The 144,179-nt window shown below is 46.7% G+C and overlaps 2 protein-coding genes across 7 annotated transcripts; one reads left to right on the top strand and one right to left on the bottom strand.

Annotated features, from left to right (window-relative positions):
- Window positions 1-21,826: 21,826 nt before the first annotated feature.
- LOC137424413 (protein BTG2) lies at window positions 21,827-27,460 on the bottom strand. The gene is made up of 2 exons (XM_068111842.2): window positions 27,062-27,460; window positions 21,827-23,073 (listed from the first exon to the last, which is right to left on the bottom strand). Exons 1-2 carry the CDS (start codon window positions 27,204-27,206, stop codon window positions 22,511-22,513), a joined length of 708 nt encoding a protein of 235 aa, XP_067967943.2. The 5' UTR covers window positions 27,207-27,460; the 3' UTR covers window positions 21,827-22,510.
- Window positions 27,461-47,245: 19,785 nt separating this feature from the next.
- Window positions 47,246-131,806, top strand: LOC137424412 (extracellular matrix protein 2). Of its 6 annotated transcripts, none has more exons than XM_068111841.2 (11): window positions 47,246-47,312; window positions 47,680-47,954; window positions 60,146-60,216; window positions 62,780-62,968; window positions 68,957-69,775; window positions 76,061-76,176; window positions 81,556-81,691; window positions 84,256-84,413; window positions 107,011-107,150; window positions 110,568-110,894; window positions 131,034-131,806. In XM_068111841.2, the coding sequence occupies exons 2-11, from the start codon at window positions 47,770-47,772 to the stop codon at window positions 131,227-131,229; spliced, it is 2,337 nt and encodes a 778-aa protein (XP_067967942.2). In that variant the 5' UTR covers window positions 47,246-47,312; window positions 47,680-47,769; the 3' UTR covers window positions 131,230-131,806. The 6 variants fall into 6 exon arrangements, with proteins under 6 accessions (XP_067967942.2, XP_078631552.1, XP_078631553.1 ...); XM_078775426.1 differs by having other exon boundaries at window positions 47,255-47,285; XM_078775427.1 differs by having other exon boundaries at window positions 47,255-47,312; window positions 47,715-47,954.
- Window positions 131,807-144,179: the final 12,373 nt, after the last annotated feature.

The raw sequence follows: 144,179 nt of genomic DNA, 5'->3' as shown, positions 1-144,179 counted from the left end.
ATAAATGTTCACACAGCGTTTGTTCAAGGAGGAAACACCCCTTGGGGGAGGCGGAATATTGTAATAATTTTGTTTTGTAATCTATCTATAATTCCAGTAATCTCTGTGTGTGGTCTGTGACCGCTGTTTCTCGACAACCACGGGTCCGATATACTTGAAACTTGCCAGGTATATTGCTGGGGACCTGAGGATGTGCCTTTTCAAGGTTTCATATTAATCGGAGAAGTAGTTACCGAGCTATGTCCAAAAAACGATTCAACCAATCAGAGAGCAGCGAGCTATCACGTGTGCCGAACGTGGCGAACAGACTCTGCCTCGGACGGCACATTTGAGAGCGTATTCATTTATTTCCCGTTGGCAAACTATGTTGGCGCTATGTTGGCGTTAAACTATGTTTTAAAACTAATTAAAACTAATTTGCGATTCTTTCGCTTTCCTGCGCGTTTGTGCACGCTATGGCGATTTCTTTACCAAACTCCGCAAGCCGTTCGCTTTGGACCAAACCATTTCATGTAAATAGAGGGGGGGGGGGGGGGATTGTCACCGTACTCGCAAGCTGTTCGCTTTGGACCAAACCATTTCATGTAAATAGAGGGGGGGGGGGGGGGGGATTGTCACCGTACTCGCAAGCCGTTCGCTTTGGACCAAACCATTTCATGTAAATAGAGGGGGGGGATGGTCACCGTACTCGCAAGCCGTTCGCTTTGGCTTTGCGAATGGACCAAACCATTTCATGTAAATAGAGGGGGGGGGATATAATTTTAGATATATATATAGTACGGGCATGCCCTAGTCTATCTATAATTCCAGTAATCTCTGTGTGTGTGTCTGTGTGTTTGTCTGTGACCGCTGTTTCTCGACAACTACCGGTCCGATATACTTGAAACTTGCCAGGTATATTGCTGGGGACCCGAGGATGTGCCTTTTCAAGTTTGAAATTAATCGGACAAGTGGTTCCCAAGGTATGGTCACCGTACTCGCAAGCCGTTCGCTTTGGCTTTGCGAATGGACCAAACCATTTCATGTAAATAGAGGGGGGGGATTGTCACCGTACTCGCAAGCCGTTCGCTTTGGCTTTGCGAATGGACCAAACCATTTCATGTAAATAGAGGGGGGGGTTCTGTGGTCGTTACTGCCACGTGGTTTCAAAGTTTTTTTTTGTTGTTGTTGTTTGCACGCATGTTTTTTTGCACCCACGTACGGGCACGCCCTAGTAACATTAATACGAGTAACCGACTGCAAAGCCGCAATGAGCCGGCGAAGCCAAAGCCTCTTGCCACTATTTTACCCATCACGATGGCATCAGTGGGTTAGGTAGTTGGTAGTAGGTAGGTGTAGTAGGTACCGTACCTGGTAAGACTTGGTAAAAGAGAAGAGCAGACAGTCCTCCCCAATACCTACATACAATAAATGTCACAAGAAGCTTAAGGAAGTAACTATACGATGTGCTAGCTTAGGGCCTATTTTAAGAAATTTTAACTGGGCTTAATATACGTTTTCACAGTATGTGTGTAGTCTTCTAACTTCAGTCGCTGTCAGGACTGGTTCTCTCCGGGCACTGCGGCTTCCTCCACCAGAAGAAGTTAGCTTGCAGTAAGATCAATGCCGACAGATCAGACGATAGCGCCATTTCAACGGCAATGTGTGACTGTCGTTAATCAAACCGTGTCGATGGCGCTGATTGGCTGACCTAAGCTGATCACTGATTGGTCAGCTCACAAAATTTCGCAAATTCAGACCTAAAATGACACCATTTGCATTCTGGATGAGATTAAAATTGATAAAATTTACTTCTTGATTAATTCGGTGAATTCCGTCTCAACTTCGGATATTTCCGGCCGTGAAAAACTATCCCCTACGGCCGCGAGCTTTCTAAAAAATAATTATTCGTCAATTTTAGAATATTTGACGCCGTGTTCAGCCTCCGAAACGCGTAATAAGCTGTGTTGAAATATTTTTTCAAATGCTCGAATCTCATTGGTTCCGGTGTTTGGTGACGATTTTCGTTGAAGATAACGAGGTTGGTCTTAAAGTATTTTAATTACAAATTAGAGGTGCATTAGATTGTGAATCAAACAAAGACGGGTGAAACAAACTCCTATTGAACGTTTTCGCAATTTTGTTATGCATACTTCCGCATCCGGAAGATGGCGGCCTCCATTGAGTGATTTGGTTTTTGAAATATTTTTTCAAATGCTCGAATCTCATTGGTTCCGGTGTTTGGTGACGATTTTCGTTTAAGATAACCAGGCCCGTGCGGGCCGAGGTTGGTCTTAAAGTATTTTAATTACAAAATAGAGGTGCATAAGATTGTGAATCAAACAAAGACGGGTGAAACAAACTCCTATGGAACTTTTTCAAATTTGTTATGCATACTTCCGCATCCGCAAGATGGCGGCCTCCATTGAGTGATTTGGTGCGTCAAAGCTTCGAAATTCTCAAGCCAAGGGATCCAGCATAATCTGTTTTTTCAACATAATACGTACGTGTTCATTGACAGCACCGGCTTCGCCGGCTATTATGCTTTTGTTATGAGAAGCATCCTTGGAAAAACGCCACGGTAAAGCTTGCTTAACACGGATATACACCTCCACACTCATCCCCATTGGTGGGGAAAAGCCCCTTCGGGGAGAAAATACCCCTGGCGAAAGGGGCAAATGAATGCGCTACAACCTTCATCGTGTAACCCTTCGTCCTCCTGTCAAGTTTGGTTGAGATTGGATAAGTAACGATCAAATGTACCGCAGTCAAATATCGTCAGACAGACAGACATCAAATTGCGTATTTTAGGATGATGATGTGCATAGGTCACAACAACAATACAATACTGTGTTCAAAAAGTATCCGACCTTTATTTTTCGTGCGTAAAAAAAAAGAAGCTAGGGAGGCGTTGATTGGTGCACGTATGTAGGCGATCCTAATGCGCACGCGTTAATTTTTTCCCACCTGCAGAAGCTGTCATTCGACGGCAGACCGCCGATGAGTGAGGACATGTAAGTGAGCGCCGTCGGATTTTCGTTTTTGACAAAATGACGGAAAAACCTGAACAACGCTACTGCATCAAATTTTGTGTAAAGCTTGGCGATTCCCAAGTGGAAACGATCCGCAATATTCAACACCGTTTATTCCATTATGAAGGAGGATTTGGGCTTCAGGAGAATCTCAGCGAAGTTCGTACCAAAGCTGCTAACGATTGAGCAGAAGCAACTCTGTTTGGAGATCGCACAGGACATGCTGGAGACTGTGAACAGCGATCCCAGCTTCCTCAACACAGTGATCACTGGCGATGAGTCCTGGGTTTATGGGTACGACCCAGAAACCAAGTTGCAGTCATCACAATGGAAGCATCCAACATCCCCGAGGCCAAAAAAAGCAAGGCAGGTCCGCAGCAATGTCAAAGTCATGCTGACTGTCTTCTTCGACTCCAGAGAAGACATCATGCGGAATGCGACGGACCAGCTGCGCGCCATCCCAAAAGAGGCGTTCCAGCGCTGCTTCCGACAGTGGCAGAACCGTTGGGAGAAGTGTGTGGCAGCCCAAGGGGACTACTTTGAACGAGATTATTATAAAAATTTTTTTATCTGGATGCGAGTATCTTTTATGAACAAAGGTCAGATACTTTTTGAACACACTACGTATAGTGCATGTGCTATGTCTATGGGGAAATTGTGTACAGTGCATCACTGAATTGTATACAGTGCATCTCCAAATTGTGTACAGTGCGTCACCGTATTGCATGCAGTGCATCGCCAAATTGTATGCAGTGCATTGCGAAATTGTGCACAGTGCAACACCAAAATGTTACAGTGCATTGTGAAATTGTGTACAGTGCATCATCAATTTGTGTACAGTGCGTTGCAAAATAGTGTGCAGTGCATCGCCAAATTGTGTACAGCGCATCACCAAAATGTGTACAGTGCATCACAAAATTGTGTACAGCGCATCACCAAAATGTGTACAGTGCATTGTGAAATTGTGTGCAGTGCAACACCAAAATGTTAGTGCATTGTGAAATTGTGTACAGCGCGTCACCAAATTCTATACAGTGCATCTCCAAATTGTGTACAGCTTATCACAAAATTGTGTACAGTGCATCATCAATTTGTGTACAGTGCATTGTGAAATAGTGTGCAGTGCATCACCAAATTGTGTACAGCGCATCGCCAAAATGTGTACAGTGCATCACCAAATTGTGTACAACACATCACCAAAATGTGTACAGTGCATTGTGAAATTGTGAAAATTATTGTGAAATAGTATACAGTGCATTGTGAAATTGTGAAAATTATTGTGAAATAGTGTGCAGTGCATCGCCAAATTGTGTAAAGCGCATCGCCAAAATGTGTACAGTGCATCACCAAATTGTGTACAACACATCACCAAAATGTGTACAGTGCATTGTGAAATTGTGTGCAGTGCATTGCGAAATTGTATACACAGTGCATCGCCAAATTGTGCAGTTTATCACAAAATTGTGTGCCGTGCATCATCAAATTGTGTGCAGTGCATCGCCAAATTGTGTACAGTGCATCACCAAATTGTATACACAGTGCATTGTGAAATTGTATACACATTGCATCAACAAATTGCGTACAGACAAAATCATGATTAACATGTTTCTTTTGGAAGCTGTTGGATACTGCAAAACCCTTTGGTATTACACATGACGTATTATGTAAACCTGTTTCCGTTTCCGGGTCGGCGGAGTCAGTTGCTCCATGATGCCCTGCAGCCGAAGGCTTGCGTGTTCGGTCACTGTGTTGTTTGAATAAACTGAGATGTTCATCTCTGCCTCCTTGAACTTTTAACATGGCGTAGTCGGCAAAAGGAACATTCTGTGCAGCTCTGGGTGTGATCATCAGTTACAATCCAAGCTGATAACGGTGGATGGCAGCGGATTGACTTTCGATTTCCTTCCGTCGTCATCGTTCGCGGGAAGGGGATTTCTCACGTTGTTGTCTGTTTCACTTCTCAGTGAGTACGTTTAACACACAGACATGCCTCCCAAAGAGAAACCTACGGAGCACTCTCAGGATGTGACCTCGTTGGTGGTTATTATGAAGAACATGATGGCTATGCAGCAACATGCTATATTGAACCAACAACAGGCCGCGGCCGATCAACAGCAGGCACACATGCAGGAAATGAAACTGCTACATGAGGCCATAGCAGACCGCCCGCCCACTGGTTCTGGTGACGTCGGTGCTCCAGATCGTAAAAACACCCCTGGGACATCATCTTTATCTGTTCCGAAATTCTCGGTTAAACAACCACCAGTGTTATCTTTGTTATCAACCAGAAGTGCGGCACCATGGGCCACTTTCCACGTGTATGTCGAAAATCGAAGGGGGACAAGCCTGTATGGAGAGCTAGACAGCACAATGACAACAAGCAACCCCCAGCTTTTCGGCGGATTGTCCTGGTCGCTGATGTGTTTCACACATTGCAGAGGAAGCAACATTCACCGCGGATTCGTGTCGATGTCGACGACTTCGAGGGTGATTATATTGGTACCCTGGAGGCGCTCCCGGACACAGGAGCTGTGGCAACTATCATCGGTCCTGGACACCTGCAGCAACTTGGCATGCATCCAGATAACTTGGATGATGGTGACGACCTCCGAGTGGTGAACGCTGATGGTGCTTCAATGAGTGCATGGGCACTCTTCACGTTGGTATCCGTCATGGAGGTAAAACTGTTTGTGAGACTGTATACGCGTGTGATGGGGTCCGAACACCTTGTCTGGCATTTTATTTGTTGAACGACTTGGCGTAGTGCAATTGAGGCAGACCATTTGAACATTCAAACAGTAAAACAGCCTGTACAACATAACACGGTCAGTCGATCCGATGATGACTCACATTCTGTGTCACCAACGAACTCCAGCACATGGGATTTTGGCGATGGATGAACCTAATCAACAATGATCACAGGTTCGTGATCATCTGATAGCCGAATTTGCAGACGTTTTCACCACAGACGATAGCATTCGACCTATGGAGGGCGGGGCGATGCGTACTAACCGAAAGGATGACGCTGTACCTTTCCAGCTGAGGAAGGCACGTCCACTACCAGTGGCTTGGCGGGATCAGGTCAAGTCAGAACTTGATGACATGGTGAACAAGGGTGTCATTTCTCCGATGGGAAGCGAGCCTTCGGATTGGTGTCATCCACTTGTGGTTACTCCGAAACCTAATGGTCGCATTCGCATGTGCGTGGATTTCCATATGTTGAACCGCCATGTCAAACGCCCTGTATATCCTCTTATCACACTTGCTGAGACAGTCTCGCGTGTGAAGAACGCTTGCTTCTATACTGTATATGATGCGACCAAGGGATACTGGCAAATTCCTCTGGACGAGGCCAGCCAATCCCTTACCGTATTCATGACACCGTGGGGTCGGTTCAAATACTTGCGAGCTCCAATCGGCCTCAACGCGAGTGGAGATGAATATTGTTACAGAGGTGACATCGCTCTTGAGGGAATCCAAAATATGGTCAGGGTCGTCGATGATATGCTAACCTATGGACTGACATTCAATGAGCATGTTCAACAGGTGTGGAATGTACTTCTCCAATGTCGGGAACATGGCATCACATTGAACCCACAGAAATTTCACTTCGCTCAGGACAGTGTCAAATTTTGCGGCTACATCATTAATCGCGATGGCGTCGCATCGGATCCGGGCAAACTAAATGCTATTGCAGACTTTCCTACACCTACCAACATCACCGACTTACGGTCGTTCCTTGGTTTGGTTCATCAGTTGGATAGCTTTTCCACTGAGATTTCGACAGCTTCGGATCCTCTCCGGAGTTTACTGAAGAAGGGATCAGTCTTTGATTGGACTGCCGATCATGACAGCGCATTTCTTGCTACCAAGCGTGTTCTTACATCACCACCTGTCCTTGCACACTTCGACCCTGCATTACCTACGATGATACAGACCGATGCGTCTCGTCTCAATGGACTAGGGTTTGCATTGCTCCAGCAACACTGCGATCTGTGGAAACTTGTTCAGTGTGGGTCTCGTTATCTCGGTGATGTCGAGTCTCGTTATGCGATGATCGAGCTCGAAGCTCTGGCTGTAGTTTGAGGGCATTAAGAAATGCTGTCATTACCTACTTGGCCTACCCATATTTCAGCTTGTCATCAACCATAAACTGCTTGAACCCATATTGAACACCTACACTTTGGACACTATCGAAAACCCACGTCTGCAACGACTCGTGGAGAAATTGTCTCTCTACACGTTTACGGCAACGTGGAGGAAGGGATGCGAGCATGCCATCCCAGATGCTCTATCAAACCACACAGTGGATAGCCAATTGCCAGATGATGATGAGGTGGAGATACATGTTCAACATCACGTACACCAAGTCATCTTGGCAGCAGTAGCGAACGTCGATGATGGAAGTCAAGATCATCTCCGTGATCCTATACTCGATAAACTCCATGCGGAAGAACGACGTGATGAGGAATACTGCTTACTAGCTCAGGCAGTAAATACCGGCTTTTCAGCAAACCGTAGCGAGTGGGACCATCGCCTCAAGGCTTACTTTGGGATACGTGATCAGCTATCAATTGACGATGACATCGTACTCTACGGTCAACGCATTGTCATAGCTCGTGCAGCACGTACGGAGGTATTGAATCGACTACACGGCTCACATCAGGGCATGGAACGTACAAAACGCCGAGCTCGACAGACTGTGTACTGGCCAAATATCAACAATGATATTGCCAACGTGACTCGCTCGTGTCCTGTGTGTCAGGAGCGAATGGCCAGCCTTCAGAAGGAACCATTAATGAGCGATACACTACCACGGCGTGTGTTCGAGGAGGTATCTGCCGATTTGTTTTCCCACGCGGGAAAATCGTATCTGGTCTACTTCGACCGACTCTCTGGGTGGCCATGCATCTATTTTTTTCACGCGTGACCCCACGTCACGTGACCTCATCCGATCTCTACGGTTATTCTTTGTGGATCTGGGTGTTCCAGTTCGTCTTCAAACCGATGGCGGCCCACAATTTGCATCCTATGAATTCCGAAAATTCATGGACCGTTGGAGAGTTAACCATGGCTTCTCCACACCACACCTTCCACGCTCGAATGGACTTGCAGAAGCAGCGGTTAAAGCCATCAAGACACCGGTCGCTAAGACGACACACAACAGCACTCTCGACGATGATACATTTTGCTCGAATGGCGAAACACGCCACGCACATCTGGAAGTTCACCAGCTCAAATTCTCTTCGAGCATCCAACACGTACTGCTGTTCCTGGACATCAGCGCATTTTCGCACCCGAGTGGCAGATGGCTGCTGCCGAGTGTGATGCTAAAGCCGCCGAGAGACGGGCGAAAATCAGCACGCATTACGACCAATCGTCCAAACCTCTCATGCCATTTTGTGTCAGCACCGAGGTGTTGGTACAAGATCCACAGATGAGGCGTTGGGATAAGACCGGTGTGGTCATCGGTGTTGGACATCGCCGGGACCATCATGTGAAACTTCCATCAGGCAGAGTTTATTGGAGGAACCGGTGTTTCCTTCGTCAGTATGTCCCTCAATGCTCCGCTATGGATGGTGAGGGTCAAAAGCCATCTACTGTTGGAAGCAAGGACAGACCAGCTTCCTACGCACCGAAGCGAGTGAGATTTGACTTACCCCTCCGTCGCAGCCCAGGCGATCGCCGGGCACCGACGTGACTCGATTTGTAAATTGTTTTGCATGAACTGTTGCTCTATCCACAGACTTTGTGTTCTTGTTACCACACATATGGTTATGGGCAGGGATGGTAGTATGTACTCATGCCGATTGATTTTATTGATGGTCGTATGTACTCATGCATGTTGATCAATTTGGGGGACTGTCACTTCTTGGAAAACTCCTCCATATGTCGTCGGTTTGAAGGGAAGGGGAGATGTTGGATACTGCAAAACCCTTTGGTATTACACATGACGTATTATGTGAACCTGTTTCCGTTTCCGGGTAGGCGGAGTCAGTTGCTCGATGATGCCCTGCAGCCGAAGGCTTGCTGTTCGGTCACTGTGTTGTTTGAATAAACTCAGATGCTCATCTCTGCCTCCTTGAACTTTTAACAGAAGCATATATGATTCCACACTTTTAAATCGTTAGCGAAACTTTAAACGTGTTAACTCAGAATCTTTATTCTTATGGAATTTTTCATCATAAATTTTGAAGCAGAAGACCAGTGTTCCTCAAATTTGGCACAGTTCATTTTTTCAGTGTATCTCAAATGTCCTGACGTATTAAGAATGAGATCCAGCACCTCACTTCTTTTTTTTTCTGACAAGGTACGGTGAAGATAATTTTACAAAATGTTGAATGTATTTTTATGCCTCCGCAGACGAAGTCGCATGAGGCATTATGTTCTCACGTTGTCCGTCCGGCTGTCCCTCTGTCCGTCTGGCCGTCCGTGCATGCGTCCGTGATAGGTTTTTGTTACCGCGATAACTTGAAACCCGCTGAAGGGATCTTAGTCAAATTTGGTGCAGGTATGTATAATGAGGTAAAGATGAACTGATTAGATTTTGGAGTGACGAGGTCAAATGCCAAAGGTCAGGTTAGGTAAACATGTTAGGTTACCGCGATAACTAGTGAACCAGTGATGGGATTCTGACCAAATTTGGTACAGTTATGTAGAATGATGTAAAGATGAACTGATTATATTTTGGGGTCAGGAGGTCAAAGGTCAATGTCTGTTATAGGTCTATAACTTGAGAACGGCTGATGGATCTAACTCGAACTCGGTACAGGTATGTATAATGATGTAAAGATTAACTGATTCGATTTTGGGGGCAAAGGTCGAACCAGGCTAGACAGCTCAGAGGCGAGACTTGAACCCAGGCTAGATGGCTTAGAGGAGAGACTTTAACCCAGGCTAGACAGCTCAGAGGTGAGACTTTATCCGAGGCTAGACGGCTCAGAGGAGAGACTTTAACCCATGCTAGACGGCTCAGAGGCGAAATTCGAACCCAGGCTAGACAGTTCAGAGGCGAGACTTGAACCCAGGCTAGACAGCTCAGAGGCGAGATTTGAACCCAGGCTAGACAGCTCAGAGGCGAAATTCGAACCCAGGCTAGACTGCTCAGAGGCAGGACTTGAACCCAGGCTAGACGGCTCAGAGGCGAGATTTGAACAGAAACTAGTTTTGCGGGTCCCAGAGGGTGTCGTAAGGTAGGTTGGAGGTTTCAGAAATTCCTCAATCCAATTATGATTTGGAAATGCGATCGACATGGACCTTGTTCCAGAATCCAGAAGTGAACAGATGATGAGGGTTCGCTGGTTTGATAATGTCTCAATGCAATCGTGATTTAACATTATATTTTGATATATTAATACTATGGTATTAATTACCTCCGACACCGAAGGTGGATGGATGTTGTGTTTTCACCCCTGTCTGTCTGTTTAACTGGCTGCAAACAAGATATCTCAAAAAGTTGACCGATTCAGACTAAATTTGGTGAAGAGGTTGCTTATGTGACAAGGACGAATTGATTAGAATTTGGTGAAGAATCGGATCCGGATCAGAGAATTTTTTTCAGTGATTCTTCACCATTGAGTAATGGGGCTAAAACCGATATATAGCAGTAGTCTGGCAGCTAAGCTAAATATAGCATAACAATTGTGCATTTTGTGAGGAAAGCACCAAATCTGGCACACTAGTAGACAATCATATTATGAAAAGATCTGGATATTGGGCCATCTCAGATTCAGAGATTTGATTTTTGCAAGATTTACAGATTTTGCAAGCTGAGATTGCAACGCCAGGGACGGCCGACTCCTTCCTGCGAGCTGCCCACGTAACCCGCACAAGAAGAGCTCATCAAATCACTGCAGCGGCACTGCACATCCTGCAACACCGTGCGTATGAACGCCACTGTATGACATGCTGATGATGCAGAAGACCTGCCTGAGTTCGAAGACTGGTGTCACCAGAGAGGAGAAAACTTTCAGTACTGGGCAACTGTGCTGGAACTAGAGATGTTGGTACTGGTCTACGTGCGTTCTCTGCGGCAGGCTTCATTCACGATGTACCTTGATGCCCTGACGGAACTGGTCCCATGGTTCCATGCCTTAGACCACACACACTATGCCAGGTGGGTCCCTGTTCACCTGAGGGACATGGTTGCACTCCCAATGAAGCACCCAGATGTAGCCAGAGAATTCAGGGCTGGCAACTTCACTGTACAGAAGACGAAGAAGGTGTTCTCTTCGATCCCAATCGACCAGGCGCATGAACAGAATAACGCCTGTATCAAAGGAGATGGTAGAGCAGTCGGCCTCACTGACAACCCAAGTGCCCTGCGGCGTTGGATGATTGCCGGGCCAGAAGTTGCCAGGGCCATGTAAGATTTCCAAGATGGCCAACAACACTGGGGGAGGCGAGAGGACACACGTCATCACGACCAGACACCATGTGTGCAGACCTCTTTCGCCAAGGATGTCCGCGCCCTTGTCAGCGTCATAGAAAAGCTTAGCAACCCCTTTGAGGAAGAGCATGGATCTGGTTGTCCTTGACACAAAGGAAATTGCAGGTCCTGCTGCAGTTGAGACTGTGAGGAATGTGAAGAAGATTGGCCAAGAGCAGTTCCAGGCTTTCACCAGAGAATGCCTGGTGGAAAGGACCAAGCCAATTGATGATGCAATTCGTCGGAACAAGCTGAAGGTGTCATTTTGGAAAATGGCTGCCACAGCCATCAGGGGCTGAATTTGAGATGGCCCAATATCCAAATCTGTTCATAATAGGATAGTCTACTAGTGTGCCAAATTTGGTGCTTTCCTCACAAAATGCACAATTGTTATGCTAAGTTGCCCCACTACAGGATATCCTAAAGTTATGGATGGATTTGGACGAAACTTGGTGGACAGGTTGTGTGTGTGACAAGGACTAATCGATTAGATTTTGGTGAAGATATGAATATGGATTCGGATACGAGAATGATAAAAAAAAAAAAAATGTATACAGAATCGAGGCTCGTGTAAGAGCTAACACATTGAACATGAAAACATACACAGACACATAAAACATACAATGAAGGGAGCGTAAGACAAGAGGTGGAGAGAGAGAGGGAAGCACAAAAGCAGAGACCAGGGACGTCGGTAGATCTGTGGAAGGGGGAGGGCTGGGGGAGGAGGGAAGGGTACATGGAATAAAGCAAATGAACACTTCTTGGAATTTCATGAAAGAAGTAGGGGCTTTAAAGAGGCGGATTTGGGGTGTTTTAACGGGGGTAGAAAAGATCAAGGTTTTGGATGGGGGGAGATAAGAGATGGTGGTGAACAGCTGTTTTAAAGACCTGGAGGGAGGAGGGGTTGAAGAGAGTGTGGGAGTTTGTTCCAGAGGTGGGAGAAAAGAGGAATGAAGGAGTGAAGGTGAGCAGAGTTGATTTTGGCAGTTTCACCACAAGAGGATTGCTGGCAGATATTGTGCGTCCTGCAGGAATATTTGGGGGACAGAGCACAGACAGAGCAAGGGGAGCAAGGCCAGAGAGGATTCGGTAGAAGACAAAAAGACCACCTACCTACCTGCGATTAAGAGAGTGAAAGGTCCCCAGAATCAGCTTCATCACAGGAGATTCCAATGATTCTGAATGCTTTGGTTTCAAGCACGTGAAGCCGAGCTAGGTGTGAGGCAGGAGCACCAGCCCAGAGGGGAGAGCAGTATTCAATTGAGCTGCGGATTAAAACTTTGTTTGTGGTGAGGAGCTCAGAAGTGCCCAGAAAGGACTTCGCATAACGGAGGATGCCCATTCGGCGACTGGCTTTGGAGGCCAGCTTAGAAATGTGGTTTTCCCAGGAAAGATCATGGCAGATAGTGAGACCCAAAAGCTTGAGTGAAAGAACTTCAAGAGGATTGTTCAGAAAGTAGATGGGAGGGTTGTCCAGTCAGTCTTTTCGGATAGACATAGTAAGAGTGTGAGATTTGTCAGGATTGAAAACATGTTCCACTTGTTTGACCAGTTTGTGCTATTGTCCAGATGTGCAGAGTGAAGAGGCTGCAGACTGCCAATCCGAGGATTGATATATGGAGCGGCAGAGTGGAGTCATCAGCAAAGAGATAGAGAGGATTTTCCAGAGAGTCGGAGAGATCATTGATGAAGACCAGAAAAAGCACAGGGCCTAGAACACTGCCTAGAGGAACTCCAGCCTGAACAGAAAGGGGAGATGAGAGAATTCCATTTAGGGCCACACGTTGACTGCGACCAGAAAGGAAATCTGCAAGCCATGCGTGGAGGTTTCCATGGATACCATAGGAGGAGAGTTTGGTGAGCAGGGTGGGGTGCCAGACCGTATCGAAGGTACAAGATATGTCAAGGGAGACAGCCCTGATTTCCTGTTTGGCATTGAGGACCTCCATCCATTGTTGAGAGCAGAAGCAGCATGTCCAGAGTAGAATGACCTGGTCTGAATCCAAATTGATGATCACATATCAAGCCATTGGAGAAGAGGAAGGATTTGATCTCAGAACCGATGATGGATTCCATGACCTTGCTGATTATTGGAAGCAGGCTGATTGGTCTGTTGTTGCAAGGATCTGTTTTTGCATCTTGTTTGTGTAAAGCGGGAATGTTGGCTGATTTCCAAGCAGATGGCAGATGACCTTGAGCAAAAGAGAGGGAGAATAGAACAGAGAGAGGGTATGAAAGAGCGGCAGAGCAGGATTTTATGACCCTGGGGCTGATGCCGTCTGGTCCAGTTGCAGAATCAGAGTCGAGGTTTGACAGAAACTTCTCCACCTTGTCAGGAGAGAAGGACACAAAGTCCAGGAACAGCTGTGTTCACCTGGGTAAGGTGGGTACAGAGAGAGATGGGTTTGGGACAAGATTTTGAGGCAAACACAGAGTTGAGGCATTCGGCTTTGCACATGCGGTGTCAGCTGTGTAGCCATTTGAGGTAAGGGAGGGGATGGAAGGGGAACAAACACCAGAAACAGATTTGACCAGACGCCACCAGGTTTTGGAGGAGGGAGGCAGGTTTGAGAGTTCAGTCTTGAGGGTGGAGAGATATTGTTTCCTGGCTCTCCTAAGGGTAGACACACACTTGTTCCGAGCTTTGTGAAAGGAACTGAGATTGCCTTCCGTTGGATTAGCCTTCCAAGAGGCAAAGGCAAGTTGTTTCAGGGCAACTGCCTCTCCACAAGATTCAGTGTACCATGGACGGGAGGAAGGGTAAGACAACTGAAGATGAGATGGCATAAATCTGTGCATGAGAGAGAGCAGTTTGCTTTGGAAGAATTGATGTCAGAGGCAGTAGAGAGGGCAGACCAGTCCAGATGATTGATGGCTGCTTGAAGACCGTGCCAGTCGGCCTGAGTGAAATGCCAGACTCGTCGACACTGAGGAGGCTCTCTGAGAATGGCCAGAGATGTCCACTTTAACAAGCATATGGTCAGATGAACCGATTGGAGCAGATCTTATGGTTAAACTGCCAAAATCAAGACTCTCTGCTCACCTTCACTCCTTCATTCCTCTTTTCTCCCGCCTCTGGAACAAACTCCCTCACTCTCTTCAATCCCACTCCACCCTCCAGGTCTTTAAAACAGCTGTTCACCACCATCTCTTATCTTCCCCCATCCAAAACCTTGATCTTTTCTACCCCCGCTAATTCACCCCAGATCCACTTTTTTTGAAATTCTAACTTCTTTTCTAGAAGTCCTTGCAGAGGCCATATGTTTTATACCTCTCTCACCTCCCCCCCAAGCCCTCTCCCTCCCACAGATATCTCTCTGTCCCCGCTCTCAAATGTTGTGTTTGTGTCCTTCCCCCTCTCTCCCCATCTTGTCTACCACTCCCCTTATTACGTTTTATGTGTCGGTTTGACTTTTGTGTGCTTAATGTTAGCTCTTTCACGAGCCTCGACGTTGTTTACAAAAAAAAATAAAAAAATAAAGAACAGCAGCAGACATTTGCAGGGAGGTTAGTCATAACCAAGTCTAGAAGAGAAGATGCTCCGTTGACTGAGATCTGGGTCAGGAAATTGACAGATTGTGTCAGTCCCAGTGAGTCACAGAAGTCCTTTGCTGAGGTGCCATGGCTGGCGAGAGAGGTACCCACACCCAGCCAGCTGGCATGATGACAGTTGAAGTCACTACATATGAGGAAGAGAGAGTTGGGGTGAGAGAGTTGGGATGAGTGGCTAGAAGTTGGTCCATGTTGTCAGACAGCGAAATGTAAATGGAGTCATCACTGTTTGGAGGACAGTACAACACACATATGAACAAAAGGTGGGAGCGGAGAGGAAGTCGTAGCCAGAGGTACTCCTGGGGGTGAGGTGGAGAGAGGGCAGTGCAAGTAGAGTGAGGAAGAGAGTTTTTGATAAAGATAGCGACCCCACCACCAGGACGAGGCTCAGGTCTATCATACCGGAGGAGGGAGTAACCAGGAAGAGATATTAAGGAATCAGAGACATCTTGAAGGAGGGTCAGCAGATTACGTCTGGTTTGTCAGAAGCAACCTGTATGGAGAGATCAATCAGGTTTGAGCGAAGGCCCCAGATGTTTGAGATCCATACCGTTAAGGAAGAGGGAAGGTGAGCATCGGGTACAGGACAGGACAGGGGTAGGGTAAGATGAGGGGTGAGAGGGGGAGGTAGGGAGAGTTGTTGATAGTGTGTCAGAGATTGCAGAAGAGCTAGTAGAAAGGGAAGGATGAGGAGGAAAAAAGGTTTGATTGTGATGAGGCACAGTGAGGCGTTGTTTGAGGGGGGGGGGGGGCAGAGCAAAGTAGGTTGGAGGAGGTGGTCTGAGATGGAAAGGAGAGGAAGTGGGGAGGAGGCAGCTTTGAGGAGGAGGGGGAGGGGGAGAATTGGAGAAAGATGGTAGGGGGGGTTGATTTCAAGGGGAGGGGTGAGGGGGAGTTTTGAAGGGGAGATTTGAAGGGGAGATTTGAAGGGGGGGGTGGAGTGGGAAGATTAGAAGGGTAAGGGCAAGGGGGGATATTTGGAGGGGAGGGGCAAGGGGGAGAATTGAAAGGGAGGGGTGAGGGGGGGGGGAGAATTGAAAGGGAGGGGTGAGGAGGAAGTTTTGGAGGGGAGGGGTTAGGAGGGAGTTTGGGAGGGGAGGGGTGAGGGGGGAGTTTATATACAGTGGACGATTAATGACAAACGAACATTTATTACAAACTGGTTTTATTGTGATTTTCAAATCAGAGATCCGTTTGAAAACGATAGAGGTGGGGTGGAAAGAAGGTGAGTTTGAAAAGTTAAAAGTAAAAGGTGAGTTTTGAAGTGATTCTTCACCATTGAGAGATCGGGTGAAAAGCAATATATAAAATGATATTTTAAAAAAGGTTATGGACGGGTTATGACTAAACTTGGTGGACGAGTTGGTTTGGTGACAAGAACAAGCCGATTACACTTTGGTTCAGGTCCGAATCCAGATCCGACCTATCATTGGGATACAAAACATTAACTGTTCAGCCGGGCGGAGGTATGCGCTCTACCGAGTACCGTTCTAGTTTGTGATTGGAATGATGAATAATGCTGTTTGGAATAAAAATGGAAAACGTGCCGTCAATGCCTGACGTTCGAATGAAGGTGGCACAGGAAAGTGGAATTTTTTGGTTCATCGTTTGTCATTTGCCGTTTTTTTACCCAAGTCATTCACGAACCGGTTGTCCATGTCAAGTCTCATGGACCTGACATCTCACACCTGTCCTGCCTTTTCACACCCGCACGTGCCGCGTGTTCTCCGGCTGGATAACGGAATCTGCTTTTGATGGTACGGAATACGGAATTCGAAAGGCCCGCTCCCGTTGATTGTGGCCGTGGCCTTGTTTGCCGGTGGCCTTGTGGCCTTGTTTGCCGCTGTGGTCTTGATTAGCGGCTGCAGTCGTTTGCCGCTGCGTTTGCCGCTGCGTTTGCCGCTTTGCCTCCTCGACCTTGGCCTCGTACTCGTCCCTTCGCTCCTGCCTGGCATGGCTCTGAAGTACTCCGCCGCAAGGCTTCTTCTGCTCAATACCCGCTCCACCCCATCATGCATCTCTGCCATCAAATCAAATGGACTCCTCCGACGACCCAGGTACATTCACCGTGGCTCCGGTCGCAAGTTTGTTTATTTGCAATCAGGTCACTCCATCCCCGTCCTCTGGTCGGCTCAGCGCACTCTCACTCTTCGTCCCAGCGCACCTGGTCACAGCAACCCACACGATCGCACCTCTTGCCTACGAACCCTGGCTAAATCACCTGAATTCATCCCTGCTGTTCAAAACAACATCAAGCTCACCCTGTTCAACACCCGGTCCCTCAACAATAAATGCCTCATCCTGAACGAATACATCCTGGATAACAAACTGGACTTTCTCTGTCTCACCGAAACCTGGCAACAACCTCTGGACTACTACACACTCAACCTCACCACACCCAATGGATATTCCTACGTCAATAAACCACGCTCGGAGGGCCGAGGTGGTGGAATTGCCGTTATCCACCGTCAAGACATCAAGACCAACCTCATCTCCATCTCATCTGCTCCATCATTTGAACACCTGGCTTTAAAACTCTCTGGTCACACGCAGTCAGTCATGGCTGTCGTCTACCGCCCTCCCAAACCACACCCATCATTCCTGTCTGACTTCTCCTACTTTCTGACCCAGCTATGTTCCCTCTCCCCCTCAATCCTCCTCCTTGGTGATTTCAATATCCACATGGACTCCACTGACTCCACAATAACCACTGACTTCACTGATTTACTCACCTGCTTTAACCTCACTCAACATGTCGACTTTCCTACCCATATCCGTGGTCACATTTTGGACCTTGTCTGCTCCACTGGATTAAATTTGCACCATCTCTATGGCTCCGACCTCACCCTCTCTGACCACTTAGCCATCACTCTGACCATCAACATCCCCGCCCCAACACCAAGGCATTATCGCACAATCAACTTCCGTAAGCTAAACGCTCTTTCACCTACCTCATTCTCATCCACCCTCTCTGAAAAAATGTCCACTTCTCCCTTCATTGACCTCCACACCCCTTCCGACCTCACTGACTACTACAACCACACTCTCTCCTCCTGCCTTGACCAGCTTGCGCCTGTAAAAACCAAAACAGTTTCTTTCACCCATTCTGCTCCCTGGTTTACCCCTGAACTCCACCTGATGAAAACTCGTGCTCGCCAACTTGAAAGACTCCGCAATAAAACGGGTCTCACAGTTCACTCCCAAGCCTACAAGGACCACATACAACACTACAAAGATGCCCTCTCCCGCACCCGCTCTGCCTACTACTCTCAAATTATCCACTCTGGCTCCGGAAACCCAAAAGCACTCTTCTCGACAATAAACAAACTCCTCCGCCCCCTGAACACCACCACCCAGTCATTCACAGTAGACAACTGCATCTCCTTCCTCTCTTTCTTCCAACGCAAAATTGACAACATCTACAACAGCTTGACCACCGCCGCACCCGCTCCCCCTCCAACCACCTGCCCCCCCTTGTCCTGCCATCCCCTGTCTCGGTTCTCCCCAATCTCTCCTACTGACCTCTCTGAACTCCTCATAGGAATGAAAACTGCCACCTGCACTCTTGACCCCATCCCCTCCAGCTTTGTCAAAGCCTCCCTCCCTGCTCTCTCTCCACTTATCATTGCAACAATAAACTCCTCCCTGTCTACAGGCATCGTCCCACCTTCCCTCAAAATTGCTGCTGTTACCCCCATTCTAAAAAAACCTGGTCTAAACCCTGACACCCTAAACAACTTCAGACCCATCTCCAACCTACCCTTTCTGTCAAAAGTTTTGGAACGCGCTGTAGCCACTCAACTCAAACATCATCTCTCTGCCAATAACTTGTATGAAACATTCCAATCCGGATTCCGCTCCAACCACAGTACTGAAACTGCTCTCCTCAAAATCACCAACGACCTTCTCCTCTCCTCTGACGCTGGCAACCTCAACATTCTCGTCCTCCTCGACCTCAGCGCTGCCTTTGACACCATCGATCACACTATCCTCCTCACCCGACTTGAATCCACCTTTAACGTCACCGGCACTGCCCTCTCTTGGATTAAATCATACCTCTCTGACAGATGCCAGTTCATCTCCATCAATAACTGCAAATCCCCCACTGCTCCCCTCCCCCAAGGTGTCCCCCAAGGTTCAGTTCTTGGCCCCCTCCTCTTCATCCTTTACCTGTCCCCGCTCGGTCACTTAATCCGCCGTCATGGTCTCCAATTCCACTGCTTCGCCGATGACATCCAGCTTTTCATCTCCACCAAGTCCGTCTCCACCGACACCCACTCTATCCTGACAAACTGCATCACTGAAATAAAATCCTGGCTTCAAATCAACTTCCTCAAGCTTAACTGTGATAAATCTGAAATAATCATCATTGGCCCAAAAACGCTCACAAAATCCACCCATAACTTTGCCCTCAACATCGACGGTATCCCAGTATCCACCTCCCCTCACATCCGGAATCTTGGCGTCATCTTTGACCAAACCCTTTCCTTCGACAAATACACTAAACAGATCACAAAGTCAGCCTTCTTTCACCTGAAAAACATTGCCCGTCTCCGCTCATCCCTCTCCTCCACGGCTGCAGAAACCCTCATCCACGCCTTCATCACCTCCCGTCTGGACTACTGCAATAGCCTCCTCTATGGTTCACCCTCAAAAATCACCAATAAACTCCAATACATTCAGAACTCCGCTGCCCGTCTACTCACTCATTCCCGGACCCGTGACCACATCACCCCCGTCCTTTACAAGCTTCACTGGCTCCCCATCCCCCAGAGAATCCAGTACAAAATCCTCCTCTTGACATACAAAGCCCTCCATAACCTGGCCCCATCCTACCTGGCTGACCTCCTCTCCAGACACACTCCCACCCGCAACCTCCGCTCTGCTGGTACCAACCTCCTGACCCCCTCCATCCGGACCAAATTCAGATCCTGGGGGGACAGGGCCTTCTCCATCGCTGCTCCCACCCTCTGGAACTCACTACCTCACACCATCAGAGACTCCTCCTCACTCACCACATTCAAAACATCACTAAAGACCCACCTGTTCAACGCTGCATTCAACATTCAACCCACAGCATTTAACCCCTGACTATCTCTTCTCCTTCTCCCTCCTTTTGCTTTAAATATTTCCCTATTGATTCTTGTCTTGTCTTTTTGATTCTTGTCTTATATATATGCCGTATATCGCTGCTGTTTGTTTTCTTGATTCTTGTCTTTTTGCAATTGTTGTTTTCATGTATTGTTATGCATTATGTTTTCCACTCTGTCAAAGCGCCTTTGGGCTTCTGGAAAAGCGCTATACAAAATAAATGAATTATTATTATTATTATTAAGTCAAAAAAGTTAATACTTATATTATTTGCTAACTGGTATCCCCACCCAGGTCATACTATCCTCTTCAACTAAAGTATCAAACAAGCGTGGATACGATATTGTTAGACTATCAGTGTTGTTTTTTAGAAATGTTTACAAATAAATTAAAAATGAAAAGCTGAAATTTGAGTCAATAAGTATTCAACCCCTTTGCCCCGATTTCAAATTGAGCTCAGGTGCATCCACTTTACTTTGAATAACCTGGAGATGTGTCTACAACTTGAACGGAGTCCACCTGTGGCCAATTCAATTGATTGGACATAATTGAGAAAGAAACACCTTTCAATATAAGGTCCCAAATTTGACAGTGCATGTCAGAGCAGAAACTCTACCATGAAGTCCAAGGATAGAATTGTGAGGAGGCATAGATCTGGGGAAGGGTATGAAGTAATTTCTAGTGTTGAAAGTTCCCAAGAGCACAGTGAGCTCCATCATTAGGAAATGGAAAGAATATGGAATTCCCCAGACTTCCTAGAGTTGGCCGTCCGACCAAACTGAGCAACCGAGCAATAAGGACCTTGGTCAGAGGTGACCAAGAACCCAGTGACCACCCTGACAGAACTACAGAGTTCCTTGGCTGAGATGGGAGAAACTGCCGGAAGGACGACACTAAACGACAACATATGCAGCATTTCACAAATCATCCTTATGGGAGAGTGGCCAGACAGACGCCACTCCTGAGAAAAAGGCACATGACAGCATGCCTGGAGTTTGCAAAAAGGTGTGTGAAAGACTCAGCATGAGGGAAAATGCCAGTTGGCCTGAGTGAAATGCCACATCTGGTGGAAACCAAGCACAGATCATCACCCAACCAACACCGTCCCTATGATGGCAGCATCATGCTATGGGGGAACAATGAATGGAACCAAATACATGCAAATCCTTGAAGAGAATGTGCTTCAGAGTGCAAAAGACCTTATACTGCAGCGACGATTTACATTCCAACAGGACAATGACCCCAAACATACAGCCAAACAACACTGGGATGGCTTCAGAACAAGAACATGGAAGTCCTTGAGTGGCCCAGCCAAAGCCCAGACTTGAATCGCATAAAGAATCTGTGGAAAGAGTTAAAGATTGCTGTTCACCGACACTCCCAATCCAACTCGACAGAGCTTGCGCAAATCTACAAGGAAGAATGGGAGAAACTCACCAAATCCAGACGTGCAAAGCTGATAGACATACCCAAGAAGACTCGAAGCTGTAATCACCGCCAAAGGGGCTTTTGACTCAGGGGGTGAATACTTGTGTAAATCAGATATTTTGGTACTTAATTTGCAAAAATCTCTATAAACAAAATTCCACGTTGACATTATGGGGTGTTATGTGTAAAAAAATTTTTATTGTGTAATTAAAATTCCATCCCCCCCCCCCCCCCCCTACCCTCACTCCCTCCCCCTGCACACTCCCCTCACCCTCTGCAGAAATAAGTCACAACAATAAAACACTTTCTCAAAGGGTGTCAGTCCATCATATTTATTACAAAGGACGTGGGTCAGAAAATGTGCTTTTTAAAATATAGAATCTTGGTTTTCACAGAAAGTTGCAATGTACAGGCATGCCCACAAACCAAAGGTAGCATACACCTTCCCTCCTCAAACTTCCTTTTTAATTCCATTTTAGCAACAGTAACATGTTGTAATTAATAATTTGTGGAGAACAAACAGGCTCCAAAATAAGAATCATCCTTGATGTAAATGATGAGAATAACAAAGCTATACAATTTGTTCTTAAAACAACATTGTTGCCCATACTGATCGATGGCTAAACAGTTAACAAAAAGAAGTGCAGTTTTTGTTGTACAACTGAAAAGTATCACCAAATACTCGGCACTCATCAGATCGAGTGAAAAATGATACGTGAGATGTAATTTCTAAACACACCAACCTGCAGTGAGTGCAGCCCATGGAGTTTTGCGTTTTAATTATTGTATAAAATCTATCCGCATTTTACACGAATATTAATAGACTTTCAAACCGTGCATGTCTAGTAATATTTCTTGTATGTGGAAAACGTCAAAGAAAACAAACATAGACATTACTTCCGAAATGTTCTTTGGAACACAATCTTCACCCTCTCTAGATCACATCTCTGGTCATCTTTATGATGTACACAATACCTCATCATACCCATGACTATCCAGGTTAGCTATTTACTGCCAGTGAATTTCCTCGGAAGAGGACACATTTTTCTCCGCACCACTCCTTCACGGCCAACGCCTCATCTTTGCAGCTCTCCGGTCTAGTTACAAAATCCGCAACTCCAGATGTCGTGTATTCTACTATGCCCGATGGTCTAGTTACAAAATCCGCAACTCCAGATGTCGTGTATTCTACTATGCCCGATGGTCTAGTTACAAAATCCGCAACTCCAGATGCCGTGTATTCTACTATGTCCGATGGTCTAGTTACAAATTCCGCAACTCCAGATGTCGTGTATTCTACTACGCCCGATGGTCTTGACAAGCCTTGGTTTTGGTAAATCTCACCCACCGACCCGTCCTCACCGATGCGGTAGGACACCTCAAAAGGGTCCACCCAAAGCGTGAGTTCACTGGGAAGCAAGCGAAGGAGGGAGTCGGGTCCGAGACCGACGCTGCATGCAGCACGGCATACCAGAGGGTCGGGCTGCTTTCTGTTGATACGGATGCAGCGATAGCCAGAACCCTTGTGGGGTTGCTCAGGAAACCAGTGATGTTTGTAGTGTTCTGAGGGTTGCAAGTTTTAAAGCATCAAATCAGCATTTGATCACCAACAGGAAGTTTGGTTAAAAACAATGCTTTAACGGTCACAAGATCAGAAATCAACAAAAGGTCTTCTACATTATTCCGTTAAAAATTTGTGAAAATAATAAGATCTTAGGATAGTTACATGTCCATTACTTTTCATCTGTGGTTAACTTCCCTTTCAGTTAGTGGAACAGAGGCATGAGTGTTTGATGAGGGATGAAGTCTTGCAACCAATTTCAAATTTCTCCCACATCTTGGAAACAGTTTACCCAATGTGGATGAAATTTCTGCAAACGTTTACCAAACCCCCCTTCTGCCCCCCATTCCTTCCATATTTGCAGTCCAGCTATACATTTTCTGCGTTGACAACTTCCTGAAATGTAACTGGAATGGAAGATCATGATACATAATATGCATTCAATTTTAAAAGCCAGGATGTAAATAAAGGCATGATGAAATAAGAGATTCCCCAAAACATGTAAATGGATGACTGTGTCCATGAAGGGTTGGGGTTGGCAGGATCACCTCTTGAGCCGACTAGCCTGGGCTCAGATCTCACACCATCTATAAACTGCCATCCTGGTGTTTCGCAGATGGGCGATTCATCAATGTGTGCGCTGTTCCTCAAATGGATGTTAAGTCGGGTGTATGCTGGAGTTATTTGGTGGATGGATGTTAAAGATCCCATGATGCCCTTCGTCAAGAGTAGACAAGTCACTGTGGGCACCCTGAATAAATTCCAAATTCCTACCCTGACCAACTAACCCTAAAGCTAAACCAGGACCGACACCATGTACAAAGTATGGTACATTGAATGAAAATAATGATGTCCATGAATGAAATATTCTTCTTCTTCTTTAATGGATTAAGTTATTTCCACCGTGTCGGGTCAGCTCGAGGAACAATTCTGGACAATTTTTTTTCTGGAACCAGCTGGCAAGGCCTGATGGTCGACTGGAGGTGTGAGGAATTTATTAGTTGATGTTGCTAGCCTACACTTCGCGAAAGACACCGAGACTTTTAACGTCCAGCAACGTCCCCAGTATTGGCAGACGGGTACTCTGTGATAACATACATCAGAACAATGGCACACATACGTGTCTCAACCTGCCCTGCAAAACATCAGGATGACAGTTTATAGCTGGGTCGAGATTCAAACCCAGGTTAGACAGTTTAGAGATGAACTCGCACCCAGGCCAAGGAGCATATGGTATTACGCAAAAAAAAAAAAGTCTGCTCCCAGTGCTCCTCACAAGTGTCACTGAATACATCCACCAGAATGAAAACAAAATATTCATAATATGAGTGACATACAAGTTTAAATACACGTTTTTGTTTTTTCCATTAATCTCTTACAAGTCCTGAGATCATTGGAACTGACCGTCAAAAGGCCCTCATCCCTGAGGCGCAACGTCTTATTTGGGAGACCCAACTCACGAGAGTGTAAAATATATTAAAAGTCGATGATACAATACATCTGTTATAATGCTAAAAATCCAATCATGACCTTGTAGAGAACGTACAAACACAACTCACTGAAAATGCATGCAAATAAACACTGCAAACTCGCACCCAGGCCTGGACATCGATGGAGTCTTCTTCTTCAAACCCTACAATTTCGCACCCATGGTGTGGGCCCTGGATATCCATGGCATCTTCTTCTTCTTCTTCTACAAACTGCAAACTCGCACCCAGACCTGGACATCGACGGAGTCTTCTTCTTCAAACGACAAATTCGCACCCATGGCGTGGGCCCTGGATACCCATGGAATCTTCCTCTTCTTCAAACACTGCAAACTCGCACCCAGGCCTGGACATCGATGGAGTCTTCTTCTTCAAACACTACAAAGTCGCACCCATGGCGTGGGCCCTGGATATCCATGGAATCTTCCTCTTCTTCAAACACTGCAAACTCGCACCCAGGCCTGAACATTGATTGAGTCTTCTTCTTCAAACACTACAAAGTCGCACCCATGGCGTGGGCCCTGGATATCCATGGAAACCCACATGGCGTGGGTTTGAAAACCACATTTCCAAGCTGGCCTCCAAAGCCAGTCGCCGACTGGGCATCCTCTGTCGTGCGAAGTCCTTCCTTGGCACACCTGAGCTCCTCACCACATACAAGGCTTTCATCCGCAGCTCAATGGAATACTGTTCCCCCGTCTGGGCTGGTGCTCCTGCCTCACACCTTGCTCGGCTTCATGCTGTTGAGGCCAATGCTTTCAGAATCATTGGAATCTCCTGCGATGTAGTCAACGCCAAGGGCCTTTCAGTCACTCACCGCAGGCAGGTTGGTGGTCTTTCTGTCTTCTACCGACTCCTCTCCGGCCTTGCTCCCCCAGCTCTCTCTGTGCTCTGTCCCCCCAATATTCCTTCAGGTCACACAAGATCTGCCTGCAACCCTCTTATGGTTAAACTGCCAAAGTCTAGGCTCTCTGCTCACCTTCACTCTTTCATTCCCCTTTTCTCCCGCCTCTGGAACAAACTCCCCCACTCCCTTCAATCCCACTCCTCCCTCCAGGTCTTTAAAACAGCTGTTCACCACCATCTCTTATCTTCCCCCATCGAAAACCTTGATCTTTTCTACCCCCGGTAATTCACCCCAGAGTCCTTGCAGTGTTCATATGTTTTAATCCTCTCCCACCTCCCCCCAAGTCCTCCCGATGTCCCTGCTCTCAAATGTTGTTTGTGTCCTTCCCCTTCTTCCCCCTCTCTTTTGTGTCCTTCCCCCTCTCTCCCCATCTTGTCTGCCGCTCCCCTTGTTTTTTGTGTTTTGTGTGTCGGTTTGTCTTTTTGTGTGATTAATGTTAGCTCTTTCACGAGCCTCGATCTTGTATACAAAAAAAACAACAAAAACAAACAAAAAAAAAACTGCAAACTCGCACCCAGGCCTGAACATTGATGGTCTTCTTCTTCAAACACTACAAAGTCGCACCCATGGCATGGGCCCTGGATATCCATGGAATCTTCCTCTTCTTCAAACACTGCAAACTCGCACCCAGGCCTGAACATTGATGGTCTTCTTCTTCAAACACTACAAAGTCGCACCCATGGCATGGGCCCTGGATATCCATGGAATCTTCCTCTTCTTCAAACACTGCAAACTCGCACCCAGGCCTGAACATTGATGAAGTCTTCTTCTTCAAACACTACAAATTGGTACCCATGGCGTGGGCCCTGGATATTCATGCAGGAGTCTTCATCAAACAACAAACTCGCACCCAGCCCTGGACCCTGGATATTCATGCAGGAGTCTTCTTCATCAATCACTGCAAACTCGCACCCAGGCCGACATTGATGGTCTTCTTCTTCAAACACTACAAAGTCGCACCCATGGCATGGGCCCTGGATATCCATGGAATCTTCCTCTTCTTCAAACACTGCAAACTCGCACCCAGGCCTGAACATTGATGAAGTCTTCTTCTTCAAACACTACAAATTGGTACCCATGGCGTGGGCCCTGGATATTCATGCAGGAGTCTTCTTCATCAATCACTGCAAACTCGCACCCAGGCCGACATTGATGGAGTCTTCTTCTTCAAACAACAAAGTCGCACCCATGGCATGGGTACTGGATATCCTTGGGTTCTTCTTCTTTATTTCAATCACATTAAAACAAATTTCTGCCAAATACTTCGCAGCACTGATACGATAGCCGTTGCATTGCCAGTCCATGGCAACTTATAAAAATCAACACAAATGTCTCGGAAACGGACACAGCCGAAGATCGACGTTGTCATACATATACTAATCATATAGTCATATATTAGTATGATGATTAATAATTAGACATCGTTACACTTTACCTTTAATTGGCAGGCTTGGCGCTATTTATTGTACCACGTTCTGAGAACTTTCTGAACACCTCACGCAACACGCCAAAACTTCATATAAACGGACTAAATGAAACACAAACACCGAATCACCACCCCATGCTGTCCGCATCCACTTGCGAGTTGCTACGCACCCGTGAGGAGCTTCTCCATGGTCTTGCTGAACGAGGCGAGCTCCGGCGGACAGAACCCTGAAGTGGTGAGGAAGCGGCCGAGGAAGGCCACGGCGCTGCGAATTTCCGCCTTCATGCCGGAACACTGAGGTAAAACCGTGCACATCGGCCGCCGTGTGGACAAACGGTCTGCAGGACGACAGGGAGACGGTTCGTGGTAACCAGGCGATGAAAACACGACACTTCCGATGAAACAAGTGGCGCCGTTCCGACGCTCGAGATGCTTGTTAAGTGAAACGGCCGCCGAAATGGACAAGAGTCAAGAAGGCCGTCGATTGTACAACGACACGAGGAAGTGGATGAAGATTGAAGAGAAAGGAGACGGCGGAGCGAGGTCGACATGCACAGCTGACTAAAAGTGGGCGGAGACGAAAACAAAGCCGTGGACTGCCATGCTGACGTCACAACGCACAACGCCGTGGGCGTGACAACACAAAGCGTGTATAAACACGCACGTTTTAATGGAGTGTCGGATTTAAGAGGACCAATATATTTTTACGGATGCAAATATTGGACCATATATTTATTAAGTATGCAAATACAGCGAAATTCCCTTTCCTCAAAAATGTAAAACGATGTCGGGATGGCATATACCAAAAAGTATGGACACAACACAAGGGAGTGATGGTCACAATAAATGATCATTTGAAACCATTCCTACATTCTATACATCTTTCTTTGAATAATAAATGGTTGTTCTCTGTCCATTCCTGCATCCATCTGCAATGATCGTGTGTGTTGAATGTTCCCATGCATCCACCTTCGAGACCGAGGAGAGCTACGTCCCAACTTCTGAAATGCACACATGGAGATAACAACCAACGACACACACACACACACACACACACACACACACACACACACACACACACACACACACACACACACACACACACACACACACACACACACACACACACACACACACACACACACTGTACACACACACACTGTACACATAAAAACACACTGTACACACACACACACACACACACACACACACATACACACACACATACACACACACACACTACTGATTTTACACGAAACAAGGAAATAATTAATGAACATCACAAATATCGGCGTACACAAGTCAAAACATAACTTCCATCCACTTTTGGTGGCGGAGGTAATTACTCAGATGGTTGACATAGCAACTGAATTCACCAATCATAGCCGTGCTTTAATCAGGTTGACATAATGTAATGAGGTGAAGCGCGGTGTTACGCGCGCTGCTTGTAAGCAAGGAGGAAGCGGACAACGCGGTAAGTTGTAAGAGTCTTTATTCAAGAGCTCCACTGTAACACTGGAGCGTTCCGGGCTACACGCCCAGTGTATATCCCGCGGCCACGCCTACCCCTCGGGCGTGGCCGCCGCCCACTTGGTGCGCGGAATGATGCCCTCGCGCCAGTGAGCTTTCGTGTCCGCCACACGCGCCCCCCCAGAATTCCCGCGCACCTGGAGGGCCAGTTTGCGGGGCAAACGGATGACCCGGCCGAAGCGCCCTCTGGCGACTGGCGGCGTCCGGGGTGCAGGGATGCCAGCTGGGATGCCTCCGGCTGCACCCGGGATGGGTGCAGGCTCGGGGGGCGGCGTGCCGGCGGGGCCGGGCGTGCGCCCGCCGGGGGGCGGCCCCGACGCGGGGGCCGAGCCACCGGCGGTGGGTGGTCCACGTCAAGGTGGGCCGGCTTGAGGCGGTCTATGGAGACATGGTCAGGAGTGCCGCCGATGTCCAAGGTGAAATGTTTCACCCCAGTCTCCAGCACGTGGAAAGGCCCGTCGTACAGGGGCCGCAGTGGTGTCCGGTGGGCGTCGTGCCGGACGAAGATGTACTCCGCGGTGTGAAGCTCCGGGGCGACGTGCGTAGGCAGGTGCCCGTGGTGCGCCGTGGGCACCGGGGCGAACCTCTGGGCGGTCTCCTGCAGTGCGGAGCGCTCCTGCGCCGCGTACCATGGTGCCGTGGAGTCGGGGAGGAACTCGCCCGGCACCCGCAGCGGTTGCCCGAAGACCAACTCCACCGCGGATGCGCGCAGGTCGTCCTTGGGCGCCGTTCGGAGGCCCAGCAGCACCCAGGGGAGCCTGTCGACCCAGCCGCCGTCGCGGAGGGTTGCCCGGAGCGCGGCCTTCAACGAGCGGTGGAACCGCTTGCACGGGCCGTTAGCCTGGGGGTGGTAGGCCGTGGTGCGGTGCAGCTGGACCCCGAGCCCCCGCGTGAACGCCCCCCAGAGCTCCGAGGTGAACTGGGGGCCGCGGTCGGACGAGATGTCCGAGGGGGCGCCGAACCGGGTGACCCAGGTGGCGATGAAAGCCTGCGCGACGTCCGCCGCCGTCGTTGACGCCAAAGGCACGGCCTCCGGCCACCGGGTGGTGCGGTCCGTCATGGTCAGGACGTGGGTAAAACCCCGTGAGGGGGGCAGAGGTCCCACCAGGTCCACGTGAACGTGGTCAAACCGACGTTCCGGCACCGCAAACGGGGCCAATGGGGCCTGGGTGTGTCGGTGCACCTTCGCGTGCTGGCACGCGAGGCACGTCCTGGCCCAGCCGCGGACGGCCTTCAGGAGGCCATGCCAGACAAACTTGTCGGCGATCAACCTCTGGGAGGCCCTCGTGCCCGGGTGGGACAGGCCGTGGATGGCGTCGAAAATCTGGCGCTGCCAGCCCGCGGGCACGATGGGGCGAGGCTGCCCGAGGGAGACGTCGCACCAGAGGGCCGTCCCCGCGCCGTTGAACGGCACCTCGGTGACGCGGAGGCCCGTAACGGCGGTCCGCAAGGCCTGGACGTCGGGGTCGGCGGCCTGGTCCGCCGCCATCCGGGCATAGTCGATGCCGAGGTGGACCGCGTGGGCAACGGACCGGGAAAGGCAATCCGCCACCGGGTTGTCCTTCCCCGCGGCGTGCCGGATGTCCGTCGTGTATTCGGACACGGCCGAGAGGTGACGCTGCTGCCGGGCCGACCACAGCGCGGCGACCTTGCCCATCGCGAACACCAGTGGCTTGTGGTCGACGAAGGCCGTGAACACACGGCCCTCGAGCAGATGGCGGAAGTTCCTGACCGCCAGGTGGAGCCCGAGCAACTCGCGGTCGAAGGTACTGTACCGGCGTTCGGGCGGGCGAAGCTGCTGGCTGAAGAACGCCAGCGGTTGCCAAGCTCCACGCACCCATTGCTCGTGCACTGCGCCCACCGCGTAGTCCGAGGCGTCGGTGGTGAGGGCGATCGGTGCATCGGGCGCCGGGTGCGCAAGCATGGTGGCGTTAGCCAAGGCGAGCTTCGCGCCCACGAACGCCGCGTCCATCTGCTCGGTCCAGGTGACGTCACCTTTGCCCGGCTTCCCTCGGAGGGCCTCGTGCAGGGGGCGCAGGAGCTGGGCGATGCGGGGCAGGAACCGATGGTAAAAGTTTACCATGCCCAGGAACTCCTGGAGCCCCCTGATCGTGCGGGGGGTGACCAATGAAGCGCGGTGTTACGCGCGCTGCTTTTAAGCAAGGAGGAAGCGGACAACGCGGTAAGTTGTAAGAGTCTTTATTCAAGAGCTCCACTGTAACACTGGAGCGTTCCGGGCTGCGTGCCCGGTGTATATCCCGCGGCCATGCCTACCCCTCGGGCGTGGCCGCCGCCCACTTGGTGCGCGGAATGATGCCCTCGCGCCAGTGAGCTTTCGTGTCCGCCACAGAGGAATAGATATCTGTAATATGAAAGGTAAATCTTGAACGGTTTTTTAAATATCACGCACACAAGCCAAGTTACAGAGATGGTTGCCATGGTAACATAATTCAGCGAATCAGAGCCGTGCTTTAATCAGGTTGAGATAATGATCAGGTCATGAGGAATTGATATGTGTAATATGAAAGGTACGTCTCTCGGCTAATGTGATTCCACAGGTGGGGAAAAATAGGAACGAATGAATGGAGATGAGCACACCGATTCTGTATTTTGGGAGTTTCACTAGGAGGGGGCTAATGGTGGACCTCGTGTGCCCTGCAGAAACCTGGAAGAGACAACAAACGGAAAGAGCAGAGGGTGGAAGACCAGAAAGGAGGTGGAAAAATACAGAGAGACCACCGACCGGTCTGCGACTGGAAGATTGGAAACAGGGTTGGTTGTGTGTTGGTAGCAGTGCCCAGAAATCCTGAGACATCTTCTAATTTAACTGAAAACCTTGGAAGAGAACCATGGAGCTCTTTATGTGTCCTATGTTCAGAGCATCCATCAAGTCCCTTCCATGGGTCCAGTGAGGTTCCATGGTTCAGTTCCATATAGCAGGACGGGTGTCGGGGATTTACCCCCCAAGGAATGATCATTTGACCAGACTCGGACAATCACAGGAGAATTTATTAAATATAAAACATGTACATGGAAGATAAGCTGACGCATGAGCAAGTAACACTCAAACTAAAGGATATTTTTGATTTATTGATTAATCAATTTATCGATTAATTATTTAATTATTCGATTAATGGCTTAATTTAAATAAAAATAAGTTACAGATTCGGATGAAATGGTGGTGGTTTATGTATTATATTAGCCAATTGATTAACTATTTAGTTTTTTATGATTATTATTTATTTATTTTCATTATTAATCATTTATTTATTTCCTTTTCTTATCTGGGCAATATCTCAGGCACCTTTTGAGCTAGGAAGCTGATATTTGGACATGACAGTGACCAAGTGATTTGGCTGTAAAGGGTATTTTTGATTTATTGATTAATCAATTAATCGATTAATTATTTATTGATTAATACATTAATTATTTAATATTTATTAATGACTTATTTAATTAAATTTCAAAAAGTTACATCTTCGGATGAAGCACAAGTGGTTTAGTTATGCCATTAGCCAATTGATTAAGAAAATGTTTTATGACAATCTTTTATTGATTTTAATTGGGCAATTAATCAATCAATTACTGTGCACCTCTCGCTCCCAATACAGTCTCGACGAGTTGCACTGCGGTATTGCCGGGCGCCGGAGGCGCCCCGGCAATGCCGCGCTGGAGGATATTTAATTATTTGGCAAGGGGGCGGTGTACTTTGAATGTATCTGTACTTGTTTCTGGTTCACGAGTTATCAAGTGACCACTATATTCGTCATGTGTGTGCATCTGTCTGTGTGTCGGTGTGTCTGTGTGTGTGTCTGTCTGTCTGCAGCATAACGACCCGATTATATCATCCTATCTTGATGAAACTTGGGTGGGAGGTTGATATCATGATCTAGTTGTGTCCTGCCTGCAGTGGGCGTATTGCGCCCATTGTGGGTGGAGCCACGCCCGAAAAAGATGTCTTTTTAGGGGGTAATCGAGTTCAAGCAACATCTTCTCCGAGGGGTTTGGTGGAATCTGACAGGGGTTTCGGTATTTGGTTAGGCGAATGTCATGTGTCTAGCCCCACGGACCTCGATTTTTCATTGTTTTTTTTTCCCCCATTTTATTTATTTTTTCATTTCATTTTTCACCGAATTTTCGGGATTGTGCAGCTAACTAACCTCATAACTGATTGTACATTATTTTCTATCTCATTTCAAGGTCAGTAACCTTCGTTTTTACATTTCCGGGCCTGGCCTGTCTGGGCCTGTTTCGGTTATAGTCTGTCCTTTGTCCTTGAATACCGCTCGCTCGTGAACCATCGTCGTCTCCTGAGATTTTTTTTTTTTTTCGTGTTTGTTTGTTTTCTTGGTTTCTTGTTTGTTTGTTTGTCGGGGCGATATCTCAGCCATCCTTTGAGCTAGGAAGCTGAAATTTTAGCACAATAGTGAGCAAGTGCTTTTACAAAAACTGTATTTTTTTGTTTTTTGATTAATCAATTAATTAATTAGTTATTTAATTATTATCGATTAATTATGTACTTATTTATTTTCTTTCTCATCTGGGAATTATCTCAAGCACCTTTTGAGCTAGGAAGCTGATATTTGGACGACATGACAGTGACCAAGTGATGTGGCTATAAAGGGTATTTTTGATTTATTGATATATCAATTAATCGATTAATTATTTAATTCGTCGATTAATGACGTAATAAATTTTTATTTAAGTTGCAGATTCGGATGAAATGGTGCTGGTTCATGTATTCTATTAGCCAATTGATTAACTATTTAATTTTTTATGATTATGATTTATTTATTTTCATTATTAAGCATTTATTTCTTTTCCTTCTCATCTGGGCAATATCTCAGGCTGCTTTTGAGCTAGGAAGCTAATGTTTGGACACGACAGTGACCAGGTGATGTGGCTATAAAGGATATTTTTGATTTATTGATTAATCAATTCATCGAGTAATTATTTATTGATTAATCAATTTATTATTTAAAAATTTTATTAATGTCTTATTTAATTAAATTTTCTAAAAGATACATCTTTGGATGAAGCACTAGTGGTTTAGTTATGCTATTAGCCAATTGATTAAGAAAATATTTTATGATAAACTTTTATTGATTTTAATTATGCAATTAATCAATCAATTATTGTACACCTCTCCCTTCCAATACAGTCTTTGTGAGCTGCACGGCGGTATTGCCAGGCGCCAGAGGCGCCCCGGCAATGCCGCGCTGGAGGATATTTTATTATTTGGCATGGGGGCAGTGTACTTTGAATGTATCTGTACTTGTTTTCTTGTTTTCTTGGTTGTCTGGGCGAAATCTCAGCCATCATTTGAGCTAGGAAACTAAGATTTGGGCACAATAGTGAGTAAGTACTTTGTCAAAAACGCTATTTTTTGTTTTTTGATTACTCAATTAATTGATTAAATACTTGTTTATTTATCGACTTATTAATCACTTATTTGTTTTCTTTCTCATCTGGGCAATATCTCAGGCACCTTTTGAGCTATGAAGCTGATATTTGGACACGACAGTGACCAAGTGATTTGGCTATAAAGGCTGTTTTTGATTTATGGATTAATTACTTAATTAATCGATTACTTATTTCTATTTTTCAATTAATTACTTAATTTTTTTATTTTTAAAAAAGTTACAGATTCGGAGTAAGCAGTGGTGGTTTAGGTATGATATTGTTACAGATCTCGAAGCACGGCACTCCCGTTAGCAAGGGGGGGTTAATCCCCTTGTCTTGTTAAGCTGGCCGGCTCCGGTCCTGGAACTATCCCGCTTCTTTGCGGGATGAGATTGGCCAGGGTGATTGGTCAAAGATTTCCCAAATACCTTCACCAATCTCTCTGCAAAGCAGGGAGATGAGTCCCTGCTCGAACCGCGGATGTGATGGTAATTGCCGAGCGGTTTAGCAATCCACGATCCGAGCCGTTAGCAAAAAGACTAACCCGATTCTGAGCGGTTCTAATCGTGCCACCGATATTCAATGGGGAAGAGACTAAAGCGACCAGATGAGAGGTAGCAAAGAATAAGAAGGGTAAAGGAAGAACAAATATGATTTATTACTATCTAAAAGAGGAAACGAAAGAAGGGAATATACAGAAGAGGAAACAAAAGGACATAGGGCAACCTTAGACACTCTTATATAACACGCCCATGACAATACAAACAGACTCACATGGAATGGTAGCTGGTAGGGGAGGAAGGTCCAGGCAGATGGTTCCAGGCGAGGGGATGGTCCAGGCTCCGTGTCCGCGGGTGAAGGACGGCTGGCAGCTTGACGTCGTTGGCGCGCGACCGGACCTTACAAACGCGAGGGGCTGGAATGCGCGTACGTATAGCGTGCCGAACGCTCTCAAAACCACGGCAGTTCGTATTGACAACGATCGTCCAAAACGATCCTCTGCGCAATGTTCTTGTATTTGCCGCCTCTGCGCTGTTCTCTCGCATCTGCCGATCTCTCCCGCATCTGCTCTCTGCCCTCTCTGCTCTCTGCTCATCTCATCTCTCTAAAAAGGCTTCGTGCTTGCGCTTTTATTGCAAGCTTTGCGTATTAAGCCGCGTCCACTTTGCTCCGCCTACCGGTGAACACGCCTCGGCCCGGATTGGTCACGAGGGTTCATTCGTACCTCCCCTCGTGACGCGTTGATGGGGCCACGCCGAGGTTCCTGGCCGCTCCTCCCTTTTTCTCCCACTCTGACCACGTGCGTAATGGCGGCTGGGGCCAGCAAACAAACCAAAAAGGCAGCAAACGCTGCAATACGGCGGGCACTTTGGAGAGAGAGAGAGATTGGGGACAATTGAAGGGGCCTAGGTTATTTGATTAATACAACGCAGAGTCAACCTATTGGAAACAGATCCTTAACTGACACATAGACTAATGAAATAACTAAAGAAGATCCTATGGTGTCCTACGTGTTGTACATGGCCTAACTAGGGTGCAACCTTTACAAAGGGGGATATTTGCAAGAATTATTATCTTACAAAATGAAGGTTCTAAAAACCATAACACAGCATCCGTCTCTCCTCCAGGCACGTCCCGTGCTGACAAAAACTTTAACTTAATGTGACACTCAGGTGTAGTAACCCTCTACTATTAATCTTACCCTGAGTGCGACAGTTTTAAAACAATTAAGTATGTCCCGCCTGCTGCGTTGCATTCTATCGAACAGATTCACGCCCACTGGATAACCAAATCACGGAATTAATTCTCAAAACTACACATTGACGGTGGGGAGCATTATTTACAAAGACACACTATTTGATATTTACAAAACTAAACCCAGGACCTGTTCTTTTGGGAAACAAAAGCAGAGTTTTTGGAAAGGGGAAAGGTCATGCAGTGCACTGCACTGGTACACCATACCCACGGGTGTTCTGAGACACACAATTGATATTGCAGTGCAATCTCAGAGCACCAAAAGCACCACCATAAAGCACCCAATAAAAAAAACACAAAGCACCATCCAGTGCACAGTTATACAGTTCAAAAAGTCACACTGGCGTCCTCGCTGCACAGCCGATGTTCTGCTGGGGTCGATGTTCTGGGTGTCTTCTTGACTTGCTGCCTCTTTGAGAGATAACAAAAACACAAAAAGGGCACAAAAGCGTCCACTTTTTTTGTTTAATTACGGCCAGCAGGGGCCAACTAGGGTGGTCCACCTGCTTGGCATAGGTGCCACCTTTACCGTGGTCCGCAAGCAAGATTCCCCAGCAGTGGCCATGCCACAGCCGTGTGATCCATGATGTGGTGCTCGGCCACAAACGTGTGGTCCATAAGTGGTCTTGGCCACAAACGTGTGGTCCATAAGTGGTGTACCTGTCCAGGCAGGCAGCGGAGGTGTGGGCACACAACTGCGGCGCCTGCACGCTTTCCCCTCAGTGCCCAGAGAGCACGGTCCATAGGTGGGGAAGGAAGACAAAGCAGAGTTAGCGGGGTGCAAGGGCGCAAGGGTACACATCAACACAAGGTAATGCAGAGGTGAGGTGCGCAGGAGAGCGAGCGGAGAAAGCTCGTCCCTACCATACGTCCCTCCCCCGTGTCACCTAATATACCCTTGCCCCTTACCCCGTATTTACACAATTTTACAAATTCGTCGCTCCGTCTTGTCTTCCCCATATCTCCCCTAATTCCAAATTCGTCAACAATCCCAATTTCTCATTAATCCCTCTATTACGAATTTACCATTAATCCCTCATAAGGAGGAAGAGATGGAATAACAAGCACAATGTCACACCCACGTCATGATGCGTCTTACATGCCAGACATTTGCACAAACCGGTGGTGTGGGGTCCTGTCACCCTGGTGAGTGGATGCGGATGGTGCGAAGAGACTTCCAGTCCTAACTACCTTCCAAATGACTTTAACTCTTTTACTCTACCCGGGGTCTTTCCCTGCCAAACCATTGGCCATCTTACACTATGTGGTTCTAAAAACCGAACTCCCATTGACCAAACTGTGGTGCTCACCAATTTGGGGTCTCACTCCCCCGATTCTACTCCCTGTGCCCTCGCAAAATTTCCGGGCTGCATCGTGTGGCGCTCCCAGCAGTTCCGCTCACCTGCACACCTCCGCCACTGCAGTTGTCTCTGAGCTTACCTACTCCTTACCCGAACCTATCTGGGGAAGGCCCTCTGGCGCTCTCACCCCACTACCGCCCTCTCTGGCGTCGGGCTACCCGGGTCCGTCCTCCGGAACCTCGGGTCCCATTCAACAACTCTACTGGCTCCCAGAGCCTACCTGCGGCCTCACCTGGCCGACATACTAACAGTGGCGGAGTGCTCAACCAATCACACTCACTAACAGGCCACACACCCAGCCAATCTCGTTCCAATAATGCACCCAGCACAACACTTCTGTGCAGCTACTCGCACCACTGATGCCAATATCCAACCACAATTTACCTACTCCCTCTACCTACTTTTAAACTACCCTCCCCGGGTACTCGTGAAGGGGTCCATCTTCCCCATCCACTCCTTTCGCACCAACCACTCCACTCCACGTATTCCACACTACTCACTCCACACCATCCATTCCATACTCCATGTATTCCATACCATCTATTCCATACTCCATGTACTCCATACCCTCTATTCCATACTCCATTCATTCCATGCTCCATTCACTCCAGACCATCTATTTCATCCAACCATTCTCCATACACCTGTGCTTCACCTGCACTTGCACACTCACCTGGTGCTCACACACACACCTGGTGGCACTTGCACCCTCCTTCCCTCCAGGACCATTCACTCAATACAATACACTCAACTCAATGCACAATCATGCCAATCATCATGCTCACCACAAATAACTTCCATACCCATTCCTCATTTCAGCACTCTCACCACAAACACATAGCATCATCTAAGCTGACTACCCCTTCTAAGATTCGTGCTTCCCAGTCGCCCCTTATACTATTGCACTCCCTCGTCATTATAATCCACTAATCTGCTACGTCCCCTCTACAGGTACATGTCGCTACTTAACTCTACAGTTACCTATGGTCATCTTTCTAAATCCCTATACATTATAACCTAACCCTCCCGGGCTAGTTTTCACAGCCATACCCCATAAACTATAGCTCCTTTGCCCACAGGTGTGAGGTGAATGGTAAAGCTACCATTCGCCATCACCAACACTACTACCATCAATCGTCCACTACTCTGAGCCTCTCGGTACGTCCATGCATTTTCATCACAGCTCGGCTTCGAAAAGCCGAGCGATGCATACGGGTGGTTTGGTCTCCTGCAGGTTGAGTCCATCCGGCACTCGATTCAGGGGAGGAGGTTTCGTCGGGCCAAGGTTCAAAGCACCATCCCTACGCAGGGCTTTGCGCTGCCAAGCGCGATGGTCCAGCCTTACCCGGGTGGAGCGCCGCCACCACAAGGGGGCGCCGTTCCGACCCCTCCTCCTTCCTCTCGAACCAGGCCGCCCGCTTTGCCTAGCAAAGCACGGACTTGACCGTGCAGGGCGGGGCCCGGCCCGAAACGTGCACGACGCTCTGAACAGGAGCGACGTGACACAGATCCCCGCCGGCTCCCGCAGCCCACACCGTCCAGCACGGACCGGGAGCTCGCGTCAGCTATACGTTGGCCTAACCGCTGCCCCGGTTAACGTCGATGCTCCCCGTACATGCTCACACCACTCGTTCCGTCCTTTGCTCATACATCCCATACTCTCCGTCAATTCCACCACCGCACTCTCTGTTACACACCACTCGCTGTTCGCACATTCCATAACACACCTTGGCGCACACTCTCCCGGTACGTACTCCGTACCACTCACCACGGGTGTGCACTCCTGCACATACCCATTCACGCGCTCCGATGTGCCCTCCCGCACACGCGCCACAACCAACTCAGGCGTGCCTCCTCGCACCCGCTCCTCATCCATCTCACTCTCCGTGTCACTCTCATCACACCTAAACTCTGACGTCATTCGTACACGCACGCCATTCACCTTCACACACCTTTTCCTCACACGCGCGCCATTTTCTCTCACACAGCGCACCACGGACCTCCCCCAAACGCCCGCGGTACGCTGGGATCCCAAGCGCGCGAAAAGAATTTTCGCGCCAAACATTTTCCCGCAAAATATTTTTGCACCATATACCACCTTACTCACCTTTGGGACCCTCCTCTCCACACGCACCTGCAAATCTTTATAAGGATTAGCAAGTACGGCATCAGGATGTGAATTCAGACTTTGTATGCATTCCATCTCTCCCTGCCGCGAGTGCTGTTTTAAGTCCGCGGTCTCTCAAATTTCAATTTCCACTACTATTTGTTTGGTTTCTTTGCCAATTTCTTTTTCCTCAACAGCCGCCTGTTCTAATAAAATAAAATTCTCCACTTCGGCGGTCGCCGGCTTTCCCATACCCCGGGTTGCGATCGCTATACCCATCCAGTTACCTGCGCCTTGCTCCAACTCGCTTCTCCCGCGCTCCTCGAGTCGCACTACCCCGTCGTGTACAAATGCGCTCCTCCCGCCCGACCTGCGGTTAACCTCCCTCTCCAATTATTTTGCCTCATACGTGGCTTTGTCCCTCGCCAACCCCTCATTAATTGCTTTGGCTTGGCCATTCACGTCCTCCAATTCACCCCATAATTTGCCTTCAAGCCCCCCAATTTGACTTCCCATGGCATTTCTCAATTCCCCAATTTGACCTCCCAATTCATTACTCAACCCTTTTATTTCCCTAGTGGACTTATCACTTTGGGTGTCCAATTTGTTTTCCAATCGCTCCCTGTTCTTTTCCAGGTCTTCACCCGTCTTGACCATAAAGGCCCTCATCTGCATCATAAATAGGCCCCAGTCCGTTGGCACCGCGGGCTCGGCTGCCGCGACCATGTGCGAGGCGCCGCCATCTTGTGCTGTCGCGACCATTTGCGAGGTGCCGCCATCTTGTGCGCCTGCAACCCACACTGTTACACCTTCCTCAACCCCCTTTTCTGTCTCCCCCATCTGCATCCGACCGCCTTGACCATCCATGGCACGATATAAATTTGGTTGTTAAATAATACATTTCGGCCGCTCGTAATTTCGACCAAATTCATTAAGATGGATTAGAATTTGGTTCGGGTCCAATCCCACTCCCCGACACCAATTGTTGCAGATCTCGAAGCACGGCACTCCTGTTAGCAAGGGGGGGGGGGGTAATCCCCTTATCTTGTTAAGCTGGCCGTCTCCGGTCCTGGAACTATCCCGCTCCTTTGCAGGATGAGATTGGCCAGGGTGATTGGTCAAAGATTTCCCAAATACCTTCACCAATCTCTCCGCAAAGCAGGGAGATGAGTCCCTGCTCGGACCGCGGATGTGATGGTAATTGCCGAGCGGTTTAGCAATCCACGATCCAAGCCGTTAGCAAAAAGACTAACCCGATTCTGAGCGGTTCTAATCGTGCCACCGATATTCAATGGGGAAGAGACTAAAGCGACCGGATGAGAGGAAGCAAAGAATAAGAAGGGTAAAGGAAGAACAAATATGATTTATTACTATCGAAAAGAGGAAACAAAAGAAGAGAATATACAGAAGAGGAAACAAAAGGACATAGGGCAACCTTAGACACTCTTATATAACACGCCATGACAATACAAACAGACTCACACTGAATGGTAGCTGGTAGGGGAGGAAGGTCCAGGCAGATGGTTCCAGGCGAGGGGATGGTCCAGGCTCCGTGTCCGCGGGTGAAGGACGGCTGGCAGCTTGACGTCGTTGGCATGCGACCGGACCTTACAAACGCGAGGGGCTGGAATGCGCGTACGTATAGCGTGCCGAACGCTCTCAAAACCACGGCAGTTCGTATTGACAACGATCGTCCCAAACGATCCTCTGCGCAATGTTCTTGTATTCGCCACCTCTGCGCTGTTCTCTCGCATCTGCCGATCTCCCCCGCATCTGCTCTCTGCCCTCTCTGCTCTCTGCTCATCTCATCTCTCTAAAAAGGCTTTGCGCTCGCGCTTTTATTGCAAGCTTCACGTATTAAGCCGCGTCCGCTTTGCTCCGCCTACCGGTGAACACGCCTCGGCCCGGATTGGTCACGAGGGTTCATTCGTACCTCCCCTCGTGACGCGTTGATGGGGCCACGCCGAGGTTCCTGGCCGCTCCTCCCTTTTTCTCCCACTCTGACCGCGTGCGTAATGGCGGCTTGGGGCCAGCAAACAAACCAAAAAGGCAGCGAATGCTGCAAATGGCTACTGGCACTTTGGAGAGAGAGAGAGAGAGATTGGGGACAATTGAAGGGGCCTAGGTTATTTGATAAATACAACGCAGAGTCAACCTATTGGAAACAGATCCTTAACTGAAACATAGACAAATGAAATAACTAAAGAAGATCCTATGGTGTCCTACGTGTTGTACATGGCCGAACTAGGGTGCAACCTTTACAAAGGGGGATATTTACAAGAATTATTATCTTACAAAGTGAAGGTTCTAAAAACTGTAACAATATTATAGCCAATTGATTAATAAATTAATTACTTTGAAGGAGCTGTGCTCCAACGCGAGTCGAAAGGATTTGACGCGACCAAAGACGGAAATTCATCCGAGTTGCTTTATTGCATGTATCACACTCAGGTACTCTGAAAAGCCCGTTTATCGGGCAGCAATATATATACACATTTATGCCGGAGCGTTTGCCCGGGAAAAGCGAGACCGGGCATGCCCGGGTGTCAAGGGCGAGTCCTGGAAAGGCGAGTCTGGACATGCCCGGGCGTCCTGGACGCGGCCTGGCAAGTCGAGGCTGGGCGTGCCCGGGCGCTCTGGGCGAGCCCTGGAAAGGCGAGAGCGGGCATGCCCAGACGCTCTGGGCGAGCCCTGGAAAGGCGAGTCCGGACATGCCCGGGCGTCCTGGACGCGGCCTGGCAAGTCGAGGCTGGGCGTGCCCGGGCGCTCTGGGCGAGCCCTGGAAAGGCGAGAGCGGGCATGCCCAGACGCTCTGGGCGAGCCCTGGAAAGGCGAGTCCGGACATGCCCGGGCGTCCTGGACGCGGCCTGGCAAGTCGAGGCTGGGCGTGCCCGGGCGCTCTGGGCGAGCCCTGGAAAGGCGAGAGCGGGCATGCCCGGGAAAGACGAGACCGGGCGTGCCCGGGAGGTTCGGGCGTGCCCGGGAACAGCGAGTCCGGGCATGCCCGGGAGAGGCGCGTCTGGGCCCGTCCGGACGAGCCCGGCATGGCGATTGCGCCCTGGCCGCGTCCTGGCAGGTGCATGGCGATTGTGTACATCCAGCGGGAACCGCTACACATGCCCCTCCAGAATCGACCTGCACCGGCAGGGTCAATTTAAGGGGGGTCCGGATGACCCGGCCGAAGCGACCCCTGGAGGGTCGTGGGGGGGGGGTCCGATGTGGTGGTGGGTGGTCGAGCGGGGGATACTGTGGATGGGGGGCGGCCTCGCCACGAAGGAAGGGCCAACCGTGGTGGTCGGTCGACGTCCACGTGCGCCGGTTTGAGGCGGTCCACAGAAATCCGGTCCGAACGGCCGCCAAAGTCGACGACGAATGACTTGTCGCCCCGTCGCAGGACCCGGAAGGGCCCGTCGTATGGCGGCCGGAGTGGCCCCCAGTGTGCGTCATGACGCACAAAGACGTACTCCGCTGTGCGAAGCGCCGGGGGGACGTAGGACTGGGGGCCACCGTGGCGGGACGTTGGCATGGGGGCAAATCGTCGGGTGGCCTCCTGGAGGTCCGAGCGCTGGTGTGCGGCGGACCAGGGACTGGTAGCGTCGGGCTCGAACTCGCCCGGGACGCGGAGTGGCTGGCCGTAGACCAGCTCGGCGGCGGATGCCCGGAGGTCCTCCTTGGGAGCCATGCGGAGGCCCAATAGGACCCACGGCAGCCGGTCGGCCCAACTGTCGTCCTGAAGGCCGGCCATGAGTGCGGCCTTCATGGAGCGGTGAAACCGCTCGCACAACCCGTTGGCTTGGGGGTGGTAGGCCGTGGTGCGATGCAGCGTGACCCCCAACGAGCGGGTGACCGTGCCCCAAAGTTCGGATGTGAACTGTGGGCCGCAGTCGGACGAGATGTCCGACGGTGCGCTGAAGCGCGCGACCCAGGTGGCGATGAACGCCTGCGCCACGTCGGCGGTGGTGGTGGAGGTGAGGGGCACGGCCTCCGGCCACCTGGTGGTCCTGTCCACCATGGTGAGCAGGTGGGTGAACCCCCGCGATGGGGGCAGGGGACCCACCAGGTCCACGTGGACGTGGTCGAAACGCCGTTCAGGCACGGTGAAAGGTGCCAGCGGGGCCTGGGTGTGGCGGTGGACCTTGGCCCGCTGGCAGGCCGTGCAGGCGTTGGCCCAGTCGCGGACGTCCCGTCGAAGGCCGTGCCAGACGAAACGCGCCGACACCAGCTTCTGAGAAGCTTTCCGGCCCGGGTGAGAAAGGCCGTGGATGGAGGCGAAGATGCGGCGCTGCCAGGTAACGGGCACGATGGGGCGAGGCCGGCCCTGGGAGACGTCGCAGAGCAGGACAGTGTCCGCGAAGGGGATGTCGGCCAGGCGGAGGGCCGTGTCCGCCGCCCGGAGGGCCTGCACCGAGGTGTCGGTGGTCTGGTCGGCCGCCATGAGCGCGAAGTCCACGCCGAGGTGGACCGCGTTCGCGCTGGCCCGAGAAAGACAGTCGGCCACGGCGTTGTCTTTGCCGGCGACGTGCCGGATGTCCGTGGTGAATTCCGACACGGCGGAGAGGTGGCGCTGCTGGCGGACCGACCACGGCTCCGTGACTTTGGCCATTGCATAGACCAACGGCTTGTGGTCGACGAAAGCCGTGAACGGGCGGCCCTCCAGGAGGTGTCGGAAATGGCGAACGGCCAGGAACAGACCGAGCAGCTCGCGGTCGAACGTGCTGTATTTTAACTCATTCGGCCGGAGTTGCCGGCTGAAAAAAGCGAGTGGCCGCCAAACCCCATCCACCCATTGTTCATGGACGGCGCCCACCGCGTAGTTGGAGGCGTCCGTAGTGAGGGCGATGGGCCGCATTGAGCACCGGGTGAGCCAGCAGCGTTGCGTCGGCGAGGGCCCGCTTTGCGCTCGCGAAGGCCGCATCCATGGCCGCGGACCAAACGATGTCATGCTTGGCCGGCTTGCCCCGGAGGGCCTCGTAAAGGGGCCGCATGAGCTGAGCAGCGCGGGGCACGAATCGGTGATAAAAATTCACCATGCCGAGGAACTCTTGTAGGGCCTTGATGGAGCGGGGACACGGGAACTTGGTGATGGCCTCGACCTTGGTCGGCAGCGGCACGGCTCCGGTCTTGGTGATGCGGTGGCCCAAAAAGTCAACGGTCGTCGTGCCGAAGTGGCATTTGGCCGGGTTGACAATTAAGCCGTGCTCGCTGAGGCGACCGAACAGTGTTCGGAGGTGGAGGAGGTGCTCGGCGCGGGACGTGCTGGCGATGAGGATGTCGTCCAGATAGACGAAAAGAAATGGCAGGTCGCGCAGCACGCCGTCCATCAAGCGTTGGAACGCCTGGGCCGCGTTCTTGAGGCCAAACGGCATCCTCAAAAATTCGAACAGGCCGAACGGCGTGATGACGGCCATTTTCGGGACGTCGGTCGCCGGACAGGTACCTGGTGGTATCCCCGTATCAGGTCAATTTTTGAAAATATGACCCGTCCCGCCAAACGGGCGGAAAAGTCCTGAATGTGCGGGATCGGGTACCTGTCGGGGGTGGTAGCGTCGTTGAGGAGGCGGTAGTCGCCACACGGGCGCCATCCGCCCCCCGGCTTTGGCACGATGTGCAGTGGTGAGGCCCACGCGCTATCGGAGCGCCGCACGATGCCGAGGCTCTCCAATGCGTCGAACTCGGCCTTTGCCACGGCGAGCTTGGCCGGGTCGAGGCGGCGGGCCCTGGCGTAGACCGGCGGGCCCGTAGTGGGTATGTGGTGCTCGATCCCATGCCGCACTGCGACGGCCGAAAACGTCGGCCGCGTGAGGGCCGGGAATTCCGTGAGCAGGCGAGCGAACTCGTTCGCCATCGGGAGGGTGCATGCCAGTTCGGTCGGCGCGGAGCTGCTCATCGTACACGCCAGGGAGCTGAAGGTCTCGGCGTTGACGAGGCGACGTCGTTTGACGTCGACCAGCAGCCCGTGCGCGCAGAGGAAGTCGGCGCCCAGCAAAGCCATGGGGACGCTGGCGGTCACAAAGGTCCACTGAAAGCGCTGGCTGCCGAAGCAGAGGGTGACGTTGCGCGGGCCGAGAAAGTGCGTATGGCCGACCCATTAGCAGCGACCAAAGAGGGGCCGCAAACGGCGGTCCGCCTGTCCTGCTCGGAGGCGGGTATGACGCTCAGTTGGGCGCCGGTGTCACAAAGGAAACGCCGCCCGGACGCTTTGTCCCGAAAATAAAGCAAGTTGCCCGAGTGGCCGGCGCTCATGGCTGGGAATGAACGCCGGCCCGGCCGTTTCCCGACTTGCCGAAAGTGCACGGGGGTCGGCACGTCCGAGCCTTGTGTCCGAACCTGGCGTGGTAATAACACCACGCCTGGTCAGGTGGAGGCCCCGGTCGTCGTGTCGGAAGCGGTTGGCGCGGCGTGGCGGCCCCCAGTCGCACCGGCAGTTCGGCCTCCAACCGCGCAGGGCGCTCGGGCGTCGTGGGCGTCGCCTCGGACGGCGGCGGGCTCCAGGTAGCCGCTCCGATGTGCTGGCCCGCCGAGGAGATCTTGTCGGCTTCCCTGGCGAGGGTGCGGGGATCTGTGATCGACGTGCCAGCCAGGGCGAGGCGTACCGGGTGAGGCAGCTGGCGAAGGAACAGCTCGCGGAACAGAAAATCCGGAGAGTGCTCACCGAGCAACGAGAGCATATAGTCCATGCGCTCGGACGGGCGCATGTCGCCGAGCTCGGGCAGGTCGAGCAGGCGCCGTGCACGTGCCGCCGGTGAGAGGGCGAAAGCGTCGAGGAGGAGCGTCTTCAGCGCGTCATACTTGTCAGCAGCTGGCGGGTGCTCGAGGAGGCTCAGGGCGCGGGCCGCGGTGGTGGAACCGAGCGCTGCCACGACATGGTGGAAGCGGGTGTCGTCCGCAGTGATGCCTCGCAGGGCGAACTGGGAGTCCGCCTGGGCGAACCAAACAGCCGCGTGAACCTCCCAGAAGGTAGGCAGTTTAAGAGTCACTGCCGTGTCCATGTTCGGTAGGTCACCAATGAAGGAGCTATGCTCAAACGCGAGTCGAAAGGATTTGACGCGACCAAAGACGGAAATTCATCCGAGTTGCTTTATTGCATGTATCACACTTGGGTACTCTGAAAAGCCCGTTCATCGGGCAGCAATATATATACACATTTATGCCGGAGCGTTTGCCCAGGAAAAGCGAGACCGGGCATGCCCGGGTGTCAAGGGCGAGTCCTGGAAAGGCGAGCCTGGACATGCCCGGGCGTCCTGGACGCGGCCTGGCAAGTCGAGGCTGGGCGTGCCCGGGCGCTCTGGGCGAGCCCTGGAAAGGCGAGAGGGGGCATGCCCGGGAAAGACGAGACCAGTCGTGCCCGGGAGGTTCGGGCGTGCCCGGGAACAGCGAGTCCGGGCATGCCCGGGAGAGGCGCGTCTGGGCCCGTCCGGACGAGCCAGGCATGGCGATTGCGCCCTGGCCGCATCCTCGCAGGTGCAAGGCGATTGTGTACATCCAGCGGGAACCGCTAAAACTTCATGATTATTATTTATTTATTTTAATGACGCAATGAATAAGTGAATTATTGAAATCCGCTCTCTCCCAATTTCACTTCCATGCACTGATGGTGCCGCACGCTGGAGGATAGGTTGTTTTTTATATTTAGCATGGGGGCGATGTATTTTGAATGTATCTGCTCTTGTTCTTCATTCTAGTTGGAACCCAATTCCTTCTCCTTGATTCATTGAAAATCTCCTTGATTCATTGAAAATCTCCTTGATACAATATAGTAGTTGGATATAAATCAAGGCTTTTCTCTGACTGCTGCACATTTTAATCATTGTTGTTGTCGTTCGTTATTGTTCATGACAGACAGCTGTATTCGAGACGTGAGCCCCTCACCACCATCAAAGCCACTATCCCACCACCATGAAGCTCACCACGAAGCTCACCACCATCAAAGAGCAGTGCAGGGATGTCCAAAATGTCACATCGAGACACCTTTAGCAAGCGAGTTGATGTTGCGTTCGATAGTTTAGGGTAAAATATGCACATGCACGTTGGGAGGATTAGTGGAGTTACTTTTGGTAATATTGTGCTCGTGATGGTCGAAGCAGACTTCAAGCAGGCCATGAACCATTGTTGACGCGTTGCGTCGTCACATTGGATACTTTTGGGATTTTTTCGTGCGTGGGAGCATTTTTGGGGGTGGATCCCTCAATCTCTCCCACATTGTAAACACATGCCTCAGAGTTGCAGCCAATAGCCAGGGTAAGGCGTTTCTTCGACACAAAATGAGTAAGCCCTACTTTTTGCTGTCGACATGAATGCATGGCTTTCGATTTAGACTCCTTTCAGTGGGTTATGGTCTTTTGTTACATTAGCTTCAATAACATTAGTTTACATTAGCATCATTATATATATATATACATATGACTGTACATGCCTACTTTTTGTATCACTCCCCTCCTCATGTTCTATGTTTACATATGATAAGATAGTTACAGCGAGCGATAAGCAGGCTCGGTGACGTTGGGCAGAGAAATGTTGATGAGTCTCTGTAGATGGAAGAATGTAAGAGCCGAGCAAAAGTTTAGATCGAAGAAACTTTTCCTTTAATATATGAACATTTGACAAGAGTCTTGCCTTTTATTTTTTACTAAAGAAGTCTGCCAGGGTCCGCTTGTGTTCTTCATCCAGAGGTGATCACTTCGTAAGCTCAGCCTTTTTCAGAGAGGCCTCTGCTTACACGATCATGCAGTCTCGGCCTAGTCTCATACTTCATCACCGCCATCTTATCCTCTATATGTTCTTGATCAACTTCCTCGCTGCTTCGCTGCTTCCGGTTGCTGCTCAAGAAGCAACTCGAAAAAGGGAGGCTGGGTCAAGGCTTCAGGAAGCACACCGACAATCTGCTGGTCACCGTCCATCTCTGGAAAGGTAAGTGTGTTGTGCCAGGCTCACACTACTTTTTGTTTTTGTTTCCCTCCTTTTTATTTATGTGCTTGAATCAAAAATTGTCTTTCAATGAGCTGAGGGGCCATTGCCTCGTTTTTGATTGTCATCCATAGATGTAACCCAAAGTCTGCTCCGATGGTTAACATCTTCCTCATAATCACTCCGCCATGTGTGTGTTTTGCCATCTTGCGTCTCAGCATGGCCCGAGATGCTCAATCGGCGATCCCAAAGACCTTCTCACTATGATCCAATCACATGGAATAGCTGAGCTACAGTAGAAGCCTTTGGGATTCCAAACAAAAATGTACTTTATGTAAGCTTTGAGATTCCCACGTCCTGCCATTGCCTACCCATGTCCTCCCATTGTCCACCCACGTCCTGCCATTGCCTACCCACATCCTGCCATTGTCTACCCACGTCCTGCCATTGCCTACCCATGTCCTGCCATTGCCTACCCACGTCCTGCCACTGCCTGCCAATGTCATGCCATTGCCTACCCACGTCCTGCCATTGCCTACCCACGTCCTGCCATTACCTACACATGTCCTGCCATTGCCTACACATGTCCTGCCATTGCCTACCCATGTCCTGCCATTGCCTACCCACGTCCTGCCATTGCCTACCCACGTCCTGCCATTACCTACACGCGTCCTGCCATTGCCTACACATGTCCTGCCATTGCCTACCCACGTCCTGCCATTGCCTACCCACGTCCTGCCATTGCCTACACATGTCCTGCCATTGCCTACACATGTCCTACCATTGCCTACACATGTCCTGCCATTGCCTACCCACGTCCTGCCAGTGCCTACCCATGTCCTGCCATTGCCTACCCATGTCCTGCCATTGCCTACCCATGTCCTGCCATTGCCTACCCACGTCCTGCCATGCCTACCCACGTCCTGCCATTGCCTACACATGTCCTGCCATTGCCTACCCACGTCCTGCCATTGCCTACCCATGTCCTGCCACTGCCTACACATGTCCTGCCATTGCCTACACATGTCCTGCCATTGCCTACCTACGTCCTGCCATTGCCTACCCACGTCCTACCATTGCCTACACATGTCCTACCATTGCCTACACATGTCCTGCCATTGCCTACCTATGTCCTGCCATTGCCTACCCACGTCCTACCATTGCCTACCCACGTCCTACCATTGCCTACACATGTTCTGCCATTGCCTACCCACGTCCTGCCATTTCCTACCCACGTCCTGCCATTGCCTACCCACATCCTGCCATTGCCTACCTACGTCCTGCCATTGCTGACACACTTCAATAACATTAGCCAATCAGCTCCTCATTCCATGTTCTTGTTGAAGGCTAAATATTCCCAGCTGTATTTAGAGATCTGCCATATGGCACCTGCAGAGTTTGGCTGTTTGCTTGAGCTTACTGGCAGTGCCAACAATGTGTACCTTTTTGCAAAATGACTGGTCTTCCACCTCCTCCACATTTGATAAGAAATTCCACCTGTCTGTACTTTAGGAGTATGAAGGTTGGGCACCTTTGGAGAGGTTGAAGGTGTGGGCACCTTTGGAGAAGTTGAAGGTGGGGCACCTTTGGAGAGGTTGAAGGTGGCGAACCTTTGGAATGGTTGAAGGTGTGGGCACCTTGGGAATGGTTGAAGGTGTGGGCACCTTTGGAATGGTTAAAGGTATGGGCACCTTTTGAGAGGTTGAAGGTGTGGGCACCTTTGGAGAGGTTGAAGGTGTGAGCAACTTTGGAATGGTTGAAGGTGTGGGCACCTTTGGAATGGTTAAAGGTGTGGGCACCTTTGGAGAGGTTGAAGGTGTGGGCACCTTTGGAATGGTTAAAGGTGTGGGCACCTTTGGAGAGGTTGAAGGTGTGGACACCTTTGGAATGGTTGAAGGTGTGGGCACCTTTGGAATGGTTAAAGGTGTGGGAACCTTTGGAGAGGTTGAAGGTGTGGGCACCTTGGGAATGGTTGAAGGTGTGGGCACCTTTGGAATGGTTAAAGGTGTGGGCACCTTTTGAGAGGTTGAAGGTGTGGACACCTTTGGAATGGTTGAAGGTGTGGGCACCTTTTGAGAGGTTGAAGGTTGGGCACCTTTTGAGAGGTTGAAGGTTGGGCACCTTTTGAGAGGTTGAAGGTGTGGGCACCTTTTGAGAGGTTGAAGGTTGGGCACCTTTTGAGAGGTTGAAGGTTGGGCACCTTTTGAGAGGTTGATGGTTGGGCACCTTTTGAGAGGTTGAAGGTTGGGCACCTTTTGAGAGGTTGAAGGTGTGGGCACCTTTTGAGAGGTTGATGGTTGGGCACCTTTTGAGAGGTTGAAGGTTGGACACCTTTTGAGAGGTTGAAGGTTGGACACCTTTTGAGAGGTTGAAGGTTGGACACCTTTTGAGAGGTTGAAGGTTGGACACCTTTTGAGAGGTTGAAGGTTGGACACCTTTTGAGAGGTTGAAGGTTGGACACCTTTTGAGAGGTTGATGGTTGGGCACCTTTTGAGAGGTTGAAGGTTGGACACCTTTTGAGAGGTTGAAGGTTGGGTACCTTTTGAGAGGTTGAAGGTTGGGCACCTTTTGAGAGGTTGAAGGTGTGGGCACCTTTTGAGAGCTTGATGGTTGGGCACCTTTTGAGAGGTTGAAGGTTGGACACCTTTTGAGAGGTTGAAGGTTGGACACCTTTTGAGAGGTTGAAGGTTGGGCACCTTTTAAGAGGTTGAAGGTTGGGCACCTTTTGAGAGGTTGATGGTTGGGCACCTTTTGAGAGGTTGAAGGTTGGGCACCTTTTGAGAGGTTGATGGTTGGGCACCTTTTGAGAGGTTGAAGGTTGGGCACCTTTTGAGAGGTTGATGGTTGGGCACCTTTTGAGAGGTTGAAGTTTGGACACCTTTTGAGAGGTTGAAGGTTGGGCACCTTTTGAGATGATGAAGGTTGGACACCTTTTGAGAGGTTGAAGGTTGGGCACCTTTTGAGAGGTTGAAGGTTGGGCACCTTTTGAGATGTTGAAGGTTGGGCACCTTTTGAGAGGTTGAAGGTTGGACACCCTTTGATAGGTTGAAAGTGGGACACCTTTTGAGAGGTTGAAGGTTGGACACCTTTTGAGAGGTTGAAAGTTGGACACCTTTTGAGAGGTTGAAGGTTGGACACCTTTTGAGAGGTTGAAGGTTGGACACCTTTTGAGAGGTTGAAGGTTGGACACCTTTTGAGAGGTTGAAAGTTGGACACCTTTTGAGAGGTTGAAGGTTGGACACCTTTTGAGAGGTTGAAAGTTGGACACCTTTTGAGAGGTTGAAGGTTGGACACCTTTTGAGAGGTTGAAAGTTGGACACCTTTTGAGAGGTTGAAGGTTGGGCACCTTTTGAGAGGTTGAAGGTTGGACACCTTTGGAGAGGTTGAAGGTTGGACACCTTTTGAGAGGTTGAAGGTTGGACACCTTTTGAGAGGTTGAAGGTGGACAGCTTTGCAGAAGTCGAAGTAGGAGCACAATTGAAGAGGCAGCAGGTGGGTAGCAAATTCCCAATGCTTGTTTGTAAAGTATAAAAGAGACTTTAAAGCATGAGACTAGAAAAGGATCGCTGGTGCTTCAGATATTTCGTGTGGTTAAAAGTTTTCATTTTGAGCCTCATCAATAACTAATCCGAGCCTGTAACAATGGCTGTAATTCTCTGTGGTTTACATTTACTTCCCTTTTAGTTCCTGCGCAGTATAATTCGAGCTAAAGGCAAATGGACAAAACAAAACAAAAGTCTTTCATAAGATCATATAACAAACATCTGAAACAAATTCTGTAATGAAAATCAATCCATGCATCAGTTTTGGATATGTTACTGCCATGAAATTTCATCAGCAAGCCAAAGGTCAAAAGGTGAGAAGTGAGATTGAAGAGAATGTGGAAGTTGCTGCTGCTGTTGTTGTTGTTGTTGTTGTTGTTGTTGTATGGTCCCAGACAGTTCTTTTGAACAAGCCCAGAGAACGAAGACAGGAAACCCAAAGATCTCCCACATCAAGGAATCTAGGATGGTGTGACCTCACCTTCACGAGGTCAAGGCCACGACAGATGTAGACAGAGACAGAGAGAGAGAAAGAGAGAGAGAGAGAGAGAGAGAGAGAGAGGAAAACAGCAAGAGGCATCCCCAATAGTTGTTGAATGTGGAAGTTGATTCTTAGGTGGGAAAAGGAGGAATGAATGAGTGTCGGTGAGCACAGTGATTCTGGATTCTGGATTTTATGTTGGGGCTGCGTGTGCTCTGCAGTAACCTGGGAGAGACAATGCATGGAAAGAGCAGAGGGTGAAAGACCAGAAATGAGGCGGTAGAAGACAAAGTTCCTGTGCAGTATAATGCACTGACCTGTCTGCAAGGGGAAAGTGATAGGCCCATATGCACTCAATAAACCATCCACTCAGCTTCATTGCTGAAGATTCTCATTATCCCGAAGGCCTTGGTTTCCACTGCGTCAAGCTGAGCAAGATGTGAGGCAGGAGCACCAGCACAGAGGGAAGAGGAGACCTTTTGAGAGGTTGAAAGTTGGACACCTTTTGAGAGGTTTAAGGTTGGACACCTTTTGAGAGGTTGAAGGTTGGACACCTTTTGAGAGGTTGAAAGTTGGACACCTTTTGAGAGGTTGAAGGTTGGACACCTTTTGAGAGGTTGAAAGTTGGACACCTTTTGAGAGGCTGTCAAGCTGTGGATGAAGGCCTTGTGGTTGGATAGGAGTTCAGCTGTGCCAAGGAAGGACTTCGCACGACGGAGGATGCCCAGTCGGTGACTGGCTTTGGAAGCCAGCTTGGAAATGTGTTTTTTCCAGGAAAGATCATGGAAGACAGTGAGACCCAAAAGCTTGAGTGACAGAACTTCTTCGAGAGGATTGTTGAGAAAGTAGATGGGAGGGTTGTCCAGTCGGTGTTTTCGGAGAGACAAAGTGAGAGTGTGAGATTTGTCAGGATTGAAAGACATGTTCCACTTGTTTGATCAGTCTGTGATTTTGTCCAGGTCTGCAGAGAGTGAGGAGGCTGCAGACTGCCGATCTGAGATATGATGAATGGAGCAGCAGAGAGTGGAATCATCAGCAAAGAGACAGAGAGGATTTTCCAGAGAAATTCGGATGATCCGTGGAGGATGCTCCATCAGTGACTAGCTTTGGAGGCCAACTTTCAGTTGTCATACCCTTCCTCCCGTCCATGGTACACGGAATCTTGTGGTGAGGCTGTTGCCCAGAAACAACTTGCCTTCGTCTCCTGGAAAGAAAATCCAACGGAAGGAAATCTCATTTCCTTTCACAAAGCCCGAAACAAGTGTGTGTCCACCCTCAGGAGAGCCAGGAAACAATATCTCTCCGTTCTCAAGACCGAACTCTCTTATCTGTCTCCCTCTTCCAAATCCTGGTGGCGTCTGGTCAAATCTGTTTCTGGTGTTTGTTCCCCATCCATCCCCTCCCTTACCTCAAACGGCTACACAGCTGACTCCGCACGTGAAAAAGCTGAATGCCTCAACTCTGTGTTTGCCTCCAAATCTTGTGTCCCAAACCCATCCCTCTCTGTATCCACCGTACCCAGTCGTACCCAGCTGCTCCTGGACTCTGTGTCCTTTCCTCCTGACAACGTGGAAAAGTTTCTGTCAACCCTCGACTCTGATTCTGCAACTGGACCTGACGGCATCAGCCCACGGGTCCTAAAATCCTGTTCTTCCGCTCTTTCACTCCCTCTCTCTGTTCTCTTCACCCTCTCTTTTGCTCAAGGTCAAATGCCATCTGCTTGGAAATCAGCCAACATCACCGCTTTGCACAAAAAAGGTGCAAAAACAGATCCTAGCAACTACAGACCAATCAGCCTTCTCCCAATTATCAGCAAAGTCATGGAATCCATCATTGCTTCAGATATGAAATCTTTCCTCTTCTCCAATGGCTTGATCTCTGATCATCAATTTGGTTTCAGACCAGGTCACTCTACTCTGGACATGCTGCTTCTGCTGTCTCAACAATGGATGGAGGTTCTCAGTGCCAAACAGGAAATTAGAGCTGTCTCCCTCGACATATCACGTGCCTTCGATACGGTCTGGCACCCCGCTCTGCTCACCAAACTCTCCTCCTTTGGTATCCATGGAAATCTCCACGCATGGCTGGCAGACTTCCTCTCTCGTCGTAGTCAACGTGTGGCCCTGAATGGGTTTTTCTCATCTCCTCTTCCTGTTCAGGCTGGAGTTCCCCAAGGCAGTGTTCTGGGCCCTGTGCTTTTTCTGGTCTTCATCAATGATCTCTCTGACTCTCTTGAGAATCCTCTCTATCTCTTTGCTGATGACTCCATTCTCTGCCGCTCCATTCCTCATCCCTCAGATCGGCAGTCTGCAGCCTCCTCACTCTCTGCAGACCTGGACAAAATCACAGACTGGGCAAACAAGTGGAACATGTCTTTCAATCCTGACAAATCTCACACTCTTCCGATGTCTCTCCGAAAAGACGGACTGGACAACCCTCCCATCTACTTTCTGAATAATCCTCTCCAAGAAGTTCTGTCACTCAAGCGTTTGGGTCTCACTATCTGCCATGATCTTTCCTGGGAAAAACACATTTCCAAGCTGGCCTCCAAAGCCAGTCGCCGACCGGGCATCCTCCGTCGTGCAAAGTCCTTCTTTGGCACACCTGAGCTCCTCACCACATACAAGGCTTTCATCCGCAGCTCAATGGAATACTGCGCTCCCCTCTGGGCTGGTGCTCCTGCCTCACACCTAGCTCGTCTTCACGCTGTTGAAACCAATGCATTCAGAATCATTGGAATCTCCCGCGATGACGCTATCTCCGAGGGCCTTTCACTTACTCACCGCAGGCAGGTTGGTGGTCTTTCCGTCTTCTACCGACTCCTCTCCGGCCTTGCTCCCCCAGCTCTCTCTGGGCTCTGTCCCCTAAATATTCCTACAGGTCGCACAAGATCTGCCTGCAACCCTCTTATGGTTAAACTGCCAAAATCAAGACTCTCTGCTCACCTTCACTCCTTCAATCCTCTTTTCTCCCGCCTCTGGAACAAACTCCCTCACTCTCTTCAATCCCACTCCTCCCTCCAGGTCTTTAAAACGGCTGTTCACCACCATCTCTTATCTTCCCCAATCCAAAACCTTGATCCTTTCTACCCCCGCTAATTTCACCCCAAATCCACTTTTTTGAGGTGACTTTTGTCTTCTTTCCTGGAAGTCCTTGGTGTCCTTGCGTTTTATACCTATCCTTCCTCCCCCCAGGCCCTCTCCCTCCCACAAATCTCCCAATGTCCCTGCTCTCAAATGTTGTGTTTGTGTGCTTCCTCCCCTTCTCTCCCCATCTTGTCGACTGCTCCCATTTTTATATACTTTGTTTGCTTGTTTGTTTGATTAGTTTCTTTGATAAATGTTAGCTCTTTCACGAGTCTCGACTCTGTATAAAAAAAAACAAAAAAAACAAAAAAACTTTGAATGCCCTGTGGGGTGCCCTTTGCCCAAGAAAGATCATGGTTTTGCACACCTTGATTGGAGAATGATTGGGCAATAGTGAGACCAAGGAGTTTTAATGACTGAACTTCCTCAAGAGGATTGTTAAGAAAGTAGATTGGAGGGTTTGAAGATTTGGTCCTTTCGGAGAGAAATACTGATAGTGTGAGGTTTGTCAGGATTGAAAGACATATTCCAAGTGTTTGAACAGGTTGTGATTTTGTCAAAATGAGCACGACAGCACGTGCTATTATTATTTATTTAATTTGGTGGGGCTTTCTTAAGGGCAAGGTTTACGTAACTCAACCAGCAAACATTGAAGACCTCAAAGAGCGGATTCAAGCAGTCGGAATTCGACAGAAAATGGTCTTGGAGTTTATATATATATTGTTGCGGTTTTCCGAAGCCCGTTCCCTTACAAAGGGGAGATTAAGCCCCTTTTTCCCTCTGGGTCTTCAAAACCGTGAGACCGAGTCGCCACTTCCGGGCAGATGTGAAAAAGGGTTTCGGGACAATTTCACACACACCTTGAGTACCTACGCCGCAGCGGAGGCGGGGATCGAGTCTCACACGAACCACGTGTGATTGAGTACACCCGAGCGGATTGCGTACCACGTGACTCGTGCTGTTACCTTCCTATAGAACCCGATTAGAGCGATCTAATTCGTACCACACGGGACCAATGATGGAAATGACAAAACGGTCGAATCAGAAGAAATAACAGATTTATTTACACTATTTACAGGAATTTGAAGGAAAGGAAAGGGACACAGGGCAGACTTAATCAATCTTAACTTATTACCCAGACACGGGCCCGATCACTCACATGGGGGAAATGGAAGAAGAATGTTCGCGTGCCGAACGCGCCTGCTTCGGTCGCTCCAGGAACAGATCACCCGGTCGTGGCCCTCTGGCGGTCACAGCACGTATCCCGGCGAAGGCAGGCAGGCGGGAAAATCCTCATGGCGCGTATCAGGCAAAGGCAGGTAGAAGGAAATATCACGCGTCTGTGGCCCGGCGTGGGTTTCTCTTTACAGCGCGATTAATACTGCGCAGAGCGCGGGGAGCAGGGCAAGTTCGTGTATAATGGGCTTATGCGCATCTCCTTCTGAACTCAACTCAACTCAGCGCATCTCCTCTGGGGTCTGATTGACGTATTCTCACCCGAACTCAACTGCCGTATTTTCACAACTCCCACTCAACTGAGGTGGAGGGGCTCTGGGCACAGGGTTATATTGCCCCGCCCTAGCCCGACTCGAATGTTCCAAACCCCGCCTTTTGCCGCAGTGGTAAGTCACTTCCCTCGAGCCCTGATTGGCGGCTCGCGCTTACCGACCGCTCCTCCTCCGCCTTCCTTCGGCCTTGGTCGACTTGTTCAGGCCTGCCTCGTGGTATTTCGGCGCCAATGCCAACCCAAAGTGCCATAAGGACACCTAATTTTCATTATCCTACTCAATGCAAAACTAACACAGGAAAGGTCTACGCTTACATTTACTAAGAAATAACTGAGCTTAAACGAGGCTACATGTTGTAGTGTAACTAACTAGGAGGGGAAATTAACCTTTATTATAAAACCACAAAACCGCAACAATATGTATGTATGTATGTATATATATATGTATATATATATATATATATATATATATATATATATATATATATATATATATATATATATATATATATATTGTTGAGGTTTTGAGAATTGTACACATAACATCATTAAAGGTTAAAGGTTTGCCCCCCATAGTTAGTCCACAAGCAACACGTAGGCCCATTAGAATTAGTTATGTCATAGTTTGTGTAAGAGTAGGCCATTCCCCTAGTAACATCTGCATTGTGTAAAGAAATAAGCTTTGGTCCCTTTCATTTTGCGGCCGCCCTTCAATTCTATCTATGGGCAAACTCGATCTCACGCCCCATTTGGCATCCCTCAAGTTTGTTACGCTTTGGCCGCCAGCAGCGTTAGCTGCCTGTTGCTCGCTCAAACTCGTCGGGTAACCACGAGGTAGGCCTGAAAAGAGGGAGGAGCGCAAGGTCGGGGCGTAGCCACGACAAGCAGCACGTCAGAGGCGGTGACGGTAAGAGCAACAGCCAACCAGGGCTCGGAGGGCGTGGCATGATAGGGCGTGGCAAGAAACGTCTGGTGAGTTCCAGAGGGTTCCAAGGGCGTGGCAATAAAACCCTTGGCGCGAGGCCCCCACCTCAGTTGAGAAGGGAGAGGCGCTCGTGAGTTGAGTTCAGATGAGAAGGGAGAGGCGCTTACGAAGAACTGGCTGATATGAGAGAACTGATCCGGAGCACTCGTGTGAGAACTGCATTGGGAGGACCGGCGTGCACATGACAGTTTCGAGGCATTGATTGAGAAACGCATTGAGAAGCGTGTATCGAACTGTCCGTTTATTACGTACGCAGCCCCGTGAGTGTAACTGCCAAAGCCAGCCTGCCGTTTGCCCTGTAATTACCCTGTGCGTGACAAATGACACGCGGAGAGCTCCTGGCCGCTGCCATCTGGTTCATTTACTTCGCGGTGTGAGTTGGGGACCGGAGAGCGAGCTGCCTGGACGCCATCCCTGGACCATCGACCTGTTCGTCTGCAACCCCGTGTGAGTGTGTCTGAGTGTGACGGGCCCGTTTGTCCTGGGATAGGTTACGACTGTGATTAAGGCTGCACTGTGTTTTCTTCTTCTTATTGTGCAAAGTGTAAATAAATCGTGTTATTCCTTTCTTCCAAATTCGACCGTTTCAGTCATTTCCATCATTGGGTAAGCGTGGCACGATTACGAACCGCTTGGATCGGGTTAGTCATTGCTAACGGCTCAGGTCACGGGTCGCTACCGCTCGGCGTTTCCACTAACACCCGTGATTCGGGCAGGGCTTATTTCCTCGTTTCTGGGTGGCGTTAGTACTTAGGTAATAGCGAATCCCTAGTCCTAAAACCCTATCTAACGGTATCCGGGAAGGACGTCATCGGTCCCGGGTCCCGTCGGCTAGTAAAAGACAAGGGGACTAATCCCCCCTTGGTAAGGGGAAAGACCGGCGCTGAGATCCGCAACAATATATATAGATAGATATATTTTGTATACAAGATCGAGGCTCGTGTAAAAGCTAATATCAATCACAAAAAACAATCAGACAAACAAAACATACAATAAAGGGAGCTGGAGACAAGATGGGGAGAGAGAGGGAAGCACACAAGTACAACAGCAGAGAACAGGGACAACGGAAGATCTGTGGGAGGAAGAGGGCTAGGGGGGAGGAGGCATGGGAAGGCGGGGTGTGGGGGTGGGGGTTGGGAGAGGAAAAAACAACATGGACACAGCTATAACTTACAGGAAAGAAGTTGGTATTTCAAAAAAAGTGGATCTGGGGTGAATTAACGACGGAAGAAGAGATAAAGGTTTTGGATGGGGGAAGATAAGAGATTGGGGTGAACAGCTGTTTTAAAGACCTGGAGGGAGGAGTGGGATTGAAGGGAGTGGGGCACTTTGTTCCAGAGGCGGGAGAAAAGAGGAATGAAGGAGTGAAGGTGAGCAGAGAGTCTTGATTTTGGCAGTTTAACCATAAGAGGGTTGCTGGCAGCTCTTGTGCGACCTGTAGGAATATTTGTGGGACAGAGCACAGAGAAAGCTGGGGGAGCAAGGCCAGAGAGGAGTCGTTAGGAGACAGAAAGAACCAACAACCTGCCTGCGGTGAGTGAGTGAAAGGCCCTCGGAGATAGCTTCATCACGGGAGATTCCAATGATTCTGAAAGCTTTGGTTTCAACAGCGTGAAGCCGAGCTAGGTGTGAGGTAGGAGCCCCGGCCCAGAGTGGAGAGCAGTATTCCATTGAGCTGCGGATGAAAGCCTTGTATGTGGTGAGGAGCTCAGGTGTGCCAAAGAAGGACTTTGCACGACGGAGGATGCCCGGTCGGCGACTGGCTTTGGAGGCCAGCTTGGAAATGTGTTTTTCCCAGGAAAGATCATGGCAGATAGTGAGACCCAAACGCTTGAGTGACAGAACTTCTTGGAGAGGATTATTCAGAAAGTAGATGGGAGGGTTTTCCAGTCGGACTTTTCGGAGAGACATTGTAAGAGTGTGAGATTTGTCAGGATTGAAAGACATGTTCCACTTGTTTGACCAGTCTGTGATTTTGTCCAGGTCTGCAGAGAGTGAGGAGGCTGCAGACTGCCAATCTGAGATATGAGGATTGGAGCGGCAGAGAGTGGAGTCATCAGCAAAGAGATAGAGAGGATTTTCGAGAGAAATTTTTCAAGAGTATTGGGAAAGGATGCACGCACACACGCTGCTTGAAAATGATGGACATCACATCGAAATTCGTAGCTAATTTCCTCCACTACTGAATCCAATAAAATCTTTACCACAAAAACTTGAAATATGAACCTATATCCTGGAAATATTTTGTTCTATTTTGTTTCTTAACAACAAAATCACAGAGGTTAAAAAACTGGGATCAATTAATGGGCCACACTGTATATAAATACTAGACTGCACTCGTAAGAATAGTTCTTAAGTATACCTGCCATGTCATAATACTTTTGCATAGAATCTATATGTATGCTTTGATGTTCCTTTGTTTCTTTCCGTAACGATTAATATCCTCCAATACATCAAATAACTTTAAGGAACTTGATATGTTTGTGAATCAATACAAAGTATTTATTGATGCGGCTCCCTATTTTTCCCTCCTTTGCCCTTGTTGTCACTTTTGCAACCTTTCCCAACTCTACTGAACAATCCAACACCAAAGGGGTGGCAAGCAGGCAACTGTCACATTGGACTCGTACCTAGAAGAGGATGCTGGTTATGACATTTTGCCAGGTAGCTTAACACACACATACACACACACACACATATATATATATATATACAGTGCGTATCAAAAAAAAGGTAATCCGAATTCAAGGGGTTAATATGCAAAGGTTATTTAGTTTGACAATTTACATGTGGATTACCAATTATGAGGAGATCCTCAGCTTTTCATTGATGCCTTTCATGCATCATTGCTGTCACACATGACCGAGTACATGTTCATTGAAAATGACAAGTTCAAATCGCATTTTTACAAGTTTGGCTAATTGATGCAAGACAGTTTGAAATGGACACATTACTTGTCGACTGCCAAGTTGATTATGTAAAATTGTTAAGCTGGTCTGGTAATCGTCGGTTGCGTCATCCTTTGTTTAAGATGGGTATTTAAGATGGGCCTGCAGTGTATGGGTTTAGAGACAGTCTGAGTCATTGAAAAGATGGTTCAACTTACGACTGAACAGCGGACCTTCGTGGTTACAACCTTTCACCAAACTGGAAGAAGCTGCTTTCGCCATGGACGGCAAGGTCAATACCCATAATGTTCTTGAATATGCATCGACAGGACAACCCCCCGGAATTTAATTTTGACACCAACATGAATCGACAAAAGTGGACTGTTTGGTTGGGACTTTGTGGAAGTGGTCAGGTGATCGGACCATTTTTCTTTCAAAGGAATGTCAGTGGTTACAGGTATCTGCAGATGATCGATGATGAAGTTTTACCGCAGCTGGAGGAGAACTTTGAGCGACAGGTTCGTGGTGTCTTCAGATATCTCTGGTGGGCCCAGGACGGCGCCCCAGCACATCGTCTTATCGCTCTCCGAGATCGACTGAAGGACCTCTTTGGAGACCGAGTCATCACCCTCAACCATGTAGTGGAATGGCCGCCAAGATCACCTGACCTCACACCACGTGATTATTTCCTTTGGGGACATTTAAAGAACAAGGTGTTCGTAACTCCTCCCCGTGATCTTGACGAATTGCAGGGCCGTATTCGACATGAAGTGGATGCTTTGCGCAATGACCCGGCTATGGTGAGACGAGCAGTTCAGGGTATGCTCCACCGCTGTGAGCTTTGTGTTGAAAGGGGAGGTGGACAAGTTGAATGTGTGGGTGCAACAAGGCCAATCATTCCTGAGAAAAGTTCACATCTGACGTTCATTTTGCACCAATTATCCTGACTTGCATCGATTAGCCAAACTTGTAAAAATGCGATTTGAACTTGTCATTTTCAATGAGCATGTACTCGGTCATGTGTGACAACAATGATGCATGGAAGGTATCAATGGAAAGCTGAGGATCTCCTCTTAATTAGTAAGCCACAGGTAAATTGTCAAAATAAATAACCTTTGCATATTAACCCCTTGAATTCGGATTACCATTTTTTTGATACGCACTGTATAATTATATATATATATATCATCGCTTTCTTATTCCCATATAAAGGTTATTTTTATTTTGTTCTGCTTTATCCTTATCTTTTGATAACCTTCCCTTACCCACCTACCTAGAGTGGTATAAATAAATTTGGATTCGGATATGATAATTATTTAATTTTTTAAGTGATTCTTCACCATTGAGTGATGGGGATAAAACCAACATATATTTGACTTCCGCTTCCGGTTTCTCGATCGAGGTGGCGACTTTTGTGCTCTCGCGGCATCCAAAGTTGTTATTTTTCCATTCGTGTGTTTGTCAAATTTCCAGTCGTTATTTTATCGTCTATGCGTTATTGTTTGTTTCTCGTTTTGGTTTGAATTTCTTGTAACTCGTAATAAATTAATCGTTAATTAATTAACAGAGCGTCGGTGCTGCCAAGGGAGTTTTGTCAAGGGTTATACTGGGGGGTTTGTCATTGCCATCCAAGCAATAGTTATGGCAGGAATTTGGAATTTGGCCATGGTGCCAGCGATAGATTGACCTCTCTTGATGAAGGACACCATACAACACACACAACAACATGCATTTTAAGGCCATGTTCCCTGCTAGAGCGGGGGTTAGCCTTGCGGTCCCCATGACAATCTTCTCCATTTTGCCCTATTTTCTGCATCTCTCCTTGTTAACCCCCTTGCCCGCATTTCTTCTTCCACCATCTTTAGCCAAGTCTTTCTCGGTCTTCCCCGTCCTCTACTTCCTTCTACATTAACTTCCATCACTCTTCTCAACCAGTCACTTTCATATTTCCTCAATACATGACCAAACCATCTCAACCTGTTCCTCTTCACAGCATCAATCACAGGCTCTATTCCCATTATCTTTCGCAATTCATCATTTGTCTTCCTCTCTCTCAACGATACTCCGCACATCCGTCGAACCATTCGCATTTCCACCCTTTCCAACCTTCGTTGCTGCTCTACGTTCATTACCCATGTCTCGCTCCCATAAATCATAACACTTCTCACGCATGCAGCATACACCTTTCCCTTCAGCTTCAGCGATGAAGGACACCATGATACCTCGAATAGATAGGCCTAATTCACTGTTGAATGAACGGCAGGGCATATTGTTTTTCATTTTAAGAAGTTTAAAATGAAGGCGTTAACTGGACTTTGTGTGCATCTCTGCCAGCGCAGGTCATACAGGACAGTGCCGCATGAATGGGATAACCATGTTCAATGGTGCTGTGTGGTCACCCCGTACCTGTGTCACCTGCATTTGCCGTCATGGTCGCATTGCTTGTGATACAATCAAGTGTGAACACTCCCGCTGTCAATTGGGCCTGGCTCAGGATACGCGATGCTGTGCCACTTGTGCAAATACAGGTGAGACTATAATGTCAAGTTGGGATACGCCAGGTGACGGACTGTTTGATTTTTGTTTTAATATTTACATCAGGCATCAGTCAGCTTCAAACACACCTTTATACAGTACTAGCAGAAGTACCCGACATTGCCGGGCGGGGGAGGAGGAGGGGAGGGGAACGGGGGGGAGGGGGGAGGGGGAAGGGGGGGGAGGGGGGAGGGGAAGAGGAGAAGGGGGGGAGGGGAGGGTGTGGGGGTGCCTAGGGGAAGAAGGGCCCCTCCCCCTTCCCCTCCCCCATTCCCCTCCCCCTCCCCCCCTCCCCCCCTACCCCTCCCCTCCTCTTCCCCCTCCCCTCCTCCTCCCCCTTAACACCAGGGGGGTTGACTCAGCCTGTCATCCTACCGAGGTCGGCAAATTGAGTACCAGTTCACTGGTAATTCCCTGTGTGCCGTAAGAGGCGCCTAACAGGGTTGGCGGCACGAACCCGGAAGTCGGAACTCATTGTCGTCAAATAAATGTAGCATGTATGTTTCACTCTCTGTCACATGCCGTTGGTCCCATGTCAATCGGATAAAGTTGAAAAATTAACATTACGAAGTTTCTCTGGGACGTACTGATTCCGAATAATGAAGTTGAAAAATTAACGTTCCGAAATACGCTAATTACGCTAACAGAAGCGCTGGCACTGCGAAGCGCCAGAGGGAGCGCTGCGCTCCCTCCCTTCGATTCCCTCCCTCTTCTGCTAGCGCTTCTGCGCTAATACGCTAATTTTAAAACCCGAAGTTTTTTTTAAAATTTAAGGTGTGCTGTAGTTGCTCTGAGACGTACTGATTCCGAATATTCCTTTGGTTTTTCTCTGCGATGAGTAGTTCTCGAGTTATAAGAGGACAAACAAACATACTTTACTGCTTTATATATACTAGGGCATGCCCGTACTATATATATATCTAAAATTATATCCCCCCCCTCTATTTACATGAAATGGTTTGGTCCAAAGCGAACGGCTTGCGAGTACGGTGACGATCCCCCCCCTCTATTTACATGAAATGGTTTGGTCCAAAGCGAACGGCTTGCGAGTCCGGTGACAATCCCCCCCCTCTATTTACATGAAATGGTTTGGTCCAAAGCGAACGGCTTGCGGAGTTTGGTAAAGAAATCGCCATAGCGTGGTAATCGCCACAAACGCGCAGGAAAGCGAAAGAATCGCAAATTAGTTTTAATTAGTTTTAAAACATAGTTTAACGCCAACATAGTTTGCCAACGTGAAATAAATGAATACGCTCTCAAATGTGCCGTCCGAGGCAGAGTCTGTTCGGCACGTTCGGCACACGTGATAGCTCGCTGCTCTCTGATTGGTTGAATCGTTTTTTGGACATAGCTCGGTAACTACTTGTCCGATTAATATGAAACCTTGAAAAGGCACATCCTCGGGTCCCCAGCAATATACCTGGCAAGTTTCAAGTATATCGGACCCGTGGTTGTCGAGAAACAGCGGTCACAGACATACATACATACATACATACATACATACATACATACATACATACATACACACAGAGATTACTGGAATTATAGATAGATAGACTAGGGAGCCCATTGGTCCATTAGACCAAATTTTCATTGGTCTTCACCACCTTACAACATACCTGCCTGCCAGACACCAGGGTATTTTGGGTTATTGGAGTCTTTTGTTTCATCTGGGTGTTTTGGGTCCTCTGGGTCTTTTGGGTCCTCGAAGACTTTTGGGTCATCTAGGTCTTTTGGTTCCCCAGGGACTTTTGGGTAATCTGCATCTTTTGGGTCCTCAGGGACTTTTAGGTCCTCGGGGACTTTTGGGTATTTTGGGTCCTCGGGGACTTTTTGGTCTACTGAGTCGTTTGGGTCTTCTGGGACTTTTGGGTTCTCGGGAATTTTTGGGTCCTCGGGAACTTTTGGGTCTTCGGGGTCTTTTGGGTCCTCTGGGACTTTAGGGTCTTAAGGATGTTAGAGGTTTTAAAAGGGTCGTCAAAGGTCGAAGGGGTCTCAGCAGTCTAAAGAGTTCAAAGGTACATTTTAATAGTACTAATACGTAATTAATTCATAGACGTACGTAATTAATAGACACAAAAAGTATGCCACACAAACACACACACACATCTCATCCATTTATAGTAGATAGCACACGTACAGCATTGTTGATTACAATATTTTTTTTAGCAATAGATGCGTTGTGGAACTTAAGCTTTGATGTATTTTGCACAATAAGTTGAAATCCTGTGAAACTAATCAAATGTTGAAAATGAAAGCATCACCAATTGTCACAGCGACTCAGCAAGGCAAGGCTCACGATTTTGGCAAGCTGTGCGAGTTTGTCGTGTTTTCATTTATGGTTCCCAGAAGGAGGAAGACAGTAAGTGTCTAGTCTTGGTGTCCATGGTGTCCCACTGTTTGAAGAATATCTTTCCTTTATTTAATTTTCATTTATTTGTCGATTATATATATATATATATATATATATAAATAATTTCTTCCAATTTTTAATTATTTCATTTTTAATTTTTCCCCCAAATTTTATTTATTTAATTATTATTATTTTTTTTTTTCAATTTTCAAATCCTACTCCTAATTTCCGATTGGTCATTGGCTTTGACACCAACAATTTTTTTTCATATTGACCAGAGGTAACAAAAACCTACATACGTATATCGAACAGCCAGTTTCAAATGGATCACCCACCTCTCGCCTCCATCAGAGCATTTAAATTGTATCAAATGTGGCAATAAATTCGAATTGTTCCTCCCAGCTTGCCGGGCTCGATGAAAGAAGATGCCATTGCATTTTTGCCGCCTCCATCCCTACCCTGTTGAGAATCCCGTGTGGTCACGGGCAACTTAGTCGTTCTCCCAATTTTCAATTTTTTTTCAATTTGCAATTATTTAACTTTCAATTTTACAACTTTTAACTATTTGATTTTTACCCTCGCCAGAGGAGAGGGTATTGCATTTGAATCCATTTGTTACTTGGCAAAAAAGAAAACTTTTTTTTTGCGAGTATGTTGATCATTGCGGTTTGTGTGTTTGTGTGTGTGTTTGTGTGTGTGTTTGTTTGTCTGTCTGTCCACTCACTTATACTTTCTTACAGGTCACAGTTTTTAACCAATCTTCACGAAACTTCACCAAATGGTAGAGTTCGTAGTCAGACAAAATCCTATATATCTTTGTGGTCAAAACGTCAAAAAGTCAACATAGGCCAAAGGTCACTTTTTTTCCAATTTCTAAAATCCTCAATTTTCATCCGATTGACTTGGAATATGAATGTGATTTTCATATCGGCTAACTGAATTCAACCACCAACAATGTTTGAGATCAGCCTAGGCCAAAAGGTCAACATAGGCCAAAGGTCAACCACTTTTTTTCCAATTTCTAAAATCCTCAATTTCAATCTAATTCACTTGAAATTTGAAGAGGATTTACATATCAGCTAACTGAATTCAAACACCAACTATTTTTGTGATCAGCATAGGCCAAAAGGTCAACATAGGCCAAAAGGTCAACATAGGCCAAAAGTCAACAACAATTTCGAATTTCTAAAATCCTCAATTTTCAACCGATTCCTTTGAAATTTGATTGGCATTTTCATATCAGCTAACTGAATTCAACTACTAACTATTTTTGAGATCAACGTCGGTCATAAGGTCAACATAGGCCAAAGGTCAATCACATTTTTCCAATTTCTAAAATCCTCAATTTCAATCCGATTGCCTTGAAATTTGAATAGGATTTTCATATCAGCTAACTAAATTCAACCACCAACTATTTTTGAGATCAGCATAGGCCAAAGGGTAAACATAGGCCAAAGGTCAACAACAATTTCGAATTTCTAAAATCCTCAATTTTCATCTGATTCACTTGAAATTTGAAAAGGATTTTCATATCAGCTTAGTGAAACTAACCACCAACTATTTTTGAGGCCAACACAGGCCAAAAGGTCAACATAGGCCAAATTTCTAAAATCCTCAATTTTTATCCGATTGACTTGAAATTTGAAAAGGATTGTCATATCAGCTAACTGAATTCAACTACCAACTATTTTTGAGATCAACGTCGGTCATAAGGTCAACATAGGCCAAAGGTCAACCACATTTTTCCAATTTCTAAAATCCTCAATTTCAATCCGATTGCCTTGAAATTTGAATAGGATTTTCATATCAGCTAACTAAATTCAACCACCAACTATTTTTGAGATCAGCATAGGCCAAAGGGTAAACATAGGCCAAAGGTCACCAACAATTTCGAATTTCTAAAATCCTCAATTTTCATCTGATTCACTTGAAATTTGAAAAGGATTTTCATATCAGCTTAGTGAAACTAACCACCAACTATTTTTGAGGCCAACACAGGCCAAAAGGTCAACATAGGCCAAATTTCTAAAATCCTCAATTTTTATCCGATTGACTTGAAATTTGAAAAGGATTGTCATATCAGCTAACTGAATTCAACTACCAACTATTTTTGAGATCAACGTCGGTCATAAGGTCAACATAGGCCAAAGGTCAACCACATTTTTCCAATTTCTAAAATCCTCAATTTCAATCCGATTGCCTTGAAATTTGAATAGGATTTTCATATCAGCTAACTGAATTCAAACACCAACTATTTTTGAGATCAGCATAGGCCAAAAGGTAAACATAAGCCAAAGGTCAACAACAATTTCGAATTTCTAAAATCCTCAATTTTCCACCGATTCACTTGAAATTTGAATGGGATTTTCATATCAGCTAACTGAATTCAACCACCAACTATTTTTGAGATCAACATCGATCATAAGGTCAACATAGGCCAAAGGTCAACCAAACATTTCGAATTTCTAAAATCCTCAATTTTCATCCGATTGACTTGAAATTTGAAAAGGATTTTCATATCAGGTTAGTGAAACCAACCACCAACTATTTTTGAGGTCAACATGGGCCTAAATTTCTAAAATTGTCAATTTTCATCCGATTAACTTAAACTTTAAAGACGATTTGCATATCAGGTCACTGTATTCAATCACTAATTTTTTTTGAGGTCAAAAGGATGCTCTACCGAGTGCCATTCTACTTTGTTAACCTCGACAGAGGAGAGGGTATTGCACTTGAGTCCGTTTGTTTGTTTGTCTGTCTGTCTGTTTGTCCGCACAGAATAAATATGATTTTCTCTGCAACTGTTGGTCCGATTGACAGGAAGTTTTCACCATAGGTGCAACTCCACCTGTATAATTTTTAAATTATAATTATGACGTCATAGGTCACGTGGTTCGGCCGCCATCTTGGAAAAACCGAAAAACTTTGCACCTTTATAATCTCCAAAAGCGCCGAATAGAAAAAAAAATGAGACATTGCTCATTGTAAAGAATTCTCCATGGGGAATAAAATATGTTAATTATGATGTCATAGGTGCCTCCATTATGACGTCATAATTCGACAAGTATAAAACTTCATCCGATCAAGATTAAATTTCTTGAGCATAATCTAGGAATAAATTACTTTAGGAAAAAAAAAAGATGACGTCATCGGTTACGTGGTTCGGCCGCAATATTTGTTTTAACACAAAATCCTTAAAAAAAACACTGAAAACACATCCTGGCAAGGGTCTGCAGACTTTGATTGCTCTTTCTAGTTTTATTTATTTTAAATCTGATGGTTTTCCGATAAGTGGATGATGCATATGCTGCTTGATGTTCAATGATGGTGGGTGGTCGGTCACCAGTTAATTAACACATTACGTTGCACTCGCCGAGAATAAGGCATTACAATTGTTTATAGTCTTGATGTCTGTGGTGCTCTGGTGTTTCTTTTTAAAGAAACAGGTTTGTTTTTATTATGAGGAAGAATTCCAATTCGACCAATTGGCTAATGCTATGATTTGGCTCGACATGGAACCATCTAGAGATCTCAGATCACTGCCCTCTAGTTTATGAATTTTTATCTTCCTGACTGCAGCCAATGTTTTGCTAATCAAATGTTTCTTCTTCTTGCCGTTTTCACATAGATCCAGATGTTACTGACGCAGCAACTGACCCATCGAGAGAGGCACAGAAAGAGCAAAAGCTGACAGAAGAAATGGAGAATCATGAGGATGAAGATGAGTCTGAGCAACAACGCAAACTCTGGGAAGAGAGGAGAAGGGAAGAGGAAATCGAAGGAGAAATAATTAAAGCTGATGAGAGAACTGTTGAAAACAAGAAATCGGAGGAAGACAGGAGTCTAAACGAGGATGAGCAAAATAGACGTGAAATGGAGTTAAAGAGGAAAGAAGATGAACAAAGGAGAAGAGATGAGGAAGAGAGGAGAAGATTGGAGCAACAGAGGATAAAAGAAGAAGAGCAGAAACGACGAAATGAGGAGCGAAAGAAATACGAGGATGAACTGCTCAGGCTTGAAGAAGAAGTGCAAGCCCGATGGGAGAGTGAACAAAAGAGGAAGATTGAAGCACAGCAAAGGAGAGAAGAGCGACGACGAAAGCAAGAAGAAGAGCAAATGAGACGCTACCTTGAAGAAGAGATTCTAGCACGGCAACATGAGGAGGAGCAGGAAGCGGCAGAAGAAAAAAGACGTCGATGCCTGCAACATGGATGTTCATCGACTTCCTTCACCACTGAGATTGTGAGGGGTGTGCATCCAGACCTGGAAGAACCTTTTTTCTATGCCCCACCACAGGCACGGCAACCATTTTACCAGCTCGAGGGAGACCAAGTTTCATTGCCGAGTGGTTGCTCTCTGTTGATCAACACTTTACGTTGCACCAGCCTGAACATAAAGTTGCTGCCCTTGATGCAAGCGAAGCGTCTGAAATACCTTTACATCAACGGTTGGTGAACATCAGCAGGGAATTTACTCAAAATATGAATTGGCACTTTATTTTCCTGTATTGATAATGACAATGATGTTGTTATCTGGATAATAACCCCATCCCCATATAATGATGTGTCTGCTATAGCTGTTGTTGTTGCTGTTGTATAGACCTGGACAGTTCTCTTGTACAAGCCCGCGGCACGGAGACAGCCAAACAATCTCGCAGGAATGACCGAGAGAACCCCCACCTCCAGGATGGTGTACCCCCACCTTCACAAAGTCAGGGCCCCAACAGTGTTGGATATATATATATGTAGAGAGAGAGAGAGAGAGAGAGGGAGAGGGAGAGGGAGAGGGAGAGAGAGAGAGAGAGGGAGGGAGGGAGGGGGAGAGGGAGAGAGAGAGGGGGAGAGAGAGAGAGAGAGTGGGAGGAGGAGAGAGTGGGAGGGGGATAGAGAGAGTGGGAGGAGGAGAGGGAGAGGGAGAGGGAGAGAGAGCGGGAGGGGGAGAGGGATAGAGAGAGAGCAGGAGGGGAGAGAGTGGGAGGGGAAGAGGGAGAGAGCGGGAGGGGAGAGGAAGGAGGAGAGGGAGAGGAAGGAGGAGAGGGAGAGGGAGGAAGAGAGGGAGAGAGAGAGAGAGGGGGAGAGAGAGAGAGAGAGAGAGAGAGAGAGAGAGAGAGACAGACAGACAGACAGACAGACAGACAGACACAGACACAGACACAGACAGACACAGACAGACACAGACAGACACAGACAAGAGGGAAAGGGCCGGTCCATGGGGACCGATTGTCACTCTGACCGTGCTACCCTGAGAAATCCGGGCACCAGGGAAGAATGCGGAAGATTTGGTCCCCGACTTGTGCTAAGGGATACAACCACCGTGAAGAGGCGTCCCTGATAGTTGCTGTCTGCTGTAGTTGGGCGCAGCATGGTGCACATTTCCTTTTTCGTTGTCAAGTCTGGGTTTGATTCCCCACCCGATTATAAACTGTTTGATTGGTTTTTCACAAACGATCCTACGCTGTCTTTTGCATATATGAAGAGAGCCCCCCTATTGCTGCCCCCTGAACAAATTCCAAGTTTCTGCCACCTTCAGTCAAATATCAGGCCTGGCCAACTGGCCAGTGAAACAATTGACGAAAAATTTCCCTGCACCATCCCACAATAAGGTGAGTTCATTTAGAGAGCTGTGATTATTTTATTTATTCACTTATTTTTTTATGAATAAGCAATGAAAAACGGAAATCAGTGCCCACTTATATCATGACAATGGTACAAAAGTGGTTGGGGCAGAATCGGACGCACGCACACACACCTCTCACACACTTCACCTTTCGGCAATAGATGCAAAAATCTCGTATAATTTCTCTTGTGGCTCCAGAACCAAATAAACAATTTATCTATAACAACCCTCACCGATCCCACTTCCTGCTCCCTCATGCTCCCTCCCCAACATGATTAGTCGTAAATATCATCATTTTAAAAGTTGATTTTAAACTTACTCTGTGAATTCACAAGCCCCAGTTAGGATCTCCCCATCGGTGCTCAGAAGCACCCAAACCAGATATGGCGTCTCGCCGTCTCGCAAAGAGGTCTGACTGGTACATCTGGCCCGCACGTAAATATAGTTGGCCCAAACTTCGCGTATTTTCACGTCATGAAGATGTCCCTTTTCGAAGATTTGGCAGCCATTGCTTTGTTTGTAATGACACACGACGTTGTCTTTCCAATTGCAGACGTGCAATAAATAAACAAGAAGACGTCATGCAGAGCATGATACTTGCAAAATCCGCCCCCCACCCCCAAGAAAAAAATTCCATTGATACAGCAAATTGTCCATTTCATCAAGATTAAAATTAACAATCTTGATCATAGCTCGGGTCAACAGGAAGAAAAGTGACGATTTTTCAGATGAAAAATGATGATTTTGGAAGGTTGACCTTGAGTTGACCTTTGACCTTTTGACCTCAAAAATAGTTAGTTCCCTATTTAGTGACTCGATGTGCAAATGCTGTTCAATTTTCAAGTCAATCGGATGAAAATTGAGGATTAAAAAAACTTGGCCTATGTTCACCTAAAATGTAATTTGTGGTTGAATTCAGTGACCAGATATGCAAGTTCTCTTCAAATTTCAAGTCAATTGGATGAAAATTGAGGATTTTAGAAATTTGGCAAAGTTACCACCTTTGGCCTATGTTAACCTTTTGTCCTTTTGACCCAAAAAACAATAGTCTTCTCAATTGGGACGACCTATACAACTTGGTGAAGTTTCGTGACGATCGGTTTAGAATTGTGACCTGTAGGCCGGTGACAGACAGACAGACAGACAAACAAATGAAAAATCGGTCAGAGAACGAGGACTTGCCGGAATATACTTTTTTTATCGGCCATTTTTCACAAATATGGCGGCCGATCCATGTGACCAATGACGTTATCATTATTTGTTTTCTAAACCAATTTATTCTTAGATTATGCTCAAGAAATATCATCTTGATCAGATGAAGTTTTGTACTTGTCGAATTATGACGTCATAATGGAGGCACCTATGACATCATCATTAACATATTTTATTCCCCATGGAGAGTTCTTTACAATGAGCCATGTCTCAATTCTTTCTATTGAGCACTTTCGGAGATATGGAGTTGCAAAGATTTTCGGTTTTTCCAAGATGGCGGCCGAACCACGTGACCGATGACGTCATCATTATTTTTTTCTCCACCAGTTTATGCCGACATAGCACTCAAGAAATTGCATCTTGATTGGATGAAGTTTTGTACTTGTCGAATTATGACGTCATAATGGAGGCACCTATGACATTATCAATAAAATATTTTATTCCCCATGGAGAGTTCTTTACAATGAGCCATGTCTCTATTTTTTCAATTGAGCACTTTCGGAGATATAGAGGTGCAATTTTTTTCGGTTTTTCCAAGGTGGCGGCCGAACCACGTGACCGATGACATCATCATTAACATATTTTATTCCCCATGGAGAGTTCTTTACAATGAGCCATGTCTCAATTTTTTCTATTGAGCACTTTCGGAGATATAGAGGTGCAAATTTTTTCGGTTTTTCCAAGATGGTGGCCGAACAACGTGGCCGATGACGTCATCATTTTTTTTTTTCTCCACCAGTTTATGCCGACCTGGCGCTCAAGAAATTGCATCTTGATTGGATGAAGTTTTGTACTTGTCGAATTAACAAATTATGACGTCATAATGGAGGCCTTGGACCGAGAGAGTTAAAAATTGGGCACAGTCTATTCCAGGGCAAGACAAATATGTGTGTAAAGTTTGGCGATTCTATGTGCAACGGTGTAGATGTTGTACTGCAAACAAACAGACAAACAGACAAACAGACAAAGAGACAAAGAGACAGACAAACAGACAAACCAACCGATCAACATACTTGCCGGAATCTTTTCCAGCAAATAACAAACAGACAAACAGACAGACAGAACCACAAACGCAACCGACCAATATACTTGAAAAATCTTCGATTTTGCAAGTAATAAATAAACCAAGCCTGCCAAATTCACAGGTGGCACTCCCGTGAGGTTCAAACTCCATTCACCTGCAGTTATAGTCGGAGGTTTGGGTAGAACATGTCCGTCCACAGTTTGGGCCTTGCACCAACCCACATAATAATAATAATAATGAAAAATCGGTCAGAGACCGTGGACTTGCCGGAATTTACTTTTTTATCGGCCATTTAGGACAAATATGGCGGCTGAACCACGTGACCGATGACGTCATCATTAACATATTTTATTCCGCATGGAGAGTTCTTTTCAATGAGTCATGTCTCAATTTTTTCTATTCAGCACTTTTGGAGATATGGAGGTGTAAAGTTTTTCGGTTTTTCCAAGATGGCGGCCGAACCACGTGACTGATGACGTCATCATTAACATATTTTATTCCCCATGGAGAGTTCTTTACAATGATCCATGTCTCTATTTTTTCTGTTCAGCACTTTCGGAGATATGGAGGTGCAAAGTTTTTCGGTTTCTCCAAGATGGCGGCCGAACCACCAGACCGATGACGTCATCATTAACATATTTTATTCCCCATGGAGAGTTCTTAACAATGAGCCATGTCTCAATTTTTTCCATTCTGCACTTTTGGAGATATCGTGGTGCAATTTTTTTTGCCGTTTTTCCAAGATGACGGCCGAACCACGTGACCGATGGCATCATCATTAACATATTTTCTTCCCCATGGAGGGTTCTTTACAATGAGCCATGTCTCAATTTTTTCTATTCAGCACATTCAGAGATATGGAGGTGCAAAATTTTTCGGTTTTTCCAAGATGGCGGCCGAACCACGTGACATATGACGTCATCATTAACAAATTTTATTCCCCATGGAGAGTACTTTACAATGAGCCATGTCTCAATTTTTTCTGTTCAGCACTTTTGGAGATATAGTGGTGCAAAGTTTTGCCGTTTTTCCAAAATGGCGGCCGAACCACGTGACAGATGACATCATCAGTAACATATTTTATTCCCCATGGAGAGTTATTTACAATGAGCCATGTCTCAATTTTTTCTGTTCAGCACTTTTGGAGATTTCGTGGTGCAAAGTTTTGCCGTTTTTCCAAGATGGCGGCCGACCACGTGACTGATGACGTCATCATTAACACATTTTATTCCCCATGGAGAGTTCTTTACAATGAGCCATGTCTCAATTTTTTCTGTTCAGCACTTTTGGAGGTATAGTGGTGCAAAGTTTTGCCGTTTTTCCAAGATGGCGGCCGACCACATGACATATGACATCATCATTAACATATTTTATTCCCCATGGAGAGTTCTTTACAATGAGCCATGTCTCAATTTTTTCTGTTCAGCACTTTTGGAGATATCGTGGTGCAAAGTTTTGCCGTTTTTCCAAGATGGCGGCCGACCACGGGACATATGACGTCATCATTAACATATTTTATTCCCCATGGAGAGTTCTTTACAATGAGCCATGTCTCAATTTTTTCTGTTCAGTACTTTTGGAGATATCGTGGTGCAAAATTTTTCGGTTTTTCCAAGATGGCGGCCGAACCACGTCACCGATGACGTCATCAATTGGGCACAGTCTATTCCAGGGCAAGACCAATATGTGTGCAAAGTTTGGCGATTCTACGTGCAACGGTGTATACGCAGTGCTGCAAACAGACAGACAAACAGACAGACAGACAAACAGATAGACAGACAAACAGACCGACAGACAAACAGACAGACAGACAGACAAACAAACGAACAGATCAACATACTTGCTGGAATCTTTTCCGGCAAGTAACAAACGAACAGATCAACATACTTGCCGGAAAACAAACAAACGAACAGATCAACATACTTGCTGGAATCTTTTCCGGCAAGTAACAAACGAACAGATCAACATACTTGCCGGAATCTTTTCCGGCAAGTAATAATAATACATTTATTTTATATAGCGCTTTTCAAGAAGCCCAAAGACGCTTTAGTCCGGGTAATTTTGCTGTACGGGCAGCTCCAATATCTCATCCCTTTGGACAAGCTGAGAAAGTTCTCCAACTCTTTTTGTTTTGCAGAGGCACACCTCTTTCTCTCGGGTACTTTTCCAAGTATTTTTGGCTTCTTTCAGAAGCTTTTTGCGCCATTTTAAGTAACAATCCTTGTCTCGCACACACAATATACATTAATATGAAACCGGTGACCGCTGTTTCTAGGGGTTTATGCGCATGTGCACAGAGCATTCTGGGGTGGATTACATCATTTTGAAAGTCATGTATTGTTAAAAGAAGCCCCTTCAATTTTGATAAACCCATATATAGATCTACTTGCTTAGTTAGCTCATAGCTGTTGCTTACCATGTGAAAGATATGCTTATTAACATAACACAATCAGGTGAGTAATTTGGGGGAAATCTGTACCAGGTCAGGTCAAAGGTAGCATACTCGTTTTTCAGTTGTCAACTCTGGGTTTGTCAACTGTCCCCCTGGTTTTTCACAGGAAGGGAATACCATCACTGTCCAGTGGGAGGACGTTAAACCGTCGCGATTAATTAATTATTTGTTTGTAGACGTTCGTACTTTTTGAAATGATGAAGTTATTGTACGCTGGTATCCTGGGAGAAGTCCCAATTCCTTCCCTGTTATATGGGAGGCATTGATTGCATCTGTGGCATTGCTGTACCTACAATATGTTGCAGACATGTATAGCCCGGTGCTGGAAATCCATGAATGAATGAATGAGCCAAGTTAATCCTTCCCGTTTTTTACTACTAAGTTCTGCCTTCTGATAAAGACCATCCAAACCCTGTACTCATTGACAGAAAACGACATCAACACAGTCCCACCACATATTTTTGATGGCCTGCCTAACCTCGAATGGATGGATCTGAGCAACAACCGCCTTACAACTCGACGAGTAGCTCCTGCAGTCTTCCAGGTAATTGCTAAGATGTTCTACATACAAACTCTAAATGATGGTTACCAAAATTATCAGTAATGTTAGAAATGTGAAATAAATATCGTGAAACTCATTCATATCAGCGATATCTACAATCATCGCCCATTGTCTTGGTCAAATGTTATCTCCTGTACTGTAGTCTGTTTTCCACCATCTTTTCTCTACCTGTCTTTATCCCCCTGCCCCTTCAGCCCTTCTACCCTCTCCAACCATTCCAGGATACTATTACCCAATTACACAGTTAAAAAAGCACAGAAAAGGCAATTCAACCCATCTCGCCTGTTCTAAAGTAACCTCTGAGTTCCTGATCCAAATCGGTGCTCTCTAGTCTGTCTATAATATGATGATGGTGGTAGGAAGAAACCAGTAGGAGGGAGATGGGGAGGAAGGGAGAAGAGTACGTGTATGAGACGGGCTGCTGAGAATTAGGACTTCTGGTTATGGCTTCAAATATGTGAATATGGTTTTCCTGCTTCGTGAAGACCACTTCAAAAACAAACTAGAAGGAATCTCAAAATACAAAGCTCGTCCATGTCCGCTTTGTACTCAAACTAACTTGATGAAAACGGCCGTTAAAAAATTATACGTTTTGTTCATTTGTTTTCTCCATTTACTCATAATTAGGGTTTGTTGAAGATTTTATGACAAAAGCTCAATTGGTAAAAACTAGCAACGGTACCCGCCCTAGGGGCGGGGCTTCAATTGGGAGGCCCAAATAAAAAGGCAAAATATCAGAAATTGAAGGCTTTTTTATTTTAAACGATTGATATAAACATCCGTTAAATCATATCACACGCAAATCATCAAAATCTAAACAGTATCTGTAGAATTTCAATAAAAGCCACATCACTGTTCATATCGGTAAATATTATTCCATCGTGTTTCAAATTTGCGCAATGGGCTCTCCAATATTCGATGTGTTCACGGTTTGAATTACGTAACGTAACGTTTGTGACGATGTTTTCATTGTGACGATGTTTGTGTTCACGGTAGTGTTTGATGTGACGGTGTGAACGTAATTTCGTAATGTTTTTCGTTTTTATTTTCGTAATCCTTTAATGAACGTTTAATGTTTAATGAATGTTTAATGAGCGTAAGAATGAGCGTAATGATCATTAAATGAATGAATGAATGTATTGAATAATTCGATGCGAAGCGAAAGATGCCTCAGAGCTGTCACATTCACAATCGCTATGTCGTATGTACTCCCCATACGTGTTTCCTTCATTGTAAAAACGACCAAGTCAACAGTTAAAAGGATTTTGAACCGATAGGTGTTACGGCCTTGGCAGGATCGATGGAGACAGTGATCTGTTAGCTTATACACCGCCTAAATAGCTATGTGGAATTCTCTCATGTAGAGATTAAACCCACGTCATTTTAACTTTGGCCGAGGTCATTATTTACTTTTAATGATCATATACGAATCAAAAAGAAGATAATTGGTTTTGGGTCGTCCTTTCCGCATATCTCGTGGGATTGTGAGCTGGAGAGACGACCGTGATGGCGGGGAGGTGGTTGTTATTCTCTCAAGCAGGGATTCAACCCATGTCCTTATAAAAGGTCTTTGTCCGAGGTCACTGATTCCAATCGGTGAAGCCGTTTGTGCGGCACCCAGGAAAATAATGTTATGCGGGAGTCCAAACCTGAAAATGCTGGAGGCCAAAGTTGAAATTGGAAAAACAATATACCCTATTTTACTTCAGGAGATCCCAGGATTACCCACCCAAAATATCGTTGTGATCGGTTCAGCCGTTTTTGCGGTACCTTCGAACGGACGGACGGACAGACAGACAGACCGACGGACAGACATTTGGTGAATTATAGTAAGATGTTATGGCCTGAACAGACACAATGAAGCATACAACAATCAACAACAACAGGCATTTTAAGGCCATTTTCCCTGCTAGAGCGGGGGTTAGCCTTGCGGGCCCCATGACAATCTTCTCCATTTTGCCCTATTTTCTGCATCTCCCCTTGTTAACCCCCTTGCCCGCATTTCTTCTTCCACCATCTTTAGCCAAGTCTTTCTCGGTCTTCCCCATCCTCTACTTCCTTCTTCATTCATTTCCATCACTCTTCTCAACGTCACTTTCATCCTTCCTCAACACATGACCAAACCATCTCAACCTGTTTCTCTTCACAGCATCCATCACAGGCTCTATTCCCATCATCTTTGACGCATAATGGTAAATAATATATATATATTTTAAATGAAAAAGCATGTAGGAATGGAATTCCCAAAAAACAACCAACCAAGGTAGGAAGGAATGACACCACAATACAGCGCCATGATCCTTTTACGGATTGCCATCATGACATCTTTTGGAATTTTTATTATTGGTGGTAATAGTAACGATTGAACGAAGATGTCTATGTAGGAGGTAGTTGTAGATTTGTAGTGTGGGTTGGTATAGTTGTGTATTTTATTTGTTGAGGGATTGGGATGGAAAAATAAAAATAGATGTCGTGATGGCAATCCGTAAATGGATTCTTTAGCTTTTCCTTCTCAATATTACTTCCTGACGTCTGTCTTACTTCAATAACTAATTGCTTCTTCTATGTAAAGCTTTTAAATAACATTTTAAAATCCTCCCTCACTAAGCCTTTAAATCATTCCCTTCGTAATCTGTCCGAATGGTTCTATAAAGCGACGTAATCATGAATTTTTTGAAGCGATATGTTTAAGAGGATGATATGCCTGACCAATTAGCGCAAAAATAAAATAATTGGGAAAATAATAAGCCGAATAATCGTGTTTTAAAATCGGACTAATTTTACTTCCGTTATGCAAATGAGCTACTTCCGTCAATTCGTGTGACATCACAGGCGCGTAACTCATTGACGATGATTGTGTATGTCTGCATTTCATCACAAGTTATTTTAACATTCAAGATGTCGATGTGCCAAGCTTTTGACTGTTCGAATCATCGAGAAATTTGCCCACACAACTCAAAATTCGTTTTTTTTCTTCCTGATCCATCAAAACATCGTCAACGATCGTGTGCTTTGTGGTTGAAAAACCGAGGAACAACCAAATTCAATATCAAAATGTATGTTCATTTAAAATACCGTGTTGTTTGCAAAGACCACTTCGAGCCGTCACCGTTCGTATTTGATCAACAGGCGATCACTACCTGGGAAACAAGCCTCGGGAATTGCTGAAACACGACGACGTACCGACACTTAACGGGCGATAGTTACGTGGCGATTTGAAGACCCGCCCAAGTCAGGCCCATGTGACCTAAGCTCAGAGCTAGTCCTCCAGTACTTATCTATATTACTAGAATACTAACAGAGCTTAACTGTCCCTTCGCTGATGGACCAATTATTTGTACTGTTTGCCAAATTTTGCTGTATTGGTTCACTGCGTCTGCAGAGTCCGTACATCATGATAAACCGACTAGCATATGGGAATAATTCATCAGTTTATGAAGTGCTCTCAGGTCTATTAATGGTCGGTGGCTCATTGTGGTTTCGTTTGTCATGTGCTGTTTGAATTCTCATAAGATAGCCGATAGATTTCCTCAGGGCAAGTAAGAGATCTTGCACTGCACAGTCTTCCATAAATGTTTTTGTTCTGCCCAAACTGACCAACAGCAACCAGATCCTGCAGGAGCGGCCTGTGATTGCGCCGCTATGGCTTAGCCTTTAAGTTCGGCTGCTTTGCAGCCTCAACTGATTGTCATATCGTTTAGGTTTACCCACCTATTTTTTTTACTACTTCATCACTGAGGTCTAACTATCTGATTTGTTACTCCATGCAGTTTGCAACACATTTCTCATTTTGATTCCAATCCTGTCCGTCACTTCGCTGACCGCTTTAATCAAAAGACAGAGACAATGGCATTTCCCAAATCCCCCTCCCCCTTCTCACCACCCCTCATCCCACCCCCCCTACCACCATCCCTCATCCCAAACGCCACTCCCACTACCTCTCACCCCAAATCCCCCTCTCACTACCTCTCACCCCAACCCAACTCCCCCTCCCAACACCCCTCACCCCAATCAAATCAATTCTTCCTTGTCACACACACAACCTGTCCGCCAAGTTTCGTCTGAATCCATCCACAACTTTTTGAGATATCCTGCTCACAGACAAACACAGACAGACAGACAGGGGTGAAATCATAACTACCGTCCATATTCGGTACTGGAGGTAATAATGTTAAAAAATGTGCCTGTAATTGCATTTTTTTGATGTTTGACTAATACCCATGGGGGGGGGGGGGGGGGACGGACGGAAACATGACACTGCTCCTGTACCCTGGTGTCATGTGTCGAGCTCAATACCAAGTTTGGTGAATTTCTGCACATCCGTTTGGAAGTTAGCGTGACGGACAGTCGGGCGGACGGACGGCGCCGATTAGAGTACTCGTTTTTTAAAAATAGTGTGGGGATAATTTATTTAATGTCCAATAAAGGTGAGAAACGACCTTGGCAAGGACCTTAGTTGATGAAAAAACGAATGAGCAATCTTACATGAATCGGTTACCTGATGGACCAGGTGTTCATTGTAGATAGTATGATGTTCTTCTTACATTTCAAAAGGGTCACCTTGGGTTTGCTACACTGATCAGCCTCTCCCCTCCCAGGTGGGTTTGAGGGAGTAGCGTCATGTTTCCCGGTAGGGAGTGCAACTGGACCCGCAGCTATGCCCCTGCTCACTCCTGGAGCTGGCAGCCGAATAGGATTTGTCGTATCATCTTGTGCCATCATATTGCCTTTCTATGGCAGGTACACATGGATAAGTGTGTGGTATAGATGGGGGTCGCCACTCCTCTCCGTCCTTCTGCCGTTGGGGAATTCACCCTCTTCCACCCATGCTATTGGAGTTGACTGGACTCTCATCCACCAGATGTGCAGAGCCATGTTCCATTTAAACCGCATGGCTGCGGACCGTTACTCTGATAAGGGGGGCTGACAGGTACTACACCTTGCCCACAGGTGACCTGGGGTTATGCAAGGCAGGGGCATCCATCTCCCTGAGGTATCAGAAGACACCTACATACCCAATTTACGCAGATCAATGCTATATATAGGTGGGCCTATGCCCATAATATACTCGGACATAACAAGCAGTGGAATTTAAGTTATTGATTTTTGTTTAGGAATATTTTACTTTATAATTTTGGACAATTCCATGCAAATATGCCATATCCGTGTCCCCCGAAAGGTAGAGTTGTGCGGAAAGGACAGGATGTTGCCATGGTATAAATTTCCAACACTTCAACTATTAAACCGAGTGTGTGTTCATTCTAATAAGATGCTGATGCAAAGTGAACAGCATCGCTATCAAATGTTGAGATATCCTATGGATTATCCTGTTTTCCACCCCCATCGCCTTCCCTTCCAAAGAACCTGACATTCCTTCGTCGATTATACCTCGACAACAACCAGCTTTCCCACATTCCACACCCCTTGCCAGCTTTGCTTGAAGAAATCAGGATCAACAACAACCACCTCAAAGTTTTGGATGCAGATTCATTCCAAGGTTAGATGCGCTTCAATTTGTCCGGAAGTTTGGCCAAAGTGGTTGTAGAGTGATTATGGAGTAGCATCGCTGCAATTGCTTCCAGTAAGCAGGATAAACGATATTGGCAAAGTGTGAGTTTTGTGTAAATGCAGCAAAAAATAATATAAGCCAGAAAAAATTCCTTTTAAACATGGATTAGGAAAACTGATATTCGATTGGAAAGTTTGCTGGGCCTGTTTTTCACAATGCAGGTTGTGGTGCAGTTGTCGGATTGCTGTTTGTGATCCACAAGGTTTAGTACTCACTACATCCTTCCATTGAATGATTGTATAATCAATAAAAATGAAGTCGGCTTCCCTTTTACGCTGATCATACTCACCTTTATATTTTGTTAAACTTCAAGTCACTTTGGCAATACATAATGTATCCGCTTCTCTTGGTGAATCCAAGTTCTCGAAGAACACAAACTTTATTTGAATCATGCTAAAAGTTAAACTCTTCTTTTTGATCCACAATCTTTCAAGAATCCTATTAATGTTGCTTTTATGACTGTTCCTTAATGCTGAGAACAAGGCTTGACCCTTTGGACAACCCTTTGGCTTGACCCTTTGGCTTCACCCTTTGGCTTGACCCTTTGGCCAACCCTTTGGCCAACCCTTTGGCTTGACCCTTTGGCTTGACCCTTTGGACAACCCTTTGGCTTCACCCTTTGGCTTCACCCTTTGGCTAAGACCCTTGAATAAAATAAATAAATAAAAATTTTCCTTGCTAAGCACGGCTTCTCAAAATTGAACCTTGTAAAGATTAATCTACGTTACACCATTCTTCTTCTTCTCCTCCTCTTCTGGAGGTGAGGTCCAATAGAGGTGAGGACCAATGGTGGTGAGGTCCAATGGCACCAAGCTCCTGCCCTGTCTTCACCACAATATGCCTCCACTCCCCTCTGTCCTCAGCCAACACTCTTCACCCTACAACCACCCCCACCTTACTGATATCTCTCTTCACACAATTCTTCCATCTCAACCTTGGTGTACCTCTTTTCCTCCTACCTTGCTCCTTCAACCCATCCGCTCTCTTTGCCACTCTCTCTTCCCCAAGCTGCACCAAGTGTCCAGCTCATCTCAGCCACCATTTCACCAATCTCCCCGTCAAGCTCACCTTCACACCAATCTCCTCCCCCAGTTCATCCATTCTCCTTCCATCCACCTTATTCACTCCCTCTTGACCCAGTTGTTCTCGCAAACCTGCAGCCTCTGTTGTTGTCTCTCTGTCAGCGCCACCGTTTCCAGACCGTACAGGTAGGCCAGCGTTACACCTGACATCAGAACCTTCCCTTTCAATCTCCTTGAAATCTTTCTGTCTGCCATTACACCCTTCATCCTCCTCCACACATTCACACCCACCTGAATCCTCCTCCGCACCTCTACCTCTGACTTACCATCCCCGGTCACTGTTCCCCCCCACCCCCCAGATACTCAAACCTGTCTGATCTCCTACCCCTCTAACCTGATATTCATTTCTTTTCTCTGCTGCCCGACCCACATCACCTCCATCTTCTCCATACTAATTTTCAGCCCATGCTTCCCAAATGCCTTCTTCCACTCCCCCAGTACTTCCTGCATCTCCCGCCCACTCTCCACCACTACAGCGAGATCGTCCGCATACAAAATGTTCCCCAGAATACCTTTCATGTTCACCTTCCTGCTTACCAGCTCGGCACAGGCGACGTGGTTATAGAGAGGAATTGCTTCAGCAGCAGTCGCACCCTAAAAAACAGCAACTTATTTAAACTGAATGTTATATTTTGAACATGAATCTGAAAACAAACCTGTAGTTTAGCACTACTTTGTCTCTGAATTCATCCCAATCGTGCATGCGTAGAGGAATGAGATGATCTTTTCACTATGTTTTCCGGTCTGGTATCAAACAAAATTGAAAATCATTCCAAACAGAAGCTTACTGATTTTAAGGACGTTATAAAGGACACAAACAACAGGCACAAATAACTAACGTAACGTGTTAGACAGGGTGGTGTAATAGACACTGTGATTGTGGTAAATTCCACAGTTAATTTATTTATACGACTTTTAAAATCTTCCGTGCCAAGCTTCCGGAATTCTTTTTTCATGATCTTTAAAACAACTATTTAATTGAATTATTTAATTGAAAAGAAAAGAAAAGTGTGATGAAAAGTGTATGATGTTTGTTTGTAAGAAAGAGAGATTAAAGCTTGCCCGGGTTAGGAAAAGTTTGAGTGAGACAGAAAGTCAGAGCAATCCTGACACGGAGAGTGTAAGATGGTTCCGGGCACCACTTTAACGCTCCTAAATCAGAACAGTAGTACCACCCTGGGCGGTTGCTGTCTACAACCAACTACCTACAAGTAAAGTTTTACAAGTTTTAAAAGTACTCTGTCGCAATCTCATTTCCTTATTCTGGGTGATAATGAAAGACACGGAACTCTACTGAGTAAAAGTTGTCAACATACCTTATATATACATTATTTCTTTTTTTTCTTTAAAATGATTTCCTTTTTTTTCACATAAATTTAGAAATAAGATATATTTCCTTTTTTTTATCAGGACTTTCTAGTTTGGTGGCTTTGGAACTAAAGAACAATCGACTGAGTGAGAGCACCATTGATCCGCAGGCCTTCTCTCCCCTGATAGCTCTCACTTTCTTGCGGCTGGAGCTCAACTACTTCCGCCTCATCCCATTTGGCTTACCACCATCACTGGAGGTTTTTGTTCCTTTTCTGTTTTCCATAATCTTTTATATTGCTGTTTTTGGCAATTTTTACTTTTGTTAGCATTTACTTAACCACTTTTAATATTATCTCTATTAATTTTCCCATTGCATTGTTTGACGTATATGTTAAAGACACACAATAATCTTTGATGCAGGAGGTCATTTGGCCCACAATGACTGTGCTACAACACCACATTACTTCAATCTATCAGTTTATAAATCCATGTGAGGGGTTAGAGAGGATGGCTGGGGAGGGAGGAGGAGTGTGGAGAACAGTGGGGCAGGCACAGACATCGCCACGGTGTGATATTATTGTGAGGGACTTGGTCTCCCCAAAGGGTTATGTGAGACCATGGGAGATGAACTCCCACGATGGTGAGCGGAAGTGTTTCACACACACCAATGGCGCTTACCCTTCTGACCCCTTTTCGTCTTGCAGACCCTTGTCCACCAGTTCAGCGTGTGTGTGTGTGTGCATACGTAGCGTGTGTGTGAACACACGTTCAGCGTGTGTGTGTGTGCATGTGTGTGCATGTGTGTGTGCAAACCTTCCAGCCTTGTGGTCCTGCCTTCCTCTCCCTCCAGCCAATCCACTCTGAAATTCCCCATTCGTGTACGTGAGTTTGTTTAGTGTGTCTTGTCCCTGGGTTTAAGTAAGACTGCATAGATAAGCTAGAAATTGCCCTGTGTCCTTCTGATTCTTCCATTTCCTTGAATATTACTTTGATTGCTTTTCTTCCTTTAGTTGTGTGTAAATAATAATAAATCCCTGTTCTTCCTACTTTGTCTTCTTCTTCACATTCGATCGCTTTAGAGGTTTTCAAATTGAGTATACGTGGCGCGATTCGGCCGACGCATAGGAATCGGGTTTAGCCCCTTCGATAAACGGCTCACGCCGCAGTTCGCTTCGCTCGGCGCAACCAATCTATTACGCTGCGGCCGTGAGCGGGAGTATTTCCTTGCGTACCGAGAGGCGCTGGTATTTAGGTCATAGGACGGTTGGGCCTAATACCCTACCCAGCGCCGACTGGGCATGACGTCATACCCCCGGGACCACGTCTGTCAGTCATAGACGAGGGGATTAATCCCCCCTCGATAAGGGGAACAGAGGCCGACGTTGGGTTCCGTAACAATTGGTGTCAGGAGTAGTGGGATTCGAGGCCCGAACCAAATTTTTAAACATCTAAAAAAAAAAAAAAAAATTGGGAGCGGCCAAAATTTAGTTTTAACATCCAAATTTGAAATCACGCCATGGATGATCAAGGCGACCGGATGCCGGTGGGAGTAGAATTAGAAGAGGGGTTGGTTATAAGAGACCCAGGACCCCAAGGAAATGTATATGGAGGAGAGGGAGGAGGAGAGAAATGAGGATGTGGTTGCGGGGGTATCAGGTGTGCAAGATGGCGCCCTCGCGCACGTGGTTGCAGAGGCACAAAATGGCGGTGCTGCGGTAGCCGCGCCTGCGGCGCAAGTGGGAGGGATAGACATGCAAGTCCTCATTGCGCAGCTGCAGGCCGCCATGCAAATGGGGATGGGAGAACAATTGGAACGAATGGAAAACAGAATGGGGGAGAAATTGGGAAATAAAATTGGAGGATTGGAAAGTAGGATGGGGGGGCGATTAGAAAGCAAAATAGTGGGGTTAGATGATAAAATAGAGGGTTTAGACAATAAATTTGGGGGTTTAGAAAATCAAATAGGGGAATTGAGGAATGATATGGGAAGCCAAATCGGGGGCTCAAAGGTAAATTGGGGGGCCAACTAGAGGACATGGGTAATCAAATTTGGGAAATGAAGGAGGGGTTAACGGGGTTGGAAAATAGAATGGCTGCCCAGGAGAACCAGTGGAAGGGGTGAAGAATGGGTTAGGGGGGTTAGAAAACACAATGGAAGGCAAATTGAGGGAAATAGGGGAGCAATCCGCCCGGGAAATTAAACAGATGGGAGATCAGATAGAGGAGGTGAAAATCGGGTTAGAAACCAAATTGGATGCCCAGAGGAATGATTTGGAACAGATGAGGGCAGCATCTACCAAAGAGATGGGAGAAATGGGGGAGGAGATCAGACGAGGTGTGGGCGAGGAGGTCTCGGGGGTACGCGAGGAGGTAAAGCGAGGTGAGGAGCGTATGGAGAAAGAGGTGAGAAATAGTACGGCTAGGTTACAGGGGGGCATAGAGGACCTGACACGGGGAGTAGAACAGCTGACGGTGGGACAAAAGGAATTAGTGGAGCAGGTAGAGAAGAACACTGCGGTAATCGGGGGGTTAAAGGCGACGTAGAAAGAAATAAAAAAGGAACTGGTAGCGACGAAGAGGGAATGTCAGATAGTACATGAGGGGTTGACAAAGAGGTTGGACGAGGTAACAGAAGCAATGGAGATGAAAGAACGGGAGGTGAGGACGCACATAGAAACGATCAAGGTAGCCTTAGAGGATGAAATTGAGGGGGCGCACCGGGAGATGAAAGAGGTGAAGCAAAAATTAGAGGATGTGGAAGAGGGGGTGAGTGAAATTAAGAAGAGACGGAGGGAAACTCAGAGGGAGATAAAGGAGGAGGTGATGGGATATGTACAAGGTCTGTGCTCAAATCGTGATGATGTGCTTACTAACCAAATAAAGAGTTTGCAGGTGGCGGAGGAGGAGCGGAGACGAGGTGCCGAGGTGAGTGGCGATATACTTGGAAATGTATATGGTGTGAGGCGAAATTCAGTCGGCTTGGGTGTTGTTGTAGACCCGGGTGTTCGTGAGGGACCAATGGTGAGGTGTATGACTGGTCCGGAGGGTATGGATAGAGGAGGTGTGCAAGGAGGTCTGACTATGGGGAGTGAGAGGGGTATTGGTGAGCAAGGGTGTGCGGGTATGGAGTGGGTAGCGGGTTGCGGAAGGGCGACCCAGGCAACGACACGAAGAGGGGTAGTGTTTGGAGGGACGGGGGATACACGGGAGCCCCCCGGGAATAGTGTACTGTGGGGGCCCGAACGGTTTGGTCCCGCGTTGATCCCGCAAGGAGTGATGCACGGGGTCCGGCCTTCGGGCGCCCACATGGTCCCACTCGCGCCGTATGACGGCAAGAGTGATCTGAGGGTGTACCTGGCGCAGTTTGAATACGTGTGCAGAGGCAACGGTTGGAATCCGGACGAAGGTGGAGTACACCTTGTGGGGGCACTGCGCGGTGCGGCGGCGGAGGTGCTGACAGCTTTACCACCGGGTGCTCTCACCCTGCCAGCTCTCCGCGCGGCCTTAATTAATCGTTTTGGTATTGAATAGCAAAGCGAGCTTGTTAAAGCTCAGCTTGCTCAGCGAAAACGCAAGCCCCAGGAGACCATCGGGGAACTTGCCCATGACATTCGCCGTGCAGTCGGCATCGCACACGTGGACATGGCAGCGAGTTCCCAGGAAAGCCTGGCGCTGGATCACTTTATCCAGGCCCTTCCGGATCTGGAGCTCCGACAACAGCTCGCCAGGTGGCGCCCACAGACCATGAGTCAGGCGGCCGACGCTGCAGCCCGTTGGGAAGCAGCGAGGCCGCTGGCCCGGGGAGGCGAGTGCCACGCAGTGGCGGTGCGTCAGGTAGGGCCCGTGATGGGTGGCGGCCCCCCTAGGGGGCCCTGACCTGGAGAGCATGGTCCGAAGGCTGGTGGATCGGCGCCTGGCGGGACCTGGACCATGGCAGGCGGCCCCAGCGGTGCCACCCGGTAGTCCACGGCAAAGTACACCAATTCGGACATTCAGGGGGGGGAAATTTGGAATACCGGAGGCAAGCACCTTACCAGGTGAGGTGCTATAATTGTGCTCGGCTGGGTCACCGTGCGTGGGAGTGTCGAGCTCTGCGCCGGGACAGTCCCTGCCCGCCGATGCCCTCAACTCCGCCCCGTATCGATCGGCCTAGCCGACCTCAGACACCCCCCCGCCAGGACCCGGGAAACTAGAACGTGCCGGGCATGCAGGGCGGTGTTCGGCAGTAGGGGATGGAGAGGTGCCCTCATTGACACGACAGGTCATTCATTGTGGCCAAATTGGAATCGGTAGTTTGACAATTGGATGCAAAATTGCCGGCGTGGGGGTAGACGCCGTGGTGGACACGGGAGCCAGCACCACGATCATCAGCCCCGTGATCCTTAATTCGAGTGCAGACGGCTGGGGTAAAACCAGCGTCTGGAAAATCATAGTTTGCAGCTGGCTACCGGGGCAACGGCTCCGATCATAGGGCGTGGTTTTGTGACCCTCAAGTTTGGATCGGTAAAGAAGGAGATAGAGGTTTGGGTGGCGGAGGTGTGCGACCCATGTTTAATAGGGTTGGATTTGTTGACTGCCAGCGGTTGTAAAATCGACTTGAGCCGGGGGATCCTGCAAGTGGGAGTGGAAGAGCTACCATTGGAGGGGGTGAGCACGGCCGAGAGGGTGGAGGTGGAAGCTCCTGAGGCCGTGACCATCCCTCCGGGGGCCAAGGCCATAGTGCCGGCCCGATGGTCAGCTCGCCCGACATGGCAGGAGTCCTGCGACCTGGTCGAACCGGTGGCAGCGCGATCCATACCTTGCTTAATCGTGGGCTGCACCCTTGTAAAAACGGACGGGTCGGTGGTGGCCGTTCGAGTAATTAATATTAGTACAGAACCACGCACTATTGTGAGGGGCATGAAGGTAGCTGGCTGCACCCCAGTTAGAGATGTCGCGTCAGTGAGGGGAGAGAACGTCCAGCCGAGCCGGCCCCAGGGGGAGCCTTTAATAAGTAATAGGAATTGGCCCGATCCCATTTGCGAGATGGTAAATCGTAGTAGTGTAGAGTTGGGAGGTACCCAGAGGGAGGCCTTACACAAACTGGTTGGATCCCATTTGGATCTCTTCTCCTTGTCCCCCGAGGATATTGGACGTACGGGCCTGGTGAAACATCAGATCCACACCGGTGAGGCCCGGCCTATTCGTCAGCCCGCCCGACAGCTCCCTTGGAGCAAGAGGGCGGAAGCTGACGAGCAGGTTGAAAAGATGCTCGATGCAGGCGTCATCGAGCCCTCGGGAAGTCCTTGGATGTCACCTGTTGTGTTGGTTAAAAAGAAAGATGGGACCACGCGGTTCTGCGTGGACTATCGCCAGCTAAACAACGTGACACTCAAGGACTCATATCCCCTGCCAAGAATTGATGACACCCTCGATGCCGTTGCGGGCTCAAATTGGTTTTCAACTTTAGACCTCAAGAGTGGGTATTGGCAGGTGGAGATGGATAGGGCAGGGAAGGAGAAAACGGCATTTTCCACAGGTAAGGGGCTGTATCAGTTCACTGTGATGCCGTTTGGTTTGTGTAACGCCCCCGCCACCTTTGAGCGATTAATGGAACATGTACCAGGTGGCATGCCATGGCAATCATGCCTGGTATACCTGGATGACGTCCTAGTACATGCCAAGACATTCCCCCAGGCTTTAGCTAATTTGGACCAGGTGTTTGGGTGCCTCAGACAGGCAGGGTTGAAGCTGAGCCCGAGTAAGTGCACCTTGTTTGCAAGAGAGGTGGCCTATTTAGGTCACGTTATCGGTCGCGAGGGGGTAAAAACGGACCCAGGCAAAATTACGGCGGTAGAGGAGTGGCCCGTACCACGTACCATCAAGGAGGTGCGGGGATTTTTGGAACTCTGCTCCTACTACCGGCGCTTTGTGGCGAAATTTGCGGAGTTGGCCCGTCCCCTCCACCAGCTTACGGAGAAGGGGACGCGATTTAATTGGACAAGGGAGTGCCAAGAGGCCTTCCTAAAATTGAAGGGGTGTTTGACATCCGCCCCCCTTCTAGCTTACCCCACTAGTGACGGGACATTTACCCTGGACACGGATGCGAGCCAGGAAGGATTGGGCGCAGTTTTGTCTCAGACACAGGAGGGCGTGGAGAGAGTGATTGGTTATTATAGTCGGGCCTTAAGTAGGCCCGAGCGAAATTATTGCGTAACCCGCAAGGAATTATTGGCTATGCTGGCTGCCATGAACCATTTCCACCCGTACCTGTACGGGCGGAAATTTTTGGTTCGAACTGACCATTCCTCCTTGCAATGGCTCCTTCGGTTCATGGAACCGGAAGGCCAAATTGCAAGGTGGTTGGAAATGTTGCAGCAGTACCATTTTAATGTGACCCATAGGGCTGGGAAGGCCCATGGTAATGCTGCTGCACTCTCTCGGCATCCTTGTCTGGGGGAAAACTGCAAATTTTGTGCGAGACACGAGGAGAGGGAGCAATTGGGCGAGTCTGCCCCGATTCTCGTCGTCCGGGCAACCCGGGTAAACATATGAATATAACCACCTTTAGAGGCCATTTTTCCCCGCAAAGCGGGGGTTGGCTTTTTTCGGGGACCGTGGTTGTTGTTGTTGTTTTTTGGTCCCCTTTTTGAAGCAATGTTTTACAGCCAGATGCCCTTCCTGACGCCAACCCTTTTTGCCGCCTTTAATGACAAACAGGGAATTATCAGTGAACTGGTACTCAATTTGCCGACCTCGGAAGGATGACAGGCTGAGTCAACCCCCCTGGCGTTAATTCAGCGATCGACCGGGATTCGAATCCAGGATCCTAGGATCCTAAGCCCGCATCCTAGCCGCTAGCCCAACACCAGGGTTTCAGGGCCAATTGGGCGCAATTGCGCCTGGGTGAGAGGGCCAATTTTGCCCGCGGTTCGTTGGCCCGGGTGAGAGGGCCAACGAACCGCGGATGAAGAATTTGGAACTTTGGCGTGGAGCACGGCCCAGCAGGAGGATCCCGTTCTGGGGCCGGTGTTCAAATGCGTCAAATTGGGGCAAAGACCAAAGGGGGAAGAGGTCACCCCCCTCGGGGTGCAAACCAAGGCATATTGGGCTCGGTGGCAGACCCTGGAATTGAAGGATAACATCTTGTATCGCAAGTGGGTGGAGGTTCCGTCTGAGAGAACTTCCTGGCTGGTGATAGTCCCTGACAAATTTAAGAACGTCATCTTACAACAGGTGCATGGTACCCGCTCCGGCGGCCATTTGGGCAGGACAAAGACAACATCTCGGGTCCGCCGGAGGTTCTATTGGGTAAATATGGGGCGCGACATACAGGACTGGTGTCGGAGATGCGACGCCTGTTCTGCCAAAAAGAGGCCAGCACGGAGGATGAGGGCCCCCCTTCAATTACACCAGGTGGGGGCCCCCCTTGAGCGGGTGGCTATGGATATTCTAGGACCACTACCCCGCACCCGCCAAGGTAATAAGTACATCCTCGTTGTAATGGACTATTTCACCAAGTGGCCGGATGCCTACGCCCTCCCCAACCAAGAAGCCGGGGTTGTAGCGCAGGCCTTCATGGAAGGATTTGTATGTCGGCACGGGATTCCACAGGAGCTGCACACCGATCAGGATCGAAATTCTGAAAGCCAATTGCTAAAAGATGTGTGCAGACTCCTGTCAATTCGGAAAACACGGACCACGCCCTTGCGGCCACAATCTGACGGGATGGTGGAAAGATTCAACAGAACATTGATACAACAACTGGCATTGTTCACCACCACCCGTCAGGATGACTGGGACAAACATCTCCCATACTTGTTAATGGCCTACCGAACCAGCCAGCACGGGGCCACCGCATGTAGTCCAGCGTTGCTTATGTATGGGCGGGAGTTGCGGTCTCCCGCCGACTTGCTATGCGGTCCCGTGCCAGAGACCACAGATACAACACCGAGGGAGGGTTACGCACGTCACCTGGAGGAAGGCATGGAGAGGGTCCATGCCTTCGCCCGCTGCCAGCTCCATCTGGCGGGGGCCAAGATGAAGCGCAGGTACGACCACTGGAGCCAGGGGAGTCAGTACGCTCCGGGGATGAAGATTTGGTTCTTTAATCCCCGGAGGCGGAAGGGTAGGTGCCCAAAACTCACCTCCCCCTGGCAAGGCCCGGGAGTCGTCCTGTCGCAAGTCTGTGACGTGGTCGTTAAGATCAAAATGGGGCCACGGGCCCTCCCTCGGATCGTCCATGCCGACCGGATAAGACCTTATGCCAGCGAGCAGGTGCCCTCGTGGATCGCCTCAGCTCTAGATGCCGAGGCAGGACCCAGTACCTCTTGCGACAGGGGCTCGTAGTGTCAGAGGACTGGGGGGGGGGGGGGGGGGGGTGATAGTAAAAGATGCCCGATGTGGTGGGATGGCAATTCTGCCATCCCTCACAGACGGGGCACATGAGCACTAGCTATGGGGTTTGTGGCAGTGTAAGCTTGCCGAGGGAGGGTTTGGATAATGTATAGGGACCTAGAGATGACCATAGGTAACTAGATTTAAGTAGCAACATTGGACAGGTAGTGGGGACATAGGTAGATTAGTTTGGATTATAATGACGAGGGAGCGCAATAATGTAAGGGGCGACGGGGAAGCGCGAGATTTAGCAGGGCACCAGTTAGATCAGATGATGCCGTATGTGTGTGTAAAAGTGTATTCAGAAGTGTATTGTGAAAAGTGTGAGGTGATTGTGAATTGTATTGAGCATGGAAGTGTATGGAGCAGCGTATGAGGAACAATTGTGGTTGCATTGTATTGAATGATTGAGGAGCCTGGGAGGAAGGAGGGTGCAGGTGGCACGAGGTGTGATTGCACAGGTGTGCAAGTGAACAGGTGTATGGAGCAGTGTATGAGTGAGCAATGGTGATTGAGTGTTGTGTTGAGCAAATGGTCCTGGAGGAAGGAGGGTGCAGGAAGCACCAGGTGTAGGAGTGATGGCACAGGTGTGCAAAAACAGGTGTATGGAGCATGATTGTATGGAATAAATGGGATGGAATATATGGAGTATGGAATGGATGGTGTGGAGTGAGTATGGTGGAAAATGTGGAGTGGAGTGGTTGGTGCGAAGGGAGTGTATGGGGAGGATGGACCCCATCACGAATACCCGGGGAGTGTAGTTTAAGAGTTAGGTAGAGGGAGTAGGTAAATTGTGGTTGGATATTGGCATCTGTGGTGCGTGGTGGAAGAATGGTGTTTGGATGGGTGCATTAGTGACGTGGAAATGGCTGGGCGTGTGGCCTGTTAGTGTGTGTAGTTAAATGGGCACTCCACCACTGTGAGGATGTTGGCCAGGTGAGGCCGCAGGTGGGCTCTGGGAGCCGTTAGAGTTGTGGATGGGGCCCGAGGATCCGGAGGACGGACCCGGGTCGCCCAGTGCCAGAGAGGGCACCGAGTGGGGAGAGCGCCAGAGGGCCTTCCCCAGGTAGATAGGTTAGGGTAAGGAGCAGGTAAGCTCGGAGGCAACTGCAGTGGTGGAGGTGTGCAGGTGGGTAGACCTGCTGGGAGAGCCACACGACCCAGTCCTGAAATTGTGCCAAGGCACAGGGATTTGAATCGGGGGAGTAAGACCCCAAATTGATGAAGAAACACAGTTTGGTCAATGGGAATTTGGTTCTTAAAACCGCATAGAGTAAGATTGCCAATGGATTGGCAGGGAAAGACCCCGGGTAGTGTAAAGTGGGTTAATGTCATTTAGAGGATAGTTAGGATTAAGAATCTCCTCGCACCATCTACATCCACTCACCTGAGGTAACGACGGTGCTCCACACCGTGCCATGGTTTGTTGGTTTTATTTTTCTGTGCAAATGTTTAGATTGTGAGACGCATCATGACGTGGGTGTGACATTGTGTTGATGTTCCATCTCTCCCTTCTTATGAGGATTGATGATGAATTGGTGATGGCAAATTTTGGATTAGTGGGATTGTGACGAATTTGGTATATGGGAGATATGGGGAAGACGTGACGGTAGGGATGAATTTGTAAATGTGTAGGTTTTTGTAAATGCGGGGAGGGGCAAGGGGGGGGGGGGTAGTGTAGGTCACATGAGGGGGGCGTACGGTAGGGACGAGCTTTCTCACTTCACTCTCCGTGCGCACCTCACCTTGCATTGCCTTGTTTGATGTGTACCCTTGCGCCCTGGCCCATTACTCACCTGTCTTCTGTTCCCCTGTCTCCCACCTGAGGACTGTGCTCTCTGGGCACTGAGAGGAGCGTGCGGGGAGGTCGCGTCTGTGAGCCCGAAACTCCCGCAACCAGCATGCTTGCATTGATGCACCACTTATGGACCACCGTTCTGCGGCCAAGCACCACTTTATGGACCCCACGTTTTGGGGCCTGGCACCTCTGCTGGGGACCGGCCATGGTGGCCAGGTAATCTCACTTGCGGCCCAGGGTAAAGGTGGCACCTATGCCAGACAGGTGGACCACCCTTAGTTGGCCCCTGTGGCCCTAAATAAAAAGTGGACACGTTGGTGCCCTTTTATTTCCAAATAGGCCGCAAGTAGAGAAAACATCAGGAAGAACATCGGCCCAGCAGAGAAGAGGAAGACCACCACCAGTTGTTTTTGTGTGTCATTATTATGAACTGGTGACTGTTGCACCAAATGGTGCTTTTGGTGCGGTTTTGGTGATTGGTGCTTTGGTATTTATTGGTGCTGGTGCGTCGATGCAATGCATGCTGTCTCCTTCCCTCCCAACAGGAATTTCTTTCTTTTTGTTTCCCTGAAAGAAAAATCACAGGTCCTGGGTTGCGTTTTGTAAATAGTCAAAATAATGTCACTGTAAATAATGCTCCCCTACCGTTCATGTTTAGTTTGAAAATAATTCCGCAATTCGGTTAGCTGTGGGTGTGAAACTGTTAGGCAGGGTGCAACGCAATTAGCGGGACATATTTATTTGTGTTTAAAATTGTCGCACTCAGGGTCAGGTTAATTGTAGAGGGTTACTACACCTGCGTGTCACACTAAAGTTAAAGTTTTCGGGCCGGGACGTCCCATAAGGAAGGAGGGTGCAGTGTTGAGGATTTGGGAACTGTTTGTGTAATTTGCTGTAAATATTCCTTGTAAATACCTCCGATTGTAAAGGTCAAAGGTCGTCCTTAGTTAGGCCATCGCACACACATAGCCAATCATAAGTTTCCCCCTCAGTAGTTAAGCCCTTAGTAAATGTCAGTATAAGGCTCTGGGGTCCACTAATTCATTGCGTTGCACCGAATCAAATAAGGATAGCTCCCCTTCAATAATTACCTTTCCCAGCCGAACTCTCCCTCTCTGGGTAACGTAACTTAACAAGCGTGGGGTGCGCGCCCCCTCAACTGGCCTGGCTTTGGAAGCGGCGTTCGCTGCTATAATGAATATATGCTCTGTTTGGACAGGAGGGGCGGGGCTGTTCGGCCCCATGCCCAAATAAGGAGACAAGCCCGTGGCTCGCCACGAGGGGTGCGCCGTTCGGCTCCATGCCCAAATAAGGAGACAAGCCCGTGGCGTAATTTTAGCATGATTAGCATAGATAGTAGCATTTGACGAGATCCATATTTATATATATAAAACACAGTTTGTGTGTTTGTAATGTTACCGATAGACTCCTAAACGGAGAGGCTCACGTGCTTGATATTTGGCATAGACATGGCCATTGAGCCTGGGAAGAACATGGCCGACCTAAAAAAAAAAATTTCATTATATTTTTTTACCATATTTTTACCTCAGCGCATTTCAGCGAGGAATATTATACACGGAATCTGACCGGTGGCAGAGCAGCGCGCTGATTCGCTCAGAGTGATCACGTGATGTTCCTTGCCGCCATAAACTCACAGTTACGCGTTCGCACGTAATTCTGAGCGAAAAGCGATTGTGTTTTTTCACATTTCAGCGAGGAACATTGCCATTCACGCCACATAGGTTTTTTTTCCTTTCATCTTTAGATCCATATTTTTTTTCAGCGAGGAATATTATACACGGAATCTGAATCGGTGGCAGAGCAGCGCGCTGATTCGCTCAGAGTGATCACGTGATGTTCCTTGCCGCCATAAACTCACAGCAAGTAGCATAGATTTTAGCATGATTAGCATTTAGCATGATTTAGCATGATTTAGCATAGATAGTAGCATGTTTCACATAGATTTTTTTTCAGCGAGGAATTTTATACACGGAATCTGAACCAGTGGCAGAGCAGCGTGCTGATTCGCTCATTCATGCTCATTGATGACGATCACGATCACGTGATGACGTGATCACGAATGATGTTCGTGACGCGATCACGTGATGTTCCTTGCCGCCATAAACTCACAGCAAGTGGCATAGATTTTAGCATGATTAGCATTTAGCATGATTTAGCATGATTTAGCATAGATAGTAGCATGTTTCACAAAGATTTTTTTTCAGCGAGGAATATTATACACGGAATCTGAGGCGGTGGCAGAGCAGTGCGCTGATTCGCTCAGAGCGATCACGTGATGTTCCATTCCCGCCGCCAGACCATTGAACATAAAACACAGTTTGTGTGTGTGTAATGTTACCGATAGACTCCTAAACGGAGAGGCTCACGAACTTGATATTTGGCACAGACATGGCCATTGAGCCTGGGAAGGACATGGCCTACCTAAAAATATTTGACGAGATCCATATTTTTTATTCATATTTACCTCAGCGCATTTCAGCGAGGAATATTATACACGGAATCTGACCTGGTGGCAGAGCAGCGCGCTGATTCGCTCAGAGCGATCACGTGATGTTCCATCCCCGCCGCCAGACCATTGAACATAAAACACAGTTTGTGTGTGTGTAACGTTGTAATATGTGTAATGTGCGGGTCTCCCTTCCCCCGCCCGGCAACGCCGGTACTGGAGGGCGTCACAGGATCGGTGAGTCTCCAAAATCCACTTCGTGCTGTTGCGAAGATGCAGGATGATGTCGCGATTGTTGTGCTGCTCTCCGACCATGAGAACTGCAACGTCATTGTTGACTGGCCCTCCCCTTCCCTCCCCCCCCTCCATCCTCCCCTCCCCCTCCATTCCCCCTCCACCCTACCCCTCCCCTTCTCCCCTCCCCCTCCCTTTTTCCCCCTCCCCCCTCCCACTCCCCCTCCCCCCCTCTCCCCCTCCCCCTCCCCCACTTCTCCCCCCCCCTCTTCTCCCCTCCCCCCCTCTCCTCCCCTCCCCCCCGTTCCCCTCCCCTCCCCTTCCCCCTCCCCTCCCCCGCCCGGCAATGCCGGGTAATTCTGCTAGTATATATACATCATTCAAAACAACTTTGGAACACAAAACTGATCACTTTTACCAGGAAAATCATCATTCAAAACAACTTTGGAACACAAAACTGATCACTTTTACCAGCAACATCATCATTCAAAACAACTTTGGAACACAAAACTGATCACTTTTACCCGCAACATCATCATTCAAAACAACTTTAGAGCACAAAACTGATCACTTTTACCAGCAACATCATCATTCAAAACAACTTTAGAGCACAAAACTGATCACTTTTACCAGCAACATCATCATTCAAAACAACTTTGGAACACAAAACTGATCACTTTTACCAGCAACATCATCATTCAAAACAACTTTAGAGCACAAAACTGATCACTTTTACCAGCAACATCATCATTCAAAACAACTTTGGAACACAAAACTGATCACTTTTACCAGCAACATCATCATTCAAGACAACTTTAGAGCACAAAACTGATCACTTTTACCTGCAACATCATCATTCAAAACCACTTTGGAACATAAAATTGATCACTTTTACCAGGAATATCATCATTTAAAACAACTTTGGAACACAAAACTGATCACTTTTACCAGCAACATCATCATTCAAAACAACTTTGGAACACAAAACTGATCACTTTTACCAGCAACATCATCATTCAAAACAACTTTAGAGCACAAAACTGATCACTTTTACCAGCAACATAATCATTCAAAACAACTTTGGAACACAAAACTGATCACTTTTACCAGCAACATCATCATTCAAAACAACTTTAGAGCACAAAACTGATCACTTTTACCAGCAACATCATCATTCAAAACAACTTTGGAACACAAAATTGATCACTTTTACCAGCAACATCATCATTCAAAACAACTTTAGAGCACAAAACTGATCACTTTTACCAGCAACATCATCATTCAAAACAACTTTGGAACACAAAACTGATCACTTTTACTTGCAACATCATCATTCAAAACAACTTTGGAACACAAAACTGATCACTTTTAACAGCAACATCATCATTCAAAACAACTTTGGAACACAAAACTGATCACTTTTACCAGCAACATCATCATTCAAAACAACTTTAGAGCACAAACTCATCACTTTTATCAGCAACATCATCATTCAAAACAACTTTGGAACACAAAACTGATTACTTTTACCAGCAACATCATCATTCAAAACAACTTTGGAACATGAAACTGATCACTTTTACCAGCAACGTCATCATTCAAAACAACTTTAGAGCACAAAACTGATCACTTTTACCAGCAACATCATCATTCAAAACAACTTTGGAACACAAAACTGATCACTTTTAACAGCAACATCATCATTCAAAACAACTTTGGAACACAAAACTGATCACTTTTACCAGCAACATCATCATTCAAAACAACTTTGGAACACAAAACTGATCACTTTTACTTGCAACATCATCATTCAAAACAACTTTGGAACACAAAACTGATCACTTTTAACAGCAACATCATCATTCAAAACAACTTTGGAACACAAAACTGATCACTTTTACCAGCAACATCATCATTCAAAACAACTTTGGAACACAAAACTGATCACTTTTACTTGCAACATCATCATTCAAAACAACTTTGGAACACAAAACTGATCACTTTTACCAGCAACATCATCATTCAAAACAACTTTGGAACACAAAACTGATCACTTTTAACAGCAACATCATCATTCAAAACAACTTTGGAACACAAAACTGATCACTTTTACCAGCAACATCATCATTCAAAACAACTTTAGAGCACAAACTCATCACTTTTATCAGAAACATCATCATTCAAAACAACTTTGGAACACAAAACTGATCACTTTTACTTGCAACATCATCATTCAAAACAACTTTGGAACACAAAACTGATCACTTTTAACAGCAACATCATCATTCAAAACAACTTTGGAACACAAAACTGATCACTTTTACCAGCAACATCATCATTCAAAACAACTTTGGAACATGAAACTGATCACTTTTACCAGCAACATCATCATTCAAAACAACTTTGGAACACAAAACTGATCACTTTTAACAGCAACATCATCATTCAAAACAACTTTGGAACACAAAACTGATCACTTTTATTAGCAACATCATCATTTAAAACAACTTTTGAACACAAAACTGATCACTTTTACCAGCAATATCATCATTCAAAACACATTTGGAACATAAAACTGATCACTTTTAGCAGGAATATCATCATTTAAAACAACTTGAGAACACAAAACTGATCACTTTTACTAGCAACATCATCATTCAAAACAACATTAGAGCACAAAACTGATCACTTTTACCAGCAACATCATCATTCAAAACAACTTTAGAGCACAAAACTGATCACTTTTACCAGCAACATCATCATTCAAAAAAACTGTGGAACACAAAACTGATCACTTTTACCAGCAACAACATCATTCAAACCAACTTTAGAGCACAAAACTGATCACTTTTACCAGCAACATCATCATTCAAAACAACTTTGGAACACAAAACTGATCACTTTTACCAGCAACATCATCATTCAAAACAACTTTCGAACACAAAACTGATCACTTTTACCAGCAACATCATCATTCAAAACAACTTTGGAACACAAAACTGATCACTTTTACCAGCAACATCATCATTCAAAACACCTATAGAGCACAAAACTGATCACTTTTACCAGCAACATCATCATTCAAAACAAATTTGGAACACAAAACTGATCACTTTTACTTGCAACATCATCATTCAAAACAACTTTGGAACACAAAACTGATCACTTTTACCAGCAACATCATCATTCAAAACAACTTTGGAACACAAAACTGATCACTTTTAACAGCAACATCATCATTCAAAACAACTTTGGAACACAAAACTGATCACTTTTACCAGCAACATCATCATTCAAAACAACTTTAGAGCACAAACTCATCACTTTTATCAGAAACATCATCATTCAAAACAACTTTGGAACACAAAACTGATCACTTTTACTTGCAACATCATCATTCAAAACAACTTTGGAACACAAAACTGATCACTTTTAACAGCAACATCATCATTCAAAACAACTTTGGAACACAAAACTGATCACTTTTACCAGCAACATCATCATTCAAAACAACTTTGGAACATGAAACTGATCACTTTTACCAGCAACATCATCATTCAAAACAACTTTGGAACACAAAACTGATCACTTTTAACAGCAACATCATCATTCAAAACAACTTTGGAACACAAAACTGATCACTTTTATTAGCAACATCATCATTTAAAACAACTTTTGAACACAAAACTGATCACTTTTACCAGCAATATCATCATTCAAAACACATTTGGAACATAAAACTGATCACTTTTAGCAGGAATATCATCATTTAAAACAACTTGAGAACACAAAACTGATCACTTTTACTAGCAACATCATCATTCAAAACAACATTAGAGCACAAAACTGATCACTTTTACCAGCAACATCATCATTCAAAACAACTTTAGAGCACAAAACTGATCACTTTTACCAGCAACATCATCATTCAAAAAAACTGTGGAACACAAAACTGATCACTTTTACCAGCAACAACATCATTCAAACCAACTTTAGAGCACAAAACTGATCACTTTTACCAGCAACATCATCATTCAAAACAACTTTGGAACACAAAACTGATCACTTTTACCAGCAACATCATCATTCAAAACAACTTTCGAACACAAAACTGATCACTTTTACCAGCAACATCATCATTCAAAACAACTTTGGAACACAAAACTGATCACTTTTACCAGCAACATCATCATTCAAAACACCTATAGAGCACAAAACTGATCACTTTTACCAGCAACATCATCATTCAAAACAAATTTGGAACACAAAACTGATCGCTTTTACCAGCAACATCATCATTCAAAACAACTTTGGAACACAAAACTGATCACTTTTACCAGCAACATCATCATTCAAAACAACTTTGGAACACAAAACTGATCACTTTTACCAGCAACATCATAATTCAAAACAACTTTGGAACACAAAACTGATCACTTTTACCAGCAACATCATCATTCAAAACAACATCAGAACACAAAACTGATCACTTTTACCAGGAAAATCATCATTAAAAACAACTTTGGAACACAAAACTGATCACTTTTAACAGCAACATCATCATTCAAAACAACTTTAGAACACAAAACTGATCACTTTTACCAGCAACATCATCATTCAAAACAATATTAGAACAAAAAACTGATCACTTTTTACCAGCAACATCATCATTCCAAACAATATTAGAACAAAAAACTGATCACTTTTACGAACAACATCATTCAAAACAACTTTGGAACACAAAACTGATCACTTTTACGAACAACATCATCATTCAAAACAACTTTGGAACACAAAACTGATCACTTTTAACAGCAACATCATCATTCAAAACAACTTTAGAACACAAAACTGATCACTTTTACCAGCAACATCATCATTCAAAACAACTTTAGAACACAAAACTGATCACTTTTAACAGCAACATCATCATTCAAAACAACTTTAGAACACAAAACTGATCACTTTTAACAGCAACATCATCATTCAAAACAACTTTAGAACAAAAAACTGATCACTTTTTACCAGCAACATCATCATTCAAAACAATATTAGAACAAAAAACTGATCACTTTTACGAACAACATCATCATTCAAAACAACTTCAGAACACAAAACTGATCACTTTTACGAACAACATCATCATTCAAAACAACTTTGGAACACAAAACTGATCACTTTTAACCTCAACATCATCATTCAAAACAACTTTAGAACACAAAACTGATCACTTTTACAAGCAACATCATCATTCAAAACAATATTAGAACAAAAAAACTGATCACTTTTTACCAGCAACATCATCATTCAAAACAATATTAGAACAAAAAACTGATCACTTTTACCAGCAAAATCATCATTCAAAACAACATTAGAACAAAAAACTGATCACTTTTACCAGGAATATCATCATTCAAAACAACTTTGGAACACAAAACTGATCACTTTTACCAGCAACGTCATCATTCAAAACAACTTTAGAACACAAAACTGATCACTTTTATCAGCAACATGATCATTCAAAACAACTTTAGAACACAAAACTGATCACTTTTACCAGCAACATCATAATTCAAAACAACTTTGGAACACAAAACTGATCACTTTTATCAGCAACATGATCATTCATAACAACTTTGGAACACAAAACTGATCACTTTTATCAGCAACATGATCATTCATAACAACTTTGGAACACAAAACTGATCACTTTTACCAGCAACATCATCATTCAAAACAATTTTGGAACACAAAACTGATCACTTTTACCAGCAACATCATAATTCAAAACAACTTTGGAACACAAAACTGATCACTTTTACCAGCAACATCATCATTCAAAACAACATCAGAATACAAAACTGATCACTTTTACCAGGAAAATCATCATTAAAAACAACTTCAGAACACAAAACTGATCACTTTTACCAGGAAAACCATCATTCAAAACAACTTTGAAACACAAAACTGATCACTTTTTACCAGCAACATCATCATTCAAAACAATATTAGAACAAAAAACTGATCACTTTTACCAGCAAAATCATCATTCAAAACAACATTAGAACAAAAAACTGATCACTTTTACCAGGAATATCATCATTCAAAACAACTTTGAAACACAAAACTGATCACTTTTACCAGCAACATCATCATTCAAAACAACTTTGAAACAAAACTGATCACTTTTACCATGAATATCATCATTCAAAACAACTTTAGAACACAAAACTGATCACTTTTATCAGCAACATGATCATTCAAAACAACTTTGGAACACAAAACTGATCACTTTTACCAGCAACATCATCATTCAAAACAACTTTGGAACAAAACTGATCACTTTTACCAGGATTATCATCATTCAAAGCAACTTTAGAACACAAAACTGATAACTTTTATCAGCAACATTATCATTCAAAACACATTTGGAACACAAAGCTGGTCACTTTGACAAGCAAAATCATCATTCAAAACATCATTAGAACAAAAACTGATCACTTTTACCAGGAAAATCATCATTCAAAACAACAATAGAGCACAAAACTGATCACTTTTATCAGCAACATCATCATTCAAAACAACTTTAGAGCACAAACTCATCACTTTTAACAGCAACATCATCATCCAAAACAACTTTAGAGCACAAACTCATCACTTTTACCATGAATATCATCATTCAAAACAACTTTAGAACACAAAACTGATCACTTTTATCAGCAACATGATCATTCAAAACAACTTTGGAACACAAAACAGATCACTTTTACCAGCAACATCATCATTCAAAACAACTTTGGTACTCAAAACTGATCACTTTTATCAGCAACATTATCATTCAAAACACATTTGGAACACAAAGCTGGTCACTTTGACAAGCAAAATCATCATTCAAAACATCATTAGAACACAAACTCATCACTTTTACCAGCAAAATCATCATTCAAAACAACTTCAGAACACAAAACTGATCACTTTTACTGGCAACATCATCATTCAAAACAACTTTGGAACACAAAACAGATCACTTTTACTGGCAACATCATCTATATAAATAAAACACAGTTTGTGTGTGTGTGGGTGTGTATGTTACCGATAGACTCCTAAACAGAGAGGCTCACGTGCTTGATATTTGGCATAGACATGGCCATTGAGCCTGGGAAGGACATGGCCTACCTCAAAATATTTGACGAGATCCATATTTTTTATTCATATTTACCTCAGCGCATTTCAGCGAGGAACATTATACACGGAATCTCAGCCGGTGCCAGAGCAGCTCGCTGATTCGCTCAGAGCGATCACGTGATGTTCCATCCCCGCCGCCAGACCATTGAACTGAAAATATATAGAATGACCATTGCCATTCACACCACATAGGTGGAGATGCAGCTACCGGGCGCCATCTTGGTTGGCACTCGATGCTGGGCGATGGTGGGCGATGGTGATTTCTGTCATACATGCGTTTGCACATAATTCAGAGCGAAAAGCGATTGCGTTTCTTCACCTTTTATGCGATCGTGTTTTGTGTCAATTTTTGTCGATTTTGTGCGATATGAATTAAACGTCTTTGAAACAGCTGTGAAACGTCTTTCCACAACCCTTCCGTAACCGATTGGAGCAGTTTATTGCCGCACAAAATGGCATTTTAACAGTTGTCTGGCTTTAAAAATCTGGGACACGTTCAAAACAAATGAGATCCGCGAAGCGAGTTGGTCGAGTCGTGCTAACCAAGATGGCGACACGTCGGCTTCACTTTTCACAGAGTATGAGCGTTCTATATATTTTCAATTCAGTGCGCCAGACTCGCTCACGTACTTGATTCGTGGCATAGACATGGCCATTGGGCCTTCATGGTGTAATTTGTGCGAGGCTTTTGTCCGAGTGAGCTTGAGTCGAGAGGACGAATGTACGGGTCTCCCTTCCCCCGCCCGGCAACGCCGGTACTGGAGGGCGTCACAGGATCGGTGTCTCCAAAATCCACTTCGTGCTGTTGTTGCGAAGATGCAGGACGATGTCGCAATTGTTGTGCTGCTCTCCTACCATGAGAACTGCAATGTCATTGTTGACTGGCCCTCCCCTTCCCTCTCCTCCCCCTCCCCTCCCCCCTCCTTTTCCACCTCCCCCTTCCCCTTCCCCTTCCCCCTCCCCTTCCCCCTCCCCCTCCCCCCGGTTCCCCTTGCCCCTGTTCCCCTTCCCCCTCCCCCCGTTCCCGTCCCCTCCCCCGCCCGGCAATGCCGGGTGCTTCTGCTAGTAATTAATAAATGTCTGTTATTTCTTACCCTTTTGGTTTCATTCTCCCCCGATCGCTTTAGTCCCTTCTTCCCATTGAGTACCTGTGGCACGATTCAGCCAACGTTCGGAGTCGGGTTAGTCTCTTGTTAACGGCCCGAGTCGCAGCTCGCTTCGCTCGGCGCATCCAATCACGCTGCGGCCCGGGTGGGAGTATCTCCTCGCTTACGGATGGTGGTGGTAATTAGGTAGTAAGACGGGTTGGGCTTACAACCCGACTCACCACCGACCGGAAGTGACGTCATACCCCAGGACCGGGCGGACGGCCAGCTTAACAGGACAAGGGGATTAACCCCACCTTTCTAACGGGAGTGCCGTCCCCCGGATCCGTAACAATATATATATATATATCTATCTATATAATAATAGCGTAAGGACTCGACTTTGTTATCCCTTTTACGCCGCACCCAGTGACCCGATGCCCACGGCACTAATGGATTTACGATCTACGAACCGCACTCTTTGTTTATCACGTACAGCCATACTCGAAAAATCTGAATTAGCCGATGTTGGGGCCCAAAAGCATCCGATTAACTGCCGATACGACGCCATCTTACGACGCCATCGTATTGGCGTCTGCTGGGCGAAGGCGAAGCAAGCCGTCCACTGATTGGACAGGCGAAGGCGAAAGCAAGCCGTCCACTAAGTGGACAATCCAGAGCATGCATTTGTGCCGGTGTCGGCGATCGTTGTTCATATACGCACTCTTCATTCTCATCTTTCTTCCTAACTCTTACTCGGACAAGCAAATCCCCTATGCCATCCATAATGGTACACTCTATCCATACACCACATCCTCCCTTCCGTGGATGTTCCACGGGTTTCGGCTAGTATATATATAAATACAGAAAGAAAAAAGAAAACAATAATTATATATATATATATATATATATATATATATATATATATATATATATATATATATATATATATATATATATATATATATATATATATATATATATATATATATATATATATATATATATATATATATATATATATATATATATATATATATATATATATATATATATATATATATATATATATATATATATATATATATATATATATATATATATATATATATATACACACACACACACAGATAAGCCTGGTGTTGGCTTAGCGGTTAGGGTGCCGGCTTGGGATCCTTGGATCCCGAGTTCGAATCCCGGTCGATTGCTGAATTAACACCAGGGGGGTTGACTCAGCCTGTCATCCATCCGAGGTCGGCAAATTGAGTACCAGCTTGCTGGGATGAATGATCCCGGTGTGTACCCCGGCTTAGAATAGGTACACTGTATCCCTGCTCATCGTAAGAGGTAACTAAGGGTTGGTGTCAGGAAGGGCATCCCGCCATAAAAAAAACTGCTTCAAAAAGGGAACCATGATTGTCATGGGGCCCGCAAGGCTAATCCCTGCTTTAGTGGGGAAAAATGGCCTCAAAAAACGATCATTCATTCATATATACAGATGCATGCACAAAGGTGGATACTTTGAGACCTGGGAGGGCTCTGTTTCAACAAAGATGAACTACAAAAACCCATATAGGGAGATAACAACCAACGACACGCATTGTAAAACTTTGTAAAACAATTGTAATATAAATTTTCAACCAAGCTAACCATTCCCTCACCCCGCTAAACTTGATTTCCTTTTGCATTTTCCCAATGCTGTGGAACAGGAGCTTTATCTGGATGGGAATCAAATTGAGGAGATTGCAGATGGAGCAATCTCTCCTGCCTCAATGCTGGGAACTCTTCAGCTCCGCAACAACAGCTTGAAAGATGAAGCCATTTCCCAGAATGCACTGTTAGCACAAAAGTATGGATCGGCATCACATTTATGATTATCATTAGATTTAAACTTCTTATCATCCACATTTTTCATGTCGGTCTCATTTAAGTTGCTAGGTATTTGACAGTGTCAGCCATTTTTCACACCAGCACAAAGTCAAAAATATTCCACCGTATGCAATGAAAAACTGGCTCTCATTAAGGCACATGATGTTCAAAGAGTGTGGACATTAAAAAATGGGGGGAAAACTACAGAAATACAGGACAAAGGGACATATCTGACCTCACTCCTCTGTGTCAACATCATTACCATTTATTATTATTACTAGCGTGACTCGGCGCGCTCCGCGCGCCTCACCACACGTCGTTTCGGAGGGGTTGGCATCTTTGACCATTTCGGTGTCTTTTGGGTCTTTGGGGTATTTTTGGTCTTTTGGGTCTGCGGGGTGTTTTGGGTATTTGGGGTCTTTTGGGTCTTCAGGGTCTTTTGGGTCTTCAGGGTGTTTTGGGACTTCGGGGTGTTTTGGGTCCTTGGGGTGTTTTGGGTCTTCGGGGTGTTTTGGGTCTTTGGGGTGTTTTTGGGTCTTCGGGGTGTTTTGGGTCTTCGGGGTGTTTTTGGGTCTCCGGGATGTTTTGGGTCTTCGGGGTGTTTTGGATCTTCGGGGTGTTTTGGGTCTTCGGGGTGTTTTGGGTCTTCGGGGTGTTTTGGGTCTTCGGGGTCTTTTGGGTTTTGGGGTATTTTTGAGCCTCAGGGCCTTGAAGGGTATTTTGGGTTTTTGGGGTGTTTTCGGTCTTTGGGGGTCTTCAGGGTATTTTGGGTCTTCAGGGGTCTTGGTGGTCTGAAGGGTCTTGGGGGAATTATAGGGTCGGCAAAGGTCTGAGTGGTCTCAGCAGTCTTAACGCAATTAAGAGGGTTAATTAAGAGGGTGGTAATTTTATTTGAGGAAGAAGAAGACGTTTTCGTCGCATATAAACATAGCGACAAAGCGACATAACGCCATAACTATATTATACGTTTTCTCTGTTATAATAAGATTTATCCACATCTACCTTGTCTATGTTCCTTTATCCTTATTCTCCTCTTCTAACACCTTCACCATTGCAGTATGGACAGCTGTAAAGGCTCAGGAATGCGACACCAATCTCTGTGTTTTCTCACAGAAAATTGGATCACAAAACAGAATCGTAATGAGTAATCTAAGACCTTGGCATTCTTTCTATATTTGGTTTGACTTCAATCCAGCGGCAATGTCAATTTTCTTGACATACAAAGCCCTCCATAACTTGGCCCCATCCTACCTGGCTGACCTCCTCTCCAGACACACTCCCACCCGCAACCTCCGCTCTGCTGGTACCAACCTCCTGACCCCCTCCATCCGGACCAAATTCAGATCCTGGGGGGACAGGGCCTTCTCCATCGCTGCTCCCACCCTCTGGAACTCACTACCTCACACCATCAGAGACTCCTCCTCACTCACCACATTCAAAACATCACTAAAGACCCACCTGTTCAACACTGCATTCAACATTCAACCCACAGCATTTAACCCCTGACTATCTCTTCTCCTTCTCCCTCCTTTTGCTTTAAATATTTCCCTATTGATTCTTGTCTTTTTGCAATTGTTGTTTTCATGTATTGTTATGCATTATGTTTTCCACTCTGTCAAAGCGCCTTTGGGCTTCTGGAAAAGCGCTATACAAAATAAATGAATTATTATTATTATTATTAATGGAATATAACCAAAAATCTGCCTTTTGTGCAGACATGGCTTACCTGCCAATTGGATAGCCACAAATTTAGTAACAAGACTGTTTACGCACCTGTTGTCATGACCACATGATAATTTGGTACTGAAGATGGCAAATAAAAAGAAGTTCCAGAGTGCATTGTAAAAGTCTTTCAATGCTTCTTTGAGACGCAATAGCCCCCAACACGGCTTGGCATCAAATTGGTGAAATTCGGAGTCTGGTGTCATATCCATGTGTACGTTTCATTATTAAATTCCATCAATTTTGGAGGACATAGCCTGGTGTTGGCTTAGCGGTTAGGGTGCCGGTTTGGGATCATAGGATCCTGGGTTCCGAATCCCGGTCGATCGCTGAATTAACACCAGGGGGGTTGACTCAGCCTGTCATCCTTCTGAGGTCGGCAAATTGAGTAACAGTTCACTGGTAATTCCCTGTGTGTCGCAAGAGGTGACTAACAGGGTTGGCGGCAAGAAGGGCATCCGGCCATAAAACATTGCTTCAAAAAAGGGGACCAGGGTGCCAAAAAAAATGGCCAATCCCTGCTCTGTGGGGGAAAAATGGCCTCTAAAGGTGTTTTTTTTAATTTATTTTTTATTTGGGAGGACATGGAGCCGATGACGCAGATGCTATCAGATGGTTTTGGGGAAATCTGTGAAGAAATGTAATGCCTTGGTTTCTCTTACCGAGAAGGATGTCGTGTCAGATATAGCGCAATTTTCCTGAAGAATATGAGGATCAAATATCCGTCTATGTCATCAGTACAATGGTAGGAGATGATTTTAAAATTTCAATTTATTTACTTTACTTAGCCTCTGTAAAAAGCCTGGTGTTGGCTTAGCGGTTAGGGTGCTGGCTTGGGATCATAGGATCCTGGGTTCCGAATCCCGGTCGATCGCTGAATTAACGCCAGGGGGGTTGACTCAGCCTGTCATCCTTCCGAAGTCGGCAAATTGAGTACCAGCTCACTGGTAATTCCCTGTGTGTCGCAAAAGGCGACCAACAGGGTTGGCGACTCGTTGACGGGTGATTGAGTTCTCAACCAGGAAGTGGTTTGTTACTGCTGAAGGGGCCTACTTGTCCTGCCAAAGTGATGCCACTGAGAACGGAACGATGGAAGTCATCTCCACAGGGGGAATCAAGATGGGAGACTTGAGGAGATAGATTAAAGAGATCCGAGTGAGTTATTTTCCTCCTTTGTGACCAGCTTCCTCATAACGGTTCCATGTTATTGCTTAATACCGGCAGCCATGGTGGAGTTGTGGGGAGCAGAGTTGCTGATAAAATGCCTCAAGTAGCTGCACATCGACCAGCTTGGTGGGTGATGCATGCGGCCCAGACAGGAGTACGTTCTTTTGCGAGCGTTTGCGGAAGCCGAAATCCGAAGGGGATGCGAAGCTTGGTGGAGATCAACCAAAAACCGGAAGTGGAATCATTAGCAAACAAAACACAAGTAGTACTGTATAGAGTCAAACTTTTGATTTGCAAATGTAAATGTCAAATGTTTTGTGGACCACTCTGTACTTCGTTCATCTTTGTCATTTGTTAGCTATCAATGATTGTGCCAGGTGATATCAATGAGTATACCAGGTGATGTTTATTAGGCATACAAGTGAGGTGAAGTCAGATGAACAACAATATCTCTTCAGGCAAAGTCCTTCTTTATACTCTGACCAATGGTTGTGTTTATCACCACTAGGAACCTGGAGTCGTTGGACCTGTCTCACAATCTCCTCAAACATGTACCCTCCTATTTACCTGTGGTGCTTCGCCATCTCGTCCTCACCCATAATCAAATTGAACGCGTTCCTGGATTTGTCTTTGCGCACATGAAACCGGGCCTGCAGTATCTCTACCTGTCGTTTAACCAAATCGACAACAGTGGCATGGATACTTCGTCACTTTTCGGAACAGGCCACTCACTACATGAACTCTTCCTCGACTACAACAAGCTGCAATCTGTTCCGGTTGGCCTCACAAGCCTCAAATCCATCCAAGTCATTGCAATGAACCACAACCGGATCAGGTGAGACGCAGGAGGTTCTATGTACTAAATGTCTTGTCAAAACCACAACTGCTTTGTGCAGATACAGCACACAACTTTATTTGATGAACTTTTTGTTTTGTTTTGAAGGTAATGTGAAAAAAAGAAATCGTTTCCTTTGAACAACTAGATGGTATTCATAGAATACTTGCCCTGCGGTCAACTTGGTGTGAGCCAACTCTTCTGTTTTTGAACATTTTTTTTTCTTTGGTCCAATATTCTCTAAATAATTGTTGCATAGATCATGCTCAATACATTTCAAACTGATCAGACTAAGCGTTGTCCCTGTCGAATTATGACGTCATAATTATGGCACCAATGACGACATCGTTAACAACACCTATTCCACATATGGAGCTCTTCAAAATGAGCCATGCTTCAATTTTTTCTAAGCAGCGGTTTTGGAGATATAGAGGTGCAACATTTTTCGGTTTCTCCAAGATGGCGCCTGTACCACATGACCTATGACGTCATGATTATCATTAAAATATTCTAAAGGAGGAGGCGCTCCTGTGGTGAAAATTTCGTGTCCATCAGACCAACAGTTGCTGAGAATTTGTTTTAAATAATGATCGGATGGATAGGTGTTGTATTTAACGAATTATGACGTCATAACGAAGGAACCGATGACATCATCATTAACATATCTTATTTCCCATGGGAAGTCGGTGACAAGGAGCCAGATCTCAATTTTTTCCATGGAGCGGTTTCAGAGATATAGAGGTGCGAAGTTTTTCCAAGATGGCGCCTGTACGGCGTGACCTATGACGTCATAATAATCATTTAAATATTCTACAGGAGGAGGCCGTCCCATGGTGAAAATTTCATTTCAATCGGAACAAGCGGTTGCCGAGAAAATGAATTTTTTAAATGCAGACACGTACGGCACACGTACGCACAGGTATGCTTAACCTCGCTTTTCGCTTCGCGAGCGCAGGGTAATAATGACCGGCAGGTCCTTTTCCATTTCGTTCATTCTGAGTTTTGACTACGTTATGCTTTTTTTTCTTTTTTTTTGTATACAAGATCGAGGCTCATGAAAGAGCGAACATTAATCACACAAAAAGTCAAACCGACACACAAAACACAAAAAATAAGGGGAGCGGTGGACAAGATGGGGAGAGAGGGGGCAGGACATAAACACAACATTTGAGAGTCCCTTGGTTCCTTGGTTTGAGTGAGAGCAGGGACATCGTGAGAAATGTGGGAGGGGGAGGGCTTGGGGGGAGGTGGGAGAGGTATAAAACATATGGATACTGCAAGGACTTCCAGGAAAGAAGTTGGAATTTCGAAAAAGTGGATCTGGGGTGAATTAGCGGGGATAGAAAAGATCAAGGTTTTGGATGGGGGAAGATAAGAGATGGTGGTGAACAGCTGTTTTAAAGACCTGGAGGGAGGAGTGGGATTGAAGGGAGTGGGGGAGTTTGTTGCAGAGGTGGGAGAAAAGGGGAATGAAAGAGTGAAGGTGAGCAGAGAGCCGAGATTTTGGCAGTTTAACCATAAGAGGGTTGCTGGCAGATCTTGTGCGACCTGTAGGAATATTTGTGGGACAGACCACAGAGAGAGTCGGGGGAGAAAGGCCGGAGAGGAGTCGGTAGAAGACAGAAAGACCACCAACCTGCCTGCGGTGAGTGAGTGAAAGGCCCTCGGATGAATGCCATTGGCTTCATCCCATTCCCTCCTCATTAAGCAACGAAACAATTTTAAATGATGGTTTTAACGATCAATTGGCTTGAGGCATTGTTATACATTTATATCATGCAGGTAGTTTGTGTAATAGTGGTTGTTCCCTGTAGTGGTTGTTCCCTGTTGTGGTTGTTCCCTGTAGTGGTTGTTCCCTGCAGTGGTTGTTCCCTGTTGTGGTCGTTCCCTGTAGTGGTTGTTCCCTGTAGTGGTTGTTCCCTGTCGTGGTTGTTCCCTGTCGTGGTTGTTCCCTGTCGTGGTTGTTCCCTGTGCTGGTTGTTCCCTGTCGTGGTTGTTCCCTGTGGTGGTTGTTCCCTGTGGTGGTTGTTCCCTGTCGTGGTTGTTCCCTGTGGTGGTTGTTCCCCATGGTGGTTGTTCCCTGTCGTGGTTGTTCCCTGTAGTGGTTGTTCCCTGTAGTGGTTGTTCCCTGTAGTGGTTGTTCCCTGTTGTGGTTGTTCCCTGTAGTGGTTGTTCCCTGTAGTGGTTGTTCCCTGTCGTGGTTGTTCCCTGTGGTGGTTGTTCCCTGTGGTGGTTGTTCCCTGTGGTGGTTGTTCCCTGTGGTGGTTGTTCCCTGTAGTGGTTGTTCCCTGTGGTGGTTGTTCCCTGTGGTGGTTGTTCCCTGTAGTGGTTGTTCCCTGTGGTGGTTGTTCCGTGTAGTGGTTGTTCCCTGTAGTGGTTGTTCCCTGTGGTGGTTGTTCCCTGTAGTGGTTGTTCCCTGTAGTGGTTGTTCCCTGTCGTGGTTGTTCCCTGTTGTGGTTGTTCCCTGTCGTGGTTGTTCCCTGTCGTGGTTGTTCCCTGTCGTGGTTGTTCCCTGTAGTGGTTGTTCCCTGTAGTGGTTGTTCCCTGTAGTGGTTGTTCCCTGTTGTGGTTGTTCCCTGTCGTGGTTGTTCCCTGTCGTGGTTGTTCCCTGTAGTGGTTGTTCCCTGTAGTGGTTGTTCCCTGTCGTGGTTGTTCCCTGTAGTGGTTGTTCCCTGTTGTGGTTGTTCCCTGTAGTGGTTGTTCCCTGTCGTGGTTGTTCCCTGTAGTGGTTGTTCCCTGTAGTGGTTGTTCCCTGTGGTGGTTGTTCCCTGTTGTGGTTGTTCCCTGTAGTGGTTGTTCCCTGTTGTGGTTGTTCCCTGTTGTGGTTGTTCCCTGTCGTGGTTGTTCCCTGTAGTGGTTGTTCCCTGCAGTGGTTGTTCCCTGTTGTGGTTGTTCCCTGTAGTGGTTGTTCCCTGTGGTGGTTGTTCCCTGTGGTGGTTGTTCCCTGTAGTGGTTGTTCCCTGTAGTGGTTGTTCCCTGTCGTGGTTGTTCCCTGTAGTGGTTGTTCCCTGTAGTGGTTGTTCCCTGTGGTGGTTGTTCCCTGTTGTGGTTGTTCCCTGTAGTGGTTGTTCCCTGTTGTGGTTGTTCCCTGTAGTGGTTGTTCCCTGTGGTGGTTGTTCCCTGTGGTGGTTGTTCCCTGTGGTGGTTGTTCCCTGTAGTGGTTGTTCCCTGTAGTGGTTGTTCCCTGTAGTGGTTGTTCCCTGTAGTGGTTGTTCCCTGTGGTGGTTGTTCCCTGTGGTGGTTGTTCCCTGTAGTGGTTGTTCCCTGTTGTGGTTGTTCCCTGTGGTGGTTGTTCCCTGTCGTGGTTGTTCCCTGTCGTGGTTGTTCCCTGTAGTGGTTGTTCCCTGTAGTGGTTGTTCCCTGTAGTTGTTGTGAACCCAAATCGAGAGAGGTGTAAAGTGTCATTCGCAAGCACAACCATTATTCATAAATTGTGACATTATAATTTATTGTGACCATCCCTACCTTGTTTGAATACTTTTTTTGCAAACCACCCCGACATCTTTTTGCATTATCCCTGCAAACGCGAAGCGTGACTGAGCAATGGGTTCACTCTGTCACTCTGTCTGTCTACGGACGTCAGTCTATGATCGACGAACTACTAACTTTCAATTTCATTTTACATTTTGAACACTGTATGGAGAACATTAATCTACCAGCAGTTTAGCAGTACTTTGGCTCGGAATTCAGCAAAATGTATGGAATCTCATCCCGATCCCGGGTGCGCATGCGCAGGTAGGGGTAAGGTAATATTTTCCCTGTCTTCCTGTCTGGCAGTCGAACAAGATTAAAAATTATTCCAAACAGGAAACTTTCTGCTTTTAGGGACATCATCGAGGACACAAACAATAGGCATGTAGAACCCATTTAACGTGTTTAACAAGGTGGTGTTAAAGACGGTGCATCAATGGCGGTACACTTCCAAAATTTTTTTTTTTTTTTTTACAGCCTTTAATATTCCATTTTATTTCAATTACATTATATACTTGGACAGGGTAGAACACAAATCATCTTATTGGCACTTTCAAGACCTTGCGTTCGTAGTATTTTGAAAAATATTTATGCGTCTCATGCCCTGAGGGCAAGTAACTATTAGATTCAGTATTCATGCCTTAAGGGTAGAGTAACTGTGAGATTCATCATTCATGCCATCTCATGCCTTGAGGGCAGAGTAACTGAGATTCATCATTCATGCCCTGAGGGCAGATTAACTATGAGATTCAGTATTCATACCCTGAGGGCAGAGTAACTATGAGATTCATCATTCATGCCCTGAGGGCAGAGTAACTATGAGATTCAGTATTCATACCCTGAGGGCAGAGTAACTATGAGATTCAGTATTCATGCCTTCAGGGTAGAGTAACTGAGATTCATCATTCATGCCATCTCATGCCCTGAGGGCAGAGCAACTATGAGATTCATCACTGATGCAGTCTCATGCCCTGAGGGCAGATTTTATTATTATTATTATTATTTTTTGTATACTGAATCGAGGCTCGTGAAAGAGCTAACATTTACTTCACAAACAAATCAACCAGACAAACAAAATATATGAAAAGAGGGAGCGGAGGACAAGATGGGGAGAGAAGGGGAAGCACACAAACACAACATTTGAGAGCAGGGAGATGTGTGGGAGGGAGAGGGCTTGAGGGGAGGAGGCGTGGGAAGGGGGGGGGGGGGGAGTGGGAGAAGTATAAAACACAAGGACACCAAGGACTTCCAGGACAGAAGTTGGTATTTCAAAAAAGTGGCATTGGGGTGAAATTAGCGGGGGTAGAAAAGATCAAGGTTTTGGACGGGGGAAGATAAGAGATGGTGGTGAACAGCTGTTTTAAAGACCTGGAGGGTGGAGTGGGATTGAAGAGAGTGAGGGAGTTTGTTCCAGAGGTGGGAGAAAAGAGGAATGAAGGAGTGAAGGTGAGCAGAGAGTCTTGATTTTGGCAGTTTAACCATAAGAGGGTTGCAGGCAGATCTTGTGCGACCTGCAAGAATATTTGCGGGACAGAGCCCAGAGAGAGCTGGGGGGGCAAGGCCAGAGAGGAGTCGGTAGAAGACGGAAAGACCACCAACCTGCCTGCGGTGAGTGAGTGAGAGGCCCTTGGAGTTAGCTTCATCGCGGGAGATTCCCATGATTCTGAACACATTGGTTTCAACAGCGTGAAGACGAGCTAGATGTGAGGCAGGATCACCAGCCCAGAGGGGAGAGCAGTATTCCATTGAGCAGCGGATGAAAGCCTTGTATGTGGTGAGGAGCTCAGGTGTGCCAAGGAAGGACTTCGCACGACGGAGGATGCCCAGTCGGCGACTGGCTTTGGAGGCCAGATTTGAAATGTGGTTTTCCCAAGAAAGATCATGGCAGATAGTGAGACTGTTACATATTTATGTGAATGTATGTGGATTACCATTCAGGTCTTTGCTTATCCGTGTGTAGTATATTAAGGGTTGTTGTGATTGGAGGGTCAGGAGCCCTTCGGAACCAGTGGCCGGAAACGGAAGTGGCCGGAAACGGGAGAAGAAAAGACACGAGGAGAGAAAAAGGACGGTGATTCTTTTTCCTCGCCCCGCGACGACAGGAGGTGGAATCGACCTTGCGCTGCGAGGAAAACAGCGGCGTTCCGAAAACCGTTTGGCGAGAGAGGAGTTACCTGGACGCGTAACTACCTGTTGACACGTGAAGTCCCCGTGAGTTCGTGCACGGAACCAAGCGGTCGTACGTTGGGCCGCGCGCGCGTTGCAAACCGCGCCGGGTTCGCCCCGTCTACAAGGCCGCGTACGGGTCGCACGTCGAACCTCGCACGCGGTGAAAAACCGCGTTTGGGTTTGGCCCCGTCTACAAGGACGCGTACGGGTCGCACGTTGAGCCTCGCTCGCGTTGCAAACCGCGTTTTGGTTTTGCCCCGTTGCTTGGCAAGGAGGCGCGCTGCAACAGCTGTCCCCGGTACGAGACGGCACGTTGGAGCACGTCCGCCCGGGGTTCGTTCAACCGCCCGAGTGCGGTGACGGTGACTATCCTCTTGGTCAAGAGGGGCCCAGAGACATTGTGCGGGACCGAGACCAAAAGGGTTTCGTGAGTACTCACCGGGACACACATGTATAAGATGGCCATCTTAATCATAGGGAATTGATTGGGAATTGGGAATTGGTGAGGATTATGTATTGTTGATTGCTCGGGGAAAATCTCCGTGGTTGTGTCATTGAAATATTGTTGATGGTTGTGTCATTGAAATTGTTTGGTATCATTACCCTTGAAATATATCCTTGAACGTCAGTTGTCTCTTGGGTGAAATTCATATGGCTTGCGTGGCGAAAGCGCATATATAATACAGCTTTCTGGCGAAGTTCCTCTCACGGTCCGGGGGTCACTGAGACCAGGTATTCACCGAGGGGACCACGTAACAGAATTGGGGGCTCGTCCAAATTACGATTTGCGGTTTCGCAATTGGGTCTACGTCCGGGATTTAAAATTGTATAAAATAATAAAATAATAATATTTTTTATTAATTAAAATTTATTAATTAATTATTAATTGGTAAATTTTTTTTGAGAAATTGGGGAAAGTCTTGGGTGAAGGTTAACAGGTGTTAACGATAGGCACCATGGCGTTTGTGGCACAGAACTTTGGGGTAACACCGAGTGAGGCACAGTTCCGAGCGTTGCTAAAGTCGGACCTCTTGAAATTGGCCAAACATTTTAACTTGGAGGTCCGAACTAATTTGAGGAAGGCAGAGTTGCAGGCCACGGTGATACAATCTATGGTGGGATTAGGAAAATGGGACGAGTTAGCCTGGGAGTGGCTACCCGAAGAACCAGAAGACGTTGAGCTCCGGAAACTGGAGTTGCAGTTACGGAGCCAGGAACGGATTAAAGAAGAAGAAAGGAAAGCAGAAAAGGAAAGAGCAGAAGAAGAAAGGAAAGCAGAAAAGGAAAGAGCAGAAGAAGAAAGGAAAGCAGAAGAGAGGAGAGAAGAGAAGCAAGCAGAGGAAAGGAGAGTGGAACGAGAACTCCAGGAAAGGTTAAAAGAAGAAGAAAGGAAAGCAGAAAAGGAAAGAGCAGAAGAAGAAAGGAAAGCAGAAGCGAGGAGAGAAGAGAAACAAGCAGAGGAAAGGAGAGTGGAACGAGAACTCCAGGAAAGGTTAGCAGAAGAAGAAAGGAAAGCAGAAGCGAGGAGAGAAGAGAAACAAGCAGAGGAAAGGAGAGTGGAACGAGAACTCCAGGAAAGGTTAGAAGGGAGAAAAGCAGAGGAGAGAAAAGCGGAAAGGGAATTAAAGGAACGTGACATGGAGCTTCAGCAAGAATTCAAATTCAAGGAGCTGGAGTTAAGGAGAGAACGGGGAGAGGCACCACCCTTGCTGACGGGGTCGACACCTAACCAGAAAACCTGGGATGTGGGCAGACATGTTCCACCGTTCAGTGAAAAAGAAGTCGCGAAATTTTTTCCACACTTTGAGAAAGTGGCTCGACAATTAAACTGGCCGGAGGAGGCCTGGACCATACTCGTGCAAAGTGTGCTGGTGGGGAAAGCTCAGGAAATTTATTCGGCGCTACCAATGGACCAATGTGCAGATTATGAGGTACTGAAGAAGCACATCCTCAAGGCCTATGAGTTGGTTCCGGAAGCTTACAGGCAAAAATTCAGGAATGCCAGGAAGAGGGAGAGTGAGACCCATGTGGAGTTTGCCAGAGTGAAAGAAAACATGTTTGATCGGTGGTGTGAGTCAAAAGGAGTCGGGAAAGACTTCGAGAAATTGCGGGACTTGATCCTGGTGGAGGAATTCCAGCAGTGTGTCCACGAGGACATCAAAGTGTACCTGCAGGAAAAGAAGGTACCAAAGTTGTGGGACGCAGCCACCATGGCAGATGATTATGCCTTAACCCACCGAATAGGGGTCCACGAACCTAACTCCTCGCCTAGATCTCCGCAGGGGAGGTGGGGAACAGCAGGTGCGGAGAACGACCATACATGGCGGCGGCCTCGAGAGGATTATGGGGACAACTATGATACCCCACCGGTTCGAAATCGGAGGGATGAGGGCCCAAGACAAACTTATAGTTCGGGGGGCCCGAGGCAGACCACGAGTTTTTCCTCCGGGCCTACTTGCGCTTTTTGCAAGAAACCTGGACACTTGATGTCCAGTTGTTACCGCAGGAAAAGCAAAGACCCAGAGCGGAGTCCGACTACTACGACTCCAAACGCAATGGCCATTGTGAGAAATCGCCATCAAAAGGGTTACCAACCCTTTATTTCAGAGGGGTTTGTGTCACGGGATGGAGCCTCGACTAACCGGAAACCGGTTAGGATATTGAGGGACACAGGGGCACATCAATCTTTAATGCTTGAAGGCATTTTGCCATGGTCCGAGGAGACGGCAACGGGGGATAGTGTTCGTTTACAGGGGATCGGGGGCGGTGTTAGTGCTCCCCTTCATGTCATCCATTTGGAGTCCGATTTGGTGTCAGGACCGGTCACCGTCGGTTTACAAGCCACGCTTCCTGTAGAGGGTGTATCTGTGGTTATTGGGAATGATTTGGCCGGGGTCAAGTGTATGGTAACCTGAGGGTTGGTAAAGAGCCCAGCAGGGAAAATAACGCCACACCAGCTCGGGATGGCGACAAAAGTGCCAAGTTATTTGTAGGGGGACTGAACTTCAAAACAGAGGAAGAAGTTCTGACCTCTGTCTTCAACAGATATGGGCCGCTGGTGGAAGTGCGGTTGGTAAGAGACTGGGAAACGCAACAGTCAAGAGGGTTCGGCTTTGTCACGTTTGCCAGCACAAAAGACGCCAGAGAGGCAGAGAAGAATTGGAATGGCAAGGATTTGGAGGGTCGGACCATAACAGTAGGGAAGGCATTTCGTAGGCGTCGAGAGGTCTACAGGAGAGGACAACTGGGCGGTAGTTTTCGTGGTGGCCGAGAAGGAGACCGCTATTCATGGGACTACAGGGACCAGTGGTCCCACCATAATTATTAGGGAAGTTCTGAAAAGTTGAAGCACTGAAGGCGGCGGAGCCGCCGAGCCAAGATTCCTACACGAATTAACCGTGAACGCCGTTCCTAAAGGCGTCCAGGCAGGGAACTTTTATGCACGGACTAACCGTGAACTCCACGTTCCTCAAGGCGCCCATGTAGAGAACTTTCCTGCACGGACTAACCGTGAACTCCGCGTTCCTAAAGGCATCCATGTAGTGAATACTCGGCTTGGCCTCCCGGAAAAAGTGCTATCGAGTTGCCTAACTTTGGATCTTGGATCAACCCCTTAACCTTCATTCCCAAGAAACTGACGGTCAAAGTCAGAGGGTCATGAGAGGGAGTTTGATTTGGCAGGGACAATGTCGTTGTTGGTACTTAGTCCAGAGGGAGTAATCTGGAGGGTTGAGGGATCTGGTTTGTTTCTCCAAATTGGCCGGCAAAGAAAGTTTTCGCTGGGTTCAAACTTTCTTTCTTGAAGGGGGGGAGTGTTACATATTTATGTGAATGTATGTGGATTACCATTCAGGTCTTTGCTTATCCGTGTGTAGTATATTAAGTGTTGTTGTGATTGGAGGGTCAGGAGCCCTTCGGAACCAGTGGCCGGAAACGGAAGTGGCCGGAAACGGGAGAAGAAAAGACACGAGGAGAGAAAAAGGACGGTGATTCTTTTTCCTCGCCCCGCGACGACAGGAGGTGGAATCGACCTTGCGCTGCGAGGAAAACAGCGGCGTTCCGAAAACCGTTTGGCGAGAGAGGAGTTACCTGGACGCGTAACTACCTGTTGACACGTGAAGTCCCCGTGAGTTCGTGCACGGAACCAAGCGGTCGTACGTTGGGCCGCGCGCGCGTTGCAAACCGCGCCGGGTTCGCCCCGTCTACAAGGCCGCGTACGGGTCACACGTCGAACCTCGCACGCGGTGAAAAACCGCGTTTGGGTTTCGCCCCGTCTACAAGGACCCGTACGGGTCGCACGTTGAGCCTCGCTCGCGTTGCAAACCGCGTTTTGGTTTTGCCCCGTTGCTTGGCAAGGAGGCGCGCTGCAACAGCTGTCCCCGGTACGAGACGGCACGTTGGAGCACGTCCGCCCGGGGTTCGTTCAACCGCCCGAGTGCGGTGACGGTGACTATCCTCTTGGTCAAGAGGGGCCCAGAGACATTGTGCGGGACCGAGACCAAAAGGGTTTCGTGAGTACTCACCGGGACACACATGTATAAGATGGCCATCTTAATCATAGGGAATTGATTGGGAATTGGGAATTGGTGAGGATTATGTATTGTTGATTGCTCGGGGAAAATCTCCGTGGTTGTGTCATTGAAATATTGTTGATGGTTGTGTCATTGAAATTGTTTGGTATCATTACCCTTGAAATATATCCTTGAACGTCAGTTGTCTCTTGGGTGAAATTCATATGGCTTGCGTGGCGAAAGCGCATATATAATACAGCTTTCTGGCGAAGTTCCTCTCACGGTCCGGGGGTCACTGAGACCAGGTATTCACCGAGGGGACCAAAAGCTTGAGTGACAGAACTTCTTGGAGAGGATTATTCAGAAAGTGGATGGGAGGGTTGTCCAGTCGGTCTTTTCGGAGAGACATCGTAAGAGTGTGAGATTTGTCAGGATTGAAAGACATGTTCCACTTGTTTGCCCAGTCTGTGATTTTGTCCAGGTCTGCAGAGAGTGAGGAGGCTGCAGACTGCCAATCTGAGGGATGAAGAATGGAGCGACAGAGAGTAGAGTCATCAGCAAAGAGATAGAGCGGATTTTCAAGAGAGTCAGAGAGATCATTGATGAAGACCAGAAAAAGCACAGGGCCCAGAACACTGCCTTGGGGAACTCCAGCCTGAACAGGAGGAGGAGATGAGAGAAACCCATTCAGGGCCACACGTTGACTACGACTAGAGAGGAGGTCCGCCAGCCATGTGTGGAGATTTCCATGGATACCAAAAGAGGAGAGTTTGGTGAGCAGAGCGGGGTGCCAGACCGTATCGAAGGCACGTGATATGTCAAGGGAGACAGCTCTAATTTCCTGTTTGGCATTGAGGACCTCCATCCATTGTTGAGAAAGCAGAAGCAGCATGTCCAGAGTAGAGTGACCAGGTCTGAAACCAAATTGATGATCAGAGATCAAGCCATTGGAGAAGAGGAAAGATTTCATATCTGAAGCAATGATGGAATCCATGACTTTGCTGATAATTGGGAGAAGGCTGATTGGTCTGTAGTTGCTGGGATCTGTTTTTGCACCTTTTTGTGCAAAGCGGTGATGTTGGCAGATTTCCAAGCAGATGGCAGATGACCTTGAGCAAAAGAGAGGGTGAAGAGAACAGACAGAGGGAGTGAAAGAGTGGAAGAACAGGATTTTAGGACCCGTGGGCTGATGCCGTCAGGTCCAGTTGCAGAATCAGAGTCGAGGGTTGACAGAAACCTTTCCACCTTGTCAGGAGGAAAGGACACAGAGTCCAGGAGCAGCTGAGTACGACTGGGTATGGTGGGTACAGAGAGAGATGGGTTTGGGACACAAGATTTAGAGGCAAACACAGAGTTGAGGCATTCAGCTTTTTCACGTGCGGAGTCAGCCGTGTGGCTGTTTGAGGTGAGGGAGGGGATGGAGGGGAAACAAACACCAGAAACAGATTTGACCAGACGCCACCAGGATTTGGAAGAGGGAGACAGATATTTTTTTTTTTTTTTTTTTTGTATACAAGATCGAGGCTCGTGAAAGAGCGAACATTAATCACACAGAAAGACAAACCGACACATAAAACATACAACATGGGGAGCGGTAGACAAGATGGGGCGATTGGGGGAGGAACACAAACATAACATCTGAGAGCAGGGACATCGAGATATCTGTGGGAGGGAGAGGGCTTTGGGGGGGGGGAGGAGGCATGGGAAGGGGGGGTGGGAGAGGTATAAAACATGGACACTGCCGGGACTTCCAGGAAAGAAGTTGGAATTTCAAACAAGATGGATCTGGGGTGAATTAGTGGGGGTAGAAAAGATCAAGGTTTTGGATGGGGGAAGATAAGAGATGGTGGTGAACAGCTGTTTTAAAGACCTGGAGGGAGGAGTGGGATTGAAGGGAGTGTGGGAGTTTGTTCCAGAGGCGGCAGAAAAGAGGAATGAAAGAGTGAAGGTGAGCAGAGAGCCGAGATTTCGGCAGTTTAACCATCAGAGGGTTGCTGGCAGATCTTGTGCGACCTGTACGAATATTTGGGGGACAAAGCACAGAGAGAGCTGGGGGAGCAAGGCCGGAGGGGAGTCGGTAGAAGACAGAAATAACAGAGAGAGGGAGTGAAAGAGCGGAAGAACAGGATTTTAGGACCCGTGGGCTGATGCCGGCTGGTCCAGTTGCAGAATCAGAGTCGAGGTTTGACAAAAACTCCTCCACCTTGTCAGGAGAGAAGGACACAGAGTCCAGGAGCAGTTGGGTTCGACTGGGTAAGGTGGGAACAGAGAGAGATGGGTTTGGGACACAAGATTTTGAGGCAAACACAGAGTTGAGGCATTCGGCTTTGTCACGTGCAGTGTCAACTGTGTAGCCATTTGAGGTAAGGGAGGGGATGGAGGGGGCACAAACACCAGAAACGGATTTGACCAGACGCCACCAGGATTTGGAGGAAGGAGACAGGTTTGAGAGTTCATTCTTGAGTGTGGAGAGATAGTGCTTCCTGGCACTTCTGAGGGTAGACACACACTTGTTCCGAGCTTGGTGGAAGGAACTGAGATTGCCTTCAGTTGGATTAGCCTTCCAAGAGGCAAAGGCAAGTTGTTTCAGGGCAACTGCCTCACCACAAGATTCAGTGTACCATGGATGGGAGGAAGGGTGAGACAACTGAAGACGAGATGGGATAAATCTGTGCATGAGAGAGAGCAGTTTGCTTTGGAAGAATTGATGTCAGAGGCAGTGGAGATGGGAGACCAGTCCAGATGATTGACCAGTCCTCACCACAAGATTCTGTGTACCATGGATGGGAGGAAGGGTATGACAACTGAAGATGATAAGAGAGTTCGGTCCTGAGAACGGAGAGATATTGTTTCCTGGCTCTCCTGAGGGTGGACACACACTTGTTTCGGGCTTTGTGAAAGGAAATGAGATTTCCTTCCGTTGGATTTGCTTTCCAGGAGACAAAAGCAAGTTGTTTCTGGGCAATAGCCTCACCACAAGATTCCGTGTACCATGGATGGGAGGAAGGGTATGACAACTGAAGACGAGATGGGATAAATCTGTGCATGAGAGAGAGCAATTTACTTTGGAAGAATTCGCAGGATGAGTTGATGTCAGAGGCGGTAGAGATGGGAGACCAGTCCAGATGATTAATGGCTGCTTGAAGACCATGCCAGTTGGCCTGAGTGAAATGCCAGACTCGTCGACGCTGAGGAGGCTCTCTGAGAATGGTCAGAGAGATGTCCACTTTAACAAGCACATGATCAGAAGAACCGATTGGAGCAGAAGAAGAGCAGCAAACATTTGCAGGGAAGTTAGTCATAACCAAGTCCAGAAGAGAAGATACTCCATTGACTGAGATCCGGGTCGGGAAATTGACAGATTGTGTCAGTCCCAGTGAGTCACAGAAGTCCTTTGCTGAAGAGCCATGGCTGGTGAGAGAGGTACCCACACCCAGCCAACTGGCATGGTGACAATTGAAATCACCACATATGAGGAAGAGAGAGTTGGGATGGGTAGATAGAAGTTGGTCCATATTATCGGACAGCGAGATGTAGATGGAGTCATCACTGTTTGGTGGATGGTACAACACACATATGAACAAAAGGTGGGAGCGAAGGGGAAGCCGTAGCCAAACGTATTCCTGGGGGTGAGGTGGAGAGAGGGCAGTGCAGGGCAAGTGAGGAAGATAGTTTTTTAAATAAAGATAGCAACCCCACCTCCAGGGCGAGGCTCAGGCCTATCATACCGGAGGAGGGAGTAACCTGGGAGAGATACCAAGGAATCAGAGACATCATGAAGGAGGAAAGTTTCTGTTAAGCAGATCACATCTGGTTTGTCAGAAGCAACCTGTATGGAGAGATCAGTCAAATTTGAGTGAAGGCCTTGGATGTTTGAGGTCCTTACTGTTAAAGAAGAGGAAGGGGGAGCATCGGATACAGAATACGGGGGGGGGGGGGGGGGGGGCAGTAGGGTAAGATGTGGAAGAGGAGGAAGAGGTAGGGAGAGCTGTTGAAGGTGTGTCAGAGATTTCAGAATAGCTTGGAGAAAGGGAAGAATGGGATGGACAAATGGTTTGATGGTGATTGTGTGAGGCGCAGTGAGGTGTTATTTGAGGTGGGGGAAGAGTGAGGCAGAAGGTTGGGGGAGATGAAGGTGAAAGTTGGAAGGGGGAAGAAGCGGGGAGGATGCTTTGAGGAGGAGGGGGGAGAGGGGGGAAATGGAGAAGAAATTAGGGTCGGGAGATTTGAAGGGGAGGGGCGAGGGGGGAGTTTAGGAGGGAAGGGGCAAGGGGGGATGTTTGAAAGGGATGGATGCTGGGGAAGATTTGGAGGGGAGGGGCAAGGGGGAAGATTTGAAAGAGATGGGTGATGGGGATGATTTGGAGGGGAGGGGCAAGTGGGTAGATTTAGAGGGGAGGGGTGATCGGGAAGTTTTGGAGGGGAGGGGTGATCGGGAAGTTTTGGAAGGAAGGGGTGATGGGGAAGATTTGGAGGGGAGGGGCAAGGGGGAAGATTTGAAAGGGATGGGTGATGGGGAAGATTTGGAGGGGAGGGGCAAGGGGGAATATTTGAAAGAGATGGGTGATGGGGAAGATTTGGAGGGGAGGGGCAAGGGGGTAGGTTTGGAGGGGAGGGGTGATGGGGAAGTTTTGAAGGGGAGGGGTAATGGGGAAGTTTTGGAGGGAAGGGGTGATGGGGAAGATTTGGAGGGAAGGGGTGATGGGGGAGATTTGGAGGGGAGGGGTGAGATTGGATTTTGAAAAGTGTACGATTATTGGGAAACGAACATTTATTGCAAAATGAATTTCTTGAGACCTTCGAGTCAAAAATACGTTTGAGGACGCTGAAGGATGGGTGGAGTGCTGGAGAGTTTAGGGAATGTATGACAGAGGCACTGTAAGAGATGGATTTTTTTTTTGGAATGAATAGATTTGGTGAGCAAGTCGAAAGCATCCTTTTATAGAAGAAGAAGAAAAAGGTGTTATAGTATACGACAGAACACAGTTCTTCAGGGGACAGTTTAAACATTTTTAACAACGTGATCACATGATCACGAACAACGTGGTCGAAGAACGAACGAACAAATAAGAACGAACAAACGGATAAGAACAGAGAAGGAAATATTTTTTTGGCTTTTTTTTTTGAGTTGAGATTTTAAACAAGGAAGTATGGGGTGAAAAGAACTGGAAAAACAGAGACCGAAAGTAATTGCAGCGCAATCGAAGAACCGCTGAGACAAGTAGCTATGAGAGAGTAACTATGTAATGGCGAGTAACTATGAGATTCAGTATTCATGCCTTAAGGGTAGAGTAACTGTGAGATTCATCATTCATGCCATCTCATGCCCTGAGGGCAGAGCAACGATGAGATTCATCATTGATGCAGTCTCATGCCCTGAGGGCAGAGTAACTATGAGATTCATCATTCGGACAAATACAGCGGCGCTAGATAAGATAAGATGAACTCTTCAGTGATAAGATAACACAAGTGTTAAGATAAGATAAGATGAACTCTATGAGATGAACTCTATGAGAGATGAGATCTATCTATGAGATGAACTCTATGAGAAGGAAATCTCATTTCCTTTCACAAAGCCCGAAACAAGTGTGTGTCCACCCTCAGGAGAGCCAGGAAACAATATCTCTCCGTTCTCAAGACCGAACTCTCTTATCTGTCTCCCTCTTCCAAATCCTGGTGGCGTCTGGTCAAATCCGTTTCTGGTGTTTGTTCCCCCTCCATCCCCTCCCTTACCTCAAACTGCTACACAGCTGACTCCGCACGTGAAAAAGCTGAATGCTTCAACTCTGTGTTTGCCTCTAAATCTTGTGTCCCAAACCCATCCCTCTCTGTACCCACCATACCCAGTCGTACCCTGCTGCTCCTGGACTCCGTGTCCTTTCCTCCTGACAAGGTGGAAAAGTTTCTGTCAACCCTCGACTCTGATTCTGCAACTGGACCCAACGGCATCAGCCCACGGGTCCTAAAATCCTGCTCTGCTGCTCTATCTCACCCTCTCTCTGTTCTCTTCACCCTCTCTTTTGCTCAAGGTCAACTGCCATCTGCTTGGAAATCAGCCAACATCACCGCTTTGCACAAAAAGGTGCAAAAACAGATCATAGCAACTACAGACCAATCAGCCTTCTCCCAATTATCAGCAAAGTCATGGAATCCATCATTGCTTCGGATATGAAATCTTTCCTCTTCTCCAATGGCTTGATCTCTGATCATCAATTTGGTTTCAGACCAGGTCACTCTACTCTGGACATGCTGCTTCTGCTGTCTCAACAATGGATGGAGGTCCTCAATGCCAAACAGGAAATTAGAGCTGTCTCCCTCGACATATCACGTGCCTTCGACACGGTCTGGCACCCCACTCTGCTCACCAAACTCTCCTCCTTTGGTATCCATGGAAATCTCCACGCATGGCTGGCGGACTTCCTCTCTAGTCGTCGTCAACGTGTGGCCCTGAATGGGTTTCTCTCATCTCCTCTTCCTGTTCAGGCTGGAGTTCCCCAAGGCAGTGTTCTGGGCCCCGTGCTTTTTCTGGTGTTCATCAATGATCTCTCTGACTCTCTTGAAAATCCTCTCTATCTCTTTGCTGATGACTCCACTCTCTGCCGCTCCATTCCTCTTCCCTCAGATCGGCAGTCTGCAGCCTCCTCACTCTCTGAAGACTTGGACAAAATCACAGACTGGTCAAACAAGTGGAACATGTCTTTCAATCCTGACAAATCTCACACTCTTACTATGTCTCTCCGAAAAGATCGACTGGACAACCCTCCCATCTACTTTCTCAACAATCCTCTCCAAGAAGTTCTGTCGCTCAAGCTTTTGGGTCTCACTATCTGCCATGATCTTTCTTGGGAAAACCACATTTCCAAGCTGGCCTCCAAAGCCAGTTGCCGACTGGGCATCCTCCGTCGTGCGAAGTCCTTCCTCGGCACACCTGAGCTCCTCACCACATACAAGGCTTTCATCCGCAGCTCAATGGAATACTGTTCTCCCCTATAGGCTGGTGCTCCTGCCTCACACCTAGCTCGGCTTCACGCTGTTGAAACCAAAGCTTTCAGAATTATTGGAATCTCCCGCGATGAAGTTATCTCTGAGGGCCTTTCACTCACTCACCGCAGGCAGGTAGGTGGTCTTTCTGTCTTCTACCGACTCCTCTCCGGCCTTGCACCCCCAGCTCTCTCTGTGCTCTGTCCCCCAAATATTCCTACAGGTCGCACAAGATCTGCCAGCAACCCTCTGATGGTTAAACTGCCGAAATCTCGGCTCTCTGCTCACCTTCACTCTTTCATTCCTCTTTTCTCCCGCCTCTGGAACAAACTCCCTCACTCCCTTCAATCCCACTCCTCCCTCCAGGTCTTTAAAACAGCTGTTCACCACCATCTCTTATCTTCCCCCATCCAAAACCTTGATCTTTTCTACCCCCGCTAATTCACCCCAGATCCACCTTGTTTGAAATTCCAACTTCTTTCCTGGAAGTCCTGGCAGTGTCCATATGTTTTATACCTCTCCCACCGCCCCCTTCCCATGCCCCCCCCCAAAGCCCTCGCCCTCTCTCAGATCTCTCGATGTCTCCATGTCTCTCGGTCCCTGCTCTCAAATGTTGTGTTTGTGTCCTTCCCCCTCTCTCCCCATCTTGTCTACCGCTCCCGATGTTATATGTTTTATGTGTCGGTTTGTCTTTCTGTGTGATTAATGTTCGCTCTTTCACGAGCCTCGATCTTGTATACAAAAAAACAACCAAAAAAAACCAAAAAACTCTTCAGTGATAAGATAACATGTGTTAAGATAAGATAAGATGAACTCTTCAGTGGTAAGATAACATAACTGGTAACATAAGATAAGATGAACTCTTCAGTGATAAGATAACATAAGTGGTAACATAAGATAAGATGAACTATTCAGTGGTAAGATGTCCTCCGAATCCTTGGCCAATTGTGTTGCCGTGGGCCCGTGCCCACCAAGCTGATTGACAGGTGTTATCCTGCCAACCTCTCCTGACCCTCCATTGCCCTTCGTGTAGGTATGCAGGTATGCCTACTTTGTGGAATCCCTTCAGGTAATGGAAATTTGGAGTAGCCATGGACCTTCCTACTGTAAAATGTAGTCGACTCGTGTTTAAACGAAGTGCGGAGATTAAACCAATTTTGGGTTCGGCTTTCTGAAAAGAAGAATTATAAACAGGCTGGTTTGAGTTGGTCAGTTTGGTAGTTCAGTGATGTCTAAAAGTTCCTTTCATCTCCTCTCTGTCAGGGTTGGAGTGGTCCAAGGCAGTGTTCTCGGCACAGCCCTATTCCCGATCTTCATCAATGATCTCTCTGTCTCTCTGGAAAATCCTCTTCATCTATTTGCTGAAGACTCCACTTTCTGCCGTGACATCCCTCATCCTTCAGACGGACAGGCTGCAGCTTCTTCCCTTTCTTAAGACCTTGAAAAAAATCACGAGCTGGTCAAACACTAGGAATATGTCCTTCAATCCTGTCAAATCTCATATTCTCACTATCTCTCTCCAAAAGGACCGTCTGGCAAACCACAATCGTCTTTCTAAACCACAACGGAACTCGGTAGAGAGCGTACCTGCGACAGGCTGAACAGTTTATGTTTTCTATCCCAATGATAGGCCGGATCTGGATTTGGACCTGGACCAAAATCGAATCGCTTGTTCTTGTCACCGAACCAACTCGCCCACCAAGTTTAGTCATAACTCGTCCATAACTTTTTTAAATATCATGTGTTATATCGGGTTTGGCTCTGTCACTCAATGTTGAAGATTCATTTAAAAATCAGAGTATCCAGATTCGAATCTTTCCCAAAATCTAACCATTTCCTCCTTGCCAGATACCCAAACTCTCCCCAAGTTTCATCCGAATCCGTCCACAACTTTTTGAGATCAACAACGACTCGGAAGATGAAATACGTGTACAAGGTACACTGCATACACTGAGGAAAAGAGGCAAAAAGGGCTGACATTTCAGCAACCTGGAAGCAGTTTTGTAGCAAGATCCACTGATGTACTGAGAAGGTTTGTGGTTGCCCGTGAGGCTGACGAAGACCCAAAATAATGCTGACTCACAGCTCTGCCTCGCCTGACATTTGTAAGGGGCTCTTTGGAAGACATATTGACTTACATCCAGAGGTACCCCTTGTTACCCTCGCCAGAGGAGAGGGTATTGCATTTGAGTCCGTTTGTTTCTGTTTGTCTTCAGACATGGCTCATTGTAAAGAACTCTCCATGGGGAATAAAATATGTTGATGATGATGTCATAGGTGCCTCCATTATGACGTCATAATTCGACAAGTACAAAACTTCATCCAATCAAGATGAAATTTCTTGAGCGCCATGTCGGCATAAACTGGTGGAGATTTTTTTTAATGATGACGTCATCGGTCACGTGGTTCAGCCGCCATCTTGGAAAAACCGAAAAACGTTGCACCTCTATATCTCCGAAAGGGCTGAATAGAAAAAATTGAGACATGGCTCATTGTAAAGAACTCTCCATGGGGAATAAAATATGTTAATGATGATGTCATAGGTGCCTCCGTTATGACGTCATAATTCGACAAGTATAAAACTTCATCCGATCAAGATAAAATTTCCTGAGCATAATCTAAGAATAAATTAGTTTAGAAAAATAAAATGATGACGTCATCGGTCACGTGGTTCAGCCGCCATATTTGTTTTAACACAAAAGCCTTAAAAAACCACTGAAGATACAACCTGGCGAGGGTTTGCAATCTCTGATTACTCTTTTTCTTGTTGAATATTGTATCCCCAAATATGGTGAAATGATCCCAACTCAAGGCAAAATAATTTTATCTTATACACGACATTACGTCATCACGCTACCTTGGGAACACTATGTTAAGATTGCCGTTGCCCTCTTTTGGGGGAAGTGGGGTGAGAAAGCCATGCCCCCCCCCTCCCCACTGGGTGTGTGTATGTGTGTGTATCTGTGTGATCTTAAATGTCCTCTTCTTTACCTTCAACCATCTCCAGTGTCATCCCAGACAAGGCCTTTTGCAATGACATGGATCCAGAGGACTCGTCCCTGATGTCTCTACGCCTTGAAAACAACTACATTGAACGGCGAGAGATACCGCACACCGCTTTCTCGTGCATCAAGTCACTCTCCTCCGTCGTTTTGCGGCCACAGAACCCCATCCCGAAGCCAGACGAACATGATCAACCGTAGATCCTGGAACCATGGAGTCACCTGTCTGTTTGTTTAATGTGCATGCATCAAGCCCTTTGGATTTAGACCGCACCTCTAAAATGTGTCTAATTGTCTGTCCAATTAATCACATCAGTGACATCAATTTACAAATTTGTATCTGTTAAATCTCTTTGCTTCTGATCGAGGAGAATAAGTTTGCTGAAAGGTGTTTATTTCCATCAGTAGTTCCAAAAGCATCATTTTCTGCAGATCATTCCTATTTTAGGAAATCGTGTCAAGTTGCCAGGTATAGTGCGTATTATCTCAAATTAAAATGTCAACCATCACACTGTTTATGACTTTACTATACACTTATTTTACACTGTTATCATAAACCACACATCAAATGTATCAATGGCAATGTATCATGTAGAATGCTGCACATCTAGGTCAGACTAAATGCAACAAAAAAGTACATTACCAATTTGTATGAATTTAACACAAATGATTGGTGTTACACGCAACAATGTCTTCATTCATATACTCGATTTAATGTAATTGCAATAAGCGAATGAATAAAGCAAAAATAAAATGCATTTATGCAACATGGTACTTACTCCAGTCATGGCCACAGTATTTTAATAGATTGCACTGCAGTCATGGTCACAGTTGATACATTGCACTCCAGTCATGGTCACAGTTGATACATTGCACTCCAGTCATGGTCACAGTTGATACATTGCACTCCAGTCATGGTCACAGTTGATACATTGCACTCCAGTCATGGTCACAGTTGATACATTGCACTCCAGTCATGGTCACAATTGATACATTGCACTCCAGTCATGGTCGCAGTTGATACATTGCACTCCAGTCATGGTCACAGTTGATACATTGCACTCCAGTCATGGTCGCAGTTGATGCATTGCACTCCAGTCATGGTCGCAGTTGATACATTGCACTCCAGTCATGGTCACAGTTGATACATTGCACTCCAGTCATGGTCACAGTTGATACATTGCACTCCAGTCATGGTCACAGTTGATACATTGCACTCCAGTCATGGTCACAGTTGATACATTGCACTCCAGTCATGGTCACAGTTGATACATTGCACTCCAGTCATGGTCGCAGTTGATACATTGCACTCCAGTCATGGTCGCAGTTGATACATTGCACTCCAGTCATGGTCACAGTTGATACATTGCACTGCAGTCATGAGTTAGGCAATATGTGTTACTACCGTCCTCTTTAACAAACTACAGAGGCAAGACAGAAGAAAGATGCTGATCTGCACAGGTCATTATTACTTTGGACCAGTAGGCGTACAAGAAATGTCGAGTGTGCAATTTCTAATTTTTAGAAGTTCATCTAAGCACCAAACCTAAACAATGGTATTTCTCATTAGACAAACTTTGTTTTTTCACAAAAAGGCAAAAGAAACCCAAACATTACTGACAAAACAACATCTGCTACTTCTTAATCAAACGCCAATTACTGTTACAGGTGTTAGCTTGTGTTGATAACACCGCCTAGTGTATGACTGTGGCATGACAATACTGTGCACGTGTACTTCCGGAGTGACCTCCGGGCCGGGAGTGCCGGACGCAGAACATGGCTTGCTGGAACTACTAACGGCTCCGTGTCCTTTTATACGAGCGTCTAAAACATGGTGACAGAAGTGGCTTGATGCAAGTTACCCCATGACGGACTCCTTCAAGCACCACCGCGTGTACAAAAGTGAGTGAATAACTGTGATCTGATCTCCCACCACAACGTGCTGTGCTGAAACGCCTCGGGCATAGTCCTTGATCAACATGGCTGCCAACATTCCACCCCCAGACACGATGAAAATGAGCGGTGACTGGAGCAGTAATTGGGACAATTTTAGAGCTGAATTTGAGGATTATCTACTAACAACCGGTCTGAATGAGAGGCCATGGGAAGTGCAAGCGGCAACTCTGAGTAGGGTGATGGGCAGCGAATGTCGTCATGTTTATAAGCACAACTTGAATCTCACAGCCGAGTAGGAGAAAGACGTGTCGGCCATACTAATTGCGTTGGAGACGTACTTCAAGCCGGCAAGAAACGTGATTTTTGAACGATACGTGTTCGGCAGCTGGAAGCAAGAAGAGGGAGAATCGATTGACAAGTTTGTTACGCGTCTCAGAGAGAAAGCGGCATCTTGTGAATATGGCTTATTGAAGGACGAGCTGATTAGAGACAAAATCGTTCTCGGCATTGCTAATGAGAGTACCTACACGTCGTCACCTCCTGAGGGAACGGGATTTAACCCTAAACACAGCCATCGAGACATGCCGGGCAGCGGAGCTCACGGACATGCCGATGAAATCAATGGAGCAGGAAAAGCCTCTGATCGACAGTGTCAATGTCACAGCGAGGCAACAGTGCAGCAGGACCGGCTCTCCAAAAGCGACAAGGCAAAACGACCACCCTCCCAGCATGTCGACAGACGACCGGGCCACATGTAAATCCTGTGGCAATGCACACAGACGAGGACGAGAACACTGTCCAGCCTATGGTAAGGCATGCAGGTTATGTGGCACGGCTAATCACTTTTTTTTTTTTTTTTTTTTTGGATACAACATCGAGGCTCGTGAAAGAGCTAACATTAATCACACAAAAAGACAAACCGACACACAAAACACAAAAAACAAGGGGAGCGGCAGACAAGATGGGGAGAGAGGGGGAAGGACACAAACACAACATTTGAGAGCAGGGACATCGGGAGAACTTGGGGGGAGGTGGGAGAGGAATAAAACATATGAACACTGCAAGGACCCTGGGGTGAATTACCGGGGGTAGAAAAGATCAAGGTTTTCGATGGGGGAAGATAAGAGATGGTGGTGAACAGCTGTTTTAAAGACCTGGAGGGAAGAGTGGGATTGAAGGGAGTGGGGTAGTTTGTTCCAGAGGCGGGAGAAAAGGGGAATGAAAGAGTGAAGGTGAGCAGAGAGCCTAGACTTTGGCAGTTTAACCATAAGAGGGTTGCAGGCAGATCTTGTGCGACCTGAAGGAATATTGGGGGGACAGAGCACAGAGAGAGCTGTGGGAGCAAGGCCGGAGAGGAGTCGGTAGAAGACAGAAAGACCACCAACATGCCTGCGGTGAGTGAGTGAAAGGCCCTCGGAGTTGACTACATCGCAGGAGATTCCAATGATTCTGAAAGCTTTGGCCTCAACAGCATGAAGCCGAGCAAGGTATGAGGCAGGAGCACCAGCCCAGAGGGGGGAACAGTATTCCATTGAGCTGCGGATGAAAGCCTTGTATGTGGTGAGGAGCTCAGGTGTGCCAAGGAAGGACTTCGCACGACGGAGGATGCCCAGTCGGCGACTGGCTTTGGAGGCCAGCTTGGAAATGTGGTTTTCCCAAGAAAGATCATGGCAGATAGTGAGACCCAAAAGCTTGAGCGACAGAACTTCTTGGAGAGGATTGTTGAGAAAGTAGATGGGAGGGTTGTCCAGTCGGTCCTTTCGGAGAGACATTGTAAGAGTGTGAGATTTGTCAGGATTGAAAGACAAGTTCCACTTGTTTGACCAGTCTGTGATTTTGTCCAGGTCTGCAGAGAGTGAGGAGGCTGCAGACTGCCGATCTGAGGGATGAGGAATGGAGCGGCAGATAGTGGAGTCATCAGCAAAGAGATAGAGAGGATTTTCCAGAGAGTCGGAGAGATCATTGATGAAGACCAGAAATAGCACAGGGCCCAGAACACTACCTTGGGGAACTCCAGCCAGAACAGGCAGGGAAGATGAGAGAAATCCATTCAGGGCCACACGTTGCCTACGACCAGAGAGGAAATCCGCAAGCCATGAGTGGAGATTTCCCTGAATACCATAGGAGGTGAGTTTGGTGAGCAGAGCTGGGTGCTTGACCGTATCGAAGGCACGTGATATGTCAAGTGAGACAGCTCTGATTTCCTGTTTGGCATTGAGGACCTCCATCCATTGTTGAGACAGCAGAAGCAACATGTCCAGAGTAGAATGACCTGGTCTGAATCCAAATTGATGATCAGAGATCAAGCCATTGGAGAAGAGGAAGGATTTGATATCTGAAGCAATGATGGATTCCATGACTTTGCTGATAATTGGGAGCAGGCTGATTGGTCTGTAGTTGCAAGGATCTGTTTTTGCACGTTTTTTGTGTAAAGCGGTAATGTTTGCTGATTTCCAAGATGCTGGCAGATGACCTTTAGCAAAAGAGAGGGTGAAAAGAACAGAGAGAGGGTGAGATAGAGCGGCAGAGCAGGATTTTAGGACCCGAGGGCTGATGCCATCTGGTCCAGTTGCAGAATCAGAGTCGAGGTTTGATAAAAACTTCTCCACCTTGTCAGGAGAAAAGGACACAGAGTCCAGGAGCAGTTGGGTTCGACTGGGAAAGGTGGGAACAGAGAGAGATGGGTTTGGGACACAAGATGTTGAGGCAAACACAGAGTTGAGGCATTCGGCTTTGTCACGTGCGGTGTCAACTGTGTAGCCATTTGAGGTAAGGGAGGGGATGGAGGGGGAACAAACACCAGAAACGGATTTGACCAGATGCCACCAGGATTTGGAGGAAGGAGACAGGTTTGAGAGTTCAATCTTGAGTGTGGAGAGATAGTGCTTCCTAGCACTCCTGAGGGTAGAAACACACTTGTTTCGAGCTTGGTGGAAGGAACTGAGATTGCCTTCAGTTGGATTTGCCTTCCAAGACGCAAAGGCAAGTTGTTTCAGGGCAACTGCCTCACCACAAGATTCAGTGTACCATGGATGGGAGGAAGGGTAAGACAACTGAAGACGAGATGGGATAAATCTGTGCATGAGAGAGAGCAGTTTGCTTTGGAAGAATTCCCAGGAAGAATTGATGTCAGAGGCATTAGAGATGGGAGACCAGTCCAGTTGATTGATGGCTGCTTGCAGACCGTGCCAGTCGGCCTGAGTGAGATGCCAGACCCGTCGGCGCTGAGGAGGCTCTCTGAGAATGGCCAGTGAGATGTCCACTTTAACAAGCACATGATCAGAAGAACCGATTGGAGCAGAAGAAGAGCAGCAGACATTTGCAGTGAAGTTAGTCATAACCAAGTCCAGAAGAGAAGATACTCCATTGACTGAGATCCGGGTCGGGAAATTGACAGATTGTGTCAGTCCCAATGAGTCGCAGAAGTCCTTTGCTGAGGTGCCATGGCTGGTGAGAGATGAACCCACACCCAGCCAGCTGGTATGATGACAGTTGAAGTCGCCACATATGAGGAAGAGAGAGTTTGGATGAGTTGATAGAAGTTGGTCCATGTTGTCCGACAGAGAAATGTAAATGGAGTCATCACTGTTTGGAGGACGGTACAGAACACATATGAGCAAAAGGTGGGAGCAGAGAGGAAGCCGTAGCCAGAGGTACTCCTGTGGGTGGGGTGGAGAGAGGGCAGTGCAGGGAGAGTGAGGAAGAGAGTTTTTGATAAAGATAGCCACCCCACCACCAGGACGAGGCTCAGGTCTATCGTACCGGAGGAGGGAGTAACCAGGAAGAGATATTAAGGAATCAGAGACATCTTGAAGGAGGAAAGTTTCTGTTAAGCAGATCAAGTCTGGATTTTCAGAAGCAACCTGAATGGAGAGATCAATCAGGTTTGAGCGAAGGCCCCGGATGTTTGAGGTCCATACCGTTAGTGAGGAGAGAGGGGGAGCATCGGGTGCAGGACAGGGGAGGGGAGGGGTAGGGTCAGATGAAGGGTGAGAGGGGGATGTAGGAAGAGCAGTTGATGGTGTGTCAGAGATTACAGAAGAGTTTCAAGAAAGGGAAGGATGAGGAGGACGAAAGGTTTGATGGTGATGGAATGAGGCACAGTGAGAGTTTGTTTGAGGGGGGGCAGAGGAAAGTAGAAGGTTGGGGGAGGTGGAGGTATGACATAGAAGGGAGACGAAGTGGGGAGGAGGCAGCTTTGAGAAGGAGGTGGGAGGAGGGAGAATTTGGGAGGGATGGTTGGGGGGGGAGATTTGAAGGGGAGGGGCAAGGGGGGAGTTTAGAAAGTGGATGATTAATGAAAGATGAACATATATAACAAATTGGGTTTGTTGTGATTTTCAAGTTAGCGATTCGTTTAAGAACGATGGAGGAGGGATGGGATGAATGAGAATTTAGAGCATGGAGTGATTTGGAATCATAAGAGATTGAATATTTTTTTGAAATGGAATGAGTTGAAGAGGAAATTGAAAGGAGCCTTTTAAATAAGAAGAAAAACAGCGTGTTGTAATAAGCCACTGAATAAAACACTGAAGGGGATAGTTGAAACGTATTTAAACAGAACTGTGAAGAACAATCTTATATTCACAAAAATACCAATGGGGAGAGGAAGCCGAGAGCGACGACCACGAGTCACTTGAACAGGGCAAAAGGTGGAAGGCAAGGGGAAAATGGGGGCGGGTCGAGACAGCGCACGTGGGCAGAGGCAAAAGCACACGAGGAGAAAGGGAAATAAAAGTTTTTGTTTGTTTGTTTTTTTGTTTGTTTTTGTGGGGAGGGGGGGGGGGCGGTGGGTGGGGTGTGGGGGTTACAACGTTAGACAAATAGTAGATGTTTGGTGAAGCTTGGTGGAGAAGGGGAAAACAAAAAAGCTAGCAAAACAGCGAAGGAAGGAACAACCTTCGACGGGGGAAGCCTGAGGCTGCAAGGCCTTGCTCGCGACGCGGCAAACAAACGATTAATTTATGAAGGACTAGCAGAAGTACCCGGCATTGCCGGGTGGGGGAGGGGAGCGGGAAGGGGAGGGAAGGGGAACAGGGGGAGAGCGAGCCCCTTGGTAAAGCAAGCGATTTTTTTTTTCATAGCGTCATAGCGTTCATAGCGTCATAGCGTCATAGCAATTTTTTTTTTCATAGCGTCATAGCGTTCATATCGTTCATAGCGTCATAGCGTTCATAGCATCATAGCGTCATAGCGATTTTTTTTTTCATCGCGTCATAGCGTCATATCGTTCATAGCGTTCATAGCGTCATAGCGTTTCATAGCGTCATAGCGTTCATATCGTTCATAGCGTCATAGCGTTCATAGCGTCATAGCGTCATCACGTGATCGCTCTGAGCGAATCAGCGCCCACCTGCTCTGATTCCGTTGATTCCGTGCGCTGAAATGCGCTGAGGTAAATATGAATAAAAAATATGGATCGTCAAATATTTTGAGTTCGGCCATGTTCGTCCCAGGCGCAATGGCCATGTCTATGCCAAATATCAAGCACGTAAGCCTCTCCGTTTAGGAGTCTATCGGTAACATTACACACACACACACACACACACACACACACACACACACACACACACTGTGTTTTATATATGTAGATTGTAGGAGGGGGTGGTGGTCGATTCCAAGGGATCTGAGTGATATATAGTATTGTAGGAGGGGGTGGTGGTCGATTCCAAGGGATCTGGGTGATATTTAGTATTGCAGGAGGAGGTGGTGGTCGATTCCAAGGGATCTGAGTGATATATAGTATTATAGGAGGAGGTGGTGGTCGATTCCAAGGGATCTGGGTGATATTTAGTATTGCAGGAGGAGGTGGTGGTCGATTCCAAGGGATCTGGGTGATATTTAGAATTGTAGGAGGGGGTGGTGGTCGATTCCAAGGGATCTGGGTGATATTTAGTATTGTAGGAGGGGGTGGTGGTCGATTCCAAGGGATCTGGGTGATATTTAGTATTGTAGGTGGGGGTGGTGGTCGATTGTGAGGGATCTGAGTGATATTTAGTATTGCAGGAGGAGGAGGTGGTGGTCGATTGTGAGGGATCTGAGTGATATATATATATATAGTCGCGCGGCAAGGAACATCACGTGACCGCTCTGAGCGATCGCTTGCAACTCTGCGTCCTGTCGTGGGCGTGGCCAACGTGGCCTCATGCTCCCAGGTGATTGGCTAACTCGAGCTCGAGAGAGCCATAATGCGCTATGTTATGGCAAAAAATATGAATCTAAAGATGAAAGGGAAAAAAACCTATGTGGTGTGAATGGCAATGTTCGTCGCTTAAATGTGAAAAAAGGCAATTGCTTTTCGCTCTGAAATACGTGCGAATGCGTAACTGAGTTAATGGCGGCAGGGAACATCACGTGATCGCTCTGAGCGAATCAGCGCGCTGCTCTGCGACCGGTCAGATTCCGTGCATAATATGCCTCGCTGTGTTGTGTTGGTGCAGGAAACCACTTTTGCACTTGTATTAGTGTGGAAAAACCACTTTTTGCACTTGTGATAGTGTTGAAAAACCACTTTTCGCACTTGTGTTAGTGTTGAAAAATCACTTTTTGCACTGTGATAGTGTTGAAAAACCACTTTTCGCACTTGTGTTAGTGTTGAAAAACCACTTTTCGCACTTGTGTTAGTGTTGAAAAACCACTTTTCACACTTGTGTTGGTGCAGGAAACCACTTTTTGCACTGTGATAGTGTTGAAAAACCACTTTTTGCACTTGTGATAGTGTTGAAAAACCACTTTTCGCACTTGTGTTAGTGTTGAAAAACCACTTTTCGCACTTGTGTTGGTGCAGGAAACCACTTTTGCACTTGTATTAGTGTGGAAAAAACACTTTTCGCACTTGTGTTAGTGTTGAAAAACCACTTTTCGCACTTGTGTTAGTGTTGAAAAACCACTTTTCGCACTTGTGTTGGTGCAGGAAACCACTTTTGCACTTGTATTAGTGTGGAAAAAACACTTTTTGCACTTGTGATAGTGTTGAAAAACCACTTTTCGCACTTGTGTTAGTGTTGAAAAACCACTTTTCGCACTTGTGTTAGTGTTGAAAAACCACTTTTCGCACTTGTGTTGGTGCAGGAAACCACTTTTGCACTTGTATTAGTGTGGAAAAACCACTTTTCGCACTTGTGTTAGTGTTGAAAAACCACTTTTCGCACTTGTGTTAGTGTTGAAAAACCACTTTTCGCACTTGTGTTAGTGTTGAAAAACCACTTTTCGCACTTGTGTTGGTGCAGGAAACCACTTTTGCACTTGTATTAGTGTGGAAAAAACACTTTTCGCACTTGTGTTATTGTTGAAAAACCACTTTTCGCACTTGTGTTGGTGCAGGAAACCACTTTTGCACTTGTATTAGTGTGGAAAAACCACTTTTCGCACTTGTGTTAGTGTTGAAAAACCACTTTTCGCACTTGTGTTAGTGTTGAAAAACCACTTTTCGCACTTTTGTTGGTGCAGGAAACCACTTTTGCACTTGTATTAGTGTGGAAAAAACACTTTTCGCACTTGTGTTAGTGTTGAAAAACCACTTTTCGCACTTGTGTTGGTGCAGGAAACCACTTTTGCACTTGTATTAGTGTGGAAAAACCACTTTTCGCACTTGTGTTAGTGTTGAAAAACCACTTTTCGCACTTGTGTTAGTGTTGAAAAACCACTTTTCGCACTTTTGTTGGTGCAGGAAACCACTTTTGCACTTGTATTAGTGTGGAAAAAACACTTTTTGCACTTGTGATAGTGTTGAAAAACAACTTTTCGCACTTGTGTTAGTGTTGAAAAACCACTTTTCGCACTTGTGTTAGTGTTGAAAAACACTTTTCGCACTTGTGTTGGTGCAGGAAACCACTTTTGCACTTGTATTAGTGTGGAAAAACCACTTTTTGCACTTGTGTTAGTGTTGAAAAACCACTTTTCGCACTTATGTTAGTGTTGAAAAACCACTTTTCACACTTTTGTTGGTGCAGGAAACCACTTTTGCACTTGTATTAGTGTGGAAAAAACACTTTTTGCACTTGTGATAGTGTTGAAAAACCACTTTTCGCACTTGTGTTAGTGTTGAAAAACCACTTTTCGCACTTGTGTTGGTGCAGGAAACCACATTTGCACTTGTATTAGTGTGGAAAAAACACTTTTTGCACTTGTGATAGTGTTGAAAAACCACTTTTCGCACTTGTGTTAGTGTTGAAAAACCACTTTTCGCACTTGTGTTGGTGCAGGAAACCACTTTTGCACTTGTATTAGTGTTGAAAAACCACTTTTCGCACTTGTGTTAGTGTTGAAAAACCACTTTTCGCACTTGTGTTAGTGTTAAAAAACCACTTTTCGCACTTGTGTTGGTGCAGGAAACCACGTTTGCACTTGTATTAGTGTGGAAAAAACACTTTTTGCACTTGTGATAGTGTTGAAAAACCACTTTTCGCATGTGTTAGTGTTGAAAAACCACTTTTCGCACTTGTGTTTGTGCAGGAAACCACTTTTGCACTTGTATTAGTGTTGAAAAACCACTTTTCGCACTTGTGTTGGTGCAGGAAACCACTTTTGCACTTGTATTAGTGTGGAAAAAACACTTTTCGCACTTGTGTTAGTGTTGAAAAACCACTTTTCGCACTTGTGTTAGTGTTGAAAAACCACTTTTCGCACTTTTGTTGGTGCAGGAAACCACTTTTGCACTTGTATTAGTGTGGAAAAACCACTTTTCGCACTTGTGTTAGTGTTGAAAAACCACTTTTCGCACTTATGTTAGTGTTGAAAAACCACTTTTCGCACTTTTGTTGGTGCAGGAAACCACTTTTGCACTTGTATTAGTGTGGAAAAAACACTTTTTGCACTTGTGATAGTTGTGAAAAACCACTTTTCGCACTTGTGTTAGTCTTGAAAAACGACTTTTCGCACTTGTGTTGGTGCAGGAAACCACTTTTGCACTTGTATTAGTGTGGAAAAAACACTTTTTGCACTTGTGATAGTGTTGAAAAACCACTTTTCGCACTTGTGTTGGTGCAGGAAACCACTTTTGCACTTGTATTAGTGTGGAAAAACCACTTTTCGCACTTGTGTTAGTGTTGAAAAACCACTTTTCGCACTTGTGTTAGTTAAAAAAAACCACTTTTCGCACTTGTGTTGGTGCAGGAAACCACTTTTGCACTTGTATTAGTGTGGAAAAAACACTTTTTGCACTTGTGATAGTTTTGAAAAACCACTTTTCGCACGTGATAGTGTTGAAAAACCACTTTTTGCACTTGTGTTTGTGCAGGAAACCACTTTTGCACTTGTATTAGTGTTGAAAAACCACTTTTCGCACTTGTGTTGGTGCAGGAAACCACATTTGCACTTGTATTAGTGTGGAAAAACCACTTTTCGCACTTGTGTTAGTGTTGAAAAACCACTTTTCACACTTTTGTTGGTGCAGGAAACCACTTTTGCACTTGTATTAGTGTGGAAAAAACACTTTTTGCACTTGTGATAGTGTTGAAAAACCACTTTTCGCACATGTGTTAGTGTTGAAAAACCACTTTTCGCACTTTTGTTGGTGCAGGACACCACTTTTGCACTTGTATTAGTGTGGAAAAACCACCTTTCACACTTGTGTTAGTGTTGAAAAACCACTTTTCGCACTTGTGTTAGTGTTGAAAAACCACTTTTCGCACTTGTGTTAGTGTTGAAAAACCACTTTTCGCACTTGTGTTGGTGCAGGAAACCACTTTTGCACTTGTATTAGTGTGGAAAAAACACTTTTTTGCACTTGTGATAGTGTTGAAAAACCACTTTTCGCACTTGTGTTAGTGTTGAAAAACCACTTTTCGCACTTGTGTTGGTGCAGGAAACCACTTTTGCACTTGTATTAGTGTGGAAAAAACACTTTTTGCACTTGTGATAGTGTTGAAAAACCACTTTTCGCACTTGTGTTAGTGTTGAAAAACCACTTTCGCACTTGTGTTGGTGGAGGAAACCACTTTTGCACTTGTATTAGTGTGGAAAAACCACTTTTCACACTTGTATTAGTGTTGAAAAACAACTTTTCGCACTTGTGTTAGTGTTGAAAAACCACTTTTCGCACTTGTGTTGGTGCAGGAAACCACTTTTGTACTTGTATTGGTGTGGAAAAAACACTTTTTGCACTTGTGATAGTGTTGAAAAACCACTTTTCGCACTTGTGTTAGTGTTGAAAAACCACTTTTCGCACATGTGTTAGTGTTGAAAAACCACTTTTCGCACTTGTGTTGGTGCAGGAAACCACTTTTGCACTTGTATTAGTGTGGAAAAACCACTTTTCGCACTTGTGTTAGTGTTGAAAAACCACTTTTCGCACTTGTGTTAGTGTTGAAAAACCACTTTTCGCAATTGTGATAGGGTTGAAAAACCACTTTTCGCACTTGTGTTAGTGTTGAAAAACCACTTTTCGCACTTGTGTTAGTGTTGAAAAACCACTTTTCACACTTTTGTTGGTGCAGGAAACCACTTTTGCACTTGTATTAGCGTGGAAAAAACACTTTTTGCACTTGTATTAGTGTTGAAAAACCACTTTTCGCACTTGTGTTAGTGTTGAAAAACCACTTTTCGCAATTGTGATAGGGTTGAAAAACCACTTTTCGCACTTGTGTTAGTGTTGAAAAACCACTTTTCGCACTTGTGTTAGTGTTGAAAAACGACTTTTCGCACTTGTGTTGGTGCAGGAAACCACTTTTGCACTTGTAGTAGTGTGAAAAAAACACTTTTTGCACTTGTGATAGTGTTGAAAAACCACTTTTCGCACTTGTGTTAGTGTTGAAAAACCACTTTTCGCACTTGTGTTGGTGTTGAAAAACCACTTTTCGCACTTGTGTTGGTGCAGGAAACCACTTTTGCACTTGTATTAGTGTTGAAAAAGCACTTTTCGCACTTGTCTTAGTGTTGAAAAACCACTTTTCGCACTTGTGTTGGTGCAGGAAACCACTTTTGCACTTGTATTAGTGTGGAAAAACCACTTTTCGCACTTGTGTTAGTGTTGAAAAACCACATTTCGCACTTGTGTTGGTGCAGGAAACCACTTTTGCACTAGTATTAGTGTGGAAAAAACACTTTTTGCACTTGTGATAGTGTTGAAAAACAACTTTTCGCACTTGTGTTAGTGTTGAAAAACCACTTTTCGCACTTGTGTTAGTGTTGAAAAACCACTTTTCGCACTTGTGTTGGTGCAGGAAACCACTTTTGCACTTGTATTAGTGTGGAAAAACCACTTTTCGCACTTGTGTTAGTGTTGAAAAACCACTTTTCGCACTTATGTTAGTGTT

The sequence above is a fragment of the Myxine glutinosa genome, chromosome 4, assembly GCF_964187855.1.
Source record: "Myxine glutinosa chromosome 4, kmMyxGlut1.1, whole genome shotgun sequence".
Classification (NCBI taxonomy): Eukaryota; Metazoa; Chordata; class Myxini; order Myxiniformes; family Myxinidae; genus Myxine; species Myxine glutinosa.
Note: the sequence above shows the minus strand (reverse complement) of the source record. Positions and strands in the feature narration are given on the sequence as shown.

Excerpts from the sequence above, each read along its gene's own strand:
- LOC137424413 (XM_068111842.2), bottom strand. The coding sequence starts at position 27,206 with ATGTGCACGGTTTTACCTCAGTGTTCCGGCATGAAGGCGGAAATTCGC. Across the intron at positions 23,074-27,061 it reads CATGGAGAAGCTCCTCACGG|AACACTACAAACATCACTGG; the intron begins GTGCGTAGCAAC and ends TGCAACCCTCAG.
- LOC137424412 (XM_068111838.2), top strand. The coding sequence starts at position 47,342 with ATGCATGGCTTTCGATTTAGACTCCTTTCA. Across the intron at positions 60,217-62,779 it reads TGGTTATGACATTTTGCCAG|GTCATACAGGACAGTGCCGC; the intron begins GTAGCTTAACAC and ends CTGCCAGCGCAG. Across the intron at positions 76,177-81,555 it reads TAGCTCCTGCAGTCTTCCAG|AACCTGACATTCCTTCGTCG; the intron begins GTAATTGCTAAG and ends TCCCTTCCAAAG.